The 144,179-nt window shown below is 44.3% G+C and overlaps 4 protein-coding genes across 4 annotated transcripts; 1 reads left to right on the plus strand and 3 right to left on the minus strand.

Annotated features, from left to right (window-relative positions):
• Nucleotides 1-26,223: 26,223 nt before the first annotated feature.
• On the minus strand, nucleotides 26,224-52,913 carry CRISPLD2 (cysteine rich secretory protein LCCL domain containing 2). Its single transcript, XM_065733097.1, has 15 exons — nucleotides 52,817-52,913; nucleotides 48,556-48,878; nucleotides 43,773-43,891; nucleotides 41,947-42,079; nucleotides 41,731-41,846; nucleotides 40,220-40,320; nucleotides 39,013-39,171; nucleotides 38,041-38,101; nucleotides 37,360-37,426; nucleotides 36,301-36,431; nucleotides 36,110-36,153; nucleotides 35,400-35,472; nucleotides 34,951-35,026; nucleotides 30,954-31,087; nucleotides 26,224-29,520 (listed from the first exon to the last, which is right to left on the minus strand). Exons 2-15 carry the CDS (start codon nucleotides 48,796-48,798, stop codon nucleotides 29,466-29,468), a joined length of 1,512 nt encoding a protein of 503 aa, XP_065589169.1. The 5' UTR covers nucleotides 48,799-48,878; nucleotides 52,817-52,913; the 3' UTR covers nucleotides 26,224-29,465.
• Nucleotides 52,914-57,480: 4,567 nt separating this feature from the next.
• On the minus strand, nucleotides 57,481-98,273 carry USP10 (ubiquitin specific peptidase 10). Its single transcript, XM_065733098.1, has 14 exons — nucleotides 98,166-98,273; nucleotides 82,138-82,206; nucleotides 79,635-79,680; nucleotides 74,839-75,864; nucleotides 71,597-71,688; nucleotides 70,756-70,865; nucleotides 70,265-70,320; nucleotides 68,803-68,906; nucleotides 68,015-68,114; nucleotides 66,850-67,030; nucleotides 63,279-63,444; nucleotides 60,424-60,568; nucleotides 59,274-59,339; nucleotides 57,481-57,799 (listed from the first exon to the last, which is right to left on the minus strand). The coding sequence occupies exons 1-14, from the start codon at nucleotides 98,184-98,186 to the stop codon at nucleotides 57,612-57,614; spliced, it is 2,370 nt and encodes a 789-aa protein (XP_065589170.1). The 5' UTR covers nucleotides 98,187-98,273; the 3' UTR covers nucleotides 57,481-57,611.
• Nucleotides 98,274-105,105: 6,832 nt separating this feature from the next.
• On the minus strand, nucleotides 105,106-116,452 carry KLHL36 (kelch like family member 36). Its single transcript, XM_065733109.1, has 4 exons — nucleotides 116,342-116,452; nucleotides 112,422-113,495; nucleotides 111,444-111,601; nucleotides 105,106-106,379 (listed from the first exon to the last, which is right to left on the minus strand). Exons 1-4 carry the CDS (start codon nucleotides 116,399-116,401, stop codon nucleotides 105,824-105,826), a joined length of 1,848 nt encoding a protein of 615 aa, XP_065589181.1. The 5' UTR covers nucleotides 116,402-116,452; the 3' UTR covers nucleotides 105,106-105,823.
• Nucleotides 116,453-118,912: 2,460 nt separating this feature from the next.
• On the plus strand, nucleotides 118,913-132,392 carry COTL1 (coactosin like F-actin binding protein 1). The gene is made up of 4 exons (XM_065733099.1): nucleotides 118,913-119,126; nucleotides 119,330-119,412; nucleotides 124,609-124,766; nucleotides 131,635-132,392. Exons 1-4 carry the CDS (start codon nucleotides 119,050-119,052, stop codon nucleotides 131,743-131,745), a joined length of 429 nt encoding a protein of 142 aa, XP_065589171.1. The 5' UTR covers nucleotides 118,913-119,049; the 3' UTR covers nucleotides 131,746-132,392.
• The last annotated feature ends 11,787 nt before the right edge of the window (nucleotides 132,393-144,179 follow it).

Here is a 144,179-nt window from a genome sequence, read left to right on the forward strand (position 1 = left end):
TTGAGTATGAGTACTTCCTTACATTTTGCCAGCTAATTTGTAGTTTATAGCCTGACATTATCTCAGCAATCATTTTACAGTCCCTTCACCATCATGTGATAGCATCTTCCAAGCAAACAGAAATCTTTTCTGTCATCAAATTATCACGCCAAAAAACAGGTTTGCAAGCCAAAGTGAAATACAGAAGCCTCCAACAGACATCATAAAAACTCTGAGCAAGCTAATTCTGTGGCCAAAAGTAAATATCCATATTTGAGTAAGACAACCAAAATGCTGCCAAAGCCTGACCTGTTATGAACGTGTGACATAGGAAATGAATTCTGCTGAAGTAACTCCAGAATAAACTGGGCAGTGTTGCCACCGGGCAGACCAGAAGACCAGTGAGTAGTCCAATAAATAGAGGCAAAATTCACAATTCATAGCTGGGCAGTATGTCCTCTGCAACTCCTGAGTAAGGGGAGCCTCAAATTGGATATTAGGAAGAACTCCTCCAAAAGAGTGGTTGGGTACAGGCACAGGATGCCCAGGGAAGAGTGCCCATGTCACTCTTCCTGGAGGTGATCAATAACTGTGAAGATGTGGCACTGGAGGACATGGTTAGTGGGCAGTGTTGGTGGGAGGATGGATGGTTGGACTAGATGATCTTAGATGATCTTAATAATTTTATGATTCTAAGCGGTAATGTGAGGCTGTGGGACCCCAAGACTCACAGCTGGTGTCCTCCTGGACAAGGAGAAGGGAACCAGATGCCTTCATCCTTTGTTCAGGCATCTCAGTCTGAATACACAGGCAAAGATTTCCTGGCCTTCATCTATACGTGGGAGAAAACAAGGCAGTTTCCCAGTGCCTCTTCTATCCACAGCAGTGGAAAAACCTGGGTAGAATTGAGACAAATGGCCCCCAAATCCCTTGCTTGGCACAAAATGTTAATCCCAGCCAAGCCTATGAGATGAGGAAGCTGTCACTATCAGTCAGAGGAATAACAAGTTTTGCTCTTCCTTGCAAAGCTCAGGAAATATTAGAAGAAAGTGAGAGTGAAACACAGAGGAGAGGAGGCATGCAAAGCACAGAAGCACAAAACAAAACGCAGATTCAGGGGTGAGAAAAACCATCCACCAAATAGCTTGTTATTTTAAGCAACAATATATGGTCTATATATCTTCTTTCATAGGATCATGACATTATCCACTGTTATCCACATGTCACACTGTATCACTCACTTACCACAGATTTACATGATGGATTTTCTCCCCGCTGGTGACACAGTGCTTTGGCATCTGGCAGGACAAGAAATATTGATCTCTCTGAGCTGCTCCTGACTCCAGCACACAATGTCCTGTGCTGCAGTCCAAGGCTTCAGCTGCCTCTTCTGCTCCACTTTATCACGGGTGCCTTGGCTGCATCTTCTGATTTTTCTCTGGTTTTTGTTTTTGTTTTTTTCGGTACTTTTTGTACTTACTGCCTTTTTTTTTCTTTTTTTTTGTTTTCCACAGAGCTTTACTGAAGCATCAGCTGGAGTAGCAGTGAACACAGAGCTGAGATTTATACGAGCTGAACACTCAGGCAGTTGTTCGGGATGGAAACCATTAGCCTTCAGAGCCTGACAGTTGATTTTAAGCAAACCTCTCTATCTAATCTATTTATACAGCTCCTCTCACTGTAGCACTTTTACATATAAACCTTGTTGACATATTCACCAGAAGCACTAGAGGAGCTGCAGAGACCAGCAGCTAGAGCAGTGAATTTTAGCTCATGCCTTTTTGCTCTGCTGTCACTGCTGCACGTTCCTCCCCAATGCCTTCAGTTTTCCTTCCTCCTGAACACACTCAGCACTAGGCTTTGCAGATCCTGCTTCTGGAAACCCCTATTCTTCCTGCTTTATTAGTATTATTATTTTTTTCTTTTGCAAAGGATCTTCTTTGTTTTTAGAAGAGAAGCATGAAAAAGGGGAAGATGATATTTCCCCAGGGGAGGGACAGCATCCGGTAAGAATCTGAGTGCTGGCACAGCTGTTGTTACCTTGAAGCTGGAGACAACAGTCTCAGAAAATTCATAACAGAGACTAATGGATTCAGTATCCCAAAACAGGGTTGCATAGCCAGGTTACCTTTATCCTCCTTTCTCAACCCAAAGTGCTGGAGAGGTCACTTCAAGCCTGAGTTGGACGGGATAGGAGGATGCTTGCTGGGGAAAAGCAGGGAGAGAAAAGTTTAAGTCAACACAAGTTATTGCTTTGCTGGGATGTGGCCGTGGGCTCTGCTGCTTCCTTGAAACAGAGTTGGGCATCCACCCACCGTTTGAATGAGCTGGGACACATCCCAGAACAGGGGGCCATGCTTGGGAATGAGCACTCCTTGTATAATTGCACGCCCCATGGACCATAGGAGCTGTCACAGGGCTGTCACCATTGTGTAGTAGGTACTGCTGCTTGCTGCAGGGCACCAAAAGGCAGAAAGCATCCTTGCTTTGAATGGGAGATGCTGTGGGAGTTCTCAATGCAGGGATTTGAAGGAAAGCTTCATGTTTGTGATTCTCTTTGCATGAAAAGGCACCAAAACTGTCTCTGGCCCGAGCCTGGCTCTTTGCCTGTGGAAAACATAACAGTATGCAATGTTCCTCATACCAGTGGATAGCCCAATAACTATTTAATTACTGTTTATGGTAACTGAATCTCAATAGAGAATTCAATAGCACATTTTTAGGTTCTTAACTCACCATTGATACATTCTTTCCACATATTCTAGGTAGGGTACTGCATTCAGGAATATACTGGTTCAGAAACACAATAATTATGTCTATGGGTAGTCATATTATCTCATATTATCCCTGGCAAATTCAACCCAAGATTCTCCCAAACAGTTTTGGTTGGTTTGAAGCACTGATGGGATCAGAGTACTGGTACACTGCACACTGATGGGTACCTTGCAGCTTTAAGCTTTTTCAAAGAGCAATCACAATGTGGTAATTAACAGCTGAAGAGCAGCAGAAAATACATATATATATTTTAGAAAGATCATGAAGAACATGATAGCTTTACAAAATTAAGGCATTTCTATGGAGCCCGGTTGGGGCTGCTGCAAAGGAGCTGTGATGCAGAACCACGAACTCTGTCCTACTGTAGATGACAGTCACAGCCTGCACAGACGTACGCCTGACTGATAGGCTGCTGTTGACACTCTGCCAACAGAAAACTCAACATTAACAACCCCTCTTCTAGCCCTCATCCTTCCCACTGGACTCATCCCTTCTGGATTTAATGCTGTCAGCCCCCATTTTAATTACTAACAGCCAGCTACAGTGCAAACTGTCCACCTGTCCTACCCAGACTCAGAAGCAAAAACTCATTAAAAGCCCAAGACACGTGTAAGCTTTCAAGCAATGAAAAGAAAATCTAGGAAATACCTTGATATCATTGTCCCAGAGAAAACTGACTTTCATTTCTTTTCATTTCTTTAACATCTGGTATGAGTTGCTGGGGAATGATGCACCGTTCAGCCTTGGAACCCTTCCACCCTGTGGATTCAGTAGCAGAGTCAAGACACCTGTACCTAAAGCAAAACCATCCAAGTCTGATCGGATATGCTGCCTCAGAGACATTATTCTTTTCAGATGAGAGGTAATTTTTAGGCCTTGACTATACTGGAAATACAACATTGTAATCTGTGCAAGAGATATTAATTTCTGGCACAATCCAGAGTCGAGGCATTCTTGCACTCCTAAAATTCCTCACCTTGAGTTTATAGTCAGCAGCATTAATCTTTATTCCTCCACCAAAAAACACAAACTAACTTTCTGTTGCCTTGCCAGCATTGTCTGGCCATAAAGCCCCAGCCCAGAGTTACAGTGATGGAGGAATGTGCTGCAATACTATGTCTTGCCAAGCCAGAGGTAGGGTTATTCTGGCTTCTCCACGCCTTTAAAACTGCTGTATTTTGCTACTGCTTTCCTGATGAAGGGAAATCTGTGGTGGACTGGAGTCCACAAGCCCCCTTCAGCCAGGTAGCCAAGAAGGGGATATGTGCTGTGTCTCAGCTGCTGGTCTGATGGCACTGATCTCCAGAGAAGGCAGAATGGCATTGATGGACCAGTCTGCATTGGCATGGCTACAGCAATATGCATATTTTTGCAATCACTGCTCTTGGAATGACCCCAGGCTGTCTGCTCACTAGCTCCAGTTCAGGCTTTTGCCCAAAAAGTGTCATTGCAGCATAAATAATGGAGACTTACACAAAAGAGAGCAACATCCTCTGTGCTATGGGCTCCCAAAAAATAAACTCCAATGCAGGGCTGACCGTTTAGCAGACTATAACATGGGCTTCATAATTGCTGACAATATCTTAACTCTACTGGGAGACTAGAACCTAGTGGTGGAGGTTGAAGGCAGCTGCTACATCATGTGCTGTGATGTCAAGAGTAAAGAAGTGGCATAACAGAGCAGTGACAGCTCAGGTCACAGAGCATTCATGATGGAGGAGATTTGGCCACAGCCCTAGACAGGTGGGATCATGAGCTGACACTGCCAGAGTGGTTTATTTTACTGATGCAATATTATCACAGCATAAATAACAGTGAGAAGAGAAAACAGCTCCATTTATAACAGTCAAAAGTGACACTCTAAATCTCAGCTTGTCTCCAAATAAATCCTCTTGATGCCATTCCTAAGATATATGCTCACCACCACAGGCCTTGTCTAATGAGCAAGAAGCAGCCTGGAGGGAAAACTCAAATAAACACCACTTACACAAAGCTCACAAAATATGTCTTTCCAGTCTGGAGGTTGGACAACTCAGGCCAAAGGGCAGAAACCATCTCAGGTGGATCTGAACACCTACAGGAATAAGCAAACAGCTTTGCAAGAGCAGAGTGTAGTAGACAGAGCTATTTATCACAGACAAGGGCCAGAAACAAATGAAGTGACCTGTAAAACCAAACACTTTTGTGGATCTTATTGAAAGTGCACAGGATATTCATGTTCCAGGATTCGACACAATGGCTGCGTCTAGCCGGACATGCTTTTAAGTGAACTCAAGCTCTGTCTGGGCTCAGCATCAAGCTCCACAAATCTCTATCCAAGCCTCACACCTGATGGCACATTGAGTCAGTCCAGACGATATTCTGGAGTTTCAATTCCATTTCTTCAGCCCCTCAATCCCTGCAGTGTGCTGCCAGCCAGCCCGCCTTCCTGCATGGAGAGCAGGGAGACAAATGCACAGACTTTCTGCATTGGTGTGGAGCTTCAGGAAGCATTTCTTTTCTGAAAGAGTGGTCAGGCACTGGAATGGCCTGCCTAGGGAGGTGGTTGAGGCACCATCCCTAGCGCTGTTCAAGAAGCGTTTAGATGAGGTGCTAAAGGACTTAATTTAGTAGTTGGGTAGAGATAGTGATAGGAGGATGGTTGGACTAGATGATCTTGTAGGTCCTTTCCAACCTTATGAACTTATGAACTTATGAACTTATGAGCTTGCTGGACTATAGAGGTGTGAAGCCATGTAGCCAGCAAACACCTCCAAGCACCAGCTACAGGGAATATGGCTACACAGGTCAGGAAGGAGTTCTGATTGGACTAAATCCCCACTGAAAATAATGCTAATTTCTGAACTCAAACAGGTTGCCTCAGGGCCTCGTCTGGTCAAATTTTGAAAATCTTCAAAGATGAGATTTCACAGCATCTCTGGGATCATGCTCACCTAAGCCACCATCTCTTGCTGTCAACTTTCTTATGGATATGGCAGAATCAGTTCTTGCCAGTTTTCTTCCTGTAGACTTTTCATAGACATGTCAGCACTGGCCATACTTCCTAGGGCAGCAGAATGAGAAAAAACTCGGAGTGAAGCATTTAATGATGGATTCAAAGCATTCAGATTTCCAAAAATAAAAATCTCAAATAAATGATTTTGTTATTCACAGTGAGTATTTAGGGAGTTCCTTCTTCCAAATAATGGAAGAATCAGGTTTGCTATTGTCTTAACAGAAATACATAAAGTCTGTAATTCTGTTGAACCATCACCACATTTGCCATGGACACTGGACTTTAAGAAGAAAGGAGAAGAACAAGATTTCCTGTTATTTCACTCATCTCAGATATGAAGGAAAAAGTGGAAGTCCTGATTCAGAAATTTCTATAAACGAGCACTCAAGTGGAATTTGCTTCTGAGCAACCTGATGTTGTTGATTTCGCTTTGAGCAGAGATCCCTTCCATCCTCAACCATCCCGTGTGGTTTTAGTAGAACTTAAAATGAATCTCAGGTTGCTTTTATTGTAAGTAAACATGTATTTAAGTGTGTTCCTAAAATTCAGTATTAGTGGGCAAGCTGCTGATATAAACCATGGATTAAAACTAGAAAATTGTTGAAAATAAGATTTTATGCAACTCCAGCCCTAGTCTGGAAATGAATTTAGTATCTCTAACATTTTTCTGTATGAGTTCCCCAACTCTTATATTTATCAGTGTGGCTGTATAGATTTTGCAGAAGCCATGATAATTTACAGTCTCTGAGAAAGCGATTCCACTATGTTATGTCCATACACTCAAGCAGTCAACCTAACAAAGCCACTCACTTTCTCTGCTAAACATATTGCACTGATCTCAGAGACTGAAATTCTTCTGGATTCTTTCTAAAGCCTTCAGATAAACAACATATAACATGGGGGAAAAAAAAAGAAAAAAGAAAAAAAGAAAAAAAGAAAAAAAGAAAAAAAGAAAAAAAGAAAAAAAAGAAAAAAAACACCAAGAAACAGAGGAAGAAGAAGAGCCTGTAATCGTATATCACAGAATCATTAGGGTTGGAAAAAGTCACCAAGTCCAACCCCAACCCATCCCACTAACCACGTCTCTCAGTGTCACTCCTCTGCCATTCTTGAACAACTCCAGGGATGTTGGCTCTATCACTTCTCTGCCAGTCTGTGCTAATATATGTGATTTTGTTAGAGAAGAAAAGGTGTGGAGATGGACTGCAACCCAAAGGTCATGTTTCTCAGCCTTTTGAAAGCTGTCAGAAGGACTGATAAGGCAAAGTCTGCCCTGAAGATAATCATTTCCTGTAACAATGACAAAGAACTGGGGATAAGACTGGCAACAGAAGAAAAGTCTCTTCAACGGGACAAAAGCCAGAACACTGATTTATTGCATGAGGAGGAAGGGATTTTTTTTTAAAACCAAGCCAATCTGAATCATCGTAGAGGCAAGAACTTAAAAATAAAACCGGATCTTACGTTCTTTCTCAGTTTTGCTGCAGTCACTTGAACAGAATTTTGTTTGAACAAAGATGCCTGACATTACAGCTATTTTGAAGGGAAAGTATGTTTTTATTTCAGTTTGGTCAACCCCAATGAGCTAACTCAGGTTAAAATAGAGGTGAGAAGACAACAAGAACACAGGAACATATGGATTGGGTCAGATCAAAGGGCTGCTGATGCTCAGGGGTCAAATGAGCAAGGGAGGTAGTGATTAATTCCCATGCTATTTTCAACCTTAAAAAACCCACAGCTTTAGAAATGTCTGAAGTCAAAGGCCTCAGACAACATGTTTAATGGGCCTATGCTTCAAAAGATAGCTCAGCCTTCACAGTATCCCACAGAAATAAGGTTCTCTCCCTGGTAATGGACTTGGAGACAAATTATTGCTGCTCTGCTAATTTAAACCCACTGTGTGGGCACCCCAGTTTCTTCAGTTGTAATAACCCAGAGGAAATTTGGGTTATAGACTAAGCTTGAATTCAAAACTCTAAACTGAATGAGAGCCCATGTTAACTTTTCTTCTTCATCCTTATTTTCATAAACGCTAATTAATACAAATTCAATAGCTGATGTTGATATTTTTCTGTCTGTGTATGCACATAAGGACAGTTAAAACTAAATGGATGTGGAAATGATCCAAGCCTAGGTTCCAAGCACGTTCCAGGCTTCAATCCCCAGTTTGCTCTTGAAATCACAGGGAAAAAAAAGCAGAAATTTTTCAAATGGGTGAGAACTGTTTATTACTCCACAGTGCACTGAGTCTAGCTGAAACTTCCAGGTTGCAAGAAAAATATATGGCAGATTTTTTTCTAAGGCAGCATACATCCCTTTATTTTTCTTTCTTTTTCTTTTTAGTAATACTTCTGACAATTTCTTCATTTGGCTTCTCACACTATATTTTGCATATGAAGGATACAAACATGCCTGACTACATGGAGGGGTCACCATTCAGGTTACAGATTAGGAAATAGTAGAGTTTGTCAACATTTGGCCTAGACAAACTTCCAGAATATAAATACAGATGGTTTTATTTAAAAGAGAAAAAGTCCAAATTCTCTTAAAGGTTGAGGATTGTTTTCTTTCCAATCTCAGTTCTTTTCCCTGAATGTTTGGTACACTGTGTTCCGCTGTTATCAAATTTAATCACATTTATATAATAAAATGTAATTAGGAAATGGAAATAGAAATTGAGAGTCCAATGGTTTTGTGGTTTATTTGAGAAGTTCCTAGTTTCAAACTGCTTAGATTTCACATATATCAGGTATTTCTGGGAGTATATTCCCAAGTTAGGAGGAAATAGGAAACCAATTAGAGCATAATACAAAAGATAACTCCTCTACTACCTCTGAGGACCTGACAATTAATCCACTTCCCTCAGAGCTTGACCTGTAAAATGATCAACAAACATCTTCCTGTGGCTGGACTGCTGTGGCCGAACCACAGTTTTCTGTGAGCTCTGATCCTGTGTAAGTTGCACAATACCTTGATGGGGGCTCACATTTCAGCAGTTCTTGCTTGTCTAAAGGGTGTTCTTCTGACCCAGAATAAATAAGCTAAGGCCCCTACAGTTCCACCTCTGCAACGTAACTCTTTGCATCATCTAGGCTTATGCAGTGGGATTTCAAATTACCAAAGCAAATTGCACAGTAAATCTTACATAACAAGAACACACTCACCACCAAATGCCTATAGTCCAAGCCAACATAAATCATGCTAATAATTTAACAAACAACTTTCAAGAAATGGAATGATCCAGCACTTGAACTGCAAGATATCAGTCTAACCTGCATCTCTGGTCTGACACTTTCAGTGACCCTTGGACGCTACCACCTTAACAATATAATATAATGAAAACTTCATGCCCCAGGGCTAATAACCCAATAAACTCACATCTTGTCATTGCTTCCTGTTTTGCAAAGGTATTTTATATGTCTCTCACCTAACAAAAGCCAAGGGGTTCATTTGCTATGTGAAGCACAGAGTGGACGACAGCCCCAGTTTGAATAAAGTAAAACCAGTGCAATTGCTGTAACAAAGGACACACTGAGAAGGACAGAATCAGCATTGCAAGGAAAAGGTCTGAGGTTGGACCACTGATTTATCAAGAGAGGTGGGGAAAAAAGAGCATTCCATAGCTAGAAAAGCTGCACCAGGAGATAGGAAATGCACGTTCACAGCTACCAACGCAGATATCTTTATCAGGAAAACAGGAATCAGGAGCTCTCCACAACCCCAGTGAGGAGCACCCACAGAAATTGTCTTTCCAATGAGCAAAACTGAGGTTGAGCACAATGAAACATGGCTAAACCTAAGGATGTGTGGGGGCAGGCATAGTCTTTGTTAAAGGCAAAACAGGTATCTGTCCAACACAACCCAGCTATACCTGATCAGGACAAGATGAGGCAAGTATCCAGGAGCAAATGGCATTTTGTTTCCCTGTGCAGCAAAAATCCCTTTTTTGGCATTTCTCCAGTTGAGAACCCTGAGCACATCTTCAGGATTAAACAGTGTATGTAACTGATGCGCTGTTAGGACTATTTCCCCCCCTTACATCAAACACCCTGAACACAGCAGTAAATACTTACGTTACCAACATGTTAGTTCAGTCATCCAACCACATAGAAACGCTGCAAAAAATTAACTTTGGCACAGATTCAAAGGCAAACCAGCCACAAGTAGAGCGTGGTCTGTTTTCTCATGAGGACACTGTTTGCTTTCAATGATGTTTTTGTTGTGAGCCTATAATAACTGGGATACCTGTCCCCTGGGAGGTCAATTGACCTGAGTGAGCTATGAGTTACTTTTTGGATTTATGTCATTGCAGAAAGGTTGGATTGCGTGTTGTGGGAAGCTGAGCACATCAAGTAGCATGACGCCTGAGAAATACTCTGTGGTCAGATTTCAATTAAAAAGTGGTTTTGATCCTCTGTAGGATTTTGAGGCTCTCTTTTAAAAGAAAATTAAAAGTGGGTTATAAAGAGGAAGAGACAGCACTACTCAATCTGTAACTTGGAGCTGAAATGTCAGAAGTAAAAACTTACGTTTGGATGTCTTGCTAATGCACACAGACATTTTGGAGCTTTCATTTCAGCTGTTTCAGCTGTCATTGTGCAATCCAATCTGGAAAGAGTTATGTATAATAAAAAAAATTAAAAAAGAAAAAGCAAAACGAAATAGACTAGTAGCTGTGCTTCCTGCTACGAACGTTAAAAGCCAGTGTTACAGCATAAGTGGGAATGGGTGGAAGAGGAAAGTCCCCATCCTGGCGAGCAGTGGGTCTTTGTAGCATGTGCTTGAGAAGCATGGTGGCATTGGGGTCACATTTGCACCCTTATTAACTGAGCAGCATCAAACTATGCCAACAAGGGAAGAGTCAATGTTCCCCCAAAGTCTCAGCATTCTGCAAATCTTCCTCTGCAACACTGCAAATTTCACCCCCAAAATGCTGATTTTGTCCCCTGCTGTGCTTTGCAGGAACAAAATTCTTGCAACACCTGTGCTCCTGTGATGCCAGGCAAACCTTCAGGGGCATGCTGAACTCTCAGCACACCAACAGCTCCTCTTTCTTAAAGAGGATGCAGATAACCAAGGATTGATTACATGACGAATAACTGTGTTGGGCAACGTTCCCTGAAGCAATCTATCCCCCATACCCAGATGGCAGCTGCTGTAAAAACTGACAGAGGTTGCAGCTAGCAAATTGTCCCAGAGATCTAGGAGATTGTAGAAAATATTTCTAAAGCCTTCAGCTCCATGTGCAGCTGTAGCACAGAAGGCAAACAGGATGTCAGTTGCACTGATAGAGGAATGTAATATAATTGAAAAGATTTGGTTATTATTGCACAAGGAAATGACAAGATTTTGTGCAGAGTATGATTTGGTCAAGAAATAATATGGGAAATAAATTATACCAGTTCTTTGGGCTTGAGAAAAAATTATCCTCAGAAAGAGTGGTGAGGCATTGGTACAGTCTGCCTGGAGAGGTGGTGGAGTCATAATTCCTGGAGGCATTCAAGAAAAGAGTAGATGTCACACTGAGTGACATGGCTTAGTGGATATGGAGGGGACAGGTTGATGGTTGGGCCTGGTGATCTTTGTGGTCTTTTCCAACATTAATAGTTCTAAGATAACCATTCTAAGATACTTTCAGGACAACAGTCTCATTTCTAACAGCCTCTGGTAGATGGACCAGCTGTAACATTTGAGACAATAATGCTTTGTGTCTGCTTGCTTAGTCTGGCTGTCAAACACTTACAAGCAAACTCCCAAAATGTTTCCTGCTCTTTGCAGCATGGCTCTGCAGCCACACACCAATATCACCAGCGCTGAAGACTGCTCTGACACCTCACTCTGCAAAGCATCTCTACTTGGAGAAGGTTTCATTGCAATGCTACCAGGAACAGTCCCAAGGTGAACCTCAAAATATAAACAAAAGGAAGAAGCATCCTCTTAGCATGTGGTAATGCTCAGGGTCACTTCTGGTGATGTGACCTCAGGTAATTTTCTTTCCATTTGCAGACATCACCCAAGTCCTCTGAAGCAACAAACTGTGGCCAGTTTGGGCTTCACCCTGAGATGCAATTCATGCTTTGCAACACGTAACCCAAACATTTTGCAAACATGAATTCAGCAACTCACCACTGAAAAAGAGAAAAACAAAACCAAACAGTTTCTAAATCAAGGTCTGATGTTGATTGATGAAAGAGATGACAACTAGACTGCAAGGTCAAAAATAGAATAGGCTTGTTGGTACATCTCCAAAAGTAGACAGCAAAAATAAATGGCAGCAAAATCAGATTTACTCACATTCATGAATATATGGATTTGGAGATATGTCAAATTTCTGTGAGCAAAACACAGTGGTTTGTCAGTTGAGACTCAGGGATCCATGCCATGACCACCAAGCCATAGCTAGCCCAGTTACAACACTGTCCTGGGGTCCTTGGTGATGTTTCTGCTATTGAGTTTTCTTCAGGGAAGAAAATAAGTCACTGAATTGTGCTCTTTGTGTTGTTAGGTGGCATGTTTTAAAAGGTTCGGTGGTGCACTGAAACCCCTAGACCTTGAGCAGTTGTCTAAAACTTTGTGCCTGTCAAAACATAAATGGGAAATGAGTGCCACATTTTAGATCCCATTTAGATTTTGTGAGGAAATACCTGTTAATAATGTACAAAAGCCAGTGGAAATGGGCATGGCAGTGGCCAGTTCACATGCTCAGTGGTGCTCTGGTCAAGCTTAAGAACAAGTTTCATCCTTTTCCATTGAACATATACAGAACAGTTTTTTTTTCCTCCATATTTAAGTACCTATTTATGATAAGGAAAGGGAGAAAAAATGACAACAAAAACAAGAGTGGATACAGAGACATACATAGACAGAGCTTTATCAAAGCCCCATTAGAGGTTATTTTATATTACTTACTCTAAGTTTTGCATATCAATCCCAGTTCTTCTACAATATGCCATGATTCCCTTCAGCAATTTCACAGTAGCAGAGACTTCACACAATCCATTTGTGTTTTCCAATATCTTCAGGAATAAGAACAAAGAAAACTACTTACATGTGATTTTTGAAAGTATTCCTAACGAAGAAAAGTTCTGTGAACAGGAGAAAGATTTGAAGGAAACTTGAAATTGCGAAGAAAAATAAAGAGATATATTTTATTCTTTTTTAGATCTCACGTCTCACAGTTTAACATTATCTGACTACAGTCTTAGTAATTTATCTTTTTTACTCTGTTTGCCATGACATTTCTGGACAGAAAAAGGCTATCAAATTCATATGTTTCTACTCATTTCTTAACACGAATCAGCTAATTGAACATCTCCTCTCCCAGTCAAAGGGAGACTACCACTTTATTTCACCCATTCCAACTTGTTTTCTGTAAGTCATGATATTTCTGGATGTTTCTGTCTCATTTGAGAAAATAAACTTTGAAAAACAGCATAAAATTTCCACAAACACAAACTCATTTGAACCTTAGAAGTGCTGTATTCAGACTAGGACATTTCTCTTCACAGTTATTACTCAGTGTTTACCAGTAGCGTAAGAAAATATATTCAAATTCTGAATCAGTCTCCTCAGATTCTATTACAATGGACTTCAATTAGTAATTCAGATCTTCAGTGAAGAAACTGAGCAAAGCAAATGAAAATGTTTCCTGACTCAGGATATTTTATTTTGCTGTTGATGCTATCACGGTCATATGTTAGAACGGAACATCCAAACACTTCTCAAAAATTACAGTGTTTACATCCTCTACATGAAGCACACAAGACATATTTTGTGCTATCTCTACTACTTTTACACTTCCAACTAGAATAAAGTTGTTTTCCCTTCTGTTTTCTCTAGAAGATCACATTGTTTTAGAGGATGTGTTTGCCCTGTATACAGCCATATAGAAATTTTCTACCCTCCTTGAACCCCTTTTCTTCTGGCAGCTGCATTGTGGATATACACTGGTTGCTTCATGAGTAATAGCACAGCTAATGCAATATAATTATTTCTCACCAGACCTTCAAGTCTCAGTGCACTTTTGTATTTGATGAGTATTTATTCTGGAGGCCTTCTCATGTCTGAAGACTTCTACAACCTCTGTATGAAAAGGCAAGACACAAAACGGTGGCTGTACCTCCTCTGCAAGGCGCCAAGCTTCTTTATTCAATTACACACAACTACTTTGAATAATGTGGTCTTGCTTTTTCCTTTGGGAAAGTCTGCTCTGCCCATATCCAAACAGGAACTCTTTGATGCCCATGGGCTGCAATGACTCCGAGGCTGCCAAAGCCAACTGTCAAAGTGCAAACAAGAACGGACTCATTTGTCCCACCACACTGTGCAGTTTGCAGACATTGCCCTCAAAGACATTTTCTTTGGGTTCTTCTCTTCCCTCAGTTACACAGCCTGAAAGAGAAGCTGGGTTACCTGCACCATGGCGATACTGCAGTGGATGGCATCCTCTCCTTCTGCTGCTGTAGGGCCAACAGCAGACTCACACAAGCCCCTTTGTAATTACATGGACAGCTGCTGAGATAATGGTAACATGCCACACATACATCAGCGAATATTGCTGACAGTTGGTCGTATCATCCCTCACTGTACTAGCTACCTCCCTGTGTTTGTATTCCACTGATGTGAAGCAGGATGAGTAAAAGGCACAACAGTGATGCTAATCTGGAAGGACACAGAGCTTGGAGAGGGCATGAGTGTGTGCAGATATGTGAAATGTCTCCCCTCAAACAACCCCAAAACTAAACCCAACTAAACGGACCACCCTCTTAGCTCTTGCCCATACAAGAAGATAAGGAAGGATGGATTCCTACACAGTCACAAAGCATACATTTTTTGCAATTGTATTTCCCGTATTGCTGAGCCTTGTCTAAATTGTTGCTTTAAGACTCTAATCTCAACCTCTGCAAAGGACCATCATACAGTGATTCTGAAAGCAAATCCTCAGCACAGGCTGAGTGGGAGTTGTTTTTTTCTCTTGCTACTGTCTTTGGGATGGCTACACAGACACCAAGGGCTTCCACCAGGTGCTGACCCACGGTCCACTCTGACCCATCCTCTCCAGATCACTTCTTTTAGCTGCCAGCTTTCCCAATCGCATCCTGCATCCCCACAAGCAACTTGAGGCTTACACTTTGCAGAAATCCCTAAATTCAGTTCTTACTGACTTCTAGAATCCAAAAGCTTCTTCAAAATTGGAGGAGCCAAGCATTTCTGAATCTCGTCGTCATCAGTTCACCTCCATGGGAATTTCCACTAGCTTCTGTAGCCATGGAGTTTCCTAGCATCAAATCCAGCTCTTACACTGCCAACTCTCTTTGACAAGCACTCTACTCAACAACAACCATTCAGCACCATGAAAAATAATTTCTGTATAGTCATAGCTTGAACTTAGCATGGCTTGCTTAGAAGAAATAATAAAAAATAATTAAAAAAATAAGTCTGCCTGAACTTTCATGTTTTCTGGAAATATCTTGATTTTCAAATTGTTTGGGTATCCTAAAAAGGATTAAAAAAAATAGCTTGAAGAAAAAGAGCTGCTTCTTGAAAGAATCACTGTTTCATATTTCAAAGAGAGAACTGAGAACACTTATGAAGGGTGTAGCTATTTACCAGTCAAGAGTGTTCTTATAAACAAAATAATATAAAACATATCCTCTTTGCTGTTTTGTTTTGTTTTTAATTTAATATCTTCCAGCTTATGACCATGTAGGGAGCTGAACAGAAGAGAAAATAGAGTTCTAAGAACTCTATTCCAAGATGCATGCCATTAGATAAAGAAGCATTGCAATAGATAAAAAGGGTAAAGGACAGTTTTATGATGGAAGCGTATCTTAATTTCATACTCATGACACAAGGTGTCGGTTTTGGTATCGTTTTCAAGACTTCTGCATGCTATCCAGTCAGGCACGTCAAAAAGAGTGAAGAAACGTGGAGGCCAAGAGAAGAGTGGAGTTCATTCAATGGATGAACGCACATAGAAAATCCTTCAAGTGGTTTGTCAGTCTCTTCACAGAAATTCAGCTCTAGAACTACAGAAAAAATATATTCGTGTACTAAGACTGAAACCCATCTCTTGCAGATGGTTTCCAACAGTGAAAGCACGTGGAGGATATCTGTTCTCTCTCTTGAGGTGGAGAGGCCATGGTAGGGGGCTTAAGATACCCCATGGTGAAGAAGTGAGGGAGCTGATTTGTTCTAAAAAATCCAGAACTAAGTGGATTTCTGTAATTTCACACCTGCAGGACAGCTGAATCTACCCTGTGCTTCATCCAACCATTTTATCAGATTTCTGTTCTTTGTTACCAAGCGAGCTTCTAGAAATAACATTATAGTAAGTGAAGAGTGATGCATTTGCTGACATTGGCCTCCTGTTACATCATGCTTCTCAGAGGAGCAAGCAGACAGTTAGGAAAAATGTCATGAGAAGTTTATTTCTGTTTCCAAGCTCATGCGATTCCTTGGGAGAGGGCAGCTCTGGCAGAATCCTTGCCACTTTTACAGCTGTAACAGGAAACTGCCATCTGCAATGACATAACTCATGGCCAAGACTTTCAAGCCTTACCTGGCCATATTCTGGACCTTGGAGAGTGATAAGTTTGCTTTTGGTCTTAATGTCCCAGAATATGAGGTTGGGTTTATCATATATGGTATTATATATCTTAGTCTGTAAACACATGCAGACAAAAAGTAAAGTAGATACATCAATAAGGTTGTGCAGATGTGCACCACCTCTGACACTGCCAAAGAGGGTTTACTGTGCCTTGAAAAACTGTTTCCTATTCCAAACACTGAACAAGTCATTTACATTTTCAGTCCCACAACTTAACTCCCACTCAGCCGATGCTGAGGATTTGCTTTCAGAATCACTGTATGATGGTCCTTTGCAGAGGTTGAGATTAGAGTCTTAAAGCAACAATTTAGACAAGGCTCAGCAATACGGGAAATACAATTGCAAAAATTATATGCTTTGTGACTGTGTAGGAATCCATCCTTCCTTATCTTCTTGTATGGGCAAGAGCTAAGAGGGTGGTCCGTTTAGTTGGGTTTAGTTTTGGGGTTGTTTGAGGGGAGACATCTCACATATCTGTACACACCCTTGCTCTATCCTACCTCTGTGTCCTTCCAGATTAGTATCACTGTTGAGCTTTTTGCTCACTGCCTTATGGACAAGAACACAGTCAGCCACATATTCAAGTGCTGAAAAATGCAAAGAAGAATGCCTGTTTTCTTTCATTAAGGTTTGTTCTTTTTTAATTGAAACTTTCCTTTTAGTTCTTATTCCTTTGGCAAAGAAGTTGAACCAAGATTCAAATGGTATTTCCAAGATACCAGAGACCAGTTATACAGATTTTCCAAGATATCAAAACAGATCAAAAGACTTACCACAAGGAAGAGATACTGTGTCTAATAAGGACATTTCTCTATGTAGATCAGAAATACCCCAATTAGGTCGTTTTCTGATACTGCCTGAGTTCATACCATGAGATGTCAGAAGTCAAGGTAATACATCTACAAGACAGGTTGGAGGCAAAAAGACCAACCCACAAATTTCCTGGAGATCTGAAGAAGTCTGCCAGGCAACTCATGAGTTTCTACCTTATTTAAAATGCCATGGAGTTCAAAAGACAGAGATTCAACTTTCCCATTTAAAAAAATTCAATAAGAAAATAGTAAGCTCTCTGCTCTCTGATGACTTGTACTTCTCTGTTTACTATCTACTACTACATGCTTTCCTATCCATTGATCAAAAGTTCAATCTTCTGTCCCAGACAGTGTGGGGCAGAAGAGTGACTAAAGATCTAAGTGAGTGCAGACAGCTGTCATAAGCCATCACACTCATATCCTGTTCCCTTCAGGCCTCAATTCTGTATTTGGACTATTAAATGTCTTTCCATCCCCCATACCTCCTATTCCTGCCATGAAACACTAAAAGCACACGCTGTGTGATGAGGTTGCAGCATAAGGCATGACGACTCCCCATTACCCTCTGACTCATTTGAATGAGGGCTGGCATCTAAGTCACCACATTGCCAACTAAGAGGAGTGTCTGTGTTCAGGAAGAGGTACTTCCATGCCCTGAGGGAACCATCTGTGCAAGATACTCCATTCAGAGACCAAATGACTCAGTGCCCCAACATTGCTCCACAGCAGCCCACCAACACTCTGCAGTCATTTTAACAATAAGTCTAAAGCAGAAAGCAATAAAATAAATGAGGAAATGATCACCAAGACAGTTGCAATTTAGTAAGCGGATGTTATAAAATAGTGCCTCATGTATATGTGAATCAGAGGCAGTGCAGTTTGTAAACCAGGACTTCCTATGGCACCTGATGGTCTTTTCCTTTCCATGCAATATCCCATAACAAATTTTTAAGGGCTACTCTTGACCCTTTAATTAGGGAACCCTTTAGTGAGCTTGTGTAACAGACCCCTTCCCATAGCCTTGCAGATACCCACAGGAGATACTGCTCATACCTTCTTCTCAGTGTCATCTTTAACTACACAGCCACCATATTCATGAGGTTTGATGTCATCTTCTATCCTGCTTTTTCCATGATAGATATTATTCATTCCATGCAGACATCCTCATCAGGGTGACAATACTCCAGAAAATCTGTATTTTCCTAGAAATGAAAAATCAAGGCTTGAGTGTTACAGGGCTGCTAATTCAGATGCAAGACTACAATTTGCTCAACCTCGTTGGGTTTACTTCTATGGCTGCAGAGAGAAAAATTAATAATAATAATAATAGTTTGTGCCTACAATTCCCCATGACCACTTGTTCAGCACTGAGTTCACATACTAGAGATGAGCAGCCAAACTTGGGGTAGAAATATAACAACTGGCCCAGGTCCTGGCTTAAAGGTCTCATAAATGATTGTCCTAACAAAATTTTGTGAGCCCTTCTTTTCTTTATACCCTGTACAGTGCTGATTTCCTTTCCCGATCAAAATAGATGATCTGCACTAATTTTCAGTAGACTCGTTAAAAAAGAATTGGTGATTCCTTTTTACTTCTTCTTCTAACAGTTTTCCTCCCACCTTGCTTTCCACAAATACATTTTTCCAACTGTTAACATGGTGCATTCTCAGAGCACACCTTGTGCCTGAAAATTGGTAAACCTGCTCTGTCTGCCCCTCACTCCCACCCTGGGGAAACAAAGAGAGGGAGGGGTGCAAAATGAAGGAGCGTATGCAAGTCCTGAGGGTATGGAGTAGTGGCAGAGTACCATCTGCTTGTCAGCAATCAAGAATAAAACTAAGGAAACTGCCACTGACATAACAGCAGAAGCTGTTGGTTTTTTTTTGTCCCGGCCTGTAATCCATGGCAGTTTTCCAGGTTGTGCATGTCTCGGAGCTATTTGATCAGCTGAGTGAGCTGTTCCACTTCATTTTCTCTGAGGAAGGCCCAGTGGGAAGCCCTCAATATGAAGCAGTAGAAACAATGACCTTGTTGTCTTCCTATCTGCCAAGCTGGAGAGCTGCACGTTAACTTCCAGAAGCCCAGATGTTCAGGCAGAAAGAGCTGGGCTGCTTGTGGCCCTCCTTGCCTCATGAGATATTCCCCTTACTTTGCATTTAGGAGAAGTAGGGTATTACTGTCTGCTATCTCACAGAAGATGGCTTTCCTCATGGGAGGCAGAGCAGATGGTGACTCTTCCACATGAGGCACTGAATCAAGGAATCATTCAGGCTGGAAGACCACCAACTCCAACCCAACTCATCCCCACTAACCGTGTCACTCAGTATAATGTCTACTCTCTTCTTGAACACCTCCAGGGATGACGACTCCACCACCTCCTGGGCAGCCTGTGCATCACCACTCTTTCAGAGAACAAATTTCTCCTAATATTCAATCTGAACCTCCCTTGGTGCAACTTGAGGTCATTACCCCTCATCCCATTGCCAGTTAACTGGGAGAAAATGCTTTCATGGAATGGATGAAACGTATTTTTTTGCTTACAATTTCAGCACCAGAAACTCGCCTGGGAGACCTTTTAGTAGTAACAGTCTGGAGCAGGTTTGGAAAACACAGACTTATTTCCTAATCCCCTGAAGGCCCTGGGCTAAGAGGGAAGATAAAACTGTCTCAATGGGTCCTTACAGGCTTCTCAGTGCCAACACTGCTCTTAGCTCAGTAATGAATATTTACCATGGAGCAACAGTGTTCCCTTTCTCTTCACACTGGAATAAATATAGGCTCAAAAGCAAAATCTGAAGAGGAACCTCCATTCTCCACCCCAGAAAGGGATGCATCACCATGTGGGACCAGAAAACTCTAGCTAAGAGCTGCAGACGGAGGAGCTCCTGTGTGTGCTAGTTACTGAACCAACTGCTCAGAGCAAAAAATTCCCACAATGAGTCCTCACAAAGCTGGAGTTTGGCTGCAAGAAGCTGAAGAACAAGAAACAAAATGGGACTGGGGACCACCTAAGCAGCAGCAGGCTCCCTGCTGCCATGCTAGGCTAGCACCACTAGGCCCAGACAGTGACTGAGCCTTTCATAACTAGCAGAATAAAACGCTTTGCTTCTGGGAGGAAGAGGAAAATGTGTTTGTGGTGGTTCTAAGCAGCGGGATCACCTCACATCCTGATTTTTCACTCACCCTTCTGGTTTTTGGGGACTGGCTTGCATTCAACATCCATTGCAAAAAAGTGCCCTCAGATTTGACAAAAATGAGGTCTTAGACACCAGTCTGAGTCTACATCATATCCCTCCCGCTCTGTTCCTCCAAAATTTCTTTCTCTTTGACAGCTCTGCCCTGGTATTGCTCAATTTCGGCAGAAAAATTACTCCCTCTACACCCAGACAACACCTCAGACTCCACCATGACCCAGCAAATGCCAACAATGTACCACAGGTAATTAAAAAAAAAATCCTTATAAAATTTTCCATTAATACTTTTCAGTGCCAACAAACTTTTAAGAAGCCACGCTTTCAAACATGAAGGAAAAAAAGGCTGACAGGACTGCAATTTCAATTAGTAAACATTGATTTTTTTTGGCATTCTGATCGACAAAAACTACTTTTTACTTAAAACCACCTCGTTAGGAAAAAAGAAGAGGGGCTGCTCTCATTCCATTTCCTTCTTTACTGTGACAAAACTGCATTGGTTGCATAAATTTTGATGAAATGTGATTATTATTATTATTATTATTATTATTCCTACCATTATTTTTCCCCAGAGATATGCCTGGCAGTGAGAAACCTCATCTATCTGCAATTTTCAAGTACAGAACCTCACAGGACTCAGCTACCAAACTGCTTTGCTGACCCAGGACCCTGGAACAGCTCCAAGGCTGAATCTCAGACATGAAACGTTGGCTCACACAAGACAATAAATAAATAAATAAAAAGAGAAAGAGGAACACATACCCAATTCTGTAGCACTGCATGTAAAAAAGGTCCATGTCACAGATCTCGCTAGTGCATCTGTCCCCAGTGTATGAATTATTAATATTAATATTTACTACCTGTGACTCACTAACCTTTACTTTAAGAAGTATTTTTATAAAGTTGGGCCAGCTTTTCTCGATATAGGAGCTAATGGAGACTCCTGTTGTCAAAGGCCAGGGAGCCCTCCCTGAACAAACTTTTCTGGTTACTGTTCAAATTGGGCTGCGGGGCTCTTTTATGGCCCTAAACCTCTGACACTGAGTGCTGAGGCTGCCAGCATCTCCACCAATGGTCCTGCTGAGACACAGCTAATTTTAAATCTGGATTCTCAAGGCAAAATCTCTCTTTTACTGGCAAAACTGTCAGTCGAATGCTGTGTTCAGATTACGGGAACGGGCTGGAAGAGAGCACACAATCCCTTTTTTGGGTACTTGGCATTAATTTTTATCTGAAGACACAGATTATATAAGAGGAGAGAAGAGACCTCACACAAGTTCCTTCTCCATCAGTATGGGAGTGCCAGGGGGAAGCAGAGTCCCACCCCCCCTGTCCTGAGGACTCACAGTCAGGTCACTCTGTGCAAGTGCCACCCCGAGCTGCCAAGGGAACAGCGTGACCCGGTCTAGCACTTCATGAGTTTTCTGGAGCTGTATCCTGAGCTGTCCACAATATTAACTAGAGTTGACTTTTAAACTCCTTGTCTTCGTCTAGACCAGAGGGTTGACCTTATAAAAACTCAAGTGCTTTCGTAATTTTATTGCTCTTGTTAAAACGGTTGGCGCCCAATTGAGGGTTTTGGAGTTCAAAAAAAAAATCATCATTATCTGATAAAGAAGCTGTTCCCCAGAAAATCTCTTGACTAGCAGCAAGTTCCTCAGCTCCGTGCGTCTGTTTTGCTGTGATGATTTAAGGCAGCTTGAATTCATTCGTGTATTTGGAAAGGCAAACACAGCCTGCTGAGCTGGCCAGCTGCCCTCAGACGCTTGGGATTGTTTCATGACTCTGCAGATGGGAAAATATCCATGGTCTTCATCTTCCCATCAAAGCCTTCTCCTCAGACAGTGCTACATGTCTGGGATGGGACAGGATGCCTCCACCACGTTTCAGCAGTTCATATTCTGTAGCAACCAGCACTACATTTTATTAGTCCACTCAGTGACATACCTATAGGGATGCCCTACATCAATGCTTCAGATCAATCTTTCTAGGTTTTTCACCCATACCTCACCTCTGAACTGGCAGGAGGAGGCCCAGGGGTCCACTGGGGAACCCATCTCAGGATCTCACATGACTCAGCTGTCTGCCAAAAGACCTACAGGGAAAAAATATCTGAATGACAGCAACAACTGCTTTTTGTCATCTCAGTGCTTGCTGGCAAGATGCTGCACACACCTGTCTCAGTTTTAGGAGTTGTTGCCCACAGTTTTCTCAAAAGCCATAAAAGATGGCCCGAAAAGACAGTGTGGAGTGTCTTTACCAGTCAAAGCTTTCCCTAGCAGGCAATGTCCGTGTTCATTACTGCAGCTTAAGCCCACTACTTCCCAGTGGGGCCACTTTGGACATGAAAAATAAATGCCCACTTCTCCTCCTGCAGTATTTACACAGATGTCAAGGGTCTTCCACTTTTCCTCTGCTCTCTTCAATTCTTAGGGGTTACTTTAGCTCTCAGGTCATTCTCTTTGCTTCCTCCCATACTTCTTGCAGTCATTTGCAATCATTTCTTTTTGAACAGTAGACCCAATAGTTCACTAGAAACTTTAACAAACCTGAGCTGAAAGGATTCTCACACATCTCACAGGTTATATCCATCTTTGCACATCTGGTACAACAGTTGCTTCTTCGGCAGCAGTGTGATGCTTTTAATGCTTATTTATCTCAGCTGAGCTGAATCACTGCCTTGCTGGTTGGTCTCCATCTTTTATTATTCTTTGTATTACTACCTTCTGAGCATCAGCCAGTTTTTGCAGGCTGCTTCTCCAACTTTTAGAGTGACCTCTGACTTCCAGCCTTACCCATCAGCACACCCTCAGTCCATCTCAGCGCCATGTTATCCTACCCAGCAGATATTTTAATAACCATAGTCATCTCTATTCTACTACAAAGCTTATTAATGGAAACACTAGTCAGAATCAGGCTGGAATCTCATCCACAAAGGATTGCTCTCCATAGACATAAACAGATTAAATGAAAAAGATTTAAACTCTGAGCCACAGAAAATTACTCTTCAGACATAGAATTACTGATGCAGTTCTGAATCTCCCTCGCATTCATCGAGACCATATTTTGATTACAAACACTTCAAGTGGGAAGGCATACTTGGTCCAGTTGATCTGTGTTAGTTATTATCCCATCTGTCCTACTTGCAAGGCTGCTAAGCCGGTAGAAAAGGAAATTAGGCTGCTTTTATGATTTGTTTCTGGCAACAGGCACATCAAACACCTGCACACAGCTTTGCTAACTGCCCAGCACTCTAGGTTTTTCCTTATATAGGCTCATCTCTCATTTCTCAGCCTGACCCCATCAGTTCACACCATCCTGCACTGTGTGTTTTCCCCAGTTGCCGAGGAGCAGCGATTACTCTGCTCAACACAGAGGCACTTCAGGCTCAGGGATGGCTCCTGGGGAATGCCTGGCAGGCACTCCCAGCTTACAGGAGTTTCACTTTCAAAATTGTCCTAGAAGGAAGCTTTTTGGGGAGAAAAAAAAAAATCAGAAAAAAGAAAAAAACTCTGATCCTCTTGCCCATTGGCATTGTTAGAAAAGGTATTTTCTTAGTTTGCTCTGTCTCAAAAGTGCAAAAGATGGATGTGCCTTGAAAGAGAAGCTTCTGAAATAAAAACCTGAGGCTCTGCCAGGCATTTCTCAGTGCTGTGTGTATTGGCACATCCTCTCCCAGGGTCACGGTCACCCACGGGCCCCTAATCCAGAGAAGCCCCAAGACTATGAGAAGCAACACTTATGAGTAAGGCATTCTTAAGCACTGAATTTATGTTACCAACTTGCACTCCTGTCTCCTTCAAGTTTTGGCTATAACGTTCCACCTGAGCCTCCTGACTTTTAGCTCTATATAAATAGCTTGTGTTCAATTTGACACTTAATAGTGCTATGAAGTGCTTGGCTACACAGTGGATGAGGAGGAAACTGCATATAGCACCAGCCTGCTCCCATGGCACTGATGGTGAGAGGCAAATACTGCAGAGAGGAGTGCTGCATAAGGGAGACCTTGTCTGTTGATTTAACTCCATAACCCTATTTTAACCTCTGTCAACAAGATATAAGGGTGGTTTCTATTTACACTGAGGCTCCTTTACGTTGCTCTATCCACACCCTGAAGTGGCATAAATGTCTCCTAAGTGCCTTAAAGTAGGTCCTTAGTATAAATGAGAACCAACCCTGTCGTTTGTGAAATGGCTGTGAAAACATTGCCTGCATCCATCCTATAAATGACTGCGGGTTTTTGGAAGAACACCCATCCCAAAGTATGCCCATGCTATACATAGCCTCTGATGAGCTCAGCATGATGAGGGGCAGGCAGAAAGACAGGCAACAATGTTCCACACAAAACAGTGAGCAAGAAAGCCTCTGCACCACCTGCATCAAACTCCACCTTGGAATAAACTTAGAGGCAGAAGTACAACGTGGGAAACCAGGAGTACCATGTCTCCTTACATCTTTTACAACGACTTCATTGAACCATAGACCTGAACCCTACAGCCAACTGAAAGAAAATAGATAGTTTTCCCTCGTCCCTCTTCTGTTCCAAGTGCTTACTTACCTGGTTTGCACACCTGATGTTTGGGATGAAAACCCAGCTGTCTGCACTGTCATTCCCAAACTGCACTCCCACAGTCACACCACTTTTTGTTTGATGAGCATAGGATTAAGCATGCTGCTCAAACAGGAAACAACAGTTAGTGAAATCTCAGAAAGAGCATCACGGTGTCGGGAGCCACTACAGAGCAAAATATCGGCCCTCAGTTTTGATTAATATGCTATTCTCTTCCAGAGGACAACGAGGACCTAAATTTATATTTAAAAAAAAAATAAATTAGCCCTTTTTGTAGCACTAGCAAACAAGAAATCAAATAACTGTCATAATCAGCAGGATGGTCTTGGCAATCCAAGCATTAGTGTGAGCTTCAACACCAAATTCTGCTCACTATTAATCTTCCCTAACATTTCCAGTAATAAGAGATTTTTACTGTGGTGACAGTCAGTTAAAACAAGCAGAAACTGAACATAAGCTGAACTGAACAAATGAGTGGGTTGGAATTGCAGAGTTCATCTCTCCTTCTGCAGAAATCATCAGCCCAGCAATGCCGACCATGTCAATCATTGGTTCAGCTCTACTTGTAGGCCAGCCCTGGACCAATGCAAACACTGCTGCATTTTATATTCTATAATAATTCTACGTAACAGAAAGCATCTTTTTCATGGGCCCCATGTCAGTCAGGATTTGCTCCCATGGCTCCGCCTGACTTTTTGGTTAGAAACCATCTGCTGCTCATTTTCTGGAATATTGAGTTATAAAACTCCCCACCATCTTATTCTTTTAACCAAGACAATGTATTGCATGAGTATGAAACAACTTGTTTCGATTTGTGGGTCTGTGAGCTTGGATGAGCTCAGAGAAAATTTCAAGAGGAAAATTAAAAAAAAAAAATCTATATTATTTCCCTTAAAAATAAAGTATATTTATTACATTTATTATGTAATATAACATTTATTATCAGGAAGAAGAGAGTTTCTTATCCGTATTTTGCAGCACTACTTCATTAACCACACTTATCCAACACATTTGTCTACTTCAGCTCTTATATTACAGAGACTCAAAAGACAGATATGCATTTTCCTTTACTCCTAGGATGTGAAGGAAGGACCTGACTTATTCTTGATAGGATAAAAATTGATTTTTAATGCCTGGGTACCAGAAAGGTTTATTTATTTGTCTGCAGAACAGACTCTGAACACCTCAATTTAACACAGGCTCTCCAGGTTTTTTAACTCTGGTTCTCAGGAGTAATCCCAAATAGCTCAGGCTCAGTATTCTGAATACAACCATTGATAACAAGGGTGACATTCATTCTGGAAAGGTTTTATTTCACAAATAATCCAGAAATAAAAAGAAAATGGGGAGAAGGGGAGGAAGGGAAACAGGTATTTTACAATTCAGTATTTAGAAAAAAATATATATAGTTTATAAACAAACACACAGCCCCTCGAAAAACATGCAAAGGCACACAAAAATTTACAAGAAACTTTTATACATAGGAAGTAAAATACATCATTTTTCATAGAAAAAAAGCAACTCTATGAACTGGCCCTAAATACATAAGACTGCACAACTGACCAAGTACACGACTGGAGGATCTTCAACCATCTGTTGGTTGAATGACTGCTGATGACTTAAAATGAAGAAGTTAATGGAGCTAGCAGGCCTGAGTGCATGCTGGTAGCTGGGTTAGCTAGAACAACCACACAGCATCAGCTTTACCATGGGTTTAACCAGATGCTCCAGCGTGGCCGCACTCAGGTGCTTCAAGCTGGCATGTGCTTACTAATCTGCAGAGCTAGGGTCTAAGGAGGAATGTATCTGGAGATGTAAAGACCTGCTGTATCTTTAAGCTGCATAGAAATATATTAGGCTAAGAAATGTTTTGGTATTAGAAGTAAAATCAGTAAATATTTGGCTAAAAACTGGTACTGTCCCACCTATAGGTGAATAGTTAGCACACGTGATTACAAGCAATACATCATTACTGTCTCGGAGGACCTGATCGCACCTAATTCTGGTGGAGGTATGTTTAAATTAATAGCACCCAGGACCTCAAATAATATTTGCGTAGTAAAGTCACAATTTCTCTTTTGTACAACAAATATAAAAATAAACAGACAGACTTAAATTAAGACCAGTTTCTAAAAAACCCAAACCAGTTGGCTGAAGATAAAAATATGCAACTTTAACTTGAATTAAGCATTTTAGGATATTTCTGTTGGAATGATAATTCCTACCTTTCTCCTTTTCCACCAGGTAGATACATCCCAAGCTGTTTGGATTTGTACGTGCTCTACATTAATCCTCTAGGCTTTCCTCCAAGAGCCCTCACATTTATTTCCACCATTTTACAGCATACAAAATTGTCATGGACAATATAGCAGAGGTGGGATTCCTACATTGGCTTTGAGGCATTTTATGTGCTCTTGCAATCTGCACAAAGTCAGTGGGAAGGAGGCCCTGGACACCTTATGTCATCTCTTATGCTTTCCACTTCAGTAAATGGCCCTGTGACTACCATCTGGCCCTTGATGGTCATGGATTCATGCTGCAGTATTTAATGGGCTTGAACTAGACCACATACAGCACAATTACACACAGTGGGCATAAACAGGGAAGCCTTATCACACTGCCAAGATTTCAAATGCTTCCAACCAGCAGTTTTTTCTATGATATGTTCCAGCTGTTTTTAACATCGTTTTACCTAGTGAGAAAATAAAAGTATTACTTTTTTTCCTGCACACCTTGGAAGACAATGCCATAGAAACAAAGGCAAAACAAAGTCATTTCTCTGCCCCGAAGTTAAGTTTGCTGTGCAGCATTTTCCGAGACAACACAAAGCAGTTCCAACTTCATATTCTACAGAAGGTCAGATTTCACAGAGAAAGAAACCCCAATGGACAGACAAACTGAGTGATAAATGTAATTTCTTTGCTGATTTTACAGCATTTGCACAATTTAAGAAGTGCTTCATTTTTGGTCCAAGTTTTGAAACAGCATGAAGGCATGGCTTTTAGATCCTTCTAGATTAACCTGAACACAGCTTGAGCCTAAAAATGGCTATGAGGCACCTGCCAAATCGGGTGAAGTATTTCCCAATTTGTTATACAACATTACTATCAAGTCATCAAGCAGAGAGACTCTGTTTACAAGGACTGAAGAACTATAGTTTATGTTGCCTCATTTTATGCATCAAAAGGCAACCAGACTCGTGTTTAGACCAAGCCTAAAAAAAATTTCCGATCTGAAGCAGAGAATACCCTCTCAACCCTAAAGAGTAGCTCAGGCCAGGCTATTTTCTTGGCTCTGAAAATGCATTTGGATGTGTTGAGACATCCGTAACAAAACATCAAATAACATCATGTCAAGTGCTCAAGGCTACAGCATTTACACTGAAAGGTGGAATCTGTCATCAAAAACAGTGTAAAAACTCATCTATCCCAACTTATGTCATATCTTTGAAGTCTCAGAACTGCACACACAACAACAAAGAGCTTCACAAAGGTAAAGTGAACATGCATCCTACGGATACATCCATTCCTAGCAAAAATAAGATTAACCTTATTACTACTTGACTACTACAGATAAAACAACCAGCACTGCTGTATAAAACAATACGCTGGATTTAACTGAAATTTTATTGTAAATGGCGTGTAATATAATATGAGATGTGCCAGCACAGGAGCCCCAATTCACTGACTTCTCATGGGTTGCCAGACTTGCAAAGTACCTGTGAATGTTTGACCAGCAAACACTAAACCTGCTGTTGGAGATTATAGGGTGGCCTCATTTTCTGCAGCAAGGGTCTCTGCCACCATCTCATGCCCCTCTCCAGTGCCCAGAAATCCCTGACATCTGGTCGACAGTAACATCCTCTCCCCCACCATACAACTTGGTCAAGTGCAACGCCTCAGCAGCCAACATGGCAGCACTGATGCATCTCACCTCATTAGGAAAACACCAAATGCTCTCTTCTTTTGCACACAAATCGTCAAACATACACAAAACCACTTGACCACAGCCCAAACTCTCCCCAGAAGATGCAGCTTTTCAAACAGTTTCTCATCTCAGAAGGCCCAGCACTTGGACAGTCACTCACTTCTGAGTCTGCACGTCATTACGTCATCGCGTCCATCAGAGGAGATGCCTCCCACTCCAAAAAAGGCATCCAGGGCCAGGTCGAGATCCCTAAGGCTGCTGTACATTGAGCCACTGCAGTTCCATGCAGCACACCTCTCTCATAAATTGAAAGTAAGAACAGTTTTATCATTGCTGAATGCCCCTAGAAAAAAAACAAACGCAAAACGAAAAGATACAACGCTGAACGGTGCGATGAGATGCGAACAGCTGAGTCAGAACCTGGTGTCTTTTTTTTTTTTCTTTTTTGGATTTTTGGCTTTTTTTTTTTTCTCCTTTTCTTTTCTAATTCCCTGAAAGAGATTGGCAAGGAGGGTAATGTTCAGAGCCGATGCCATCAGAGGAGCCTTCCTGTCTCTGGAGATCAGCGGAGCGCTCTCCTGAAGAAATGTGCACCTTCCCTAGGAATTTACTGCTTCACAGCAAAAATTCGGAAAGCATTTCCATTTGAAGGATTCCTTAAGCTGGAAAAAAAAGAAAAGAAAATGAACCAAACATCCTGAAGTACAAAGTTTTCACCTTTTCAAATCTTTGAAAAGGCTCCACCATCCCGTGGGTTTCACAGCACAGAGGTGCTCCTTATGGCTGACTGTAAATAACACTTTCCAAATCATCATACTCATCCCTGTTGCTAGAGCAGAGTTGCTAGAGTTTCCCTCACCTCCCACATCAGCACCTGGTGTTCACATGATGTGTCAGTGCTAGAGGGAGAGTCTATTCTTAGCTTTGCCAGAGCTTTTCGTGCAAGCAAGTTCTCTGTTAGTATGAAAGATAAGCAAAAGGACAAAGGTGAAAGAAAACTCATAGTAACAGTAGTTTCTGTGATGTAAATGCAAGCTGAAAGCAAATCTGCCAGGCTGCAGATCTGATGATCAAAATGCTTATCCTGGTAGCAAAGCTCATATTTTATGCCTAATGCTTTCCTGCCTTAGCTTTTCTGTTTTGACTTTTCTTTCTTGAGATGCTTTACAGCACTTCGTGATATTGTTAGAATGAAAACACCAGACTCGCTTGGATTTCTTACGGTAAATGAAATAGAAACCCCCATAGAGCAGACAGAGCCATGCTAGTAGTGACCAAAACCCACAGCAGGGCTAAATGGCATGTTTACAAAGACAGACAAATCAGCACCATCACACCAATATGTGAAAAAGCACATCACAAAGTGAACTAGGAAAAGAAAAATAGAAAGGACTGAAAGAGTTACAATGGCATCACTACGATCCCTCTGGAAGTGCATGGTTTTGGAGTCACTGATTTGCCATTTTTCACCCAAACAAGCAAGATTAGACCAGAATAAGCTATGAAAATCACAAGGGTAGCAAATCCAACTTCAAAAACTCCCTGATCATCTCCGTACAGGTTGATTTATTAATTCTTCTTTCATCAAGGAAATTAACCAACAAGTACAAACATGTCCCACGAAACGGAGTTCAATGGAAATCTCAGTAAATCTCAAAGCATTAACCAGACCAAATGCTGCAGAAACACCCATGTTTATCTTTCAGACAAACAAGTTTGGGAACTTTCTTCTTCAGAATTTATCTCCTGAGCACTGTCCAATACTAACTGCTGGACTAATTATAAGAGTGAATTTTAATGATATATACATAAGGCAAACTGTATCAACAGTGCTCCATTCCTAAATAAAATAAATTGCTTAAGAGTATCTAGTACCCTTCACACTGATCTGAGAGCAGTCTTTCACTTGTGGAAGGTAAGAGCAGGACAACACGCTCTACTTGCTTGAAATATCTGGAAATTCACAGTGATGCTGTTAAGTCATGTGTTTCCACCCCACCAGCCTTGCTAGCTGATATCTGCTGACTTTGACATAAAATTGAACCTACAATCAAACACACAGTTGAGAATAAAAGTGCAAAGAAAAATGTCTCACCTCTCAGACTGGACTCCATTCTTCAAGGAGCCAACATAGCTTCTCTTCTTATCTACAGGCATCACATCCACAAAACCACCTTCTTCATCTGCAATGACCCCTGCGTGCACTGCACTTTTGCAGATACTGGAGCTCTGAAAAATATGCCATCATTTTCACATACTAAACATCTCTGTTTTACATCTTGAGATTTACCTTCTCCGTCAGCATCACGAATAAGAAGAGAATAAAAATGTGTGGAGCCAAAAAGCTATTAAACAATTCTGTTGTTCTTAGGGATGGTCACAGACCAGGTCTTCTGGGTGCACCATAAGCCCTGGTCTCAAATGGAGAAGTGAAATGGCTGCAAAAAGATCCAACACCACTGCAGAGGATGAACAGCTGTTCCTGTGGCAGAGCTGTGCCTGGGACACTGTCCAGGGCCAAAGCTGACTCAAGGGCAGATTTCCAGCCAGGGACTTTTTTGTCTGCAGAGAAACCGCAGTGGTGAGACCTCTTTGCTATTGACCAGCCACCTTGGCAAGGTTTATTCACCAGGTCACTTGAAAAGCAGACACTTTTCCTGCATTGAGCTAAATGACCACAAATTATTCGAGAGAGTTCACATTCTCCTTTCCAGGAAAAACAGAATGGTTGCACCCGCAGAGTGGTGTAGGTTTGTGTAGCTGGATAGTCCCATTGGTTGGATAGCCCATTGCCCCACCAGGCTATACTGAGTTCAGGGGGATAATAACACTACTGAAAAGATTAAGATTCCTCCATCACACTGTTCTCCTTGATGTGCAGAGTCAGAAGAGTAGGAGGACCACAAAACGAGGACAAACAATGACTAAGCTACCAAAGCATCCAGGAAACAGCAAAAGCAGGGGAGGTTTACGCGTAGTATAAACTTAGCTATCAACTCTCCAAAGGGTTTACATACAGCAAGCTGCAGCAACGACAGACAAAAATCAGCTTTGCACAGGGTACTGCAGCAAGTGAAAATCCCAACCTCATAAACTCCCTGATGGCTAAAAACCAAACTGCCACAAGACCAGAGCCAAGGGCAAACGTTCCCATCACTTACGTACAATACAGATCGTTCCTTCTTGCAGCCATTTATGGCAGGTTTGCCTTGTCCCCTATATATTTATCACTTTGGATCGCCTATCTCCTGGCAGCTCCCTGAGTTTTGAGTGCCAATTTGGTATTTTTTGCTTCTATAAATGGGCAAGGGAGCAAGGGAACACTCTGTTTAGAAGATATGCTGCAAATTTGCCCAAATATGCAGTGGGAAATCCGCAAATCTAAAATTGGCTCGTAAAATTAAGCTGTCCTGAATCAATTTGCAACACTCTCCACTGGGAGACATCCTAAAGGATGTACTTCTCCTGGCTTTTTTTTCCAGGACTTGCTGTTCTGCTACTTACTCAAAGCTTTGACCAGAGGCTTTTTATTGCCTTCCCAAATCCTACTCTTATCACTCTGCTGGATCACTGCCCTTTTCTATCCCAGTCCAAGATTTGCTTTGATGAATTACACACAGAGCTTTTGGAAGATGAGTCATTAGGAGAAAAAAGGCCTTTCCCCTCAAACCCAGAAGTATGAACACTGCACAGACATTGCAATGGCTTTCCATGGCGTAGCCCCTTTGCGTCGGCATCAACATCATACTCTTGGCTCTTGGGAGCTTTTCCCACTGAAGTGGACTCTGAAGCATACACCATAAAATGGCAATGCTTTTTATAGTGGGTCATTAGTAAGAGACTGAGACTGTGACTTCAATCACACGATCTCCTCATTAGTGGGACGGGTTTAATCATTAAGTTCCTATCTCAAGAGGGTTGAGTCACCCAACTTGGTTTGCTCTGGTGATAAACGTCTCCTTTGTTATGTAAGTGATCAATCCTCCTCCAGCTAATCGCCACAGAGTTGTGGACAAAGGGCCTTATCTCGAGAGCAGAGCCTTGTGTTCCCTCCCAGATCCATAGGGCTCTTGAGCAGAGATGAGACAGTGCACCTAGGAGCAGGGCAGAACGACAAGTGATGGTGCCTTTCAGAAATTAAGAGCTCTTTTAAGCCCCGATAAAGCTCCCTAGGTGTTCACACAGCATCCCCTCAGAACTGGGTTAGAACTTAGAACAGCACAGCCTCATGCTAATACACACTTTTGATGTTTCTTCCCCCATTTTTCTGACTCAGAAATCTCAGTGTGAGGTTGACCATGCATGGTCATTGAATCATAGGATGGCTTGGGTTGGAAGGGAACTCAAAGGTCATCCAGTTCCAACCCCTCTGCCACAGGCAGCACTGTCCTGGATCAGACACTGGATGTTAAGAGGTCAGAGAGCATCTAAGAGGAGCACAGGTCAGTACAAAATACTTCATTTTCTTTTAGATAACTCATTTGACTCAGCTGAACCACAGTTCCCCCAGGGCCATAAAGGTGCCACTGCAGATGGCCCTGGAGTCTAGCACTTGTCTCACCCAGCTCATGGTTTGATTTAATCACATCTCAGCCAGAGTTAATTCACAGCATTCCCTCTCCTGGAGACCATCCTGCACCGTTTGCACTCAGTAGCAAGCTCTGCCCAAACTCTCACTGTTTCTTTCTCTGGACAACTTTCCAGTCTGAGCATTTACCATCATCACTACCTCCCCTTTTGCAATATATCTTTCATCTCACCCTCAAGCTCCTCTTTTTGCCCCCTCTTGGCTTATTTTCTCTATTTTTCTACCAATCTCCTAAAATACAACATCCTTTCCTCATTACACCCACAGCACACTACTGGCACTGGAGCCCAGAAAAAGGTTAACCAAGCCCTCTAAGGAGTGACCAAATAGTTCTTCTCTTCTTTTTTTTTTCTTTATATCCTTTCCCAAATCACAGTCCATGACCCAGTTTATGAATCCCCAAGGGGACGATAGGAAATGGAGCTTGCACATCACTGAAGGCCTCTAATCCTTTTGCGTCAGTACAGATCAGGAAGCAATGCCTGGATGCTGGTCCTCACCTAAAGCCCTGTCATTGCAGGCCCTGTTCAGGGGTAATCTGAGGTAGTAAAAGAAAGGGAAAACTATTTCCTATTTCCTGCAGGCCAGAGCAAGCAAGTAGACAGGGCAGCAGCTGCACAATGGATTTCTATGTGAGCAAAACAATTTGTGAAGCTTAAGTAAAATAATATATGTATATACGTGTAAGAATCACTTTCTCAGTGAATTTCCCAAGGATACTGTACAATTTCCACAGGAAGTTTTTCTCAGGAGTGAGCACAGCTCCACAATGACCCCAAGTAGGGAGCGCAGGATCTCACTGGGACCCATGATGAGCCCCAAAGCACATTCCTAAGGCCAGACACTAGGCTGGGAGAGCTGGCATTTCCAAAGGCAATTTCCAACAGGAAAAAAAAAGAAGTAAAAAAAAAAAATGAGGCACCCACAATGGAAAAATGTCGAAGCCCAGTTTTTAGAGGCCTAATATTAAAAGATTTCAAGAAAATGACTCTCTGCTAGTTTTAGCATCAAGTCTCTGCTCATCCCCATGATCAGAGTTTAAAAAAACAAACCAATAAAACCAACTCGCATGCTTTCTTTCCATGGCTCTGTGCTGTGTCCTGACTACTCAAAAAACACTGTTCAGCTCCCAGAAGGAGGAGGGGAGGGAGAAGATGGACTATTTTTGCCAACGACATAGTGTGGCTGTGTATGTAGGGTATATAATACAAGCCCTATGGTATTTATCTGTAGATCTCAAAACACTTCAGCAAGGCAAGACAAACACTACCACCATTTCACATCCATCACTCCTCAGGCACAGAGCGGTTACATGATTCATCAAAGCTCAGAAGTCATCAACAAACACTGGAAGGGATCCCAAAGCTTTTCTGGTGCCACTTCTTCCTTCATGCACACTGACCCTACAACCCATACTGCAATAACCATGACAAGATTTATTGCAGAGTAACCCGTCCTCAGACATCACATTACATAGGGTCACCAAGGAAAGGAGCATACTCACATCTGCATAAACATTTGTGCCAAACACGGGTGCCCAGTAGGATGGCTCGTCTTTACAGTGGGCTGGACAATAAATCCTGGAAAACAATTTATTCAGATTTATTCTCCATGTCAAGGCTCAACAGGAAAGCAAGCTGCATTCTTGGGAGATTTCAAGTGCCTGCATCTGGTCTGCAGGTGGCAACAGTGAATCTAATTATTGGCTCCCCTCAGATGACTTTTGGTAGTTAATGTAGAGCTGCAAAGAGAGGGATTGTTCTTTCATGACATTTTCAAAGTGGAGTTCCTATTGTTCCCAGCCCCATTCCTGACTCATCTGGCCAGAAAACCTCTATTCCTGTTGGCTCTCAGATTGGAGATCTCAGCAGCCCTGCTCCTCTCATCACCTCTCCTTCTCCCATGCAAGGTGGGTTTAAGTGGAACACAAATGTGCTCATGGCACACACTTACCTTGGGCAATGGGTTGCAGGCTTTTTGAACTGGCACAGCTCTGCTACTGTGGTATAGCAATCCAGCGTCTGTGCTGTGGAAATAAATACAGAGAGGGAAAATCACCAGGCCTAGTGACTTAATCAAAATTACGATTCTTTGAAGGAGGAAGATTTACTTAAAAATATACAGAACCTGGAAACTTTTAAAAAGTAGAACTCCACAGTATTTGTATACGTACACATCATAAGTAGTCTTCACATGTATGATGGGTCACTCTTACAACATTTTTTATGTCATTCATTATACTTATTACATTAAGCACTCTTTTTTATATTTTCTCCAGTTTTATACAGTGTTCACACACTAGACTCAGGCCTTCTTAAAAGGAAGGCTCATCTTCCATTACTCTACTACCAACAGCTCATCACATTGCAGCTGATGTTCAGATCTGACCATGACCCATCACCAGGAGGTGCCACTGGAAATAATCACTTATGATCATTTTTCTGTACCTTCCTTAGATTCCCATAGAAAAATTAAATGTGTGATGGTGGAACTGCCCATAATGGGTGATGGATCACCACCCCTCCTGGGTTTAGTTGTGGTATGGGGCCATTTGACACGATCACTTAAAATGAAAAAGAGAGCTGTGTGAATGATATCTTCAAGCATCTCATTAAGCTTTAGGAGCAATGATTTCTTCTCAGCTTTACAAACTTCATACTTACTTGTGACTTTGGAAACCATGAATGCATTGGAAGGTTTATTTTTCCTGCAAAATAAGCAGGGAAAAAAAGTATTTAAGAATACGCAAAATAAATGTACTTGAATCACTGTGTTATGTATATAAGTAACAAAGACAAAGGAATATTTGGTTCTATGTAAAGCAAATACAAAAACTTGTTCCCAAAGGTCATACCTGAAAGATTCTACACCGTTCCTGGTGGACTTCACAAAAGCTGGTGTCCTCCCCTTCCTCGTGATATCAACCAGTCCTCCCTTGTTGTCCAGGATGCCATAGTGAATTGCAGCTCGACATATGCTTGATGACTGAGAGGAGCACAGCAAATAATACATGAAATAAATCTCATTCACAGAGAAGCACTGACCAACTACTGTGCAAAAAAAAAAAAATAACAAATGAAGAAATGAAACCACCACCCAAGTGCCAAATGGAAAATAAACTGATACAACCCTTTGGAATCTGGTTGTTAAATCTTTTTCTCCCAACACAACCTTATTCTCTCACTATTATTACTATTATTTGAAGCGCTGCTTGGTTGAGTGACAAAATATTTTTAAGTAAGAAACCATACACTTAGATATAATTTAGAAAAGTGGCACTGGAAATTAACAATCAGTATGAAATGTTTCCAGTTCTCAACAGAGTATTCAAACTCAAGATATTTCTGCTGAAACCACTTGCAGGAGGAGGATATCTGCAATCACAGACATGGCAGGGCAAAAATATATCACGTAGTCATACAGCAACAGCGAGAATGGGGAAAACAACCAGACTGAGTACAAATACCCTTTCATCTTCAACTTTCCTTCTCCCTAAAAGTAGCTTTGAGGGGGATGCCGTGCTAGCTCAAGATTCAGCAAAATCATCCCCAAATATTCCATTGCTTCAGTGTTGGTAGTGTGATGTTCCTGTTCAGATTGACTGCCCTAAAGAAGAGACCCCTATAAGAGCTGTCTAGTTATCCCTACCCCTTCACTTCCCATGGGTTTTATTGCACACTGAGGGCATTAATGACAGAATCAAGACTGGAATCACATTGCCTTTCCAGACTGCTGCTTTTTTTCATCACTTAGACAAGGAAAACACAGATAATCTTTATTAACACCCAACTACAGCACCACAACTGGAGAATATGAAAAGCTAAATTACATTAAAATTGTCAGCATCTCCCATTTCTGTTATTACCACCAACTTCCCACAAATTACATCTATAATCTTTATAAAAGTACTTACGCTCTCATAATAAAATGTTCCAAAGATCTTCCCCTTACTGTACAAGCAGCCAGCTGGGCACAGATACCTAGTGAAGATATATATCTTTGAGGGTGGCAAAAACACAATTCAAGAAAAACAGACTTTGACTATTTCATTTAATAGTCATTCCATTCATTTCACGTAACTCTCCCATTTAAAAACAAGATTGCAAAATAACTACTTTTTAGAACAGTTTCTCCACCCTCCTTAAAAAAAAAAAAACACAAAAAAAAAAAAAACACACCAATATTTAGATTCTGTGGATTTGGTTTTTCTCCAAGTGATAAACTGTCCCGTTCTTTGCAGGATCCTTAACCAGAAGTTCTCAACTGCCTGGGAGGGGAGGGGCCATGAATTATTGGTCTGGCTTGGACAGCAGTGGAAAGCACAAGAAAGGTTCAGAAGTGACTCTGCCAAAATTTATTAAATGATTTTGGACACCTGGAACTGTGGGTCGTGACGGGTGCGTAAAAAACTGAGTCACTTCGAAGCTAGGGTTGGCTGAGGGCTTTATATTGTGAAAAATTAAGGCTTTTTTCAAAGACATCTATTTAGTTTCAAATACATATGTAGTATAGGCTATGTCCTGTATGCAAGAACCCCAGAATTTTTAGTCCACCTTTTCCTTCACTGCTCCAAGAGGTATCAGTAAAACACTACCTGTTGCACGTTGAGCCTCTGCATTTGTCTCTCATCTTGGTCTCACAGGTAATGATTTGTGCTGGGGAGAAAAAAGAAGATTAAAAATTAAAAACAAACAAAAAAACGCAGTATGAATTAAAAATAGTACGTTGTAAGAGGAAAGAGATCACCACATCCTGCTTTGGGCACTATGCACCTTCCCCAGAACTCTTTGGTGCAGTGATGTTGAATCTTGGTGTAGACCAAGCAGCCTAGAGCTGTTGGTGCCTCTTGATCTATTCATCCAAAACAGGTGTTTTGGGGAATATTAACTGCAAATAAACATTTGACAGCCAAAGGCTTTGATTTACAGCCTGAGGTCTGCAGACAGCATCTCTCATTCTCCATTTAATTACAGACTCCTGAGATAATGGTGGGTAAACTTGAAAAGGATGTTTTTGCTTGTCTCACCTTGTTTTCAGAATGACTGGTTCAATGAACTGAACACAACTAAGTACTACCATCAGCACATATCACTTCAGAAATCGTAGAATGCCTTGGGTTGGAAGGGACCTCAAAGATAATCCAGTTCCAACCCCTGCCACAAAAAGTCTTCACAAGCAAGAAATAGAAAGGAAACCAACTAAAATCCCCAGAAATCTGTGAAAAAGGGTAACTGCTGAACACAAAGAATTTTAAATGAGAAATGAAACCGGCTCTTCCTAGATCAGCTATTCATCTGTGGATTTTTGGTTCATCAATACTTCCTTTAGATATCCCATCCCTGGAGGTGTTCAAGGTCATGTAGGATGGGGCTATAAGCCATCTGAGGTATGTGATTTAGTGCTTGGCAATCCAGCTTGGAGCTGGATGGTCTTTGAGGTCCCTTCCAACCATCCCACAATTCTAGGATTCTTAAAGAACAGACAGGCATTGCAGGCTGGTGTGGAGGTGGCTTTTGAAAGTCCTGCTGCTTACTTCTGAAAGAACAAAAGCAAGAGTCTGCCTTACTCATGTAGGAGTTGGAGGTGGTTTTCTTGGGCTTGATGGGTTTGCTGGGCTCATTCTCTGGAGGGTGGAACCACACAGGCTTGTGCTCTGCAAGCTGTGGAGTCTCCACTTCGTTGGTCTCATCCGTCTCGGTGATGTAGGTGTCTTCATAACGATAATCTTGTTAGAAAGGAGATATTAAAAAATAATTGCAGTGTTCACAACAATTGGGAAATCAGATTTCTCTATCAGAATGGCTTCAGCCAGTCCCCCCGTGAAGCACAGATCCTACTCCTGTGTGACCCTTGCCAAGTCCCAGTGCAGTTGTGGTGCCTCCATCCATCTGAGCCCCTACAGTGCCCCCTTCCCTTGCAGTCTCCCACTGCATAACCAACTGCCTGCAGCTCAGCACAAGGATGTGGGAAACAAAGCCAAAAGAATTCATTCCACTTGGCCATTCCTCTGCAAAACATTGTACTTCTTTCACTCCCAGCAACGAGGAAGGGGACTATGCAAAGAAATGGATGGCAGAAAGCTTCCAACACAGCTCTGATGTGACCCGTTGCAGTTCCCATCTGCACCTGGAGCAAATCCCCCAACACCGGGGGAAAAGTGATCAGTGCAACAAAATAACCCGGGGAGCTGCCTGCTCATAAAATCCCAGCTCTTCATGAAGCAAAATACGTGGCAAAAACAAAACAAAACAAAAAACCCTTGATGTACGACCCCAGAAAATCCTGCGTGCTCTGAGAGCAGAGCTGCTTCACTGGACTTTTCCCAGCAGCAGTAATATTTTTCACTCTGTGTCTATCGACCACTATTCCAACAGAGCGCTCCTCCTCTCCTCCCAGAGACACGAATCGCTGTGTTTGATTTGCAGCCGTGAAAACCAAAGCGAGAAAAAAAAAAGTATACAAAAAAAAAAAGAAGAGGGAATCACTCGTTCCTGGCCAGGCTCTGCCCACCCACATTGCCTCCAGTAAGCACAGGAGGAACATTCCCTTCCCAAATAAACCCCGCGAGGATGGGAGTGCTCCTGCCCACAGCCTGCCAGCCAAACCCATGCAGCTCTTCCATCCCATGACTGCTCGCATTTCCATGTAAAACCTGGGCAAATCAGAGCCTTTCAGTTGGTGATTTACCATTACGACACAATGCCTTGATGCTATTGAGGGTGGGTAATAAAAAGCTGGCCCCTGCACAGCACCCTGACCCCAGCCTTACTTACCTTTGTAGCAGAGGTTGTTCTGGCAGCCGCCCCCATAGCTGGGGGGGCACTCGGAGCAGGGGCGGCCGTTCTTGTATGGGGCTTCTCCGATCCAGTTGCCTCTGCAAGCACAGAAGCAATGCATGCCCATCAGCGAGCCCTCCAAGCCCCACATTCCTCAACCACTGGCACCCTTTCCATCCAACACTTGGCTTTCAGCAATCCTACCCATCCAAGTTACCAATCTCCCATCATAATCTGCAGCCCCCAGGCAGCAGAAGAGCTCCTGCTATTGAGGAGCTGCTCCATTTTCCATCTGGCACCGTCCCCAAGAGCAAGATGCAGAAATCCACACCACCCCCCCACACACACCTGCACCATCCGGGAAGCAGAGCAGCACTGTGCCTTTCTCCTTGCCCAGCCCTGCCAACAATTTTGCCTCTGAGGCTGCAGAAACATCATCCCAGCCCAGAGCAACAGAACAAAGAACGACCGAATAGCCCAGCAAAGCCTTGTAAGGAAAATGATCTCCCACATTTCACCTTCAAGAGGATGATTTTAAGGGTTTCCTTAAGCCCTTTACATTAAACTCCACTGTGAATACTGGGATCACAGAGGCAGAAGTAACTCAGAGAATTACTGCATTTTCTCAAGGAAGTACCCAAGAACAAAACCCATCCTTGGCCCTCTCCGTTGTGAGCATTAGGGGCTGAGGAGGTTAACAGAGCTGGAGCTCAGCCCGTGGCTCTGAACCCTTCAGTTATTGCTCTTTCAGCCGTCTCCACCTATAAGGCTAGATGAGGACAATGCACACAGATGCCAGAGAGAAGAGATTAAGCAGAAACAGCAGAAAGAGAGTATTTTTCCATCCAGCAGGATGGTAAGCAGTGCAGACCAGCCTGCAATGGGAATTCTGCAGGAGACATTGGGACTCTACGTGAGAAGCAGGTGGCTAAATCCTACCAAAGTGCCCAGCAGCATCTGTAAGCCAACGTGGGGAGGGGGCTTCAGCAACATACTCTGGGTTTGGCTGCCAACCCTAAACTCACACACCTTTTATCTCAGCATCATTCTGCCCTATGTGGCTCTGAGCCACGCATAGTGACTTCCCTATTTCTATTTCTTTCTTTCTTTTTTGATAAGTTTTAAACTGTAAGTAATCCTGCTATTTCTTCTGCAGCTGGGGCACAGGGGTTGCTGCTGGAAGGGCAAGCAGCAGCATTAATCAGCCCCATCCCTTCCAGCTGCTGAGCCTTGCCTGGCAGCATGCTCCACTCCAACCTCGCCATCTCCTGCTCTCCTTGCCATGGCAGCAACATCAAAGCTCTAGCCTGGCCCCGGCCCCTCCTTCTCTTTTCCAGGCAGTGCTCAGCAATGTTGAACCAGCTCCGTGCTGCAGTCTAAAGTAAAAATTTAAAGCCACAACCACCAGTCTAGACTGCCTGAAATCTCTTCCCCAGATCCCTGGCTAGTTAAGTAACCTGCCAGCACAAGGTCTGGGAAAGCTGCAGGGCCTGGCCCATCCGCCTTACTTGGGTGAGTAGTTGCAGACCAGGTAGACCGCGTTCTCCCAGATCTCTCCCCAGACATTCATCTGCTTGCAGACGTTCACAGCACAGCCAATCTTGTTTGTTGTGGCCCAGACTATCTGCAAGGACAACGTGCTTAATGAAATGAGCAAGCCACAGACACACACTGCAGCAATACGGGATGCAGAGGGGATGTGGAGTATGGATACAAATCCTTACCTGGGTGTAATGCGTGCACATGGGACCCGTGCATTTATCTGGGCACCACGGGTTGCACTCGTGGGGGTATGGGTATGAGTAATCCTTGACTTCATCATACCAGGATTGGACGTGGAAAGCTGGAGAGCGATACCTGGAGGAGCAAAGGGCAGGCGTGGCTTAGAACACCCACTCCTCAAGTTAGCACCAGCCCCTCTCACAAGCCATCCAACAGCACCTGTGCACCCCTGGCTTACTGCAATGCAGTGTCTCAGTTTTTAACACCAGCTTTGTGAATTTTATATTCAGGTTTCTTACAGTTAAGCTCGACTCATTGAGAAGGTGTTGCTTAACGTGGTCTAAGGGTCAGAAGTAAAAAAACTCACTGAAAATGTTAAAGATGATTTTTTCCCCGGAATTCACAGCCTGGTCTGACTTTTTATATTATTTATAGGTTTGACATGTTCTTCAAACACCACTGACCTGAGATGTCCTCCTGCCTTTTCCACCCAACTACAAAAAAACTTCTCGTTTGGCAGAAAGCTGTGTTTTGAAAGTAAACACAAGTGCAGGTTTGCCAAACAACTTCACCTGAAAGCCACCATGTACCTACTTCACCACCAGGCTGTCTGCTAAATCTGGACATCCTTAGCAGTTCTTACTGTAAAACCTTTGAAAGGAAGAGAGCTTTTCCCACTCTCATCACACCGAGGGGTAGTGCAGAGCATTTGGGGCACCACACATGCTCCCACCTTATTGCAGCTCTTTCTCCATGCAGCAAGCTCCTGCTGCAAGTACTTGGTGCAAACTATGCACAAGACAGTGCAATCTGAGGCAGCACTGGTGTTACTTGTGCTGTCTGGGAGAACACAAATGGTGTTGAAGTTACCTGGAGAAATATGCTGGCATTTTGCATGCTATGTACTCAGTGAGCAAGCAGAGCAATCTGCAAATTCTGTCTCAAAGGAGAAGCTCATTTCAAATGCTTTTTATTGCTTTCATCAGCTCACACGAAGCAAGCAGCCAGCAATACAAATGATATCATTACCAACTGGAGTTTGCTCTTCCAGCCAACTCTTCATTAAAAATCATTCGTTAGAAGTATTTTAAAAACATGAGTCTCATGATGTCATTAAGTGAATACTTTCCGAATTCCATTTTACAAAAGAGGAAATTGAGGCAATCAAGTTATGGCCCGTTCCTGAAAGTACTGAGATAAATCTGATTTATTTTTCCTCCCAGTGATTGCAATGGGAGTGAGATTGAATCTACCACCATCCATAACCCACGGCCATCTCAAGTGCTTGCAGGAGAGCCAAGAACAGCCTGATCTTTTGATTTTGTTTCCAATGGATTAACCACTCAACTTTCCAATCATTATTTAATTCTGCCAACACAAACGAACGCGATTTTTTATATCAGGCTGATTTCACACCAGCAAATTTCCACTACTTTCAACCAAGTTGTACCTGATTTACAATAGCATAACTTGTTGATCCATTAAAATTTCCATGCACATACAAAATGTCTGCTTTTCAAAGTAGGCTTCGCCTATAAAGACTTAATGACAGGGGTATAACAATAAGCAAATTTCACCATAAGATGAAGGAGCAAATCTGTTTGAAGTTAAAACTTCATCTTTCCCAGCTGGATTAGCAAGTTCAGATTGACAAATCTTCCACAGAAAGATAAAAATAAATAACCAAATGAGCAAAGTGGTTTCAATAAAGACAAATTAAGAGCTGAGTAAATATTTATGGGAAATACAGCAAGAGAAAAAGCAAAAGATTTACAAGAGTTCTCAACCAGCAGCAATGAGTATTAGCGAGGAGCTTCCCAGCTCTTACCTGCCCCAGTGAACTGCCAGGTTCTGTCCAATGGACCTGATGAGGGCACTGGGCCCATGATCCCAGATGCACTGCTGAGCCCAGGACTGGGCCGACCTTTCCAGCTCATCATCCCAGGTCTATAGGCAGAGGGGAGGGAGAAGAACAAGTCAGTTCATCCTCTGAAGAGTCTTAGATTGAGAGTCAATCAGCAGCAATGAGTGGAGGAAGCGAGACTGAAGTACAGCTCACACGTGGTGCCCAGGCTTGTGATGTCAGCACATTTCAATGAGGTACTCATTCCTAAGAACTTATTTCTAAAGACATCTCCTTGCCACGGAAGCACAGGGCTCTTCAGGGCCTCTTACTTTTCCTCCTCAATGACGCGAAGTACTCTGCATAGGTCAGCGTAACAAATAGCTCTGGCAAGATCTCACAAACTCATCTTGACAATCCACCCTAAAATACTGCGAGACATTCTTGGCACGTGGTTTTCTAATCCAGTCAAAAAAATATATAAACAATCAGACATCCTAGTGCTTTCCTCGTGGCACTGATATTTGACATCCACGAGACTTACAACACACAGTAAGTGCCTCCATGTATATTATCAGTAACAGTGGGACATTTCCTCACTTTCCCACCCCCTGGGACTCCAACAGTGAGTGTGATCTAGCTCCCCACTATGGTTACAGCCCACGCCCCTAATATCACAGAGTATCATCCAGCTTCAAGCCAAATGATTGCTCAGAGACTATCCAACAGCCAATACGAAAGCAGTCTCCCCCTTGGCTTCGCTATCCAGGAGTGCATTTGTTTTAAAGGCCAGACTTGCTGGATCCAGTAGACAATGCTCTGAATTCATTGTTTGATCACTGACAGCTGCTCTATTCAACACAGTCCTAGGAGGATAATTTGTTGGGATTAAAATATTATTGTGCATTCCTACAAATAAAACCAAAAAGAAGTGAGAGCATTCAGTTCCAGAGTTAGATTACAGCCCCTCTGGACACTGCAACCAGCTGATCCCTCCCAGTCCTAACTTCTGCATAAGAAAAGCAACCTCAAACCTCAACCATATTAAAGGAGCTATCAGAAACCCACTAGGAAGGCATTTAGGCTCTCTAACACTTGAAAAATATTGAGTGCTTATACCAAGAAACCATCAAGCCCCGACTGGGATGGGGAACAATAGGAAAATGCCATGTCTCCTGGAGCTTGGTGTGTCTATATCATCTTCAGAAGGTAAAGATGAGCTCACTGAACCAAACTAGTAGCTGAAACCTTGAGGAAGAGCTTACCATGAAGCCTCCTCAGCAAATGAATTCCAGCAACATCCAGATTCCAGCTGCTCTGAGCTCAGCAGCTTGGCTTTGAACTGAGCAGCGGCCAAGGAAATTCTGCAAAACCCCGCATAGACACAGCTCCGACAGCGGGAATGAAACCATTTTCCATCTCAGCCCTCCAACTCCTTGAAGGTGTACGGGATGTGACCCACCGCATCCACATTTCCAAACCTCTGTTCTGAGCAGACTATTGCAATTGCACCCAGACACACAACCTTTTGTGGTCTCCCACTTTGTGCAACAGGCAATGGCCGGCCACAGTCCGCCTTCCCATCCAACACACAAGCCACAGAAACTCTCCCAAGATGTTATGCACTGCTGGGACTTCAGACTTTCTAGCAGAGCACTATTCCCTGCAGCCTCAAAGGCAGAGGCATTCCAAGTCATGTAATTTAAGGCAGAGACATTATGAGCAATAGACAATTACATGGAAATTGAAGCGAACGTACATTACATCTTCCTTTGATGCTTATGGATAAAATAAATGAGGTGGACAAAAGATGCTCAACAGGCAATCAGGAGCAAGCTATGTTTTTGCATGGCTTTGTGCTTGATGAGTAGAGAAGCTCATTTCTGCAGGTATCAGATTACAAAGCCATCCCATTTAAATTAGAGCTGTTATTTGCCTATTTCTTCTCAGACATGAATGCGGTCAGGAGCCTGGAATAATTTCAGAGCAATAAACATGAAAAAAAAATTAAAAAAAAGATTTCAGACTTTCCCAGCACTGCTTGCATGAATTCTTTATGCCAATATTCAAAGCAGTATCTACGAAGACTACTGGAACCGGAGGAGCAGTGTATTCTACACTCAGTTTCTTAATTCCCCTCTTACTGACTTCCCAAGCAGGGGTTCCCAAGAGCCTGTCAGTACACAAGATTTCAAGTAAGTACATGTACTCTCCTTCTCACTCCTTCCAATCTGGAGTTGACTTTCAAAATCTGGTATGCACTGCACGTGTGAAATACATGCATGACGTCCATACCTTAGAAGGCAATTATCCTCTAATGCAATTAAAAGGCTCTACCCTAGTGTTAAGAGGAAGGATGGATACCTTAGACACAAAGAACTCTTTTTCTTTCTGCAGTCTGTACTGAGAACAATTTTGTTTTAACCATCTGTCTTTGGGCATCCAGAAGAGGAAAGATTTCTGCCTTTCATCACTGCTGAAAGCCATCGGAAAAGGTCAGAGCGTCTTAGGAGCTGCTATGTTCTTTCTACCCCGGGTTCATTAACAAGGAGTTTGTTACGACTCTGGCTCCTGCCCACCACTGTTACATACTCCAAAGCCACAATGGAAGTGTCGCTCATAGAGCTGCTGTAGGGTTTGAGCAACTACACCGGGACGATAAACACTGCACACTCCTGGTCTATGACAAAGTCTGTATCTCAGTTTCTACCTACGCTGAATATATGCACTGTCTTTTAATTTATACAAACCCAGCAGCAAAACTGTTCCATTCTCAACTTCTTCCCTCCACTTTACCTTTATCCTATATGCATACGTAGCAACTCCTTTGATCCCTGGGAAAGTCATGGGACTCACTGTGCTTTGCTTTCTTATTAATAGCCTCCCTCTGACTGAAGTTCATGCAGTAAATAATTAAGATAAATACATCTTTTTCCTCATTTATATTAGCTCCCTTTGTCACTTAAATACATCAGATATAGAACTGGGATATTTGCAAAGCAGCGTTTGGAGGCTGATGGCCAGGAACACGTTCTCCCTCCTTATCCACAAATTAGAGCTGCACGTCACCTGTGATGCTCCATGCTGGCTCCAAAGAGAAAGAGAAAGTTTATATGCAGTGCTAAAGACAGACCGTCCTCTTAAACAAGTCCAAATGAGAAATGTCCTACGCAGAACAAAGGATTAAAGTGAAATTCACGTTCAGAATACACACTGCATTTCCAAGTAACGTTGGGTAAACACGACGACATGAAAGACTGATTATAGCCCTTCCAAGGAGCACCATCGTAGACTCAGCTTCTTTCTTTGCAGCATATAGGGCCCTTTCATTTGCCCTCAATCAGCCATAAAGCCACTAGAAAAGCACACTGAGCAAAGACAAACATAAAAGCGCGACCGCGCTGCGAGCGTAAATAGCAGTCGGCCAGTGGGCAGTCCGCAACTGCAGCCCTCTCAGATCCCCCGAGCCAACCAAAACACGCTTGGCTTTCTCATGCCTTGTGTTTACTCTCTGGAAATTAATCAAATCACCTCTTCTCTGGCAGCATCCTTCGGGCTGCCTGCAGGAGGACGGGCGCCCGCTGAGGAGGCACAAGGCAGCGGTTCTTAGAAAGACATGTGATTTCTGACATGGGATGGGAGCACCAGCGGTGCGACCGCTCAGGGGAAGCCACCGAAGAACGATCGTCCTTCCCTACTGCCTTCTGCTCACTCTTTTCCCTACAGTCATTTCAGGGAGAATTTTCCATTTGCAGTATTCATTTCAGTGCAACTGGCAAGCAACTCCACATTATGAGTGCTATTTCTTCTGCCCTTTTAAACGCGGCCTTAACAAATCATTACTCATCCAAGTCTGTCAGCAGGAGCACATGGCTGAAGTCAGGCTAGCTTCGGTCATAACTATATTTGCACATTGGGAAAAGGCACACACACACACACAAATTATTTGCCTACATCATTTTCTGGCCCCACAATATTTGGAGGGCTTGTCAAAAATAGCTCAAAGTAGGGTCTCTGGCATCAGGTGAGAAAAAACTATTCATCTGAATTGTTGACGGGAAAGGCATGTTTCATACCAATACCTTTAAGTTCTCCCTCTGAAGTGGGAGAATCCATTGACCAAACTTTTATTTTGGTTTCTTGAGCTACAGAAAGCCAATAGTGCTGACCCATCCACCTCTGAGCTTCCCAGAGCCGTGCCAGCAATTTCCAGGGACTGAGCACTGCAGATGGAGCCACATAGGAATCATGGAGAGGAATGATCAGATGGATTGGGCTAGAAGGGACTTCAAAGATCACATCCCTTGAGCGCTGCTGGCCTGAGGGCTGAGCAGATCCCCAGCAGTGTCGTGGGCATACCATCCCAGAACACCAGTCACAACGATATGAAAGCTCTAACAGGGAAAACACGGGTTAAATAGTAGGGAAAAACTCATGCTTTTATGACATTAAGGTAATGGAAGAACCTGCTGAGGCAAGCTGTGGAATTGCCATCACTGGGAGATGTGTCCAGGGCTGGGCCAGACTTTAGTTTATGAATAATGGAACCAGTCCTGAAACTGTGCAGTGGATGGGCGAGATGACCCGATCACTGCCTGTTCCAAGCAAAACAACCCAATGATCTAAAGCATCACTCACTCTGGAATGAAGCTGCACCAGGAAACCTCTCGAGAAAAGCTTACCTCAGAGGAAATTCACAGAACCCCTCGCGCTGTGAGGAAAATTGAAGTCAAAAGAAATAAAGCTAGGCATCGGGAGCTGTACTCACCATGTATTCCATATTGGAGGCTGATGGATACACTTGACCTCTTAATTTATTGTGGAGCATCAATATTTCCTGTCGGTCTGAAAACAAAATGGCTCTCTTGGATCTGGAGTGAGCTTCCCCATCCTGATATTTGCTCAAAATGCTTTCCAGGTGACTCGAGTTGGGCAAGATAAAGCAGTGGGCTGCATTTGCCAGGAGCAGGACACATCCAAGAGGCAGGATCCAAGGCAGGGCAGGATCCATAGCTCCTCTACAGCAGGCAGAAGTGGAATGAAGGCGACAGAAGGGTTTCCTTTCAGGGACTCTGGTGGTTCAGCACAGACCTGGATGTGAGGAAGAAACAGGCAGTGAGAACAGAAGCTCTCGGTATGATTCCCACCCAAGGAAGCCACACAACACAGATTTTTGCTTGAAAAAGATGCATAAAATATTGTTGTTCTCATCAAGGGCTGGTAGAACTGAGCACCACCATGGGAAATGGGAATTCAGTTTATTACCCCATTGGTGCTGGGCTGGGAGCATTGCTTAGGAAGCACTCAGTGTTGTGTGCTCTCCCACCAAAAGCATTGGGGTGCACCCGGCAAAGCCCAGAATAACCCCATCTGCGACCCTTTGCAGACACAAAAGGAGACATTTGAAGCTATTTCCCCTGAGAGCTGTTGATTAAGAGGAGAACAGATCTGAATAAAAGGAAAAGTAGAATTCCCAGCGAGGTGGATCACTGAGGTCAGAGAGCAGCGGGAGCTATTTGGAGGCCCTGCTCTGCCAATAAACTGCAGCTGAGCAGCTGCCAGACTCCGTGCAAGAGGCTGTTGATGTGAAATGTCATTGTAACTCACAGTTCCCGCTGGGAAATGACGCACTGGGGTGCTCACTGACGCTGCTGCAATGTGTTATGGCAGGAGGGAGCACGGATAGTGGGTGAGTTATGGAGAGGAAGAGAGGAGGACAAAGCACCCAGCCTCTCCCAGGCAGGAGATGAGGTGTTCCTAGGGCTGACCTGCTCGGGTTGATGGCTGTGTTTCATTCCCATCCCCTTCTGGTGAGATGTTGGCTCCATGAGGCTCCACCTGCCATTTCTCAATAGTTCCTCCCTTCCTCACCCTCCCTCCCTCCCCACATTCTGTCTAATGAGCCTTGCACAGCTTGGCTGGCTTTATTCAGATTACAGGCAGCTCAGGGAAGGGAGCATGGGCTGCTGTATGGCTCTGTGACCTCTTTAGTTGGAGGTTTGGGGGGGAATCTAAGAGCCTCCAAACAGAGTTAGGATCACAGAATCATTAGGCTGGAAAAGAAATCTAAGATCACATAGTCTGACCCCCACCATGCCCACTAACCACGTCTCATAGTGCCACATCTCTGTGCTGAATGCCTCCAGGGACAGCGATTGCACCACTTCCCTGGGCAGCCTGTGCTCTTCCTGAGAAGAAACTTTTCCAAATATCCAACCTCATTGTCCACGACAGGCAATAATCATCTGTGCAGACAGCGCAAGCACAGCATCTGTCTACTTCAGGCTGAAGTTTGGAAGAAAGCTTCCCCATTTCTGCCTTGATGTCAGGATTTGGTTTTGATAACACTGTTACAAAGATGCTGAGAGTACCACAAGGAGCTATCAGAAAAGCTTCAGCCCGGTGCCACGGGGTAGGACACAGTTCCAAATCCCCTCTTCCCCAGAACCAACAGCATCTGTGAAGCAGAGCAGCCAGCACAAAGGTGCTTCACTCAGGTGGAAAAACTCCACAGCCATTGTGTGAAGCCCTAAAAACATGCAGGACGTCTACACAGAAGAGCAGATGTCCCTGTTCAGGGCTGTTGACTGTAATAAGGCAGAATGAAAACCAGCTGCTGTCAGCCTCCCTGCAGGCAGAGCATTAAGCCTTTACCATGGTAGAACAATGTAGGAATATCATTTGCTAAGTTTAGGTAACAGCTGCTTGCTGTTTCCTGCAGAGCGAGCCCAACACATGCTCCTCATCCCCAGGCACACCTGAAGGTTGGGACATTTGGTGGCCTGGGGGCAAACCCTGCTTTAAACTCATTCCTCTCCCAGTCTTGAGTGCTGCCTTCCTCCAGGGCAGGATCCTGACTTTCTAACAGCGGGACAGCGGAGCGGTCGCTTTGCTAGACTGTCTGACCCAAATCCCAGCAACAGTTCCTACTCTGATGCATTTCCCTAAGAGTTTAAAAATAGATGTGCTGCCACCGCCGTTTACAATGGGGCCATTTAGCACCGGCGTTTTTCCCTGCAGCCTGCCCTGGAGGTAGAGCAGGAGGGAACAGGCAGCCAACATACGCTGCCTGCCGTCGTACCCCTTCATTTGGCCGGGTGCCCTCGGCTAAACAGGAGCCCGTACCCATCACCCATCTAAGGCAAACACTGAGCTTACAGACAGGGCAGCTTGGAAAACCAGCTGCTGCCCCAACGCAGAGCCCCAGGACCGAGGCAACACAGCTGGGTTTGACCGGAGCCCTGCAACAAATGGTGCATTATTCCTGGTGGTGTTCCTCCCTGGGTCGTTTGAGCAGTATTATTCACTTTGATTGTTCAAACCAATTCCTGTGCTTTGGCTGCAGGTGAGGGGCAGGGGACGTCCAAGGGAAGGGTGAGGTGATGGAAGCAAAGGGCATCATAGAATCATAAAGGTATGAAAAGACCCCTAAGATCCCCCAACCCATCCCACCACGCCCACTGACCACATCCCTCAGTGCCACACTTCCACGATTCTGGAACAGTCTCAGAGATGGTGACTCCACCACCCCTTGGGCAGCTGTGCCAATGCCCAACCACTTTTTTGGAGAAGAAACTTTCCCTAATGTTCAACCTGAAAGAGCCCCCACGCCAAAGGTTACCTGAAAGCACCAGAGAGATGCTCACGTTTCAGTTCTCATTGAGTTCAGACATCCATCTGCTCGCTCCCCTCCCCTAACAACCCCACGCCCAGGTGCAGCCAAACACTGGGCTGTGTGTCAGAGCTCAGGCAGTGCTGGGTCAAAGCCTCCAGGCTGCACAAGGAGCTCCTCATGAAGGAAGACTGAAAGCACGTTGGCTTTGGGATGAGATTTGACATTTTTCAGGGAGAACGTTCAGCTGACGGTCAGCTGAGAGAGGCTGTGCTGATATTTTCAAGGTTTTGGAGGCAGCATTATGCAGCTTCCCTTTAACTGCACAAGGCTCCCAGTGCCGGTGCCAGGTACACATCTGGGAACGCTCAGAAACGGGTGAGTCGACAGAAAGTGGCTCCCAAATACCACGCAAGGCATGTCTGAGCTGGGACAGGGAGCTTCTGCTGTGCTCCAAGGAAGCGAAATAGCACCAGACTTTGGAAAAGATTATATATAGAAAGCTATTTCCCCAGCTCAAGGCTGGAGCTGCGTGTCACAGGGAGCAGAGGAGCTGGGGGCTGGCAGCAGCGTTGCCTTCTGCCTTTCATTACGTCCTTGCTTCGCCCTCGCGCAGCGATTGATCTTCAGCTGCCTCCTGGGGAGCACACAAGCAGGCTCTGCTTCTCCTTATGGGAAACATCTGCAGCCAAAGCATCCCGAGAGCTGGGATGGACTGATGCTGCAGAGAAACGCACGTGCTAGCAGCAAAAGCAGCAGAGCAATGGGGAGCCCACCAGGGGTCAAACTGATCCCTGTGCAAAGAACTCCAGTGAGAAAACCACAACAGAATCATAGGTGGGAAGGAGCCCATAGGGGTTATTGAGTCCAACTCCTGATGCGCTTCATGAGATGCACATATTTAATGCTTTACAGCATGGCCCCAGCTTCCAAAGAAAAGGGGGATGACAAGTTGCTTGGATTCAGCATCCTCGAGGCCACATGGAAACACCTGGCTCTGCCATTGCAGTCTGCTCCCACAGAGCCCAAGTGGGTGCAAAAACCACGTGAAAAACCCACTAGGACTGTGTGACAACACCGTGAAATTCTTCCTAGATGGGACTTCACATCTGCACAAACTCCATCTCCCTGGAGCAGAACGGACGTGCCTAGAGGCGGCCAACTGCCGCAGCATCCCTTAGGCTGGTCAGTCACCCCCTCAACAAAAACCCTTCCCATTCATTGAGGATAAATGCACATCACTCCTTCATCACCCTCTGCAAATCTCCTGCTCGGACAGCACCGGTGCTATTTCACACCGTGCAGACTGCCTGTTGAAGTTACACATGCTGTGTGTGCATGTGCCAGCGTGGAGGCACCCCAAAGCACCCACCCCAAAGCACCCACCCCAAAGCACCCTTCAGAAGCTCTCACTCACCTCGTCAAGCGATTCCCAGGAAGCTGTTGCTCCTCTAAGCCCGTTGGTGGGAAATAAATTATACAGCTGCAACGTTTCAGAAGGGGAAAGGATGCAGGGAGGCCGGGGAGGTGCGGGGACGGGAGGTCTCGGCTCAGCAGCGAGCACCAACTGCGGTCTCGCAGAGCTCCCCAGTGGTATTTATGCTCTCCAGGCGAAGAGGACAACTTTGGATCATCCCGTCTTGGCAACCGGCCCGTAAAACTGAAGGCAAAAAGAAAAAAAAAAAAAATTGAAGGGGGAAGAAAAAAAAGGAGGCAGGAGCAAGGAGAAGAAGGGGGGGGGGGGGGGTTTCGCTTCGCGTCGCACCGCGGTTGGAAGACACTCATTGGGGCGAGGAAAATTAGGACCGTCCTCCTCCCAAAGGCTGTAACACAACACCCGGCCAGAGGAGGAGGAGGAGGAGGAGGAGGAGGCAGCAGGAGCAGTGCAGCAGCCCCATATAAGCAGGGTTACCCTCACTCTCCCCGCTGGCAGCTTGCAGCCCCGCTCCCTGCCACGGGGGTTCAGCGGCGATGAGTTTGAAAGAAGAAACAAAAAAGCAAACAAAAAAAAACCCAAGTTAGGCATTTCTTTTGCGCGGGGCAGCAGCCAGCTCCATCCTCCCGGCTGCTGGCTCAGCCATTCCCAGCACTCTATGGGAAAAGCCCAGCGGTGCCCCAGCTGGGCACTGTCACTCCTTTTCCTCCCCAGCTGGGAGGAGGCAGCTCACCCAGTGCTGATGTTCCCTGCACACAAACACAGCTGCTGGCAGGAAAAGCAGCAGTGAGCAGAGCATCAGGCAAACTCACCTCTGCTGCAGGATGCCCCAAGAGCCCAGTGCAATCCTCCCTGTGGTTGCAGCCCCACGTGCACATGGTTTTTATACGCCGTGAAAGGAAATGACTGAGCAAAATATCTTATTTTTTCTTCTTCTTTTTTTTTCCTTTTAATCAGACGAACAGGAAAACAAAGCTGTACTGTGAGTGACTACGTGCATGCATCACAGCACTCCGTGCAGCTGCTGCTGATCCATGGTCCTTCCTGCACTGTTTGTGGGGGAAGAGATTCCCCCCATTCTTCCACACAACAGATTATTTCCCTATGCAAAACAGCAGCTAATTGGATGCACAGTTGACAGGCCTCTAAGATTCTGCCACTAGGCACAGTGCTGTTGATCAAAGCTGCTCGTTATCACGTGAGCAAAGCTGGCCCTGAAGTGATGCTCCTGGAGCCGGGTCCATGACACCACTGTTGATTTCATCTCATGCACTGCTGTCCCAAGCTGTCCCTTTTGCAGAAGCAGCAGATTCTCATTGCTTTGGTGTCTTCAGCACTGAGCTGTGGCTTTTAACTTGCAGTGCAAGTGGGACACTGATGGAAAGGACCACTGAGATCACCAAGCCCACCCCACACGTGTCCCAGTGTCCCCACTCAGTCCCACTGGTACAAGTACCAGAGCCCTGCTGCTTGCTCTCCCAAACGCATTCATGAGAGTACTTCAGCACCAACTACAGACAACATGCACTCCATCATTCCCAACAGTGCACTCACACAAGGTTGAGATGCTGCCCCAACCATGGGCCATCCTAAGGACAAAATGGGGCTTTGCTTTGACATCTCTGCATCCTCCTCCTGATCTCTTCCTGCTCCAGCTGTGCTGACTCACAGCCTCTGCATGGTGACTTGACTCCCCCATTCCCTGGACAGCCCGTGCCAGTGCATCACTGCTCTCCCAGAGTCAGAAATTGCTCCTAACATCCAACCCGACCCTCTCCCAGCAGAACTTGAGGCCATTACTCCATAGCTCTTACCCATCTCATATCAATTCTCCATCAACCCCACTGCCACACTAATATCTGGTGCTTTGTGTATTTTCTACCATATGCCCATGCAGCTTCCCCAAACCCGTCGGCGTTCAGGTTTGAGCACAACGAGGCTTTTACTCGTCCCATTTTGTTGAGAGTCAGCACTTTCAGGTCCTACAGTCAACCAAAGCCAAAACAATCAGAAGTTACTTTTAATCACTCAGCGTTATTACCGCCCTGATTATAACGTCTCGGTTTCATATGTGGTAAAAGCCACATAAAGCAGGCTGCATATGTAAGTATGTATTAGGAGAGGACGCTTTTCATGTAGCATCCAATGAAGAAGGAGAAACACAGATCTCACTATTCACCCCTAATTGAACACGCAGACAGCATGTCTTGGTTTCCAACCTAAATTCCCCGTTATTTCTTATTCCAGCACGAGCTCAGCAATACCAGTACTGTGGCAAAGTGAAGAATGGGGAACAGACCCAAAGTCGTGGTACCGACATGCAACATCTGGCTCCAGCACTGAAGGGTGCAGGGGGAGAAGAGGAAACATCTCAAGGCTTGACTCCCCCAAACCCTGTGCCATGTAGCCCAGTGCTCACATTAAAAATGCTCACCAGGAAGACAAAGAAATGAGCAGAGAAACCACAGAACCGTCAGGAAGAGGATTGCTACATTTGGGGGGCACTGCTGACCCCACTGAGCACAGATGGAACACAAACTGAACATGACAAAGCCCTTCCCTCCACATTTCTGGTCTCAGCCACAACCAGAGATGCTGGAACACTGTAGAAGTTCATTTTGCTTTTTCTACAGCCCCCTCTCCAACTCTTGTTTCCCTCTTCCCCCTTAAATTAAAAATTAATTCCCCTTTTCCCTCCTTTTCTCTCTTTTCATCCCTTTCCCTCCTTTTCTCTCCTATACTCTCCATTTCCCCCCCCCTTTTTTTTTTCCTTTCCCCCCTCCACTTTTCCTCTTCTTTCCTATGTACCCCCCTCTTATTCTCATTTCTTCCCTTTTTTTCTCCTTTCCAAAGGAAGCAACCAGCAAAGGTCTTCACCCCAAACCAGCTCAGAAACATAAACCACACTCTCATCTTCAGAAATCCTACCCCAGAACGCGTGAAGCGCAACCACAACCTCCCATCCCACTCCGTGCATGTGCTGAAGGATCACACACGGAACCAACCAGGCGTGCCACCACTGCCCTCTGCAGTGGTCTGGATACACATACACATGGGAGAACCCCATCGGATGGGATCTGCATGGCCTAAGTGAAGAAGCAGCAGCACAATTTCTTTCGTTAATAAAAGTTATGTTCTCTTAAATAACTGAAAAACAGAAAAGCACAGCTTCTCCCCATCCCCGAATAGCTCCAAGCACTTGAAGCCTTTCTCCCCCACCCCATCGAACCGTTGTAGTTTATGCTCTGGGATTTTTCTAACCATGTTTATCGTTCTGGGGCGTTTGGGGGTGGTTTTCCTTCCTCTACATAACTGCAGACACAGCAGAGGGCTGCAAGGTCCTCTGTTTGGAAGGATTTAGTAAGAAACTGTGGTGGTGCGTCCGCACCAACCGAATGCAGTCAGAGCAGACTGCACTTCTGCAGCTCTCTCTGAAGCCTGAGAGCTCCTTTTTGCTGTTGTTTCTTTCCCACAGCATTCTCCATCCCTTCAACGCTTTTCCATTCCATTTATTTACTTAACACACACCTAAGGGGATCTCCTGCTCCTCAGTTGGGAGGCAGTTTTTGCAGCGGGTCTACGTGGGACTGCTGAAGTGAAAAGCATCCTACCCACAAGCTCAAGGTTTTGGGTGATATAGGTCAAAACCACCACTTGTTGCAAGGACCCACCACCAAGCAGCACTCACCTGCCCCTTCTGCTGGAGCACATGGATGTCCTAAATCCTTTTTCATGCTGTTGTGGCACTGCGAGATGAACTGTAGCATGAATCTATTGCTGTCGTGCCTCTGAAGCAGCAGTGGCTGGAACTGACACAAGAACAAAACCCACGCAAACACACACCTTAAACCAACTTTGTGACTTTTATTGATGGGCGACAACTTTATACTTCTAGATATCACTAAACTGTGTACAATTAGGAACTCAACATTATAGGAGAGCAGACAGCAAAATTAAACAAAGCAGACTTAAAAGAAGTATCAATCTTAATTATTTTGCCCATTTTTTTTTTAAACTTCATGTACACAGAAGCATAAATGCAGTTTGAAATTTCGTAATAGCAATAAAGTTACAATCACCCATCTATATAGACTAACATCTTAACTCCAAATATTTGATCTGCAATGTGTACTTAAGCAGTTTCTCATCACACAATTATTAAAACGTGTCCTCCCACCAGGAACCAGCAACTCTGCATTTTGTACGCACGTTTTTTGAAGCACGTCGGACCACCTCCACCTCATACACATTGGCTCGTATTTTACCACTTATCAAAAACTATTGGGGAAGCAGAGAGAGCTTTTTATTTTTTTAATCTTTTTATTACTATTTTTTTCTTAATTAAGTAAAGATAAAACATTTTCACAGAAATCTACAAGTTCTGTTGCTGGTGCAGGGTTTCCTTCTACTATGCAATTAGAAAGTGGGAATCGAATGCAGATTCCCTGTTTGTTATCTTAGGATTCAGCATTAATTCAGATTTTTTTTTTTATAATTTTTTAATTTTATTTTTGTGATTCACGAGACTCGAGTCCTCCCACCAAGTGACTCCCCTTCTGCAAAGTCAACGCAAACTACGTTGTGCACAAACCCAAGGTTACTTTCCTTTTTTTTTTTTCACGTTATCTCATAGTTGCAAAGGGAAAAAAAAAAAGAAAAAGGAAAACAAAAGATTCACTCAAAAGAGCGTTTACAGGAGGAGGAAGGAGAAAAGTTAGTGATAGTCGGCGTTCTACAAAGCAGGGATCTTGCACACACAGCGGAAGAGGGAGAGGTTTCACAGCAGGTCAACTCGGCGGTAGTACAGGAGGTAGGCTGTGCGTTCTGCCGACGGCTTCACCACCTGGTACTGGTTGATCACCTTCACTGCCTGGTCGTCGATGCGGAGCCAGCCGTTGAGCCCGATTTGGAAGACGTCCGTAGTGTAATGGCCGCCAGTTGCGCTGTTCCCGTGATGATAGACAACTGTGGAAAGAGGAATTGGTGATGCGTGCGTACGCCGCGTGGGAATACCCACTGCCTGGTAAGAAGCACAGAGTGAGAGTTCTCACTGTGGGATTCAGGCAGGTAGTGCCAAGCCAATGTTCCTCCACAGCGTGCTGTTCTGAAAGTGGGCTCTGTTGAAGTACCAGCCTACATTTCCCACGCACTAGTTCTCAGTAATCTGCTTCCAACGTTGAAGGGAACACATCTAACTACTAACGGCACCGCTTCAGAATGAGAACCAAACCGTCTTCTCTCCTCTACTACCTCCACATCCAAAATGCTCTCAGAACAGAGGGCTCAGTTCTCCCTACAAAAACCAAACCCAAAGTTTAATACTGAGCTCTCAGTGCTACACGCAGATGGTGCCTCCAAATGGAACAGATCTGCATGTGTACATCTATGGGGGCATGGAAGAAGCTGCATTTAACCTTCTCAGAGCATATGCCCCAACCACACGCTTAACAAGCCCACAGAGAAAGCACTGCCACACTTGACAGTAGTAGAAGTCATTACAAAACAATATCCAGACTGTTTTTTCAGCCTGAAAACACACTCCAAAGCTAGTCCAAAGTTTCATTCATTCAAAATCAACCATTTTACAGCAACATGAATCAAATAGACAACGTTTTCAGGAACTTACAAAACAAATCCTGAATTCTTCACATTCTAACATTTATTTTAATCACTAGATAGTCAGCAGTACCTGAAACTTACTTGTTCAAATCATCTAAGCTCAGTGTCTGTGGATGAGAGCTCCTCAGTTGCCAGAAAACCTTACTGTACTTTTCCACAGAGGGAGTCAGAAAAAATTAAGACTGCAAACATACTTTCTTCAAGTCATTTTAAACATGGTCTCCAAACCTGACCCATGAAAATCACTTCCAATAAAATAAAATCACACTGCCAGAAGCAGTTCTGGACGTTCACAAGAGCCAGGTACTTTTTTTTTTTTTCCTTCTGTAACCTCAGTGGTCACAAAAGCGGATCCCAATCACCAAGTCACGTAAGGCCACCACTACTGGCCCAGATTTGGTGACATGGACATTAAGATCTCTGGATTCTCCAGTTTATTATGTTCTCCTGATGTCAACAAAAAAAGCAGGTGCAAATCGTAAGCCTCAGGAAATTCAGAGGCTGTTTTGCTCAGTATGAAAATCCTGCTCCTGAATACTTACGTGAGCTTCCAACCTTAACTACCAACTTAAGTATTTCACATACACTGCAGACTCTTAAAAACATCATTTCCTCACAGGAATATCACCATCTCCTCCAAGTTAAATTTCTCCACCTACAGCATGCTACTCATGGGACTGCCAGCAATACTCATCTTGAGGGTTCAAAGGGGTGTAATGAAGAAAATATTATGCCATCCAGGCAACTCCCAGAACTTTGAGAATTCTAATGTAGAATTTGTATCTGCAACACAGGGACAAGAGGCACACGGATAAAATACCTGCAAAGAGCCGGTAGGTTCTTTGGCCTTTAAAAATTTTACTTTTCACACCAGGAGATAGTAGCTCTGGAAGAGGAAAAAGAGTCACAAAGCCAACAGTTAGCAAATTCAGAAACAAAAACAGAGATCAATTATTTCTAACAGAAACCAACATCGGTGCGAGCAGAGGAAGTTCATCTAAAATGTTTCCTCCGGCTTTTAAATAAAGTTCAAATATCCAGTGACAAAAGTGATGAATTTTGAAGTCTGCTGAAAGCTACAGTATGTGGAAGGTTTAAAACTAAGATTTTAAAAAAGAAAGAAAAGAAACAAGGGATGATCAATCAGCTTTGACATTTTCTTCCTTTTGTTCCCAAATATCAATGTCAGGTTCCCAGGTACGTTGTAACTGTTGTCAGAGATGGCAGACAAAAGGAGTTCTACAAATATCCAATCTTTAAGACATTTTAATATTAAATATTAAGCATGCTGAACGTGTATGTATCCTGCTTGATAGACAAGTAATCATCAAATGCAGGATATATACAAGTTCTCACCCTTCATAAAAGCAATACCTCTTAAGATATTAAGACACAGACCTCTACCCCAAACTAGTGTGCTTTCAGGCTGTATCTTCCATAAAATGTCTGTCTGCTTCCATTAGGAGCTGTTTATTACAATAATTTGCCACTTCCAAGTGAAATCTGACATAAAAATATGTAGCATTATTTGGCAACAGCAATAAGTACAGACAAATCCTTCATTCAGGAGTCATTCTCAGTGTTTGTCCTCATCAGTCTACAACCTTACTGCAAGAAGGTATGCAAGAAGCTCTAATATGGCCAACACAATGCCAAGGATGTTACAAAAGGCTGTAAGATCTTTCACCATAATGTTTTTCGCATGGTGGTGGCACAAGCCAGTATGAAGATAACATGAGATTCAGCAAGGCTGAATCTCCGGATACCTAAAAGTCATCCTTCACAGAGGATAAAAAGCACAAGAGATATTCAACAAAATTACTGGTTCCAAGTGGCAATACCCTCCACTGAGAAGAAATCCCATGCACAAAGCTGGAAGCAAGGAAGAAGTGAAACACACAGGTGCACACCAGGGATTTAACATTTCCAAAACAGGGAAAACGTCTGTAAAAAAAACAAAACATCTTTACCTTTACTGATTTCCAGATCAACAGGATACTCAATATTCTTGATAAGCTTCTGACATCCGCCAGTTTTCTCATACACAAACCTCTTGAGGTGTAAAACAAGGACAGGGGGGAGTTCTTCTAGTGTCACTCTTCGACTGATCTCCACCTAAAAACACAGAACAAAGAGGAATTCAAAGTGATTTCTGTTGACTGCTCAGAATTACTGCTTCAAAAGAGGAATAAGTACTTGGCTTTAAATACACTCACGCGAAGAAAAAAGTCTGCATGGATAAGACAGTCTGTAAGACAGCTAATCATACGTGACAGTAAGAGACCAGTAATGTAACAGTTTAAAAATTACTTAAAATCAATGAGATTTGATGTTCAGGAACTCCCTTGAAGAACAAAGCGAGCTGTTACATAAGTTACCTAAAAATGAGTGCCACCACGGTAAGGAGATATGGAAGTTTTCAGTAATTAAATATATTTCTTTTCTAACAGGCATACTAGGTTCTGTAAAGATTCTGAAGAAAATCCAGAGAGAAAAAGACAAGTTACAGCCACTAGTTTTTATTTATTTACCAAATATTGACTTTTTATACAGTTATAATCAATTAACCCCAAAAAATTACTGTCTGGAAAGGTAAAACTAGGCTCAGAACTCCAGAGCAAAACTGCTTTCCCTTCCTAGAAATCCTGAAGTAAAAAAAAAAAATTAATTCTCTGAATAACTTCTTCAGGCTTCTCTAAGTTTTCAAACTCAGGATAATCACCTGTATCCTCCTTCTGGTAAGTCATCAGCATCCTGTATTCCAAAAGAGGACCCACTTCTGCTACCAAGTGCAAAACTGAAAATCATTAGGAAAAGCTATCACTTTTCTAAGCTTGAATACTAAAACTTCTGGCTCTTATGCTACTGAAGCAAGCAGGTTTTGTAGGGTGCATCATTTCCTCAGGGATTTGAGCTGAATCTTTTTACAAGAAATAGTTTGACACTGGAAACAGAAATAGTCTCCACAAACTGTAAAACTTCACCTACATCCTAAGGGTTCAAAATATGCCTTTCTGCATCCAAAAACCATCTAACCACTGGCAACAGTGACAGCTTCTCTGAGCCTTAAAAGAGGGTTTTTTTGTGCTTTTTGTTGTTGTTTTTTTTTTTTAACCAGCAGGCCAAACAGGGCCCTGTTCTTTTCCACTCAATAAGTGCCTGCTGGCACCTACCCATCCATCTTCCAGGAATAACATGCAGAAAAAGAAGCTCTAAGGCAGACTCTGAAAGCAAAGATGTGACTAGAGGTTCACACAATTCTCCTATGAACTTAGGAGAGCTTCCATATTCCACACGTTCTAGCACGGAACAGCTGCTGTTTTTACAAAGCAAATCTGGAGAGGCTTTATATAGAGAGAAAAATATGCACTTGATTCATCCAGTTATCATTGTTTGAAGATTTTCCTGGAATTTAGTCTTCTAAATCTCAAGTAGAAAGCCTCTGAATTCAGTTCTGTGCAAAAAATAAAAAAATAAAAACCCAACAACCAAACAAACCAACCCCAAATACTTCACATGTCCAAACCCAGATCAAGATAGGAAGACACAGAAAAGCATCAGTGCAGTGGTTTATGCCCCTGCTGTTCTCCTTTCTCAGTCATTGAGCTTTTGTTCGGGGACATGTGTCTGCACCTCAGCTGTGCCTCACCCAGAACCTCAGCTCGGATTGCAGATCACAGCAGTGTTGTGTTGCAGTGCCAGGCTGAGGATTCAGCACATGTCCTGCCACCCTGCCTGCCAGGGCACCTGATTTCTGGTAGCAACATCACCAGCAAAAAGCAATACAAACAATTGCTTAGCCAACATTGAGTGAGAGTGCTGAGAAAATATTTGTGTAAGCCTCAAGGAGCAGTCTGAGAACTTCAGAGAAAGTGAAGACTCCTTCTAAGGAGTTTGTGGAAGGTAACCTGGAAAAGTAAATGAGGAAAGGCTAGCTTCTTACTCCAGAATTTTCACTTCTGCTACAAAATGTGAACAGAGGTCTGCAAATAAGAAAAAAAATCACTCCAAGTTCAAAAATTAAGACAGACAGATCAGCTGAAAAGCCTCCTAAAAAACTTTAGACTGCTGTTCACTGTGGTTGCTCCCTTCTGAATATCCCCCAGCTGTGAAGAATTACCTAAAATTGACTATAGTGTTCCTGCATACTGACTGTACATCTTCAATACAGTCAGCAACAAAGCATCAGGAATGCTGGAGGAGTTACTGACTACTGAAAGATTACAGGTTATTAATCCAATGATAAAGACAATGATAATAAACATCAGGTGCTGTAGTGAGGTTCTACACGGGCCCTCTGCCAAGCCTGTCATCAGTAAGTATCCTCATTTTTCACTTGTAAGTGAAGCATATAAAACTACTCATCAAGAACAGCAACACAGAAAACCATGCAAACGTACTGCTGCAACATTTTTCGTCCCAAGCTACAGCATGCTTCCAAGCAACACTCCACTCTAAAGAGCTGCTTCTTTAGTAAGATTCCTGTCAATCCCCAGAATTAGGGCTAGCTAAAAGGCATTTTACTTATAATGGTACGTTATTATCACAGTTTACCCTGTTAATAATATACTCAAGTAAAATCTTCAGAAAAAATATCAATTTACAGGCAGTTTTGTTTAAGAGTTTGCTCCCTTCCTTGAATGCCTTTCACTGTACGTATTCAAATGTTTTATGTTTTACTGCTGCAAGACAGAAAAGGTTAGTATCTTTTTTTATTAACATAAGGATTAAGAGTTGAAGAAACTACCTGTAAACCAAGAGCTGAATAAAAACCCTTGAAAGAAGTTTTAACATTTGACTGTAAAAAGGGGTCAAGAGAACACACCTCTTGCTTGGTTTTTGTGGTATAACCCTGGACAGACTCTCTTGCCACCAAACTTTCCAATGCATCCTGGACGGTGCGTATCTTGTCAGACTGGATATCCAGTTGCAGGGTAAAGAAAGGCTGCAGCGTAGCAGACTCCTTAGAACTCTGCTGGTAAACAACAGACCTGTGCAGAGAAAAAAAATGAATGTAAAAAAAAAGGAAAGCTATTTTCAACTATACAGAACCTTCAAGTTACACCTTGCTAACTCAGCTGATAAGTTAAACCTGAACAAAACACACAAATACCAGGTTCGATAGCTAGCATCCACTTGCTTCAATAGCTTGAGTCCACTTTAATGCAAGTAAAATCAGTTTCATAGCTCCTTAGAGCATACTGAGTGGAATTATATTTTAATTATTTTATTTATGCAAGGATTAAAACAATTCTGGATAAGCATCAGTCACTTAAGGAACTTACAGCAATGATGTTTTTGATCATGCACTTAAAAACCTCAGGACACATTAAAACATGTTATGATCAGCTCTGCAAAGTACTGATCCATCTCCAATTTATTCCTTGCTGTAAAAAATTACAAGCAAGTCCTGATTATTTAATTAGCACACGATTATTCCAGTCACTTCACTGTGTCCAATTCCACAGTCACTTTAAATTGTTTGGCTAGGTCTTGCCATAGGAAACACAAAGTATCCTCTGCTGAGGAGCAGCATTTCCTTTTCCTTCCATCATTTTCCATGTCTACACTTTGTCCACGTACTCCTCTGAAAGAAATGGGAGCCTTTTGGAAAAATCATAGTGGTAACAACATAGGACACGAGAATGTGAATATTCCTGTTTGGATTTCTCTTTTTCAGGGCATTCAGCAGCAGCCTTTCAGTAACCTGGCTTGGTGAAGAGCATTTTGTGCAATGAGATAGTTCACTCTTCAACCACATCACTGCACTAAGTGCAGTCTTCCTGTTTTCCCTGAAAGCTATCAAACACAGCTCAAGAATTTATTTTATTCTGAAAGCAGTACTTACATTAAAGAGTCCCAGCTGTTTAAAGAATGGGATTTTATACAGCTGAAGAAATAAATTGCTTACTATATTCTTAAGTTCATTATAGTGCCCCACAAAGCTTGAAAGCAGTAAGATCATTAACACAGCTGTAATTCCTGTAGGCACGCTGGAATTTCTCTGGATGATGTATGAAATGTTAGCAAACATGTGTGATTACTGCCAACTCCTATCAAAAGAGCCCCTGCAACTCAGGCAAAACCCTGAAGCAGCAACAACAGTCGATGCCTCTTTAGATTGGCAAATACTTATTCTTCAGAGGAAAGACAGCATATGAAAAACAGTACCATGTTTATTTCACTTGAACGCTTCCTCCTTGGCTATATTTAAGGACAAAACCTTCAACACATGGCAAGAGCAGTGCTTCAACAAACAAACCCAGCACTGTGCAAGACTCGCTGCTTTTGGATACATTTCCCAACCCCTTTTTAAGCTAACCATTATTCAGTGCAATGATCATCAGAAAACAGCTACAAAGTCCATGTACTGAAGATTAAATTACTAATTCAGATGATATTCTGAAAAGATAACGTTAATAAAAAGTACTTCTTTCTTTTAAAGTTACTAGGAATGAAATGGCAGAATTTCCTCAAACAGTTGCACAGAGATGGAACTGACAGCAAAACCTTTACCCATAGCTTAATTACTTAGAACAATTAGAAGTTTCAACTGGTCAAGGGAAAACGCATTGCTGTCAATACTCTCACGAACTGTAAGAACTCTACACTAAGCAGTACTGTTTCAGGATTATTATTTTTTAAATGAGTGGGCACTGCCCTTCTTAAACTAAATAATATGTTTTATGCTTATTCTTTTAGGGGGAAGAGTTGCTGCTATTTATGGAAATACTTAGCAGGCTTCTAACTGTTTTGCGAGCTAGCTGGTATAACACACTGCAAATTCACAAGCTGAAAAATCAAAAGGGACTGTGCACACTATCAACCAGATCCTGACAGCACTGTGCATCTGTATATCTACTCTTAAGTCTTGCACTGCTTTAAAAAATAACTTCTTTAAACAAGTGCACCCTAATAGGCATTTACCAGTCAAACTGAAGACCCAAGGAGTGCTTAATGGCACCCAGAGGCCAGAAGGTGCCAATCCACACCACATTTTCCATTGCAGGCTTTTCCCATTTGATTCTTTCCAATTTGTGATGCTCTTATTTGGTAGATTTCTACTGGCATTTCTGCATTCAACCCTTCCTATCTCCACCCTCAGCCTCAGAAGAGGAAGCTTTCCAGCATCACAACAGGAGATACTGTTTCTGTGGTAAACTGTGTGACCTAGTTTGGAGGCTAAATAAAACGGGTGTGGTGAAAGCAGACAACAGATGTCAGAGTGGAGTGTGTGCTTCTGTTGCTCACTACAAGTTTTTGCCTTTTTCAGTATTACCTCCACATTATTTTCTCTGCATTTCTACAGAAAACAGTGTTCACTAAATACTCTGAACTTAATATATTAACTGAATCATACAGAGATCCAGATACTGAACATGATAAAAAATACTATGAGTGTTAACAATATCTTGGGTACATGAAGATACCATCAATGTGGAATTTCAATATGTAAAATGCCTGCCTGCCAATTTTTATGGAAAATATCATATTATTTGCCAGCTGTCTGACTCCAATCCCTAAGGAATAACTTCAGCACATTTCATAGGCAGAAGGTACTAGCCTGTATTATTCACACCTCTCAAATGAGTATCTGGCAACACATGGAGTCAAACACCAGCAATTAAGTGCCCGTCTCCAATGTAAAAATAATACTTCAAGTTTAGCAATTTTGTTTTGGAATATGCTTTTAGTTATGTGTTTACCTTGCTTTCCTTTTAAATTATACATGCCTCAAAACAAGCAATGAAGCATCCTATTAAAAAACACTCCTTCACTATCTACTTTCTGCCTTCCCCTGGAATAGGACCTGAATATAAGTAATGTCCCACATTCTTTACATTCCTGAAACATCTTGTAGTGATTTACCTTCTTCCGAACTCCTTCAGCCTTTAACATTTTACTTATTAACTATTATATGTAACTTATGTGCCTCTGGGAAGCACATGTTTGAACAACCACAAGTTAACAACTTTTTACTATTCCAGTTCTTTTACTGACTGGGTTTAACTCTTAGCTAATCTCACTATCCATCTAGTGAGGCCACAACAATTGGATATAGCTGCAAATTTTGGAGCTCTTCAAACATTAATATGAACATACAAAGCATGTTTATAGAAGTGGAGTTTGAAGTACAATTCTGGAGTTTCGCTCACTAAAAAGATTCAGAGTCTGCAATAATTCAGAGAATCTTTTGGATCAGTTGTTTTAAATTACTCTGACCTATCTTTGATTTACTTGCTAACAAATGCTTTGCAGGAGAAACATTCATCTCTCCAAGCCTGAGCAAACTGTTTTCTTCTACCTATTGTGAGGAACACAAGAAAAACAGGAAGAAATCATTTGTGAAGGCAAAGCGTGCTACAGTCTCAACAACTTTTTATTAAAAGAACTACCTTATGTGGCCACCAAAAATATCAGTTATTGGTGTCTGAACAAAATCAGCCTGTCGAGTGACCGAGGATTTGTTGCGAGGCCCCACTTGCTCCCATTCATCCTCACTGCCTTCTCCTTGCTCATCTTGCTCCTCTTCTTCATGAACAGTCTGAACCTCTGGGCCGTTGGAAACAGAGAGTTCTTAAAGAGAAAAAAATATTGTTTTGTATTTGTTTGTTTTCTTTGCAAATGAAACATGCAAACAGATATAGAACTTAAAAGGAAAAAATATATTAACTATTTTCAGAAGACAGAGTGTTTTCAGAGATTACCCAGATTTTGTAGGCCACAGATTTCAAAATGTGAGAATATTCCTGGCCCCCTCACACCTGGGCATATCCATGTATCAACAGAATGCAGCTCATTAATGACTGAATGTAAATAGATGCAGTTTTCTAATAAAGCTTCATATATTTTTAGTTATAAGTTTATGGAGTAGAAAAATAGAAAGTATTACTCTGGAAGCATAATTATGCCATTATTAAATACAACTCCTTTTCTGCACAGATATTTTCCAGAGAACCCAAGGCTCAGCAAATATTTTCTTTTCAAGTGCCAAACTCAGGAGGCTAAAGAAGGCTTAGCACACAGTCAGAGAATAAAATACTGAATGATCATTTTATATCAATAAAATTTTTTTACCCTGCTGAAGAGACATTGGTAACTGCTGACCTGAACTCTACTTGGCTATGGCTGTTTTGTTTCATTTTTAAATGGCAACCCAAACATAAAGCCACTGTAAAATAAAACTGTATTCTAGACTACATACAAACCCTAACACTTATTTCAAAGAAAACTTTCCTCCATTTTTGCCAGTAGGACTTCTGAAATCATTTACTATGTTGTTTTGAATTAGCCATTAGTATAGAAGTCTCTGCTTCCAAACAGAGATCTTAATCAACAGAGGCAAAATGCACTTCTTTTTTCAGTCTACCGTGGAGAGAGCCAAATCTCCAGTAAACAATTTCAATTTAGAAATGAATCCTTGAAAGTATGGCACTCCATCCCTATCTCAACATCTAGTCCAAAAATTTCTGTGTATTGCATCATTAGTACAAAAAGAGGGGAAACATTTTTACAAACAAAAACTTGAATGAAATGAGTTTTACAACAAAGAAAACTAACTTTCATTATGTGGAGAGAGAAGTTTCTTTAGGGTCAGCATTTCTTCGTGTAGTCCATTGAGAATAAATCCCAAGTATTCTTCAGCATCCTCTTGTCTGCCCTGAATAAAATGTTTCTTCAATAATTAAATGGCATTTTCACGTTTTCAATTTAAAAGCAGATATAAGACATTCAACTTCTGGCTGTCTGATTAATTTTGCTAGTTATCAACTACTTAGGTTACAGAGCTTTACAAAAATCCAAGAAAACTTAAGTTATACTATGATATCTGTTCATTCTTATTTCAAAAAGAACCAACACAAGTAACCTACCACGACAGCAAATACTTTATAAATGTAATATGCAAGTTCTTATTTGTGCAACTCCCTTTGGAATTAACACTAACAGCCACAATCAAGCCTAAACCAAAACACGGTTTGAGTCATTATCTGTCATTCAAATTTAAACTACATCTGAAGCAGTGTCTCAGCAGACCTTCAACCATTCCATGTATAAACCCAAGCAGAAATAAACAACTGCACATTTCTAAAATAAAAATCAATGTTATCTTCTCTATAAAAATAGAGGTCATCCTGTTCCATTTGTCTCATGATTCTGCCAAATTTATCTGATGAACACCTTCATACAATTTAAGTCCCATGGCAGTCTTGGTAGTTCACTGCAATCATACAACCAGTTGATTTTAGAGATACGTAGGCAGGGAAACTGATGTATGGCTTTTACATCATTCTAATGATAGCGACTGCCCAGTGATGCAACTACAGAAGTCAAAGCTTTTTAAATCACACCTTCTCTGACAGACTTGACTTGATAACCGTCAGAAGTCTATAAATATACGTAGGTTCAAAGGCAGCTCCTGGTCGGATGTCCCTCACAATTTTATCACCTAAAGCTGCAAGACAAAGAAAAGTACATTCAGTAGCAGCACACAGAAGCTTTTCTACATTCTACTAGCGACGCTAGAAATAAACGTTAAAGATTTTGGAACCCCAAATCGCCTTTTATAAACAGTTTTATTACAGTTCCAGCCAAGTAACTCAAGTTTAGGATCCTTAAGATACAACTCCCACCCACAACACACGCATCATTCTGCACTGACTTAAACACGGACTGGAAAATTCAAAACTCTCTTTTTATATTCAACACTACGAAGATCACAATATCTACAACACTGCACGTATAAAGGACTATTCTCCTATTTTTTTTTATCTTTAAAGCATTTTTCGAATTATAATGGATCACTTTTCCTTCCTGCAAGAAAATAAATGTAAAAAAAAAAAAACAACCAAGAAACAGTATGATCCATTTGACATAGAAGTTCAACCTAATGGCAATACAAGGCATCAGAAAATATACTTGAAAAATAAAACACAATTTAGATGACCTAGAAGTAAAGTAAGTTGCATAAGACAGTAAGATTTGTTTTACAGAAACAAAACTTTAAAACAACAAACCACAGAAATGTCTGAACTGTTTGGAAATCACTGGAGCAACCAAGTCCTCATGGTATTTTCTTATAATGTTACATAAACACATTCCTGAAACTGATCTTTCTATAAGATTATATTATAACAGATTTGGTTTAGAAACAGAATAATGAAACCTATAAGAACATACTTATATTGAAATATACTTTATCCCTCACTACTTAACTGCCATTAACTTTAACATATCTTATTGAGAATCATATACTTTCAAAGTTTCCAGACTGCTATAGGACACACATAGGATGCAGGAGAACTAAAAGCCATTGCCTGCAGGCACTCCCTAACTACTGAAGAGAGTCTTTTCTTGTTCTGAAGTCACGTGTGTGTTGAATAGTTAAGAAAACACAATTGAGCAAGCTGTGAAGCAGAACAGCTGGAAATACATACGGAAAAAAATGGAATAAACACAGCGAATACCGAACAATTTTATTAGGAAGGGTATGTTCTTAGAAGACATCTTAGCGATTAAACAAACCCTCAAATAAAGCCATGTTCTTACACTGCTTGTACACTTGCCTACCAAGCAAAGAACATAAGGCCCAATAATGATTTCTTGATAAGAAACATCAATAAAAAGAAAGACACCCACAGGAAATTTAATGTAAACTCTGAAAGATATCAAGAAAACATATAAGGCTGAAGAGCCACAAAGGGAACAAGCATCACTATTTAGAGGTCTTAACTACACCAAACAATATAGATCCTTACCCCAAAGCTTTCTGATCATGTTTTTAAGACTTCCATTCCCCCTCCTCCCACTCACCTTGTTTTGCTTTAGGAGGTACAGGCATATTAGTGAACTCATTCATTAAACGAACACTGAAACAGAATGGAAGGAACAACTACACATGAGCAGCATGTAAAGACTTAAAGGGAAAAATAATAAGATAAGATCATTTTTATTACTGGCAGCCAAAAACCCTACACTACCAATACAGAAGTCCAATTTAAGTTCAGATAAAAATGAACTGGACTATCACTAGCATGCTGAGGTGGGAAGTCAGTTCTCACAGCTCACTTTTACACACTAATTAAAAACTGTACTGAGCTTAATAGGAATTATCTCCCTTCACAACTCAAGTACAAAATACTGAGTTCATTATGACAAGTAAGCAACATTAAAAAAAGCACAGTCTTTCATCTACCTATCTGCTTTCATCAACGGTAAACAATCATTTCTTAAACACTTCTCAGTGAGCTTAATCAGACCACAGATTCACATTTTTCTTTCAAAAAAAAAAAAAAACTACTTACAAACTGTCTATCATTGGTGTTGAGGTACACGGCCGCTGGGATTTTGAATACATTGGAATGGACTTCATTAAATGATACATTGGAGGGCAAGCAACCAAGGCTTGCAGGGTCTATGCAGTGGTATTAAGGAAACACTCAGAAAGCAATCTGTGTATTAACCAAATATTAAATTATATTGAAGATATGTAAAGCAAACAAATTCTTACCTATTCACTACAGTGGAACTATTAGATGGACTTCTCTCACAGCATCAGATGTTAACACACAAAAATCTTGCTAAAAAATCCCAGCACCTTGCAACACAGTGTTTTTACCAACACCTTAATAATTTCAAGAGTAAGCCAATCTTCCATCCTGCTGTAAAAGATTCCTTTTAAACCACTTCATTTATGAGGATGATACACAAACAGCCAGATTACCATGCTATTATACAACAATGGTACCAAACCAACAGAAAACTAACCAATCAATTGCCAAAACAAAGCCAATGAGGAAAAATACTTCCTTTAAGGTGCAAAAGAAACACTTCAGTCAATTTACAAAGAGTAAACGTAACTGGAATGTACAAGTTTGTGAGCTGAGCAGACCATTACAGTCCTGAACTATCCTGACTGTAAGAAACACTGTGAAGAAGACTGCAACAAGCTGCAGGGAACTCTGGACACTGCACTTGATGCAAAACACCCATGTGTTGTACAGATCCTAACATGAAATACCTGAACAACACACCAGCACGGTATGTGAAGAGTAAGGCTTTCCTAGAAAACTTTCAAATTAAACCAGGAAAACACAGAGAAATTAAGCACACTTCTATATATGAATTTTCCCAAGGTAAGGATACAGCATTGATGTAGCACCAGTTTCCTTTGTTGATGAGCCCTCGAGGTTGCAAAGACACTGGTTTATGTACTAGTTTTACATTTTCCAGTAGTTCTGCAGAATAAGAAACAGTACATTAAGCATCGATTAAACACACATGCTAGCCATCAAAACAAGTATTTGCTGAGGCTTTACAAAATCATACAAACCAGTTAACAAGATTCCCAGAAAACCTTAGCAAATAAAGCTGATAGTGCAGCCTTAGTTTACAGATTTCAGTACACACTACCTTACAGCACAAATACCTTAGTGCAAACAGGATAAGCAGATATTAGCATCGCTTTTCTGAACAGTGTGTTTTACTTACTGCTTCTAAAACCTACACGATGATATAATCATATAGTTCTTACTGCTTTCACACTTCTGAATAGATCAGCAACGGTATGAGTTTAAAAACAAGAAACCATAGCACCTAAGTTTAAATCTGTGGCAGTTAAGAAAGGGACAGTAACCAAGAGAGCTTTTCCTAGAAGCCTGACCTGTTATTTGGGTACCTAAATAAAATCTGCTCAAGGAAAATATTGAATCTGGCACATTTTAAGTTTGTGAAATAAGGACAAGCAGCATACAAAACTGTACAAAAAAAAAATAATGTGATTAATCACAGCAGTTAAGTACTGGGAGCATTGTTTGGTTTTGTAATAAACATAAGGGCATTTAAAGCCATCATGCTTCACACCACATGAACCTAAGAGCCGGTGCCATTTACTAGAAGGCACAAAGCAGCAACCAAGTGAAGCAGGTAGCAAAATCACACAATCCATGTCTTCCTGCTTCCACTTTCTAGGGCCATGGCCCCTGCTGTCAGAGGCAGTTCTGATCAAAACCAGAAGACACAAATGCAATTCCACTGTTACACGAGAAACCTGGCACCTGAAAGGGCAAGCAGCATGGCTGCAGATGAAAATTCTTCCCTGACTGCTAAAATGCATTTGTTATAAAGTTATTAACACTCGAGTATTTCAGAATACACAGTTCCAAATGCGTTGCCCACACATTCAATCTTCTCAATTATCCGCTACTGAAAATTAGGACAGACAAGAAAAACTCTTATTTAACGTGAACCAATACCCTTTTAGGTTAACTTATTTTCCTCAAACACTGAATAAAAATATTATTACGACTTTAGCATCCTCTTGTGGTCATAAAACCACCCTGTAAACAGTATCTTAAGCAACTGCATCGAGTTTTCTTCCAACACAAAAGATTTTTGCATTCAGTTATTACATCCCACACCACATCTGAAATTATGCAGTAATATTTACAAGAGCATTGTAAGAAAGCAAAATACACTTCAAATCACGAGAAAAGTTTCTTAAGTGTCAGAACTTACTATAAGGCACACACCACAACAAGAAGGAACTCACGTCCCGTTTGTTGGTACTTAATTATGGAACATGGCTCAAATCTAGAACAGTGTTTCCATGTTGGCTGTAGCATTGAATCCTTGTGACCAATGAAGTATTTCTTGTCTTGTTGTGCTACAGCCTGGGGAAAGCAAGGAATCACTGCACACTTCATGAATTTCTTTCAGATACTTGATGTTGAGAGTCATAGTATTCTTTTAGGTTCCCCCACTGATATTTCTCCTGCTTGCCAGAGCACACAGTGAAGTGACCATTCCCTGACTCCTTGCCAGATGCTCACAGCATGTCTGAGCCTCTTACTAAAGCTAACTGGTCTGTACTTTTTTCCCCAGCAAAGAGTAACGTGAAGTCTACTCAGGTGTTTTACTTTCTAGCTCTGATTCTCACCTCTTTATATCTTGTGTACTTTCATTCACGATTGAGGATTAAGAAGCCACAGATTTTTGCAGGCTGAATCAAATACCAATAAATTAATCTCAAGGTGCCTGTGAACCACTAATCCCCTGTAATAACTGATGAAATTAATCTGTCTGCAGAAAAGACAAGAAAAAATGAAGAAACTCCCTTCTCTCCATAGAGCAAGGCACTGTGTAGATGGAATCCAGATCTTCAAGGAAACGTTACATGAAATCAGGTGTGTCTTACCTGGAGTATAATTCCTAGCTAAATTAACCACAATGAGAAGATGGATGTCTTTTCACTGGAAAAGGATTGATACTCATATTATTCCTCTTCAACAGTGAGGATACAAAAGAATTGCATAGCAATATTGCTATTTTCATACACTAGAGACAAAAGAGAAGGCGCTGCTCCCACCTGGTGGCAAAAAACTGTACAGAAACAGTGTCTACAAAGTTAGCAAAGCTGCAGCAACCCAGACAAGCCTACAACTGCAGCAAGCAGTTCTATTACAGTTGCCACAAAATAGTTACAGATTCACCACCATCTGACAGCTCACATTAAGAGCATAATACAGTCTGTACACACAGATTCTTATCAACCATTGTCTCTACACACACATACTTTGATACAGCCGATTGTGTCTGTGACACCCAAGTGAAAAAGGCACAGAATAAGCTTTCCTCTCAATAGACAGTTGTAAGCTATGAAATAATTACTGAGTGAGCAAGTAGATGAGAGGCAGGTCCACAATGCAGGCCGTTCTGGACAGGAACCTCCACATCAGCTTCCAGTTACTGTAGAATGACGTCCCATATGAGCTGCTGCTGTGCTTGTAAATTAACTTCTGGCATAAATCAGTGGGATTTTGCATAAGCTTCTCTACACGCAGACTATTTCACAATTTTTAAGTAATTATTTCTGTTTAGTGACACAAAATACAACTAACAGGCTCTTTTTCTTCATACAGTTTCAGTTGGAAAACAATCACGTTCATGTTCTAGCATTTCTCATTACACCCACAGAGAATAACCAACAGCCAAAGCCTTTGTATCACACTCTTCCTGAACGTCCCCTTAGGACAGTTTCTTATGATTACCTTTTTAACAGGCAGTGAGTAGAATTGTTTCTGAATAATATACTTTCAAATAGTTAAAGATAATTCCTCAATATTTGCAAGACAAACCATTCCAACAGTACATCAAATCTAAGGACAGTTTCCTGAGCTCGAATTTTTGAAGCAGAACCTGCTTCACCATTACACTGCAAGAGATCAGGAATTTCAGCTACTATATATATATATATATCACACCTTCCACACTTGTGTCCTAACCATTAGGTAAGGAACCTTCTCCATCAACACCGTACGCTCCTGTCTACAAGCAAAGGTAATAGCACTCTTCTAACTCTTACATCCACTCATGTGTAGTAACTATACCTGCAATCTTTATGGCTACAGGATCCTCTGAAACTGGAACAGGCCCCTCTTTGACTTCAACCTGTTTTTCAGGGACCAGAGTAGATGTGGCAGGAGGGGTATACTTAGTCTCAACATAGACCACAGATGTGGAAGCAGAGGGCTTGGAATTGTGAAAAAGACTAGCCCACGATTTCGCAGGCTGATTAACATGGACTGATCCTGCAACCGTGGCTGTTGCCTCAGTAGTAGGTGAAGCTTCCTCAGGCTTAGCTTGGTCTGAGTCAGTGCTTTCCACAGTGTGCAATTCTACCCCATTGGCAGCTGTGTCCTCACCAGAGGATTCAAGTGTTTGTCCATTAGTAACGCCAAGACTTTCAGTAGTATCAGTACCAGCATAAGGCTGTACAACAGCTGTCCTTAAAGGGCTACCTCTGCCAGTCTCTGAGGGGATGCAAAACTGTTCAGAATTAGTAACCCTGCATACCTCAGGCTGCCCTGCAGTCCTGGCATTGTCTAGTGCGCTAGAAACAGAATCATCAGAAACAGCTTCATGAACGAAGTCCACAGAATTGTCCGGGCTGTTGCAAGTCCTTGGTGTGGCCAGAGAGGGGATGTCTCCCGTCAGTTCCGTATCCTCCGTGCTGATACTGTTAAGTCCCGAGGAATTTGCGTGGCCATTTACAAGAGCTTCTGTTGGAGCGATGCCATCACTGACGTCTTCCAAATAACTGTAGTATCCAGGGGGTCTTTTTTTCTTCTTTTTACGCTCCCTCTGTCCGAGGCCTCCAGACAAGCCGTCATTTTCAGCATTAGAACCACTATCCAGAGCGAGGGTTGGGTCAGAGAACTGGCAGTCAAGTGAGTTGTAGTTTGTTTCGCCAAGACTATCATCAGGAGTTTTCTGAGCAGGTGCACAACTGAGAATGAATTCCGGAGCCTGAGGATTCAGGGTGCTTGAAATACTGTAGTCGGTGTTATTCAGAACAGAAGACTCTGTCTCAATAACTTCATTGACACCAAATTCAATCCTCTGATACTCCTCCCCTGGATAGAAGAAAGTAAACCTGAGTTAATGAATGATATCTATCAAAAAGCTACAAAATACATATATAGAGATTTTCCTGCAACTCAGAAAACAAGTTAACACTCCCTCAGACAACAATCATTCTTCATATCAAGTCTAAAGACCATTTCTAAACATCATTTTCCTGAAATCTTTTTTAACCTGAGCCTTTCTTAAATGGAGTTTGTAATTTTCGAAACTGCTCATGCAAGGAGCAGCTGTGAAATTGGCCCACTAAGAGCAAAAAAAACCCAAAGACTTTAGTAATCTTCTGAATTAATTACTGAGCAGGTGCATACAGAATATAATCCAATATTTAACTTCTTCCAAAACCAGCTTTCTTCACAGAACATTAGAAAGCCCAAGCCTTTAAAAATAATCTCAGACTTCTTCTTTCTGGCACATAATTATTATAATCATTACTAACTGAAAAATATTCTTTACTGTATGGAAACAATGTGACTGCAGCTTTTTGAAGTCTGCTCTTCAGTACCTTATCACACCTCACAGTATGCTGCAGTATCACTGTATGTCATCAGTCACAGTATTGCAATTTCAAGGAACTCACTTTTACAGTGCACGTGCTCCAACTACTGACTACCCTGGTTATAACTACTTCCATAAAGAGCTCACATTGCAGTGCTTGCTGTTCATTTAGTTTTGCAGGTCTTTCTATGACACAGATGTCACTGTTTCAAGGACATTCATTACTACATCTTACGTTCCCTCTAAAGATGGGGAGCTAAAAAGCAGGTTTCAAACTGCTAGGACTGTTATCTGAGAACTGAACAATACCATTTCCAACAGAATAAGCTGATGCACTAACAATTTTGAAAGATTTTCTGTATCCAATGTCAACAGATGTTTCACATATATCATAGAAGTTCAGTAGAATTAAGGGGGGTTGTTTTTATTTTTTAAACAACAGAAGAGCAAACAACCATTCCAGAAGAAAAAACTTATCCACGCTCCTACAGAAATACTCCTATGGAAGAACAGGGTCTGGAGAATGTTTTGATATATATTCATCAACAAAACCATTCCAAAAATTCTCAAGTGCAATCTAGAGAAGTCAGATGGGAAAAAATAGTAACTGGGAAAAAAAAACCTGTGAAATGTACAGATTTATATAATATCAAATGAGGAGTACCACACATTCAATGTGTGCTGACATCTGACAAATGCAGTAACAAAATGCTACAAATTAACAAAAAATATATTTCACATGATCAATATCTCTCACGATTTCGAAGTATAATTTCATCCCAAAGTAAGTGTGTAAATAATTTCTTTTCTCTCAATGCTCTGATTTATTGTCCAAATGAGAAGTAAACACATCTGATGGCTCGACCTTGCTGCCAGTTAGACTGAAGGAAACTTGAAGAAAGAAAGACTCCCCTACCAATCTGACTTCACCAAATGGTACTCACAAGAGCCTGAACTTCAGACTTGCTTAGCCCTCCTCACACGTGCCTGAATGCCTTCTCCAACACCATGCCTGCCATGCCACCTTTCACCAACTAATTCTGCAATCGCTGCCTGTCACCACGCAGTACAGAGGGCTTAATTCTCTTTAAAACCAGCGGCCCAGAGGCAGATGGGTAGGAAGATGCTGCTGATATCCAAGTGAGAAAGAAGGGCTGGGAGATGTCGAGCATCACCCCACTGTGCTTAGCAGCAGCACTAACTGGCTCATCAGGGCTATTTGCAGCCTGACTCGCCAGGACACACTGCTCACAACCAGTCACTGCTTTGTTTGCTTGCAAATGCAGAGCATGGGTTTTAAGGGACACAGGGCACAAATTCACAACACAACTACTGCTAATTAGTTCATCTGCTTCTGTAGAAACTTGTTAGTTCACACACAAACCAAGAGCTTGTTCTCTACCACTGGTAGCATACAGCACTTTGTCAACCGCAGTGAGAACGAATGACTGTGCACATTTCAAATTCCTACCAATTCCAAACCATCTGGGACTTCTGCTTCTTCTTCAAAATCTCAGTTAAAGGAAAACAAAACAATAATGGCTTTGAAACAAAGAAAAGGGTTTCCTTCTGTGAGCAAGCTAAGTCTACCAGCAAAGAATGAGAGGTCCCAGGTGCGCCCTCCTCCTCACCAGCTCCTCCAGCAAGCTTCCTGCACTGCCCAAAGCTAACCTGGCAATAAAATAGTCCAAGAGAGTATTTTCTTCTGTTCTGGTGGACTAATCATCTTACCGTGGACTAGACAATCACAAGAGCTAACAACTCAGGACAGGAGGGGAGCAGAAAACAAAACATTGCTTAGAATTGCAGCAGGTTAGTTTAGCTGAAGGCACAACATGAACTTTGTTGGATAAAATCTGCCAAGAGCATAAGTGATATTCAAGCATTTAATACAAATTAGGAGACTGCAAGCAAGGAATTGAACTTCACACCTTGTAGCAGGATTGAAATAACAAGCATCAGTATCTACTCTACAGTTAGTCTACGGGCTGCCTGGCAGAAGCTCATCTGCCACGAGACCGTGTGAAGCTCATCTGAAAAATGGGAGGTAACTTTTTTTCCTATTTGTTTGGATTTCTCACTTAGCTTCTGAGCAATTTTGTTTGAGCAATTTTGTTCTGAGCAATCTAGTTCACAGTACAATGGGTGAACGGACTGAAACAGATGCATCTGTCACCAACAACATGACAGCATACTGTAACAAGTACCAGCAAATGCTCCCACGACAAAGTCTACCTACAGTAACCAAAGCTGTGAATACTTAGTACTAATTAGTCTGAATATTAGAGCCTCAGCTGTGATTTGATTATTCCTAGTGAGTATTAGCAAGTTTTTTAATTATGCAATAAATTTAAATACTGAGATAAGTAGAAAAAAATTGGGCTATGGGGTGACAACATGGTCAGTACATGTTGTCTCAACCTAATTACAAATATTCTGCATAAGCACAGCATTCCATTTTAGTTTCCAGTTTCTTATGCAGCCACCACAGCGATAATGTGCATGCACAGTACAGTGCAAGCCTGTTAAAGACACTTCTCAGGCAAAACCTAATTCACTGTCATTACCTAATCTCAGGGTTGGGAGGGATTCTCTCAGGATCTAGGAATGATCTGAAAAACATTTGTACAAACCAACTTTCTGTGCAGCTCGTTAACATCAAAATCCACGTCTTAAGAGAACACAGCTTAAATCCATAGTTAGACAAAGCAATACAGGACCGGGCACCTCTGTCACTGGTGACAGTTTGTACCACCATATACAGACCTTTAAATGAACTTCTCAAACTCCTACTTAAAATTACTTGGGGTTCTAAAACCAGACTTGCACTACATAAAGTTGCCTGATTCTCAGTAGTGCTGCACATCTGCTTTCATGAAGGGCCTTTTGTAACTGACTGTCTTATTCACTTTGAAATGCAAGGCTTAAGTTGCTAAGCATAAGCATAATAACTCGGTGCTCTTAAACATGTGCATTTGGGTCTTCATAAGTACTTCTGGGAAAGGTCCAGTTAAACACTTGGATTAACTGGAAGAAGATCTGGATGTCACTCGTATCCTTCTTGTGTACATCTGGGGAAATCTCAGCTTCCTTTCTCTTCCCAAAAATTCACAAAAAACACTCCACTAGCTTCTTCCATACCAGTTCACCAGCAAGCTCCAGCCCTTCACAGTTTTACAGTCACGTTCTGCGCTATTTGAGCAGGACATTAAGACAGTGGCAGCATGACTGAGATGCTGAATTATCACCATAATCAAACACTTACCTGTAGACTTAATGCTGCATGAAACTGTATCATTGTAAGGGGGAAGCTGCATTAAAAAAAAGGAAATGAAATAAATTAATTTTAACAATTTCATTTGAGACAACTGAATACGTTAAGAATAACATCATTGTTAAGGTCTAATTTTCTGAGTGTCTTGCACTCATGGTTCTATATTTATCAAATCCTGTACTGTAGCTTCAAGTGCCCTTGCAGATTACCACCATTACTGAAAGATAAAGATTATCTTGGTTACACATCTTAGGCTCATCAACTTCTCAACCACTCCACCTCACTGTATTGAGATCTCCCTTCATCAACTCACTATGATTTTAAAAACAAGAAACATATCTTTTCTAATAACAGCTGAAGCAAAGATAGACTATATTACCTGAGACAGGATAAAAACAGAGCTTTGTACAGAAGATATTCACACCTAAACCTTTTGATTCTCAGCCTGGTTCAGCTACTAGCTGAAACAGCTTCAAGGGCAACACTCTAGCTAACGTTAAAGTAATTACATTTAACAAGTATTTCTGATGATCAATCTAAGCATAACATAATTCCAGCACACAGAAACCATCTGGACTGTAAATCACCATTGTATAAAAGAGTGGCATTATTTTATGGACTCAAAGATTGATAAAGCCTTTTTTATTATGTATCCAGAGGTGGGCAATTTCTAATCCCTCTGTGGCCTCCCCCCAGACTTGCCCAGCAGCTGAATGCTTTCTCTCATGCCTCCCATATAAACTGGTTGCCACTGCTACATAGCAGCCCAGCAGCTGCCTAGAGAACAGCTGAACTCCTTCTCCAGTGGGATCCATTGGGCAGTTTGATGGTGCAATTAATATTGATACAGCAGTATAACAAGTTTCAAAGACATCCAGGGAAGTCTTCACTTCTGTAGAACTGAAAATACATACTACCTATTTAAAGCATTGTATACAACAGTGTGTCAGAGGTAGCCAGAAAATACACCTACAATTGCATTCTTAGCAAGCACATAAGGAGAACATATGTTACAAAATCCATCTGTAAACAACAGAACATCTTAGTACATCACATTTCCACATCAAAAAAATCAAAATCAATGGGCAGAGAAGAAGCTCCAACCTGTTAAGAACCTATTAACTAAATTAACACTGAACACTGATTATACATATTTTTAAGATGAAAATAAACTACCCTCATTAATAAACTGTTTAATTTAGAAACTTTTTCCAATTACAATGGCTTACTAAGATAGTGAAAAGAAATGAAAATAAAGACTAAAATAGCCTACCTACTGGTCACTATATACATATATATATACACACACACACACAGTTAATCACCAGCGTGTGCAGAGAAGAGATTTTTGAGTTTATTTGTTTCATGCAACTGGGTCATCTGAATAATCTCAGTCAACTGATATCTGATAGATCATATGTTCCAAGAGTCATTTAAGAAGAGACATCCTAGACAACTTTTAGCTTTAATTAGTCTCTTGCCTCAGACAATAAGTAAGGGACTTCAGAAGGACACCAGCACCAACAGGTGCTGGGACACCCAGGGCTGGCACTGTCCCCAAACAGAATGTATGTCAAACACCACTTCAGTTTTATCATCTAGCTCCTCTTTTCCATCATCCAGATAATTAAAACATCGAACTGAACCAGATCAAGGACAAATTCAATGAACATCTTTCATCAGTTTTTTATTTTGACAGCTAACCAGCAAGTGGTACTCTTGAGATAGGTATATGAAGCAATCTTGCTTCATTTTACATTGCAGGTTCATGCTTCTTCAACATACTCTGTGAGAATAACTTTAAAGTAGCCAAGGTTCAACACCTTCATGTTAGGATAACTGCTATAGGACACAAAAATCACACTGCTGTTACTGTATTTCACGGTGGGGAAACAGTAATGAAATCAAAAGAAAATATTACATGAAGATCTATTCTACACTGCTTCCCATCGCCCAGAGAAGACACAAAACTACCCCTAAAGTTGAGCAGATGTAGTCTTCTAATTTCTGACGCACTCTCATGGCCTTTAAGCACCTCTTTCACTGCTACAGGTGTATTATACAGGATACATATTGCATCAGTAAATAGTTTCCTATAACTTAATTTTCCAAGTAAGTGACATTAACAACACTCATCAGATGTCCAGGAGGAAGGAAGGAAGCACGATGGATACATCTGGATGAAAAATGTGACCTAAGGAGAAAACTGTTTTTCAAGGCTGAAAATTAGGACAATGGCATATTACAGTATTCTTCCCTGTATAGGAAAATGATTTCTTCACTCTCAGAGAAATAACATAGAGAATAAGAAAATGCAACAGCATCTGTATCATGTTCCAATCACAGGTACACTTTAGACAACTGCTTCAATATATCTTCAATTTGTAAATCAACAAGCTTAGAGAATGATAAAAAAAAGATAGTGTTGTTATACTTCAAAAATATATGTCAAGAGGTGTATCTTTAAAATGTTGATTAAAAAAATAGATCTTACCTCAACAGAGCATCGTGGAGTCACAAAGAACTGATTAAACTCATCAGGGCTGAACTCCCCGAAAATATACTACAAATAAATGAGAAAAAAAAGATCTTTGTTAAAGACCTACATTCTGTGAAATTCATTAATTCATAGTAAAGTGCTTTGTTTTATTAAGATATTGGCAACCAGACTGGCTCGTGTTGAAAGAACTTGCTTGCATCCCAGCCCTCATTTTCTTAAGTCTTCAACCATCAAAACTCTATAGACAATTCATTTCCCTTCAGATGAGAGAGGCATCCATAGCATGAACTCCATCTCAACCCATGACCAGTTCTAAACCAGCAAACGTAGAGTCAGACACTAGAGTTGTGTCACAAAAGCCCCAAACAGCATCAGTTTCACCTTCCAGAACAGCACAGATACCTACACTTCACTTTCCCCATGTGATGCCAACACATACGAACACTGAGCTGAATTGGTCCAACCTCACAGGGGAACTGCTTGTCTTACACTGCCATTTCAGTTCATTTAAATGTTAATAATTAAGATATGAAAAATTAAACTACTACTAAGAAGTTTAGACAAAGAAGTCAGGTTGAGATGAGACAGGATCTCGCTTTCCTGTGCGAGAAGTATGGCCATTCCCCATGTACATTTGGGACAAACTCTGCTCTCACATACTAAGACAGATACCATTTTATAGAAGCACCAGGCACTGTACCTTTTGAATAATGCAGTGTCACACCTTTAGGGCTACAGAAAGCAGAGCAGCTAGGAAAATCCATGTGTACTACCATGGATACTACATGAACCAAAGTACATAGGGCAATGCGAAAATCCCACCAAAATAACAAGATTGTACTGGTGAAAAGCTAAACTTCGTTACTCCGAGGTCTTCACAAAATTTCTCTTTGAGACAACAATTAGGCTTTCTTCCAAGCAAATTACACGCAGTAGTCAACCATGAACACGGTAGCTCACAAGGCAGAGGAGGAATAATGATGCTTTAGTGGTTGGTGACCCCACCCACGGCAGTGGGGTTGAAATGGGATGGTCTCTGAGGTCCTTTTCAACCCAGGCCATCCTATAATTCTATGAACATCTGAAGGAAAATTTGGTCTTTCACAAACACTGGATTTCGGAATAAAGCTCTGTCAAGATGCCACAGAATCATGAAAACTTCCTACTGTAGTGCTGCCCCTAGACTTACTTTAAAGATACATAATCCCCAAGAGGCTTAATTCAGAGTTAAATCTGATCTACCTTCCAACTACCCTGCAGCCTACGCACAAGCTTTCTGCTCCAGCTCCCTAGCATCAATGCTCTCTCTTTTTAGCAGTACGTATGCTGCACTGCATTTCTCCTGCTGCTCCCCAGATTATCTACCTTTAAAGAATAACCATCAACTTTGCATTAACTGCATTCAGGGAGCCTTTAAATAACTCAGAAGTCTGGTGAGCTCCATTTCTGCCACAGATGATGAACAGTGAGAAAATACTCTCCAATTATGAATTTCAACCTTTTTCCACTTGCAGCTAATAGTAGAAAAGCAGATGGAAAAGGGCAGTCCCTCCTGCAGGGGGCTGAAGAGGAGGAGACTTCGAGGAGCTCTTGGGAGAAACAAATCCACCTCTCCCACCTTCCCACAACCGCTTCCAGACCTCTGCCTATAATGGAAAAACAAAGCAGTAAACCTGGGAAGTACTGAGGGATCCATTCCATTTAACAATTCACAACTGCAGCCAAATTTGATCATATGCCAGACATGTACAATATGTTATTAAATGCATCAAAATAAACATTTTAATTAATGAAAGTAATCGCATAGGAACAACACAAAACACTCTTCTTACACCACACGATCAGAAGTTGATGGGCTTTCCATCACTTTGATTTTTTAAACCATAAAACCAAGGTTGCACACAACATACATAGAGTGACAAAAGTCAAAGCCAAATTTACATGTTATTTTAAATCAAACATCCTCTGTGCAATTCTAACATGGGACTTCTTCCACATGAAGCTGCCAATGGCACGGGTGCTCCAAATTTTGATTAAAATTTATGTTGTCAGCACTTGAGATTTATTTGCTTTATTTCCACCTATCAAAGCGTTGTGACTAAAGTTCTGGGACTAAACTCAAAACATTCTTATGTAATATGAAGAAGTGCTACACACTACAATCAGATACAACAAGAGTCCTGAACTCTTTCCTGTCAGACTGAATATAAAGAGACCTTCATCTCCTTCTTCAAGAAATCAAAAACTGACACGTTAGGACATCATACAAACACTCTGCAGATGTAGTTTCTTTTAAAGATGTCTATCACTTCTCCAGTGTGTTTTTTCTTTAATACAAGCTAGGAGTACTGGATGAGCCCACTGAGGCTGCATTTTCAAAGCTTGCTGACTTCTTTCATTGCTCAGCCTTTCACTGAACACTGCAAGGGACAGAATTCCTGTGTGTCACATACATGTCTCCCAAATTTCTTCTGTCCAATACCTCTTTTCAGAGCAACATCCCCCAGGATTTCTTAATTGCCATTCAAAACACCAATAAAATTGACAAAATAAAGCTGAAATGCCTTTTTAAATTAATCCCCATAATTTGATTATGATAACGTGGAATGTGTGCATTCTAGCAGATTTTATGCCATTTTGAACAAAGACTTTTGTCAATGACACCATCTTTAAATCTTCAATACTAACTGCATCTGTTTGTACCACAAATTACAGGACAATTAACCAAATAAATCCTCCCAAGACAATGTTTTCCATCGCACACTAATGAAAGCAGAAGCACTTCACTAGCTCTACAACTGATTACCATAACCAATCAAGCAACATCTTAACTAAGCAAACAAAAGCAGCAGCAACACAACTAATTCCAAGGAGGGGAAAAAAAAATTCCCTGAGGACTCCAAAGGATTACAGTGCCTGACCTGCAAGCTCTCCCCATGCCGACTGTGGGTAGTTATTTTTTTGCTGTGCTCTCCTCTAAGCACTTCCAAAATATTACCCCCTGCCTGGAATGCAATCTCTGCTGCTGTTCCAGTGCAGCCACACGAATCCTCTCCAGAGGAGCACAAGGAGGAGGAATACACATTACACAGCGCCTGTCCTAGAAAAGCAGGTAGAAATAGCACTGCTCACGCATCATCATCTTGGCATCACCCGTGCAATGAGAAAGCTAGGAAAATGAAGTGTCAATTCTTGCTTTCAAGCAGCATTAAAGTGGCTTTCATCTGATAACCAACGGCTTCAGATCTCCCAGTCAAATTAGTTTCAATTGCAAATGCTTCCACTTCAACTGCTTCTCCACAAGAGTTAAAAAAAAAAAATGAAGCTTTTACTTGCTGCTGGCAAAAAATAATTCCACTCTACCTAAGCAGAAGGCACAACAAGTAAAAACTAGTTCACATACACATGAACTATTTAATTATTTCACTTATACCACAAGCTACACAATCTTGCTCACCGAGATAGCTTTCTTATTAAGTATGCTTTGTGGAAGTTCTCAGGATAAGATGAAGCAGAGGAAGGAATTGACCCCTGCAGACAGAGGTGGCAACAGAAAGCCCCATGTAGGAGCACACCTGGGTGCTATTTGTAGAGAGAACACTGTTGTAAGCCATCCCAGCAGCATACAAAGTGCTTCTCTTGCACCCTCTACTTGACCCAAGTATTTGGTCAAGTTTGTCTTGAAAAGGGAAAGACAACCTTTCATCAGCTCCCCCTCCTTTTGAGGCTGAAATCCATGAAGTCTTACCTTAGTACACGGACCATTACCTGTTTGAAAGATCACAAGGCTTCATATCAATCTCCATGAAACATATTGCTAAGATGCCTATAAAACAACAACATAAAATGGACAAGCTCCCTTACTGAGGAGCTAAGACCAACCACTGTCCATTTTCACAGCTGTATCACAGCCAAAACAGCAGTATTTTAGGCAAATAACTTTCTGGAATGAAAAATGCTATGCCAATACATCCTCTAGAAAGACTGCACAAAAAGAAACCGAATACTACTTAGTATTAAATCGCTTGTTTTTATATATAAGAACAACAGAAATGAAGTTGTATTTCAGAGCAGAGGGGTTGCACATAAATGCTTTTAACAGCTGAAAACCCAATGAATTGTGAGCTAACTTAGTACAGCTTTGAGACTTTTCTCACTAGCCTGGAGCTTGGAACTAGAACACGAAGAAATGCACGCAGTGCCTGGAGAAAGATCTGAGCTAGGTAAATGTAGGTCAGCAGAGACCATGAGTCAGTGCAACGCTGCCTTTCTACCATTTAAGCAATCACGGGCTTAAAATAAATAAATGGCAACACTGCATGACTGTGCTCTCCCTTTTTTGCCAGTTACTGCTCGCTTTCATCAACGATGTAACGTGCAGTCAGAGCCATGCACCAAACAGTAACCATAAAGATACGTGCCAAAACTCTAGCTGATTTCTTACACCAAAACTAACTCTGTTCATGTACTCCCTTTGTTTATTACCAAAAATAAGGTACTTACTGGAGTCCTTCCATTTCAAATGAGCAGCAGCTGCCACAGAGTGTAACTAGCTCCAAGGAGCTCGCTATAGTTAGGGAGGGGGAAAGGTGGAGTAGAATAAAAATCATCCCATCACTTTACTCAGATATCATTTACTTTATGAGCAGCATACCCTCCACGCCCATGGGAAGACTCATTATCTTCCATCCTCCAAAGCAGGGCTGTCTCAGCAAAGCCACCTCCATATTTCTCATTCAGAGTTTTTCCCTCCAGAAAGAGGCTCCAAAACAACAGCCACTACTTTACATATTAAGGAATGCTAGAATAGAAGGTAAGATTATGTTTTTAATGAGAGCTATACTTTTATCATTTTCTGGGGAACTTAAAGCAGTCACGCAGTGGCAGGAGGGCTATAGCTATATTTCACAGAGCTTTTAACTGTTTGCAAACTCTAGCTTCAAGCTGGCTGCTTGCAATTAGCAGACATTGAGTTCAATGTCGTGCCTGCACTGAACTTGTTACCGACGAGTGTGCAAATTCTGAACTTTGCCAATAATGCAAAAAATAATAATAATTAATCTGATTTACTGTGGCATGGTAAGCACTGCAGAGGGTGAAGCTGGAACATGAAGTTGTTGGAGAACACAGCCAGCCTAACTACTGTTTTGTTATACATGAGACAGTCAAAACAACCTCTTACTTTATCTAACACTTCCCAGCAGAAATAGCTCGGCGTCAGCCCTCCTCCTCTGCCAGACTGTAACCATTAGGGCTGTAACCTTTGTGCAAGATACCTACAGCAGAACAAAGCGCTAAGAACGCACTAAAATTGGTTTTACATCTGGAGAACACTGTTTTGGCCACATTAAATAGCAAACTGCCTTCGAACAGCTCACACAAACCCACCCAAATTCCAGGCAGACAATATAAATTGGTATCTCCCTGAATTTTACAACAAGTTTAGTTAGCAAGTATTTTAGCAACTGAGATTTTAGAAGGATGGTTTCCAACAAGCTTCTTTCCACTTGTGGAAGAAAAACACATGTGCTCTCCTTCCTACCACCCTAAGTTTGCAGCATGGAGGAAGCAGCACATTCCTGGCCAGGAAAGGCAGGATGCCCATGGCTACCAGAACAAAGGCGGGCTACCCTGGAAGGGCTGCCAGCCAGCCAGCAGCAGAGGTGCTTCACAGCACCCAGGCAGCAGAACATTCTTCTTCTGTACTTGCTGTACCTGCAACTCAGCTCACAGGCAACTGTTATCCTCCTCATCTGAAATGAGAAAGAACAAAAAAAAAACCCAAACGTCTGATAAGCTTGCCTAAGTTCAAATGTGTTAAGGTTACTAAAGAATTTGGTAAGAAAATCTTCAAGAAAGCCCTGAGTTTTAAGAAATTAAACGTGTTTGAATATAAGCCCATTTTAAAGTGGTTTAAGGAGATTACAATTGGCTTGAAGAGGCCAAGGAGGAGGAAACAAACGTTAAATGGATCACAGGATCAGAAGTTAACAGCGGGGACAGCACAGAAGAAAAATGGAAAGAATTAATCTGTTTCAGTGAGACCACTCTCCTCTCCAAAAGCTGAATTATCACCCAAAATTCTGGAACTGCATAAGTGTATGACTGTCAGAAGTGCCTGTAACCCAACCACAGCAGTCTGTATCTCAGCTCCTGTTCCCCTCTCTTGTGAACTGCTCCATAAGCTTAAATGGCAGATGCCCTTTTCAAGGCAGTTAAAGGTGCTAACCTTGCAGACACTGCCCTATGGGGCTCCAGTGGCACACTACTATTTAAGGTAAGGAAATTACACCAAAACGTTAACGCTTCTCAAATCAAGTACTCAAATGCAAAGCTGTGTAAAAATGAAGACAGCTCGTATCTTGACTCCCATTCATTTGTGTGCACTCAATGTATTCTTTGGTCATTTCTACTGTTCACAACTTCTCAAAGGAATAATACTTCTCAAGATCAATACAGACCCATCCCAGGGGATGATGTTGCACCACACACTGTTCTTCTAATTTGTCAAGCAAGCTAGAAAGCACACTGGGACATAAAGAAATGCGGGGAAAAGAACGGATAGCTTCTTCATAAATGTAGTGGAAAACTACAGTCTATCCTTAACAGCAGCAAAGCCGAACAAGGCACCCACACAACACTTTTCACAAGCAATTACTCAAGGTAGGACTTAAGGTGGCTAAGATTAGGTGAGGTAAAAATTAGCTGTCTGGACTCTCAGCCTGACAAGGAACACAGATTAGCAGCTCAGAAGGCAACTGAGCCCACCCAGCAGGGCTGCTAGGCCTCCTCTTAAGGCCCAACATAGCATTGCAGCCTACATCACTGAAGTGCTGAGGGCTCACCTACACACCATGCCAAGTCCTATCCAAACCAAACTGGCCAGCAAAAATAAAAGACAGTAAGACAATGCAGATGCTAACGATACTCTGAGCCTACACATGGGTAACAACCTGGCATGGCACCATGCATTTAGCAGTGACAGTAAGAGAAAATACTGCCTGATGATGAAAACCAAGTATCATCTGCTGCACTGCATTCCCCATAGGCACAGCTTTCACTCTCCTCTTCCTCCTGCCACAATCCCAATCCAGCCTTTTCTCCTGTGCCAGCCCTGGCGCTCACTGAACAGATCCAGGCTGCTTCTCTGTGCTGGGGGTGGGGACCTGAGGAGAGGAACCTGTGACAAAGCAAAAGATGCAAGAAGTTGGGAGCAAGGAGTGAGACTTCGCCCTCTGCAGCTACAAAACTGTCAAAAACAGGCTACAGCCTCATAGAGAAACAGCTGAAAATCAAACAGCAACCTGGAGAGAAAAAACAAAGATTGGTGAACGAAACAAGGGGTTCACTGAAGTAAAACGTGCCTAACCACATTAAAAAAATGCTACCTCTCCAATATTTTTAAGCTAACTGTTGAGGTTTGACAGTAATTGAGCAGAGGTTCTTACTCTGTTGTCCCTCTGCAGGAGCTCAGGTCCTTTCCACCAGCTCATCAGATGACAAATGTGCTGCTGGCAGATAGAAACTGAAGACACTACCTATTGTTTTGATTCTCAGCACACACGCAGCCATCCATCTCCTCTCCCATTCTGACATGTGAGAGGTGGCAAACAGAAACCTGAGAGAATGCAGCAGAGAATGCAGCACTGCCCATGGCAGTGACTTCTTGCTATTTTGCAGGGGTAAAGAAGTTAAAAAGAAAACTGGGACACTGTGAGTGTGCCACCTCCTCCAGGGAGGTTTTAACTGCTTAAGTACTTTCAACACTAAGTAGTAAAAATGAACTCACAAACTAATATAATGCTACAACTAAGTCACGGATCCTAAGGATGTGAAACACCCTTATTTTTAAATGGCAGCCTTAAAAGCTGGACATGATTATGGCACCACATTTACTGTGCAATGGTAACGCTGTTGATATTAAAACCATTCTTAGGGAGCTCGTTTCAAAAGTACACCACTGACAGTGATGCTGCATCACGTCTTCTCTTACACAAGGTCTCCTGGTAGTGCTCAGCTTCCCTTTTGCACAAATGAGCAAGGAGAACAACGACTCAGCACCCCCACAGCCTGGTTCATGCCCTCACCTCTGCAGCCTCAGCTCCTCCATCCTCTCCCCAGCAATGCAAAGGAGGTGAAGCATTTTCAGGCACCTTGTATAAAGAGCAGCGGGTGCCACCTGATCTGCAGCACTGGAGCAGCCCAGCAGCATGCTGAAACCCAACCTTCACACTTCAACCTGCGCACTGTGCATTTATTGTACTTCCCAGTACCACCAATTTAGGCAGCTTGGGAAAGAATGCACTAATGTGAGCATATGGTGACTTCTTCGGACCCATATGATGTAAAAAAGAATGCTTGCAAATCATAAAAGCATTCAGTAAATACAATCAGGCACTCACACTACTGTCTGAATGGGTTGTTTTGTAAATACAGACAGAAAATACAAACTAAGTTTCCAATGACTGGTCTGCCATTATCAAACACTGCAATTTGGCTTCTCAGTGAATAGATTGGTGTGTTGATTTCTTATCACAGAATCACAGAATCATAGGGGTTGGAAGGGACCTCTAACGATCAAGTCCAACCCCCCTGCCAAAGCAGGTTCCCTACACCAGGTCACACAGGTAGGTGTCCAGGTGGGTCTTGAATATCTCCAGAGGGGACTACACTACCCCCCTGGGCAGCCAGTTCCAGCGTGTGTCACACATGTAACTTCAAGCTATCATTTTGAAAACAATTTTCTTGGGCTTCTGCTTAGATATCCATTAACTCAGATAAACCTAAAAGCTCACAGATTTAACACTTAATCTACGCATTGCCACATTCATTAGAGGTGCCAAAGATGTTGCAAAAGGCATTTAGATGCTACTCTGGATGAGGAGAAAATAAAAAATAAAATAAAATAAAAGCAACCAGTCTATTTCAAAGGAAGATGCTGCTGGATTGGATTTGAAAACTGATACAATTTTTTTTTGTGTTAAAACTTTGAATATTGACTGTTTAGGCTCAAGAAGTAGAACTAAGGTCCTTTTTCTCTGTCTGAACAACAATAAACAACAAACACATCTCTTACAAGAAAACCATGTGGCTTCAAGTCTACTGTCAAGAAAAGTACTTAATAGTCTAAACAGATAGAAAAACAGAAGCATCTTTAATCATTCTTAGCCCATTTAGCATATACATTTGCTTGACAGCAGCGAGACATCATATAGTATGTTTTAAGTGAACTTGAACACAAAATGAGTTATTTTATTGTTAAATGGACTAATGCAGTATTATCCAGAGCTGCTTAGGGGAACAAGAAAATCTCCAACGCCGTGCAGCCTCCGAGCACAGCACCAGCAATAAGCTGCAGCACCACAAAGCAAACTAAAAACAACATCATCAACTGCCTTCCTCATTCCAGGAGTCAGCGCTGATGAAAAGTCTGAGAGATCTCTATTTTAAGGATGCAATTACAGCTAAGGCGAAAATCATAATGGCCTTTACTTGACAGTCATTAGCACTAAGTGTAATACACGCCCATAGCCCTCATCCTCCCCAGTTAACTCGGCCCTTTGCAGTCCTTTAGACATGCAGCAACAAGAGGGACCACCATCATCCACCTGAGAATGCAAACTTGTTGACATGGGCAAAGCCAGCAGCTTTATTCCTGCTCTGAAGGCTGGCAATTCCTCTTTCATCCTTATCACAAATATTCTATGCCTGTATTTTTTGTCAGCTGCAAATCTGGGATTGTAACTTTATGTATCTCACTATTAAGGCACATTAACAGTGCAAACAGTTTTACAAACGTGTTTTCACTGTCTGCAATTCACAGAAGTTCAGGTTGTGAGGGGACCACAGCCTGCAATCACAGCTTACAGCCAAGAAAACGAATGCTGAGAATTGCCTAAAAAAGTGGTCTTGGACTTTTTTCCAATTGTGTAACAACTAACTACAATTTCTCACAGAACCTTGCAAAAGGTGGCAGCTTTGGTTTTGTATCCTGAAGGCAGCAAAGGAACAGCAAGTGAGGTTTGCCATGTTTTATGGACAGTTACAGCACCACTTCTTTCTTTAGCAACAACCAGCTATTATTAGAGACCATATGATTCAATGGGTAGACTGGTTGACTGAACTCTAAGAGAAATAGATCGTTCTTACAATTCAGCCATTAACTTGTGCTGACCAGGACTCTTTCTCCCTCTCTGCTCTGCTTCTCCTTACATCACACCACGGTCAAAGAACATTGAGTATGATCAATTTAATTGTCTACTGCTACCATTGAGCCATGCAGCCTTTTCCATTTGCCTCTTCATCCATCCTAATTCTTGCTGCAAGAAACAAAGAGACAGTCAGTATCTCACCTCCACCTCCCCTTTATTCCTGCCAGTAGCTTCCTTACTCTTGCTCTGTGACAGAGAGTTATCTCTGAATTGATCTCTCCCTTTAAAACAAACGTGAACCCGACCAACCACGTAGCAAGCTCTGCAAGAACTTCAGCAGAAAACCAGGAGAGAGCAACCCACGTTTGGCACTGCATAGCACTGTGCACTGCCTTTGCACAGAGGTCAGTGTGACTGAAGGGCTCATTCCTGCCACGTGACAGCAGGGATCCACTCCGCATCTCAGGGCTCTTTGCTGCTAATATCAGCTGGTTTTAAGCCAACCTCAAAACACGTGTGTTTTTGCAACAGTCTAAAGAGCAAAGTATATAGAGGTTCCCACTGAGATAGCTATGTGCATATGGCAAAGCTGCTAAGCACCCACGGGACTGCTACCTTGACACTGTAAGATCACCACAGGGAACTCGTTGCTACACTACCTATGAAGGAATCCCACCCCAGAAGACAAAACATTTCCATGACAAAAAGCTTTTGCTTCTTCGCAAGAAGCATACATGATTTCTGTGTTTTAAATTACACTTGTAAATCCACCAGCCTGCAAATTTGGTGGGGAAAACCGGGGCAGGAAGCCTGTGAATCACTGCAGCAGGCTCGGACCGTATGAAAAAACACCCTGCTGCACTGAGGGAATACAGCACTGCTATTTCTGCTGCTGTGCTCAGTTCAGTTCAAACAAAGAAGAAAAAAGAAGTCTTCCACACACAGAATTCTTTGGAAAAAAATTATCTTTTTTTAATGCGTCTTTTCTCACAGCCTTTGAAGAGCTGTTCTTCCATCAGATGGACATTTTCCTCCCCCAGCTCAAAGCTGAACCCCAATCATTGTACCAAACTGCTACCGGACCCTTAAGCGATTTTCCACTTCGTGCTAACATTACATTACAGTAGAAGCTGACCCACACACCTCTTTCCAAACCTAATTCCAAGACAAGCAACTATAAAACTGCCATTCATTAATTCAAATACAACACTGTCATAATACAAATCCCCAGAAGCCCTTTTGTACATTTTGAGATGACACCACGCTGATTTCTGTGACTACCATGTAAACGTACGAGCACTTCCCTTCATCCTGTGTCAGCCTTTGCTATGTCTTTCCACAAGGTGTATGCTTTCAGCAGGCCTTCCACAATCCCTCTGTCAGTGCTGCTGTGATTTACGCTTCCTCCTGCTCAGCTATAGGTGAAAAAACCCGACCCAGTGACGCGTGCTGAGGATTAACAGATCTTACGCTGTCAAACAAGGAGAAAAGTTCTTAAACGTGTTTAAAATACCGAGAACATCTGCAATGAAATTTAGCCAAATACAAAGCGAAAAGGACCCGTGGACTTCCAAGTTTTATTGTCACTTACCACGAGTGCTGATCTAGCACAATCCTTTGGCGTTTTAAAAATAACCCACGTGGCACCATTATTGGCAACAACGCTTAAAATACGCACTGCTCAACCTATAAACTGCAATGTAATGCAATCGAAGCTTACGAACCCAATTTTAAAACATTAGCACCTCCATTTCGGCGTGTTGCAGCACATACACGTGTGCACACACACACCTCTCACGCCGTGAAGCGTAACCCTTTGTTCCGTAATCCCGGGTCGTATGCTTAATGCTCACACATAAAACACCTCCGTCGAAAACCGCAGTTCCAGCATGTTTAATTCTTTGGAAATGAACATCCACGTTGCTGAAATGGCACCAGTGACAAATGACTGTAATCCAGTGGCCCAAGGCCAGCAAGTTCTATTACAACAGCTCTGCCCGTTTTGTACTACCCAGCATGCTGCACGTACATCACCGAGCAGGAATCAGACAGCGTAGTTTACCTATAAGCAAAACCCCACTTAACTTCACAGCTATTTCAACAGCTACACAAATGGAGAAAGCAGTGTGTCTGCCTGACCGCCAGGGAAAGAAAATTATTTATTGCTAAGTAAATAGTCGGTTCTGCTGTAAAACGTCTCACAATCAGTGCTGTGCTCTAAAACACAGAACGTACAGGAGTGACTCACAACAGCGTGGATTTCTCTCTATTATTTGCACGCCGCCACACGCTTCCAAATTTAAGCTCTATGTCAGGTTTCCCAGACTTCCTTTTTTTAAGCCAACCAGCCCACATTCGCACACCGTACTGCGGGGATTCACCATTCACATTTCCCAGAGACAAATGACAGCTCCTGGCTACCTAACCCAGCTCTGCCTGCAGCCTGTGCCCCAGAGAATGTGGAAGCCCAGGGCGGCTCCATCAGCAACAGCTCAGGCAATGGGACTATCCCAACCAGTCCTGCATCATGGAAGAGGGACTCCTAAAACAAAACAAAAAAAAGGAGCCAGCAATCCAATCTGTTCATCATCACCTCTTTAGAGCACCAAAACACAGCTGAGCACAACAGCAGCAGCATGAGGCCACTCTGGCAACCCCCTGCGCAGAGCTGTGCTGTGTTCTGAGTGCCCCCACCCACCCAAGCCACAGCTTTCCATACATTTTATGAACAACACCATAAGGATCCACGCTGCCCCCTCTTCCAACCTATCTTTCTGCCTGCAAGGACAGGCGGTGCTAGGCACATCTGCACAGATCCAAGCAAGGGCAACACAAGGAACACTGTTTTACCAGCTGTATAACCACTTTTTTTTTTAAAGGAATATTTCTGAGATGCCCGTTTCCCAGTCTATACCACTCACAAACCTCAGGCCACGCACCGCAGAGATGACACACACCTACAGGCTTTTTCACCCCTCCAGAGCGAGCTCCAGCCTCAGGCACTCTACAGCCCTGGGTGTGGGGCTCATCACATTCAGGAGCGGGGTTGTGCACTGTGTCCCAGGTTCCAGTTATTCTGGTTGCCAGGCCTGGGTGAGCACAAGCAGCTCACAAGCTTGTTTGGCTCCTTGTGAACACAAGCCCTGCTGGTTTTTACTGGTGCTGGTTCTGGGGGCAACGTGGGGCATTGAAAATGGCACCGAGTTAATCTGACACCACCCTAACAGTGACAGAGCAAAACAAGCATAAATGATTCATTGTGCTACGGTATCCTTTCTTCTGCTTACCTTGTTTTCACAAGATTTGCAAATGAAGCGTTTGCACTGATGCAGTCTATCGTAAGGATGGGACAGTGGCTAAAGCAACTCTTCGTGCTGTTCCCACAGGGCACAGCTTTTCCAAACAGGGAAACACTTCAGTTCAAGTCCTTGATGGGAAATGGTTTTCACTGCGCTCACCCTCTGCAGTGCCGTGCACAACCCGCAGTGATACAACTGGTTTGTGTCTCGCTTGCCTCCAGAATTTTGAATATGCTCAGAATACGCCCAGAAAACCAACAGCAACACTTCAATACCTCATTAAATGATGATGAAATAGTGGCATGGAATACAGACGTTCGAGCGACCGGCATTATCTGAATGCGTTAGCTCACGCTGATGCGCCTGCAGACTGCCTGGCCGTCCACATTTAATCCCTCCTTTGAAAATATACAGTCGTGTTCCCTGAATCATCTGTCAGAACGTGAGGAGCGACTGAAGGAGTGCTTCTGCACACTGCTACACAAACCCATCACCAGCCAGAAATTCTACTGCGTGCTTTTACTGTTTGGAGAGCCTTGTCCACTCACGTGGCAAAGCTAATGTCTCAGACGTGGGAATGCTTGGGCCCAGAAGGCAGCACTGTGACACCAACATAGCAACTCAATAATGCTGTTCGGTCCTGTGCTTGGAATATAGCACTTCAGCAAAGCAAACTCATTTTTCCTACTGGTCTTCCATACTACCGTCCTAAAATTAAAAGGAAATATGTAAAGTTGCTAAACTTAACCTCACATTCTCCATCCCAGAGTCCAGAATATTGCTACCTTCCTTCAGCAGCACAGCTCTACTGTAGATATGCATCTGAACCTCTCTTGCACCACTTAAATGAGCTGTTTAAATTAAGTGAAAGAAGAAAACCAATAAGAGGCTCTGCACAATGACACAAAATATTAACTGTAAGATAACTGACAGCTTCACTTCCTGAATCATCAAACTACAATCCTTACGAGACTAAAATAACTGTTTCTACCTTAGAAGTGCTCTGATTTAAAACAGACCGCGTGCAGTTAAGTTGCTGCTGAAGGTGAACGTACTGTCCCCTTTTAATTGCAACCTTGCACTGCTTCACCATAAACCAAATCACCAGCTCAACTCTTTCCTTCCATCTCATGGTATGGCAACTTAATTAAGTACAGACACACAGATCTCCTTTATTCTTCTAAATCGAAAAAAAAAAAACCCAAACCCTAAAACAAAAATGTCAGTGTCATCAAAGCAGTACTTATTGCTGCCTGTGCTGAAGGGAGAGGGAGGCAGCCAGCAAAAGAGCCTCTGCTTTGGACACTAAATCTTTCTGATATACACTGCATTCTAATTATCATTAATTAGGGCACTTGATGCACACTTCCTCCAGACTGAAAGTTAAAGGATACGAAACGTTGCAATCGGAGGCCACCACAGCGCATTTTAACAAACTCCAGAAGCACCACTGCCCTGGGAACACACACCTAACAGAACCAGGCTCCTGTTCTCAAGCACTGATAAAGGAAGCTGGACAAGAAACATCAGGACGCTTCTCATTAATTACACACTTTTAGTTGGAGGGAAAATCACAGTCAGCGCCGCTAATGCACAACTCCACCGCGTGTGCACCGCGGTCACCCTACGTTAAAAGACACACAACGAGAGGTGAAGCATCGGTTTGTTCCCAACGCTCCCATCTCACGGATGAATCCTCCAGCAGAAAGCACGCGGATGATTCGCGGGATGAATTCTAACGCGAACTTCCCCTAAACTCCACGCGCTGCTAAAAACCGAACACGCGGGGAGTGCCACGAGACGCTGCCTCGAGACGAGAGAAGAAAAAGGGGGAAAAAAAAATAAAACCGCGTTACAAAGGCGCTAGTTAAGCGCACCCATCGCTGCGTGCCGCGCTGGCGGAGCACACCGGGCACGGCCGCAGTGCAGTTCAGCGGGTGGGGGGGGGAGGGGGGGTGGGGAGGTCCCGGGGCACTCAGCCCTCCGCTGCGGCCCCGCACCACGCAGCCCTATGCGCCCCAAAGCGCGGCGTGTTCGGCCGTAAGGGGTAGGGGGTGGGAGTAGGAGGGGGAGGATTAGTTTACAAATCTCCTTATTTCCTTCCCATTATAGAATCGCTTCGAGGCGGCCGTCCCCCTTTCCCCCCCTCCGAAAAAAGAAAAACCTACAGAGCCTCCCCCCAACCCCTCCCAGCCGCGGCCAAGGTGGGGGAGGGGGGGGGGGGGGGGGGATCGGCATTGACTCCATCCCGCCCAGGGCTCCGCCGGGCCGCCTCCTGCTCTCCGCCCCGCTCCTTCCCCTCCCCGAGCACGGCTGCCCCCCTGGGGCCGCCCCCAGCACGCGAGGCCGCCTGGCGGGGCAGGGGCAGCGCCGAGACCCGGCCTTCATCGCCCCCCACCCCCACCACGCCGCTCCGAGGAGATTCAATGAAGCTGCAGAATCACCCTGGGCCTACTCCCGGCCACCACGCTCCCCCCCTCGGCGAGCCGCGCCGCGGGGCCCAGCCGCCCCGCAGAGACACCCTAAGAGCCCCCGAGGCTCCCAGAGCTGGAAACGAGGGGCCGGCCGGTACCTGGGCGCCGTTCACGGCCATGACGGCCCGCTTCCGTGGGGAGCTCGGCGTCTCCCGTGCGCCTCACGCTGCTGCCCCCGCCGCCGCCATCTTCTCTCTCGCACGCACCAGCCGGGCGGGCAGGCGGCGCGCACTGCGCCTGCGCACAGCTCCGGAGAGGAGGGGCGGGGAGGGGTGGTGGTGTTTGTGCGCATGCGCGTTCGGCGGGCGGTGGTGGCGGGCTGCGGGCGCGCATGCGTTCTGGCTGCCGAGGAGGGAGAGGGGCGGCTGTGAGGAAGGGGTGCGGGAGGCGGGAAGCTGAGGCTCTCGTGAGGGCGAGGCGGAGTGGAAGTTGTGCGTTCCGCTCTCGGGCGTCGTGTGTGGAGATGCCGCGAGCGAAAAGCCACCCCGAAGCGAGGGTGTGAGCCCAGCGCCTCGTGGCCGGAGCAAATCCACTGAGCAGCACTCGGCTCCTGCCCGTGTGGGAAGGAGCGGGTTAGAGCTGGATGATCCTCCGCCACGGGGAGCGGCGTTGGAAAAACACGGATCCTAACGCAGCCGGCTTGCCCCGAGGGGTTAATTCAGTAGTTAGGCGCTTGGGTTCACATCGCTTTGCGTTTGGATGAAGGCTGCGTGCCTGGCATCGCCCCAGAGGTGTGAGCACCCAAAGCTGTCACCCCCAATGACAACACCCCCAATAACAACCCGCTGCAAACGAGGGTTGGGAAAAAAAAAACCCATCCAGTGACTAAGCTAATCTCATGATTTGGACGAGGCTGAATCATAAGTGAATACCGGGTCCCCCCCCCCCCCCCCCAGGCAAGAATCTGTCAAATTTATCGCTAATTTGCTCCGTGTTTTCTATTTTTTTTTCCTTGCTGCAGTCCGTTGCAGATGGGGAGCATTAGGAAGAGCTGAACGTGGCTGAGAGTTGAAGGGGGAACTTCGTGGCTTCAGCTGAGGTTCGCCAGAAGGGCACAGAAAACATCACCCCCTCTTCGTTTGATGAAGACTTTCGTCTCCGGTTTAGCGAAGAGCAGCACTTGGTCTGTGCTCGTGGCAGGAATGGCAAGGAACCGCAGCAAATGGTTTTCTGCATCAGTTTCTGTCCCTTTTCTTGACACGCCCTGCTGCCACTCCCTTTCTTTTGTTTCTAGCAAGTGTTGCTCTTCTGTCCTCAGGCGGAGAGCCAGCAGTGAAAATGGCTGTTGAATATTAAAGAGAAAAAAAAAAAACAATAAAAGGGAGACAAACCTATGGGGTTTTTGCATAGAACATTTCAAACATCTGTAACCCCCTTTTCCCCGCGGGACTCTAATTTACAAGGTAAATAATGGAGTGGAAATCCTGGAGGAGCTCATCTGGTTGAAGGCAAAATCCCTTTCTGCCCGCAAGTAAACTAAGTAAACTGACTGTTTCTGCTGGAAAAATTGCCCCTTCCAACGGCTGAAAATACAAATGAGCACAGAGCCTCCCACCTGGGAACTGTCTGCCTCAAATACCAGTGCTGCTGAAAGCCATTGCTGACGGTGAAAACTCACACGTGGGCAGAGAGGATGTCACTGTCTGACAGCTCAGTAGCACCTCAAACACCCTCAGTTTGAGCAGAACACGCGTTCAATGCAAAGGCTGTTACAATTTCATCTCACTATTTTGTAATTTATTTGGGTTTATCACGATTTGATCTGGCTTTGAAAGAAACTTTTACTCGCTGGAAAGTTTCCTCCTCTGTTCTGCTTTATTCATTCTTGGCATTTTTAGATTCCTGGAGTAACATACGTGGAAATGCAGTACTGACAATTATTTTGTAAACTAATGAATCACAAATGAAGGCCGCGGCTGTGGAAGTCAGGAGGGATTGTCTGCTGTGTGGCTGCTGTGTTTTTAAAACTCAGAAATGTTATTTAAAACTCCAGGAGGCCGAGGTTCCATACGGGTACCAGCCTCGTGCCTCAGAGTGGCACAAAAAAAGTGTTGGGAAGGAAGCTCTTTCAGTTCCACCCATCCAGCTGTGAAGCATGGAGCGCTTTCACTGCACCTCACCTGCTTCTGCTTGTGGGTCCATGGGATTTAAGTTTTCAATAGAAAAATCAGCCTGCCCAGGGCTGCACGGAGATGCCATTGGTACGGCCTGTGAAATGCAGCTGTGACAGACCTTCCCCAGAATGAGATCCACGGAGACCTCATGAACTTTGCCAGAGGTAAATCCGGCTGTTTTCACAGCGGTCATGGGGCCACAAAAGTAATTGCATGATATAGTGCTTCATGAAGAAGGAACAGAAGTCTGCTGAAGCAGATCCCTTTTGCTGCTAATGGTTATAATAAAGCATTCTGACAGCCCTGATAAAGCTCTTCGTCTTCTGTGGTAGGACTTGCTTAGGTCCTTGTGAAACCACTTTTTTTTAGGCAGCTGCTTGTGCACTGGATGGTATTCTGTTGGGCAGTCACTCCTGAGGCTTTTCCCAAAGCATCACACTCCAGAATATCACGTGTGCTGAAACGTGCTGGCTGAATGATTATGAGTTTTGAACATTCCATGACCTACATTGCACAGGCTAGCACCAGGCACCCAGAATTTACCAAATGAAATCAAGATAGCAGCACAGCAGGAATGGCTACCAGTGAAGTAGCACAGGACACCAATAGGAGATGTTTTATTCTAAAAAACACTAACAAAATGTTGCTTCTAAAACATGTATTTCTAAACTTTGAAAAACTGCTACAAATGCATTTCATTCATCAATGGAAGGAACTTAAGCATAAACTAGTCCAATTTAGCCTGAAACAATTTTCAAGCCCAGACAAGTCTTTGACAGATGATGTAGATGCTTGGCTCAATATATTCGCGTTTCAGTTATTTATGCAGACCCTTTGGCTGCATTATTTGTGTCTTATCCAACCTCATCTTAAAAGAGGAGCTTTCTGCCCTCTCTGCTTCAGGGCTGCAGTCTCCAAAGAACCTGCACTTTTCTGCCTTACCTTCCCTTCACATTCTGTTACTTATCACAGAACTCAAGATACGTTTGCCCCAAAGCTATATGGAGTAGCAGAAGAAAAGCCCTTGTGACACTAAAAAATGCATTTGGCATCAACAAACATAATACCAAACTGTGTGTCTCTCATCAGGAGTGGAGAAAGGAGAAGGGAACCATAAGGAGCTGGAGCTGGTGTATGCACAAACCTGCACTGCAGAGACAGCATCATCACCTGGGCAAGGCGTGTGTCTGCCCTGACCTCACCTCGTGACCACCCAAAGCTGTAAGTTCATGAAGCCATAATCAGCTTCTCCATATTACATCCATGGGAACTGAACTGTTACAGGCAAATAAACAAAAAGTGCTACTTTTTTTCCCATAGAAAAAAATCTGAGCAATGAGTTGTGATTCTTTGCTCGCTAATTTGTCTTAATTAGAATCTACAAAGTTGGGTCTGTTTTCTTCTGCAAGGTAAATTATGTGAAAGAATACTAATTGTTAATTCTTTCTCTGCATCCTCTAGACCTGAGACCCTTTTTTGCTATCACTCAAAAATACTGAATCCCAAACAGCATGTAAAATACACCAGTACTTGGAAAAAAGCACTGATCTCTCACAAGGAAAAGACACACACACACACACAGGCACGTTTTTCTCAATTTTAAGATTTCAACCTGAAAACAAAAGTATTTCTTCCTTCTTTTTCAAGCTTTCAAAACAACTACATCTCACGCTGTGGTGTAATTTTTCCTCAGGGTATCCCAAGAGATTTTTGTTACCTAACGTTAGCATCGTTATCTAACAGGCAGCAGCTCCCTGACACGCTGATGGCAAGGTGCACGCGTGGTGGAAGTGTGGGAAGAGAGAAACGGAGGGCTTTGGTAGCTGTTTTGTGTCGGGTAAAGTGAGCTTTCGTCAGAATTTGGCAACAGGAGCCTTCTTTAGAATGAGGTAAAGCAGCAGTTATTTTTCACCGTAGCAGGAAGAAAGCTGTGCTTCCTGACAAGAAGTGTTGTACGAAGTGCGTGGGTGAAATATTCAGGTGCTGCAGCCTGATGATCCTGTGAGAGCAGAAGGACACTGCCTCTGCTCATCCTCAGTGCACACACTGACTGGACTATGGGATCAAAGCAGGCATTCATTGGTACATATTCTCCATTTCATTTGTGCAAAATTGCAGCACGCTGATTTCACAAAGCAGATCAGCACTTAGGACCGTAAGTTATTTTAAAGCACAGTGTGCTCTTAGTTAACAGGCTCCTACCACTGCCCGAGTGATGCTGAGCCGGGTCCAGGCACACACAGCAAAGGGGCACTCTGCCAGGCTCTGCTTTTAGCACTGCACACTGCCCTGGGCCTGGCAGGTGCGAATGGTGATCACTTGTTGCTTTAATAATGGGAGAAACTTAGAGTAGCAACAGGTAGGATACCCTAGTGACCTCTAATAATATCAGGGACATCACGTACATCTGTAGAGGGTAAGTGGACCAGGAAAAGTAAAGCTGACTTTGATGAGAACCGAGGTTACACTCTGCCTGTGCAGCGAAGTTTCATATTATGAAGTCATAACTGTGTTGACCTAATCTCTGAAAGCACTACAAAACGGATTGGGTCTTCTGTAAGCATTGCAAAAGATGCAAAAACTGATGTGTGACTGCCTGGTTTGGAGCGTGATGCAGAAAAGGTGGATTAGCCAAGGAATTTCCATTTCTACTTCCAGTTGTTATATTTAGCTCCTGCCTACTGAAATGTTTCCATCGCTATCAGCACCACCTAAAATAATTACTAAAATATTTACAAATTTACTCGTTTCCAAGTTGTCAAATAAGGAAAGCATCAGTGAAATCAATCCACAATCAGACAGTTATGAATACAGTATCCTAAGCTGGATTTATTTTTTTCCAGGTATTAATGTATTACACAAACACAATTAGATGGGTGGGATGGCAGAGGAAATATAGTACCAAGCAACCCATTAACAAAAAACAAAGCAAGTCCTTGAAATTTATTCTGTACTTACACATGAATTGTCCCCAAAAGTTAAACAGCTCTCAGTCAATGTAGCTAGGATTTTAGAGATATATATAAAAAAAATCCCCACAGCTCATTAATGAGTTTGTCATAACCAAATTTTAATTCAATTTAGAATTAAAAAAAAAAAAGATTACCTCATGCAGTGTACAAAGGCTTTAAAACAAATTCATTAATGCAAATGAGACTAACTACTTCCGCTTTTGTTTTCCTTTTAAACAAGTAAGAAAACCAAAACCTCAAGGAATTTCCAAAAAGTCACTTAAGCTAGTTTTCTTAAATCATTTTTGAGCACCTAAGAAGAAACTTGTAACCTCCTTGCACTCCAGAAGTTCATTCAGAAGTACCTCTTCCCATACAAAGAAGTTCTTGTAATATAACTAAGAGTTCTCTAAATTACAAGAGCTTCAAATGACATTAAGTGCAAAAATGTTTTCTTAGTATTTTCCAATTAATGAGGTAAATAGTTGCTAAAGAAAAAAAACCCAAAGTCCAACCAAAGCCAACAACAAAAACCCCATGAGCAAAAGCCTGGGAGTGTAACAGGATATTAGCAGGATATCAACTCTACGGAAAGAAAAAGGCAGATCTGAAACACAGGGTTATGGCCCACAGGAAAGATGTGAAAGGAGGACTGAGGAGGAAAAAAAAAGAAACAGAACAAAACCCATAATCAATACTTCCCCAGCAGAATTTTAAACCAAACCACTCAGCAGATCTCCCATGGCTGAAAATAAAATGTGTTTATTAGCATGTCTGGTGAGCTGGACTATCAGTGAAGAGGCCGTACAATGGTTACAATTATAGCTGACTGCCTGACAATGCTGAGAATGTAAATGCTGCTCTGACAGCTGCATCACATCCCAACCAACTACACAAAGACAAAAAGACCCATCCAGTTATGAGTTCTTGATGGCAGTGACGGGGCCACAATTACAGAGCTCCTACACTAACTAATCTATTAAATGGCAAACCAGACTGAGTTAGCAAAATGCATTATAAAAAGTACAAAAGTTTTTAAAAAGTTTCTAAAAACTTACTCTTTCGGGAAGGAGAAACATTAATCTGTGGCCTGGCACTATTACAGTAACTGAAGTGGTTGTATCAGATTGCTGGTGATCAACTCCTTGCAAATCAGAGGTGCAACTGTAAAATGCCCCAGGGTGAATGCCTGAAAGCTGGCCAGACAGTCGGGAATTTCATTATCTACAGCAGAATCAGCTGTGTTTGTAGAGGGTGAACTAACGCTTGGGTCAGAAATCTCTTTACTTGGTATGCAGAGGACAGCATGAGACAGAGGATCTAGTGGACAATTTTCAGTTCAGTACCACTCTCCGGATCCCAAATGCAGTCCTGAGCATATTTTAGTTTTCTTCCTCGCTGGGGAAGGTGTTCTTTTGCAAGCCTGATGAAATGCACCTTGGATTCCTCACAGAGCCTATCAGGAAAGGCAATTCTCAGGCAAAGCCAGTTTGAATGTGAAAGACAAGGAAAGCACGAGCTGTTAGCTAAGGTCAAAAATCAAGTTTCTCTTCCTCAGGATTACCGAACCCCAGTTCATCATCCTGGTTAATCTGCTGCTTGACAGAAGACAAGTCCTGTATGGGCCCTGCTCACACCAGCTATCAGTGTGAGCACTGCAAGCTCCAAGTCAAATGAAGCAAATCCCAGCTCATACAGCCTGGCAGGGCTGGAGAAGGACACACTCTTACTTCACACCCACCTACAGAATCCTTCTGTCATTTCCCCACTCCCCGGAGCCCTATTCAGGAATCCCCAAACTATTCCAGTTCCAACTGCTTTAAAGCTCAGTGAAAATTGTCCAGTTTCCATTCAAATCCTCAAATATTTTTTCTACTGCTTTCATGGAGTTCTTTTTCCTCACTGAAGGGCATGTTTTAAAGCCTAAGAAAAGCTTGCTCCTGTGTCTAGATAGGGAAAATGTTGCAACAAGGGATGCAAAATTCATGTCACCTTCCCCAGATTTCACAGTTCACAACGCAATCAATCCAAGTCTAAGTCTATTCTCTGGCCACACAATAAGGCCTTCTTAATCTGAAGAGTACAGTGGAGTCACTTGCTCTTCAAGCTGATCTGACCTGCATCACCTAATAAGAGATACTTTCTTTGAATGCTCAAATGTTCCAGAAATCTGATACTTCCAACTCAAAAATGTACTGTAAATGGAATTTAAGGTTACAAAAAAAAAAAAAAAAAACCACCAAGATTTACATTTTCTCCTTAGCAGCAGCTTCTGAGCTCCTCTGAATTGTAACTTCAAACTCATCACTTTCTCCTCTGCCTCTCACCTTTGACATTATAACCCCAGCCAAAGTTTCAACCTTACTTTAAAAATGTCGGCATAGTAAGATATGTGTGAAAATGCCAAGAACCACAGACAAAGAGTAATCCTTAACATTCAGGAGATCAGCATAACCTCTCTTGCCACATCATCACCCCTTACAGAGTAGGAGAATTTTTTTTCTTGTTTTTACCTTAAACATGAGCTTAATCCAAAAAACGCATTCAACTGTACATTTGTGAGGCTTCAGAAGATACCTTCCCCCCCCCCCCCGGATTTAAAAAGAAAAATAAAGAATCGAGGTTAGAAAGAGATGATAAATACAAGGGTCTTTTGGAGCCCACCACTGAGGGGTGGTTCTCCAGAAGCGGTCATCTTCCTCGGTCTTGATGTTTTTTTGTTTTTGTCTTTTTCTTTTTGTCCTCTGTCTTGGGTTTCAATGCACAGACACACGCAGACACACCAGCAATCGCTTTGGGTAAATCAGTTCCTTTGTACCACTTATTTTTCTCCTTATCATAAACCTGAACTGTTTTGGAGAAGACTGTTTCTTCCCAGCTGTAGCCTCCAAGTATATAAATTTTGCCTTCCCAGACAGCCACCCCTGACTCACTGTTAGCTTGCAGCAGGGGAGCAACTCTGGTCCACTGGTTACACTGAGGGCTGTATGACTCCACGCTCAGAATGTCAAAACGAGCCATGGTTTCTATGTTGTCATCACTGCCACCGATAGAATAGATATTGTCCTGTAAGGTACACATGCTGTGCCACCCCCGGGCAGTGATCATCGGTCTCTTCTCCTCCCAGACATCCGTGCGGTAATCGTAACACAGCAGGTTTTTTCTGTATGGGCCAATCTGGTAATCGTGGCCACCTGAAATGTACACAAATTCCTTGTAGACTGTTCCAGCGTGGCCGTAAGTAAACCTAGGCAAACAGAAACAATCCAACTTAGGGATTTTAGCAAAATACACAAGCGTTCAACAAGAACCGGTACCAAAGAACATAAGCAGTAACTAAAGACAGAAGAATTCCTCACCTTGGTGGCTACCCAGTAACCCCTCTCACTCACGTCGCTCCACTCTGCTCTGCAGAGCACTGAGGTATGATGACCACTTTCTGAGTTGTCCTTTTCATACCTGGTAGCTACAGAGCCCTAAGTTGTGACAACCACTTTTAAAGGCATCCTCTGCGGTGTGTCATACAACACAAATAACCCATCCTGCTCTAGCTGCCATGGCCTTCACTCCCATTTTCCTGCTGAATCAATCAGTCTGAAAGCTCCGGAGTGGAAAAAGTCCACATCTCAGCAAGAGTTTCTATGCAGAAAGAGGAAACGATACCTCTCAGATTTACCAGTAGTGATTAAACAAGAGAAACCAACAACAGAAATACTGCTGCCTTCCACAGCTCCAGGGTTCGTGAATCACGTTTCTTGCCCATTGGTGTTCACAGCCCCATTTATTTATGGCCATGATGCGTGCAGTGCCCCTTCCATGAGCTATCCAGCCACTGCTCCACCACTTCTGTTAAACAGGTGGTAACTTCTTCGGTCACCCCAAGACAAGGCAACAAGCTTCAATCAATCACAGACCACTTTTCAAAGCAAGGTGATAGAAACCAACTTCATACACGCTGTTTCCACAGGGCACAGAGAAAACCTCTTTGATCACCTGTAATAAAGCTGCCACAGAATTAATTCTTGAGGCTTTTCTTAACTTCACACTCGGATTTTTCTAACCAAACCCTTTTGAGCTCTTAGAAGTGGAATGCTATGGTGAGGGACAGCCTTGGCATCCTGCACATGCCTTTTTTCCCTCTTTTCTTTCCAAAAGAAGTAGCTGCACTGCCAGCCATGGCAAACTGCATGACACATGGATAAAGAGAGCGCAAGCACTTCAATGCTCACAAGGCTGCAGAGCAACATACACTTCACACTGCACTCACGAGCCTCCACTACCACCCTTTGTAGTCAAGGTCTCAGCAACTCAACCTCTATGGCAGACAAACTTATGTTAGCATTACTTCAGCCTGGAATGCTTTTGAACTGTGCCTCAACATGCTCAACATTCAATGTGGATAGAACCTTAAGGTGTTTTTATTTTGCAATATAATAGTTTGTCTCAGCTACACAAACTGTATCATAACTTCTTCCACGTGAAAGTGCCAAGTGCTGTAATGCCAGGAGAAAGGGTAGAATGGAAAGAAAACCCACATTTACCCTGAAAGCATGACGCTTTGGAGAAAAGCTTATTATTCTATACGCCTACCAAAGCTTCTGATCCCTGACCAGTGTCTGAATCAGATATATTAGCAAGCTCCTACTTCAAGAAACAGAACAGTCATTGACATACTTGGCCTAAGAATGCTGAGTGGCCAGGGACAGGCACTGCAGCTAACGAGGGCTGATGTCCAGCCCAGACCTTCAGGAGACAGCTGCAGAACAACACGGCCTCTTGGCCAGCCAGACCTCCTGCAAAAAGACAACGCAAGAATGCCACAGCTCACAATCTGCCTGACTGTGGAAAAGTAATGCTCGTGTTCGCTATGTCTGTTTGACATGAAACTCCCTGAGCACACACATTCCTGCTTTTGCACCTGCCAGAAATGCTGTGGCAGGTGTAATGTAGATGGATGCAGCTCTGCCTCGTGTGTGGTCTCTTAGGGACAAGAACTGGGAGCATAACTCTCCAGTGCCACAGATGAGTTTGCTTCTCTATACACACAGGTCTTAAAAGGTAGAGTACATAACTGGGAAGTAAGGATGGACTACATTTGGGAAAAAAAAATAGAAGACCATAAGCTAAGAAAAAAAAAATCAGTGACATTTAGGGAAGTAGGATAAATGTAGAGCAACAGGCACACCCCTCTCAAGCACATGCAGGCAGTCTAGCACAGACAGCTACAAAAGAAGCACTTGCTTTCCCTTTTGCCTCCATCAATGAGGATGCAATAGCTACATGAGTAATCTGAAAGAGGCAATCACATATGAAGCATAAAATTGGCCATCAATTTGTTGCTTTCCAATACAGGGAAATTACTTGTTGAAATAGCTTAGAGGTGCTTCACTTAGCCTGACGTATGACAAGATCGTTCAAAGTTGTACATACACAGCTTTACATTACTAGAAACTGCATGAAACCTAATGCACAAATTGAAAGCAATCAATAGGAATCCTTTCTGTAAGCCATGTGGTTTAAACAGGGGTATTTCTAAGCGTGCAGCAGAACAGCACACTTCAATACCATGGGTCCAGACATCCCCTGACAGAAAGCAGTGAGTATTTTGGCAGCATCATCTGTAAGAGTGGCCAGAAAAAGATAAAAGCATTAAGAAGAAGTCTCTCTTCAGAACATCTATTAGAGCTGACTGCCAATTCTGAATCTTTCCCAGACATAATGCTGCAAAAATTACAGTCTCTGTCACTATCTGCAATTTGTGTTCTCCAGCAGAAGAAAGCCCACGCTCACTTGGCCTGCACTGATACAGCTTTGGGAATCCCCTACTCCAAGCAAAGTCCTGGCGAGCTGTGGTCGCTCCGAATCCTGATGTCCATCTGTTGCAACCATGCAATTTTATTCAGACACAACAAGTAGAACAGACACCGTCGTTCACTGACCTGTTCCAACACATTTCCTCACACAACTGCTTTCAGTTGCTCTGCCAAGCTTTAACCTAGAGCCACTCCATTCATTTCGCTGGTGCCTACACATTTTTTCAAGGTCTATTCAGAATGGGAACATGTTGCACAAACTCCTGCTCTGCCAAACTCCTCAGCCACTGCTGTTCCCTTGTGAGCTAGAAACTGTCAGCAGCCACTTCCAAAGAGCTTGGGGAAGTGGATAAAAAATGGAGGGCCTCTCCTAAGAATGGGAAAGACATCCCACAGCCCAGAACCCCAGTGAGATTCAGGCAAAATTCACTTGAAACAGACTTAGGTCTTGCTTGTAGCAGACTTGGACAAGCTGCTTGGACAAAGTTTTCCATGTTAAGCATGTGCCTCAAGATGCTGTGCTTTCTTCTCCAGTAAGACAGCATTCCTTCACTCAAAACAGCTTCACTCCTTCCAAGAATGTGGTTCAGGAGAACAACATGTTGTTTTGGCTGTGTTGGGATGGGAAGGGGGTGGGGAGGAATATAAGGAAAAAAGAGCCTGAAAAGCTCTTCCTTAGAGTAACATGGACTCAGAATTTGGCACTGGATATCTGTGTACCAAGGATGCAACCTCTGCTGTGCCAAGCTATAACCCTTCAAAGAATTAAAAAAATAAGCACAAAAACAAACAACGAAACCCTACAACATTTTATGTACATTTAGAGTAGAGTCTCAGACAAATATAACTTCTGAGAGTCTGACATCACACAGCTCAAACCAAACTGTGTAAGCCAACACCTCGGAATGATTTAACGTGAGCCAATCACTCCAGCCACTGCCTGGAAGACCATTCCTCTTCTGAGAGCAGAGACAACACCAGAGCCACGGGCAGGGTGCCTGCCCCTGGTGGCCATGTGCCTAAGAGGACAAAAACCTGCAGATGTCCTCTTTAGAGGAAGGTGACAGAAGGCCACAGGAAACAAAAAGGCTGTGCTGTGCAGAGACAGTCTCTCATCCTTCCAGTGCTGTCAGCAAATACATCTGAAGCACATCAGCAAGCTGCAAAATTCTCAGAGCCAACTCAGAGGTTCTGGTAGGAACACACAGACAGGACTGCCTCTTTTCAGACAGCCTGCAGCCTGCTCGCCTGAAGCCAGCCATGCAAGCTTCCCCGAGACCACTTAAATGCTGGGAAAAAAACATACCCGTGCCTGTTCTAAACTAAATGGTTTTCCAGCGACATAAAATGCATTCAGGTCATGTCCACATTTCATTGGAAATGTTACAAAAAAGGCTGTGCTACGATTTCTGTGAGATGTTACCACAGCCGCACAGGTCATCCCAATTAAGGATCCCCTGAAGGGCTTAGGGTAAAAGATACTGAAGATACTCTCATGTGAAGCCTCCCAGGAAATGCTGTGGTGTTCAGCCTCAACTGCCTACGTGAGCAGAAGGAAACAGAAGCAGCATCCTGCTTCTTAAAAGCACTCGAGCCCAGCTGTTAGCTTGGATCAGACTTGCTTTGCAGCACCCGCCCAAAACAGAATGGGGCAGCAGGCTTCTGTGCCTCCAGTGGCTGCCAATGGCTCTGCGACTAGGGGATTAAGGAAAACAGATCAACTCTAAGATCAAATTAGCAAGCATCTTGTCAGTGATTCTAAGAAAGCAAGTACTGCAGGTCGCAGGCACCATGAAAATACCATCCCAACAGCCAACACCCTTAAAACTTTGAAGACTGAAATACTACAAAGTCTGAATAGATGTTTGTGAATCAAACACTGTCACATCATTCTTAAAAAGTCACTGCACAAACACTGATTCAGCATCCTGAGCTGCTGTTCCTTCCAATAAGAGCTGCAGTGCTAAATCCTTCCAGAAGCAAAGCAGCTCAGTTTGTAACTCTGCATGTGTGGGGGAGGGGTTGCATCTTGCCGGAGTTATCTGGTATTTGGAATACAGGTGACTGGTTTACTTGCAACAGCCAATCTAAGCAGCCAGAGAGAAACACCTTTCAGGGCAACCACCACACCTAAGTGACCAATAAATTACAAAAGGCTTCAATCAACAGCTGATCAGTGCCTCTGAAACACACTCGACTCCGAGGGAGCTCAGGAAAAACATTTCAAGAACATCAGAGCAAAATTACAAGATCTCTTCCCTCCTGTCCTTCAGATGTTCCTCAGGACAGAAATTCAAACCAGTCGAGCTGATCGAGACACGCTGCCTGGAAGGGGTGGCTGCTCAAACAACACGTGCTGATATGGTTTGTTACTTGCTATAACATGCTGGTGATTGTGCCCCTTGCTTCCCTGCTAAGGACGGCCATTCATCATCTGAAATCATGTGAGCTCCCTCAGTTCTTCAAACACGGGACAGCTTTCCAAACATCCTCGTTACCTTGGCAAGCCTGCTATATAGGACCATGAATCCTTCTGAGGACTATAGGTCTCCACTGAAGAAAGTGCCCCATTTTCATTCCTGCCACCAACAGCTACCAGCATGTCAGTTACAGCTCCCAGGTAGAAATCCACGCGACGCTGTCTCATGGAGGCAACCTGCCAAGAAAGAACACGTTGACATCTTCACACATCCAGTAAGCAAGCTGCCTGAGGATAAGTGCTTCTTCCCTTCGACTTGAAAAGCTACTGATTTTTATCCATTAGATTCCTAAAATACCTGTAGTCTTTCCTGCAGGAGCGCATTGTGTAGCACTTCTTTACAAAAAAATGGAGACAATGGGAAGCATCGGAGACAGGCTGCTCTAAAAAATGCTTCAGTGTTACGCAGACCTCCTTCCCAAACTCCACATGCAACACATACTGGAAGCACTCAAAACCCCAACTGAACCTTGCAGGATGACTGGTTCAAAACGTAGGAATAATGCCACATTCTACATGTCCTGCACTGGCTGTGGGGTTTTACAGCAGGACTGGAAGTGAGTTAAGTCATTCTAAAGCAGCACAGAAAGGTTTGTCAAATATCAGAGACGTTTTCCTTTTCCATCAGACCCATCTCGTGTTCAGTTACATGTGATACTGCCCAGAAGAGGTGAGCTATGCCATCACCTCTGAGTACATTTTAGCACTGTTCCCAAAGGTTACCTAAAGAGTTGCAGGTGGATACTGATCAGGAATTCTACTGCTTAGATGCCCAGTCCCCACGTGAAGCTGAAAATCCACCTCCAACTTTTCAGCTCCATGCATAATTTACACATTCCCACCAAAGATTCCAGTAGCTGCTTCTCCACTTAAATAACTCAATTTTCCACTCCCAAGTGTCGCCACATTTAACAAGCCCTTTCCTTCCACCAAAAAGATGAAAACACTCTGAACATTAAGAACTTCACACAGAGAAATAATGCAGCTTAAGCCTCACCTTTATCCACTGGTTACAGCGGGGATCATACCTATATAGGAGATTTGAAGCTGCATCCCCTCCGTTGTCCCTTGAAAAGCTTCCTCCTGCTATGAAGATGAAGCCTCCCAAGACTGCAACACAGTGGTGACTTCGTCTGGCTGGGAGTGGGGTCTCTGCCACCCACTGCCCCTTTCTGACATCCAAGAAACAAGTATCATCACTCAGCTCTAGGCACCGTTCGGAAACCTCCCCCCCAACGAAGAGGAGCTGTTCCTCACAGGTTCGCAGAGCTGTCCTCTTGTTCTGCAGCACTGGCTGAGCAGTGATGTTGTTATGGTAGTTTACTGCTTCCTCTATGAAGCCCTCACAGTTTGCTTCTTTGGGAAGAAGAGAGCACACAGCAGGCTTGACTCGATGGAGGAGATCACTTTTAGGTATCAAAGGAAAGTGAATGTTATCCAGGACCTGGTAAGCCTCGTTCTCCCTATCCGGATACTGGGTAAGCCACTGCAAAGCAGCCTGCAGCAAGTCGTGCTCACATTCCTGCTGCACGCTGCTGCTGTCCAGATACTGGCACAACTTCTGCAAGGAAATGTTCTGCAGGAAGTCCGGGGTGAAAGACAGCGTGCCGAAGTTCTGCAGGATGAAAGAATCAATGTAGGAGTCGAGGCGCTTCAGGTTGTAGATAGAGGCAAGCTCCTGCAGGTACAAGTAGTTCTCCTCGCTGACTTCATTCTCAAGATACTCACAACAGAAGTCCACAACCTTCCAGATCTGCAGCAGGTGAGCCGTTTCAAGCACGTAATCAATATTGCCTCCATCCAAGGACAGTTCGCTGCCATAAAGGAAGTCCACCACAGCCTTGAGACCAATGTAAGAGGCTCCAAAAAGTTCGACTTCTTTTTGATGGGCCTCTCGCATACCAATGGTGAACATGGAGTTGAAGTAGTCACTGCAAACAGCCAGGAGGTTCCGATGGGCTGGGACCCTCTGCTCATCCACCACAAGGACAATATCGCAGAAGAGGCCTCGGTGCCTCTGTTCATTCAGGCTCTGAAGAACTAAACTGGAGTGGTCGTCCCATCTGTACACCTGGAACAAAAAAAGCAAACGTAGTGTCAAGCGTGTCATCATCAAGACAAACTTCAGCATTCACACATAAGAAAGAGAAAAGCTGTGATCTGGGATCTAAATATTTCTCTTCTAAAGAAAGTGGAAAATGCCCTCAGAATGTGTCTGTTAAGTGCCCTTCTGGGACTGCTGTACTCTGCTCTGCTCTGTACATACCACGGAGCTGGGGAGTCAACCAGCATCCCCCTCCCCCTCACACACTCACACTGCCAGTCTTAAAAGACCCAAAACAGAGTTATTTTGTTACCCTTTGAATGCCCTGTGGAGCACCCAACTAAAGGGCCACTGGCTCCAGTACCAAGTGATGCCATTCTGGGGCTCTCCCTTCCGAAGGAATGCAGTGCCTTACAGTACAGGCACTTACCTTATGATCTCTTTAATAAAAGCCAGCTCAAGTTAAAAGCAAATACGCAACTCTAATTACTAAATCCAGACCAGACAGTTGCAGGGCCTGTAAGAACACGTAAAGTAAATGAAAGGAGTGGAAAGGAAGCACGTCTTCACACTGTACCTATGTGAGCTCTGAACAGCTCTGGCTCTAAGATTGGATGTTGCGCTGTTCTCCAGCCCACGTTCCTAGAGGTGACACCTTGAAAAGGTGCCTCAGCCTAAATCTACATCAGAAACAGTCACACATGGCCTGAGGTCCCTTCGAGCCGCCCAGGGGCTCAGCCTTCCCTTTCCTAGGCTACAGATTCTCACTTTCTGCTCTGGTAATCCTGAATATCCTGGCATTCCCAGGTTCCTAAGCAAAAATCACACGATTATTTGCATCAGGCTACGCCATTAACGGGTTGCTTAAATCACAGTGAAACAACTTCTCTACCAACCTGGATGAGAAAGTCCAAGGGCCAAGTTCTTTCCCCTGTAAGCAAACCTTACTCTAGATGCACACTGTGCACTTAATTTGGTGATCACACTTCTAGAGGAGATAACCAGGATTAACAAGCACAGCTCACCGCTGCCCAGACGCGATGGCAGCCAACCGTCCAGAGCTGACGCCAGTTCTGGGGGCCTGACCTCCCACATCTGCCTGTTAGCAGCTGTGGTACAGCAGCAGGCAGGCTGCCAAAGATTAAACCCCAATTAATAACCAAATGTTCTGCAGTAGAGAAGGTTTAGCCACGCAGCAGCACTTCCAAGCCCCACAGAGCCTTCCGTCACTGAGTCAAACCAATCCAAGGCTTCAACTCTACGTTCTCTGGGCCCAAACCCTTCAATTTTCTTAAGCTGTGGGAAGTTCTTCGCTTTTCTTAACTTGAGAAATGAAGATGCCCAAGCAGAGTTCAGGGAGAGGAGGAGGTGGGAAGAAGAATAAACTCAGTAAAGGCCAAACCAGACATTGGCAGCAGCGACAGTGAAGGACAGAGGACAACAAATGCACACCGCTGTGAGTCTGACTCAGGACATTGCGATCGGATTAAAGCGAAAACATATTCCCCCTTTGTAAGTGGCTCATCATTCCTCTAATATTCCCTAATAGCACCACTGCGCATAACAAGATTACACCAGGCTGCAGGAGCTGCCAGAGATTGCTATTTGCTTCACCAGCTGCAGAGTCAGCAGCGTAATCCTGACCATGAACGCACACAACCTGTGCTCCTGACATCCTCGCTGCCACGCAGAACTGCTGCTGCTTCAGCAATCAAGCGCGACAGCACGCCCGGCTCCGGAGGGAATATACTGATGTATTTCAGCTGCTCAGCACTGCCATTCGTACAGTGAGCAGGAAACAGAGAGCTGCACATTTCTAAAGCAAGGCACATCTCACGACAAACACAAACGGCTTTCTCAGGCTATTTATACTCCCCAGGACAGCTTCAGCATTATCTGGTAACGCCAAGTTTAACAGAAAGTGACAGCTGCTGCCTGAGCAAGAAAACAAAACGCTGCTGTCACGTTAATGGACTCTTAATACGATGAATTATTACATCCAGAACACACCACGTACAATGGCAGCAGGTCTGGCACTCAGCAAAAGGTGGCACTGCCCGGGGTGCATTTAGAGACGTGCTCCTTTCACCCTTTGCCGTTACAGCGTTGGGACTTTTAACTTCTTGGATTCAAAGCTCTGATTTCCTTCCGACTGCCGGAGCAGCACCAGGACTCCTCAGGGCTGCAGCAGAACGTCAGATCTGTCTCACTCAAACTCAGTAACACAGATCTGGGCACTGAAAACCACGGCAACCGTTGGTGAAGGGTTCATCCCCCGACACCCAGGGCTGACACGAGGTGAGCACAGTGACTGCTGCTGACATGAACACCTCACACAGCTCGGGCCATCGTTTCAGGCTCACATGAAGGGCCCTTCTGCAGATTCCCACCTCGGACCACCTCGTTTCAGGCAGAGATCTCTCACAAAGAAAACTGCCTCTGCAAACCGAAGGAAATACCCTGAGTGGAGCAGGATGGTGCTGCTCGTGGGATGAGGCTCTCGTCTGCCACAAAACAAAGGCGAGGCCTGAAAAGTAATCCTAGTTTTGATTGTGGGAGATGGATCAATGCATAACATTCCCCAAATAAATCCCATTTAATGAGCGAAGCTCTGGTGCACTGAAAACGCAGCGCTGTGATGATGTGGGTTTCTTTTCTAAGTCATGAGTCACCGTGAGCAGATCCCCATTTTTTTCTCTTGAAAAACCCACCAGGCAGCAACTTGTTGCCTCAAGAAGGTGCGAGCACCGCTCCCACATCCTTCTAAGAGCTCGGGGCGTTCACTTTCCTCCCCAGCAGCCCGTGGAAAGGAGAGCCCCTCGCACGCTGCCACATTCCCGCAGCTCGCTTTGCTCCGGAGAACGCACACCAACCTTGGAGGATTCGCTGATCTTGTGCGGGCGGCAAATCCTGCTCTGCCTGGTGCCCTCCATGGCGAGCCGAGCCGCGGAGCTTCTGCAACAAAGGCAAGAACAAATCGTCAGCGGGGCACCTCAGAGCGCTACGACAGCGTTATACACACATACACACCCAGACGCTCCATCCTAAGGCGGACGTCCTTTACCAACAAGTTGGAAACACCCCGCGCTCACCCTCGACCCACCCACGACCCCGTCCCGAGCGGAGAGCGGCGGCTGCAGCTCGGCTCCGCCGGGCCGAGGGGGAGAAGGCAGCGCTTACCAAAGCGCGGCCCCGCGGGGCGGCCCCGCTCCGCCGCCCGCAGCACGGCGGCCCCGCGCGGCCATGGCTCGCCCGGGAAACGCGGGCCGGGAGCGGGAAGAGCGCGGCGCCTCAGGGCGGGGCGGCCCGGGCTGAGGGGCGGCTGCTCCGGCCCCGGGGCGGGCGGGGACGGCGCGGCTCCGAGCAAATGGCCGCGGCGGGGCAGGGCTCCGGAGCTCTGGATCGCGGCGCGTGAGGCCGGGAGGGCGGCGGCCGCCCCACGTCAGCGCCGCGGGATGCTGCGGGATGCTGCCGGGGCTGACAGCGCAACCGCGGCTTCGTGGCTGCTGCGGGCCTCTAGCCGAGGGAGCACGCGTTGCTTTTGCAGTCCTCTCGTGTCCGAGCTTCGCCGCGGATTCCTTAGGGCTGGAAGACAACGCAGGGATGTCTGCTCCAGCCGCCGCCTGCCCGCACGGGAGGAAGAGAGCCATGTGCAGAGGCTGGAAGTCTCCAGGCTCCTGTATCTGGGCGCGCTGGAGCCAGAAATGCGGTGTTTTCCCGTCCGCCTGGTGAAACCGGGCACGGTATTTATTCCTCCGTGCATTAAAGGAAAAGAAAAAATCCATGGCAGTGTGGTAAAGGCAGAGAAATAAAGGGAGTGGGGTTGGTCCTACAAGGAAGGTTCCAGCTACCGGGGCACGGCAGTGCTGGTACAGATGGAGCTTTTCTCCTTCTATGGGAAGTGACATTTCAGTCACCCCCCGCTCCCCCAGGAAACAGCGGGGGCTGAGGAACACACTCAGAGACACAGGGACGGCCAGTTGGTCCATGCGTAAATAGCAGGAAGGCAGCGCCAAAGGATGATCCGTGCAGACTAAGATATATATATTGATGAGCAGCCGATGGTCAGCATAAGGGCCTTTCAAAAACGGAAAATGTGTTGTGATAGACAGTTCCAAAAGAAAATCGATAGGGATTCAGCCCTATTGATGTGAGATTACATTATCACTTGGAGTCCACAGCCTGAGCTTGTGCTGACTTCCCAGAGATTTCTCTGTCCCCTATGACATCATCTCGATCGCAGCGATGCACTGCAGCAGTGCGCTCATGTTCGGGGCCCCCGGCTCCACAGCAAAGCTCACATCACTCCGGAGTGTGGAAGAAACCTCTGGCAGGATCAGGGCTTCGCACTGCATTGCAGTCAACGATGCAGCCCATAATTAACACAGGCAGTGGCCACGAGGAAACGCAGAGTGGTAATGAGGTTTAACTCTTCAGGCTTTACGTTTACAAACCACACTGACAGCGCCTCGATGAGAAATGAACGACTGACATCTCTCAGAGGGTGAAGGTTTTGTAAAATATATGTGGATGTAATTGTAAACGTTTGGAAAGAAATGGGATGCTTTTTTATCATGGGACCATTTTTTATTATTATTAAAACTGCAAAATCCAGCGCCCCATGGGGGGTTTGGTGGGTTCTCACTGAGCTGTGCACGGAGTCGTTTTTAAGGCTCTGCTCCGCAGCATCTGGTCACATCTGTTCCGAGCCGAGGATCGCTACCCCAAGGGCCGTCCCTGCGCCCGTGGGCACCACTGTGCCTGAACACCACCGCCTCTCTTCAGCACGATGACGGAATGACGGCCGGGTGCATTGCCGGCACTGGAAGCGGAGCCCGGCAGGGGGAGATCGCCGCATTCGAGTGGGGCTGAGCCGCGCGCATTCGCCCCTCCGCCCGCACACGCACCCGAAGCACTGCGGCCCCGTTCCCCCGCAGCGGCCGAGCCCGGCTCGCACGGCCCGCGGTGCCCGCCCGGCTCCGGCCGCTGCGTGCGCGGCTCCCGAGCTCCGTGGCGGCTGCGGCATCCCGCACGGCGCGGCACTGCTGCCGGCATCCCCGGCTCCGGCGGGCAGCCCCATTCCTACCTGCGCGCCGCTCCGCTCCGTGCGTCCCCGCTCTGCTACCTGCCGTGCTCCCGGCCCGGCCCGGGGCTCCGCCGCTGCTCCATCTTGCGCGGCGCTCCTCCTTCCTTCCTCCTCCTCCTCCTCCTCCTCCCTCTCCCTCCCGCAGGAGCTACACGGACACCGCGGGCCGCCAACACACCGGCGGCCGCTCCGCGCATCACCGCGGCGTGCCCGAGCCCCCCCTGCCCTCCGCCTGCCCAGCCCCGCATCGCCCCCTCCTCCCGCCCCCCCCCGGCTCTTGCATCACCCCCCGGGCCCCAGGAGGGGCGGGCGGGGGCCGGCTCGGCTCGGGCCATTGGCAGCGGCAGCGCGGCGGGGGCGGGCCGGTGGCGGCAGCGGGCTCGGCTCGGCTCGGCTCGGCTCGGCTCGGCTCGGCTCGGCTCGGCTGCAGCAGCGGCGGAGGCCCCCAGCTCCGCGCCGCTCCGCGGCCGCCAGCCCGCTCCCCCGAACGTCCCCATGGCCACCAAAATCGACAAGGAGGCGTGCAGGGAGGCGTACAACCTCGTCAGGGACGATGCCACCGAGGTGAACTGGTAGGTGCTGCGGTGCCGGCATCCCCCGGACGGGCAGCGATGCTCTTCTGTTCCCCGGCTCCTCTTTCCCCGGGGATGTGTATGGGAACACGTTCCTCCCCTGCTCCTCTTTTGCTTTCCCGAGGGCTGACTTTTAAATGCCATCTCCCTTCTCTGTCCTCCTTCCCAACACGTCCTTCCCCTCTCTTTTCCCTTTCCCAAAGGGTGACGTTTAAATACAACGGCTCCACGATCGTCCCCGGAGACCAAGGGGTGGACTATGAAACCTTTAAGAGGAAGTGCACAGGTAAGCTCCGTCCCGATGCCTTTTGTGGGGTGGGAAAAGACGGGAGAAAACTTGGGGGAACGGGAACCGGTGCTGCTTCCCCTGCCTGCCCTGTCCTGCCCGGTCGGGTTTCCTGCCACCACGGAGCTCTGAAGTCCATAGTCCAAACGCTCCTTTGTTTCACCCTCAGACTTCAGCTCCTTTGGGCTTTTCCCACCCTTTGCACCACGACTCATTGCTTCTCGGCCACGAGCAGGACAAAAGGTTTGATCAGCGAGAGTCCCATTGTTTGGCGCTGCGTTTTCAAAGCGTGACCTCGTGGTGAAGTGCCCAACCCGTCCCGTTTTGGTGCCCCTAACGCAGCCCTGCAGCTGATTTGGCAGTAAAAGCGTCGATTGCATTCCCGGTGCTCACGCTGCCTCACGGAGAAGGCTCGCTCCGGTATTTTAAGAGCATGAAATCTGAGAAGTGGCTGTGCCCCAAACAATGCTGTGGGAGCAGTGGGCTGTGGCACTGCACATCCCACCCGTGGGGCTCCGGGCTGAGACGTGGCAGCTGATGGATGTCCAGCTGTCGGATGCGGATTATCAGCGGCAGAAACAAAGCCCGGGGAAAACCAAAGGGAAATGGACAAATATTTGACTTCCTCTGATCTCTCCCTCCTCCAGGTGTGCAGAGCCCCACGTCCGTGGAAGTTATGTTCCATGGGCCTTCCCGGCCCCAGGGCTTGGCTGCATCCACTGGGAGGACTTCCAGTGACTTAAATGAGAGCAGGGTTTGGTCGGTCAAAAAACATTCAGTTCAGCACGATGCTGTCGCAGCGTTGTTTTCCTGGAAGGTCAGCAGCACCAGCATCAGGGCTGTGTTCTCTGTCTCCTCCTGTGGCTGAGATAACTGAGTGTCTCCAGTGCCTCTGGAGCTGTGAGGCTTGCAGAGGAGCCTTCCCTGTTTATTTCCCCTGCTGGAGTGGTTCCCTCTGCCCCTCTTCTCCAGAGCACAGGAATACTTGCAGTGAGTGGATAAGTGGGGGGGGGGAGGGGCTTTGGCAGGGAGCAGTCGCTGGGTTGGATGCATACAACAACTAATGGAGGCATGCATTATGCTTTGGGTTATGGCCAGTTTTGTTTTCTTGCCGTTGTTTTCATGTGACAAACCTTTGAAAAACAAGGTATTAAAATAGAAGTTTATGGAAGTTTTGATTGGTATCGACCAAGTGGTCAAGCTGGCCCCAGTAGTGATGATGGGAAGAGTCAAGTGAAGGGCAGCAGAGGTGGCCCATGTGTGTGCAGCTCAGTCCCTCACAGCTGCTGGGTTCTCTTCCTTCAGCTCTTTTCTCATGCACCATGAGACTGAGAACAGGGCTCATGCAGCAGTTGTAGCTTTCCTTCCCATCTGGAAGAAAGGTGCCAAATGCTACTACAGACGAGAGCTGCTTGCAATATTTCTACTGGAACAGAGTCACTGAGAAGGAGTAGGAAGGGCTGGGAAGGGCTGCTGGATATGATGCCCTCCTGCTGCTGCATCTCTTCCCTCCTGGTGCTACCTCAGCTCCTTCTGCATTTTGCTGGAGGGGACAAGAGCTGCCCCCGCTGCGAACAACTTCAGAAAACACGATTCAAGGATTCAAAACCCTGACATCAGAATGAACTTCCTTCCTCGTTTCCAGTTCCTGTTTTGTGAAGAACACTGTCCCCAAAGCCGCAGAGTGCTGCAGCTGCCTTTGGTAGGAGCTGAGCATCATTTGGTGGTTGAAGGTGAGAGCGCGAGCTGGAATGGGAACGCTCAGCGTGCAGTGCCACCAAGTGCCATTCACATGGCTCTGAGCCCAAGGCGGCCCTTTGTACGGCTCTGGAGGACGTCTGCCTGTGCTGGATGTCTGCCTCGTGTGGTGGCAGAACCTGGGAGGTGCTGCACTTGTCCATTTTTCTCCCCACTTTTCTTTTCCTGCGGCCCATGGCTGAGTCTGCTGAAGAAGGCCACGTTAGGAGCCAGCCCTGCGCAGCCCCGTGCTGTGCTGCTGAAGGAAGGCAGTGCAGGTGGGGCTGATCAGCCATGGGGCTCTGCTCCCAGATAGCTGTTGTGCATGAACCGTGCCACGTGTCCTGGGGTGGGGGCTTTATCTTCCTAAGCTGTTTGTACTGGCAGAAAACTTCAAGGTACTGCATACCTGAAGTATTTTCATGTCTGTACGAGGCCACAGGATGACAGAGACACTTGGGCTGTGAGGCTGTAGGCACTGCTTTAGCCTTCTCTGTCCTCCAAAGGCAGCCCAGAGGTGTGAACACCCCTCGAGGCTTTTCTGAACTAAACCCATCAGGCTGCTTTAAACCACTGACACAGTCACGTCCTTATTAGGAGATTAGAGGTGGCTGCTGGTGCCACTTCCTCCTGTGTAAGGACCAGCCTACGTGACTGTGCTGGCCTTTGGCTGACCCAGAGAGTCTGGAGACCATAAGTTGAGGGCATTAATCGTGTCAGGGTCATTAAACACAGCGTAGACACCCCCTGCCTCTTCTGGCTGAGGACTGTTTTGGTTGGGTTTAGCAGCACAGATTACCTCGGCACTAAACAAGGACTTAATTCAGGGCTTTTGATCCATTTTACTTCACAGTCACAGCTTTTGCCTCTGCAGATGGCGTGGGTCCAGGCGTAGCTTTCATTTGGTGTTCAGCACCACATGGACATGAGCACACTTGGGAGCAAAACGCTGGGCTGCTGAATTTGGAGCCAGACACCCAGATAAGAGTTGAAGGTCACTGTACGGAAGGATGTTGAGAATCCTGAGTTTTTTAAGTTTCATGACCGGGCTGGTGCTGCTGTCTCTGGGAAGAGCAGGATGACTTACAACTGAGACACCAACACAAACCACCGGGCAGGAACATCCGCCTCAACTTTTGGGTGCATCAGTAATCCCTGAGCGCGTGGACGGCTGGGTTCACCTCCCATACTGCAGAGCAGCAGAGCATCGTGCCATCTCCAGCTGCAGTTTATTTTAATCCCTTCATTTTTTCATCCTGCCATGAAGTAGTAGAGAGATGGGAAGCCTCTTTCCTCCGTGCTGCATGTGAGCACTTGTTTCTCAATGCATCTCTGACAAAAGAAATAATGAGCTTTTTCTTTGGAAGGCCCCAGCGCAGATAAATAATTGCAGTGACAGCATGAAATGGGATCGTTATTCATGTGTCTGAAGAGATCAGACCAAAAGCATGCTGTGCATTCAGTGCAAGGAGGAACTGAAAATCCGTGGGCTGAAATAAATACCCTATAAAATCGTTCCTGGTTGGCATAGAGAATTAGGAAGAAAATAGAAATGGAACTAGCTGCTGCTGCTGCAAACGCATGCTGTGTTGGTTGCCCTATAAACCCTGGCCTGCGCATAACATTTAGGAGTTGAGATCTGAAAGATCACCAAGATTGCACTGTAGGATACGTAGGTTACACCAATGTCTTGTAACAGTGCTTGAGGACATGGCAGCAGGTCAGAGAAGGGCTGGCACAGGAGAGAAGAGACATCAAGGAGGAGAATGGCATCAAGGAAATCAAGCTTTGTTTACAGCCCAAGGCACTTCAGTCGGAGTGTTTGGGAAGTCCTGCCTCGTATGGGGGCTGGAGGAAAACAATCACCGAAGTTCATTAAGGCATCTGTTGTACTTCCCATTGTTTGTGTAGCCCTCTTGCCTTGCTGTGCAACTGTACTTAAGGGAATAGTGATATTGGTAGGAATTACGGTTAATTTCTGCTGTGTGTAACTTGTGAGATCTTCTCAAGTACAGCTGCTATTTCCGTTCTGCCCAGCTCTATTAATAATATCCTTTAATTGCTTCTCTCTGCCCTGAAATCCGTGGCTGAGTGATGAGGAAGGTGGTTGTGTAGAGCTAGGCAGGATTTCCTCCTGCAGAGGAAACTTGCTGTCTCTGTGGTTTGATGGATTCCCTCCACATCCAGCAAAGTTCCATTTTTTGGTGGGGAGGAGCAATATTATTGCCCTGAGGTTCTGAGCAGAGCTGGCACTGATGGCTCCCAGCACAGCGAGGTGATCAGACAGGGCAGAGCCCATTAACTGTGAAAGTGGAAATCTGGCAGCATAAAATAATTCCCACTTTGATCCCGTTATCTCTCAGAACAAGCTTCGGACTCATTGTGAAACATAACTGCTTCTGCTTGGGGATTCTGATCAGCTGGAGGTTCACAGAACCAGGTCTGAGCCCACACCTGTCCTTGTGGTCCTGTTAGGAAAGGAGACAGGCTGATGGCTGAGGGCTCTCATTCACTTTCCCTCTTGGCTTCGTCTGCATCTGCTCAGGAGCTCCACGGCCGCTGCAGTCTCACGCTGGCACACTCAAAGCATCGTGTGTTGGAAGTCTGCACTGAGTGCATTGGCAACCTGCCCCAGGCAGGGCAGTGGCTCAGAGCCCACATCTAACCTGCAGTTGCTCATTAAACATACTGGGGCTGTTCGGACGCTGAGTCCCATGGAGCTGCTGGGAGGGGCTCTGGCTGCTGCCACTGATCAAGCTGCTTTCAGACAGGATGGGAAACTCCACTGAGAAGCAAATCCTGCTGCTGCCAGTGATCCCTGGGTTCATACTGACAGATGGATCCCTGCTACATCCTTCCTGTGTTGCGATGCTGGAGAACATCGGACTCTTTGCATTCATTCTATTTTTGTGTTACCTTTATTGTGAAGGAGTAGATTCCAGAGCAGGCTTTGGGCTCTGTAACAGCATTTGGTAGGAGGAGGAGGGATCAAACACCTCCACACTCAAGGTGGAAAGTCATCAGTCCATGAGAAGGGCTGTGACACGGTTACAGAGCTGTAGGGGATGGTACTTGGTGACATTAAAGTGCCTTCCAGCACTGCATTCCCATAGGAACCCAGTACAGCTCGTAGCGAAGCGTGGCCTCCTTTCTCATCACATCTGGGAAAGCAAAGTCTTTTTTTCCATAGAACTGTTAATAGTAACGTTTGGGGGTTTACTGTCTCTCTTCACCTTGGGTATTCCCTGGCTGTCAGTTCGTTCACGGCTCTAATCAATCTTGGCAAGAGGATTTACTGTCAGGAGCAGGATGCTCACCTTAGGTTTCGTGTACTTGCCGGTAATGGGGGCATCTGAGCGGGAAGTTTGATTTGGGAGCAACAATCTCACTCCAGAAAGCATTGGGGGATGGGATGTTTCTGCTTTGAAGCACTTCATTCCTGTTGCTTTGTCCCTCCAGATGATGTTCGATTGTTTGGCTTTGTGCGATTCACCACCGGCGATGCCATGAGCAAACGAGTCAAGTTTGCCCTCATCACTTGGATTGGAGAGGATGTCAGCGGCCTGCAGAGAGCCAAAACCGGGACCGACAAGACTCTGGTCAAAGAAGTAGTACAGGTAAACCTCTCCTTGGCCACTTCTCATTGCTTATAGCTCTGCCAGCATCAGCAGGAGGTGAGAGAGGGGGAAGCACTGGGTCACGCTTCATCGTAGTGATTAATTAAAAAGAAGACAGTTTCCTGTTGCCTGTCTTCTTACCAGGAGGGCTTGACAGCTGCCCTTCAGGAACTCAGGCATAAAGAAGCGCCTTTGAACTTTAGGCTGTCTTAATTATTACCAGAGGAGGGAATGTGTGCTTCCCTCTGCGTCACTGCTGTTTCCCATCTCTTTCCTTGATAAGAAAATGGCATACTGTCAAGTGGTAGAGAACAAAGCATTATTAAGTTGAGGCAGAAAGATCCATGTCCATTTTTAAACTGTTCTGTTGAGGCCTTTTGTCTCTGCACAGCAGAGACACAATCAAATGGAGCCTGAGGTCCCTGCAGTACCAATTAACCAACAGCTTTTAGGAGCTAACTGGGTCTGAATGGTCTTCTGTTTGGCTGTGGGCATAGCAGGGAAGAAGAGAAATGTTCTCAGTGCACACCTCAGAAGGACTGTGCCTGAATTTGGCTGCCCCAGCAATGTTTCCAAGCTCTGTCAAAGCGAGGGAAGGCAAACAGCTACCAGAGAGAAGTGAAAGGCAGGAGGCTGCAGAGAGCTGCTGCTGGGAAGGCAGAGGAGATGCTCATGTCTAGCACTGGTATTCGGAAGAAGTATTTGAAATAGGATTAGCTCTGTCAGCGAGGCACAGGGCAGCTGCTCAATTCCTAATAAACTGGTCATTCTTGCTGCAGCAGGAGAGCCAGCTGAACATTGCAGTCATTTCCCTCAGGAAATGTTTAGATAAGAAGCATGAGGAATATAACAGAATCTCCCAAAAGAACAACTGTGCAGTTCCTGAAAAGAAACTTCCATACCTGAGAGCCAGGACAGCACATCTCTGCTCCTGTGAAACAGCTGAAACTGCATTATTGCAACTGGGGAGGAAATGATGGAGTGCTAATGGCTGACTCACATATGAGACCAAGAGTTTTAAAGGACGTTCAGACAATCCATTCCTGTTCTCAGAGCCATCCCTCAGGTCTGCTACGCATTATTTGCAATTCCACGTGTTTCATGTTTGATCAGTAACTTGTGTGAGTTAAGAACACTGCAACATGAGCAGGGATGCTGTATTGTGGAGCAGGGAGAGGCACTGCGTTGTTCTTGCTTTTCTATACCTCCCCTGGAAGGGGGAGCAGGAGCTGGGAGGGCTGTGGGGAGGTGGCTGGGAAGCAGTGCTGCCACTCAGCAGAGGGGGCTGCCAGAAGATCTCTTAGGAAGAAAGGAACAATTGATTTTTAGCTGCAATATCTATAAAATTACAGGGATGGATCTCATCAGGTACAAATAACTGTATTTCCCCTGATAAGTACTAGGTAAGAATCAGGTCTTCCTTATTTGGGATTATCCTTATTGCCTCTTCGATGGTGTTGGAAAGTGGGGCCGTGCATTTACTGCTTTTGTGGGTTTTTTTAATTGCAGAAAAAATAATGCATTTTGCAGTTAAGGAACACTGACTAGCACTTTCCACAGCCATTTATTTTCTCAAGTCCAGCCTTGTGACTTGGTCCAAGCAGTTCATCTGCGAGAAGGCTGGAAATAAGGGCAGGATGGGGAGCAGAACTTCCAGCCAACGAACTTATTTGATAAAAGAGTAAGCCCAGGATGACTTCAGCTGAAAGAGTACACAGAGCCACGAGCTGTCGTGCCAGGGCTGCACCCAGCTGCCAGCAGATACCAGCTGAACAGAAAGGCTCTGGGTATATTTTCTGCTTGGTTACAAAGGAGATCATCCAAAGCTGGTCTTGAACTCCTCTTTCATGTTCCTGGACGCCTCTGCCTTTTGCCTTCTTTACGTGCACAGCCATGGCCCATTCAGCATTAGCACAGGAGACCCCCTCTGCTCCGAGGGCTGTTGTTGTGACCTCCTTTATCCCAGAGGCTCAGGAGACACGGGCAGGTTGGGCTGAGCCCAGAACTGAAGGCTGTTACGAACTGCTCTACATGGCTATCAACACCTGCTAGCACGAGGTGCAATTCAGCCATAAAAATTCCTGCAAGGTCCAACCTGGCAACCGTGGGTTTAAGTCCAGGAGAGCCAGGCCTCTGGGGAGAGGCAGAGGGATGGGATGATGGTGCTTTCCTTAATTAAGGACAAGCCCAGGCCCCATGGTTGCAGGGCTGGGAGTGGTAGTGCTGCCATGGAAGGGTTGGCATGGAAAGGCTGAAGGACTGAAAGCAGCTCTTTGTTTCTTGGAGTGTTGCTTCCTCTCCACAAACATGTTTCCCTTCACTGCTTCCTACCAGGAGATTTTAACCCTTCATTAGGTAGCGTGCAGCTCTTCCTGATGGGATTGACTTCACCTGCAGAGCTGTTTCTGCAAAGGGGCTGAACAACCTTTGTCACTTTGCTTTATTTTCCACTCCTTTGGACTCCTCTCTCTTTTCTCCAGTGCTCCTGCCCCCACAAAATCACGTGCTCAATTATTTGCATAAATCATATTCAAAGTAAAACAGTTCCACTTCTGTGAGCAAATATTCAGGGCATTTTATTCATTGTTATTTTCAGTGAGGAATTTGCCCGACTTCAGTGATGTCAACAAGGTTGCTGAGCTCCTGCTCTGGAGCTCACGGTCAGATCTTTGTTGCCAACCCTTCTCTTTCCTCCTGGGCTCCTCACTGCACTGCCCATGATGGAGGACACACTTAGGGGTTACTGTCCTCACATTATGGGCAAATAGACCATACCTTACTCCGTGTATGTGCACAGGGTTTCTCATGTTAGTATGGTGGCCTAAACAGAAAATTATTTAGTAAGTTTTTTTTTTTACAGGCAATCAGAAAATCAGATTCATATGAGGTACTGCTGGGAAGGCAAACTGAGTCATAGTTTGACAGTTTTTTCTCTTCTGGGTTCCTTTAATGACCATACCAAGAGGGTAGGGATGTACAACAACTCCTACTCCTGGCCTAGAGAAGGTGGTGACTTTATAAGTAACTGAAGTAACTTCTTTAAGCAGCGCCCCATCTCCCCACATCTGAAGCTCTGCCCTGTGACTTCCCCAGTGGGATGCAGCACGAGTAGGAAGAATTTGCAGATCAGCTGAAATGCAGTTTCCATTGCTGTGAGATGTGTTTGCCAGAGGTTAGAGCTGGCTTCTCCCAGTGGCTGGAAATGATGCGTGTAAAAGCTGGCAAGGTGTAAAGTGGAAGAGAGGAGTTTTGCTGATGGTTTGGACTCCAATAGCTGATTGCAGCACCGGGCTGGGTGCAGCCAGAGCAGCCAGAGTGGAGGACAGTGGTGCTGTATTGCAGTGTGTAACCTTGTAGCTCTCCTTGTGCTCAGGGGAGCCCTGCTACAACATACCTTTGCTGCAGCCATAGCACATTTCTCATTTTCCTACATGACCTCAGGTCTAGGACTCACACCACGCTGGAAGAGAAACGTGGACGATGTCAGCTCCTCTGTACTGCTTCTGCATGGGAAACGAGATGTCCAATGGATGGGAGCAGTGACATTAAGCAGAATGGGTCTGAGGATTTTGAGCATCAGCAGAGGCCACAGCAAGGCCAGTGTAAATAAAAACAGCAGGAAGCTGCTTGACTACCTGGCAGCATCCCTCAGTGCTAAGGACTCCTGTGTCTATAGATGATAACAAGGATTTTCCTCCTGGCTGCAGGCCTGCCCATGCTGGGATTTATAAGGGCCTCCGCAGACCTTTTTGGTACAGTATCTGCATCAGGCACATTTTCCCTTGGCTGGCTCAGGGAAATTTTATGGCCCCATATGCTAAACACTGAGAGCCTGGATTAGGCAGAAAATCTATCCCACCCTTTTGTTTTCCTCTTTAAAAGTTGTCTGGGAGAGAAAGGCTGGACAGAGCTTGCTGCACAAATCTCACACCTCCCAGGGAGGGATGCAGGCTCTGCTTTCGTGACCCTCCCTGCGTGATCAGAGCCCTTTCTCTCCGCAGCGGCACACGGGGATGCATTGCTGAGCTGTAACCCTCTGCTACTCGGGCACAAAGGGAAGCCAGTGCTAGGTCGGTACATTGAAGAGCCATGTGTAAATCGCACTTTTTATGTCGCGTTCAGTGATTGAAGAGGCAAAGCATCGCGCTGTGGTTACCGGCGCTGTGCGAGTGATAAATGCCGTCATTGTTCCGGTTATCGGCGGGCTGCTGGTGGCTGCTGTGAACACAAAGGCTGGGATTCACTTGCAGGGCTTGCTGTGGTTGTAAAAAGCTTGGGGGTAGGGGGAGGAGAAAAGGAAGTAGGGGAGGTGAAATGAAGATGCTGGTCTGCAAAGCAGAGGGTTCAGGCGTCAGAGCTAGGCAATGCCTTAGGCAGCTGCAGGCATTCTGCAATTCACTAGAGAGGCATTAGATAATGGTGTGTGTGAGAGAAGAGACACCAGGGACTTTCCCCACCCCTAAGAGAAAGAAGCTCTTAGGGGCATAAGGAAAATCTGGTGGTAGAGCAGAAAGCTGACTGAAGTCCGTGCTGGCACTGCTGCTAGCTGCTCCAAGCTCCGATCTTTTCTGGTGCTTTGTCAGAGGCAGTTTGCTGTGATCAGTTATAAATAGCTGTGGATGACAGTCACAACGAATAGGGACCATTGCCTGGTTCAGCTAACATCAGACCCAGTTAAATCAGCTGGGAGTTGGTTTTTATTCGGGCATTTTCAGCAGGGACAAAGAAAAAAAAAAAGAGTGAACTCTGGGTAAGAGGATGGCCCTCGGCTGGAGAGTGCTGCTGTTGACCCTAAGTGTTTGGTCTCCAGTCTGAGAGCCACAGTCTTCTTGCCCTGACGGTACAGGAGTCACCAGATGCTTTCAGCATTCTTAGAGCACTTACACGCCTCCCTTCATCGCATGATTTGTGCCCTGAACAAATCTTTACAAAGCTCAGCCCCAGAGGGCTCATTCAGAGCAGTGAGAGGGGCTGTGGCTGGAGAAAGGACAAGCACGATCCTGAAGTCAGGAGTGCTAGGCAGTGAACTCACCCCAGGCACCTCCTCCCTTGGGGCCAGGCTCGATGGGATGCCTCAGTGGGGGGAGAACGGGGGCCAAGAACCAAAGGAGCCCCTGCAGCACCTGCCAACAGAAAGGAATAAAGTCGTGTTATTTATAGCAGTGACCCAGATTGCTCTGTGAGGGCACAAATCTGGCACAAGAAGTGGCCCCATCAGCTAAGAGGATATTGTAGAGTGGCCGGGAACATAACCCATCTGGCCAACTGCTGGGGGGACTGTTCCAACGTGGAGACGTGTCCCAGTGGCACTGACATGAAATGGTGGCTGACACCCACAGGGCATCACCCAGGAATCGTCTGCGTGAGTGTCCAGCTGAGAAGTGTCCAGTATTTGAGCAATGATAACTGCTGGTGCCTATGACATAGCTCCCCTCTGGTCATACATGAGCGGACTTGCAGCCTGAATTCAGATCCTGCTTAATTCTGCAGACTGGGCATTGAAGGAAACCCTCCCTGCTATATAAAATACGTTTTTCAGGAATGTTATGGGCCTGACTCAGTTGTCACTAAAGCTAGCACTGAAGCCACACAGTCCCAGTAAATGATTTATTTTTCCTAAATAATTTCCCATTTCGCCTGAACTCTGTTAAGACATGGATGAGTACCTGTAACATCTGTCCATTCTCACACCAGAAAAGCTGAACAGAGGCTGAAGCAGAACAGGCAAGGCTCCTCCTAGCCACTATAAGCCTTTTTTTTTTCCCCTAAGTATCCCTTCAGCAGTGAGGATTTCCTATGGTGTGAAACAGGATCAGTGCAGCGTGGGCTCTAGCAGGGGGAGGGAGCTGCTTTGCTTTCCCTTCCATTTTTCCACTGCATGAAAGAGGTGCTGGGGCTCTTTCAAGCTGCATCCTTCTCCACCCCCTCCTTTACCCAACTGCAGTCCCAAACAGAGACCCTCGAGACTGCCAAAGAAACAGCTCTCTCATGGCTGAGGGTCTGAAACCAATTAGAAACCCTCTCTCTGCTATAGGCACTGTGCAGTCCTGGTCACAGAGATCCATTTTGAGAAAGGTTTCCTCTGTTTGCAACCTTACATAGCAGCAATGCTGCCAAGGGCTTTCCTAGCTCTCACATGCTGCAAAGAGCCTTCAAGCAGCCAGCAAGCTGCTCTGCAGAGCACAGTGCATTAACAGTGTGTCCTTAAAGGTCACTTGGGATCATTAGACCACAGAGCACTCTGGAGCCTATTAACAAAGCCTTTCTAGGACAATATCTTGGTTTTGGCCATGATGTGAATCAGATAGTTCAAAGGACAGGTCAGTAAATCTACTGAAGTAGACTTACATGATGTTGGTACCATCTGCACACTGCTCTGCCTCTAATCAGAGCATCCTCCCTCCATTTGGGGCCATGGCACTGCAGCGTGCTGTAGGGCTGGCTTATTTTTTTTAGGAGAAAGGCTCTCAAAAAGCACTGGGGCACCAGCAGGGCTGGTAACATGCCCAAAGCCATGCTGAAGGTTTGTGGCAGCTTTCAGCTTTTGAGTTTCCACCTTTGGAGCGAGTCCTAACCTCTCTGTGCACTTCTCACTAGGACGAGCTGCTGCACAGGGCAGGATCAGCTCCTGCAGTCGGTGCCTGAAGAAGCAGACACATAAAATCTTAAATCTCACTCTTAAGTCACAGAATCATAGAATGGCTTAGGTTGGAAGGGACCTTACAGATCATTCAGCTCCAAGCCCCTGCTGTGGGCTGGCTGCCCAGGGCCGTGCAGCCCGTCCAGCACCTCCAGGGATGGAGCATTGCTGTACAAGCCCTTGGACACTCGTCCTCTATTTTACAGGCTTTTTCTTTACCTCTTGCAGAACTTTGCCAAAGAATTTGTGATCAGCGACCACAAAGAGCTGGATGAGGACTACATCAAGAACGAGCTGAAGAAGGCTGGGGGGGCTAACTACGACGCACAGACTGAGTAACCACGGGAACCTCCTGGCACCAACACCCGGATCTCCAAGGGAGGGGGAAGGCACAGCAAACTAACACAGCTGAGAGATGAGGCAGCTGAGCCCCCAGCTTTCTGTGTGCACACCCCTTTCTCTGAACACAGCGGACTTCTATTTTCCATTCCATCTCATCAAACATTCCTCTCTGGGGTTTTGTTTTTGTTCCTCTCCCCCTCCCCCATGTTTTTTTTAATCATAACTCTTTCCATGTTCTCGTGTCTGTGGAATTTAGGCTTTGTTCTGCTTTGGTCCATATTCAGCACTGTGTTTGTAGCAGCTTGCCATCGCATCCTCCTTCGTCTGCATGCGTGCGTGTGTGTTTTATTTAGCTGGGCTCAACCTGGTCTCTGAGGGGAGAAACTTCTGGGGGAGTTGTGATCATCGATCCTTTTCTTTGTGTGTTTTGTTTTTTTTTTTCTAATTTGTTCTCACTGATACTTTGGGGAATGATATTTTTGTCTGATCTAGGCTCAGGTCAACACGAGTTGAGTGCACTCCAACTTTGATTCAGTTGTCCAAGCTTCAGCGTCCAGCTCAGAAGTGATCTAGCAGCTTAAAAAGCAAAGCGAGCGAACAGCAAACCTTCATCTCTTAATAAATGGGAATAAATTTGCCTTAAACACTGCTTGACAGTTGCTACGCTACGTGCTACATCTCTACCCCTTCCTCTTAAAAATAAGATCCAACGCGATCCGAATGTGGGGGCTTTGTTCTTTTTTGGAGGTATCATGGCACAGTAAATTGGGAGGGGGGGGGGGGGCTTAGAAACGTCTGGACATTTGTTCACTCTTTTGTGTACTTTGGGTTTGTATTTGACTTTCCAAACGCTGGGGCTCAGGAGGTGACATTTCCTTTTAAACGTCCGCACAAACGCTGAATCCTCGCGGCCGTCTGCGCCCGTGAGCCCATCCCTGCAGTTCCCCCCACAGCCTCACGATGTGGGGCGATGTGGGGCGATGTGGGGCCGCAGGCACTGACCCCTGAGCGAGGGGTGGAGCAGGAGCTCTGTCCCACCCATGAGATGCCCAGCAGTGCAGGCTCAGAGATGAGCTGGGAATGGTTTGTTTGGTACCAAGCTGTCGGTTTGGGGGCTGCCCTGCACGGCTTGCTTTCTTTATTCCATCGAAGGTAACCTCAGAATTTACGTGTAGGGGGAAACTGTTGTGCTGAGGCTTGGAAGTCAGTGCTATAAACCCATTATGGAAATAAATGTTTTTCAAGAACAGTTCTCGGACACTGTATTTCTTCTACCTTCCCTGCAACAACAACCCTATACTGAGGAGCTCTCTTAATCCTCAGTGTGAGGCTCTGAGCTCTCGCCATCTCGGTGCTATTGGGAGAACCAAATGCTGCCTTACATGTAAAGCAGTCCTGGTGCCTGCAGCCCTTACCTGCTCTGAAAGCAAAGAGTTGACCACAGTGCATCTGACATACTTCTGTTCTGAATTACAATTCAGAATTGTAATTGGGTCAAAGAGAATTTTGCAGACGTGTCAGATAAGCACAGAGAGGTCAGGAGCAGATTTGGGAGCAAGAATGACACTTCTGGAGTGAAGCTGGGAAGTTTCCTGCACAGGCTCCCGTGGGGCATTACCATTCTGGGACCAAACGTACTGAGCTGTGCCCTGAAAGGAGGGAAATAATGGTTATTTTAACAGGGCTGACAGCAAAGAGAAGCATAACGAAAGGGAAAGAGCTCTGCACAGAGCCTGAAACACTCTGAGGCTTTGCCTCACTGCATCAGTGGCCACAGTAAACTTTTATGTGACAGACTGTGGGCTACATCTGAGTCTTTCTACAGATTATCTAAAGATTTCTTTCTTTTCTCTGTTGGGACTGTCCAATCCCGTGCCCGGGGCTGACAGCCCAATACTGATAGAGCTGGGGGGGGGAGACACTCAGGTTGCCCCTGCCTTGTGGTTTCTCTCCACTTTGGATTGCCTCTAGGATGTTCTGGCACATGCGGTCCCATTGTGACCACAGGAAGATCACACTCACAGTGCAAACTCAGCAGTTGCATAAGGAACATGAGATACCTCAGAGAGAAATGAGGAAGAGAAGCAACTACTCATCTGTGACATCAGGACAAATCCTTTTGGAAAAACAAGCCTTATGTAACAGACATACTAGTGGTTTTCTGTTGTTTTCAGCTGATACTTTGTCAATACCAAATAGTTTTTACTTTTCTAGTGACACAAACCTGCAATGGGAGCAGCTCAGCGAGCTCAGGGCGATGGGCCTGGGGAACTCAGCCTCCTCTGAGGCTGGAACCTATCTCTGGGCTCTGCTCTTCTTGGCTTCAAACGCACCTTCCCCACAGTGCCTGCGTGCATCATCCCTCCCTGTTAATAATTAAGAATGCAAGAAAGAATTCACGGCCCTTATCAGAGCTGTGCTGATAACGCTGCATCCTGGAAGTTATGAGACACGGATTTGCCTTTTCATTGTTAAGGTGTAAGTGTCCTGCTTTGCCTCCAGTCACCATTCACAGCCTGTTTTTGCCTTCCATTGGGTTTTAAAGACCCTCTTCCACACAAAGGCTTTGGGGCCATGTTCCAGGAGCCTGCGGTGCCATATGTGCCATATGCCAGAGCTTGGGGCCGGGGCTGCCTCCAGCAGCAGATGTGCCTGGAGGGGAGCAGTCTGAGGCAGCACAGCCAAAGGATTTTCAATTCCTTCCCCCACGTTATGGGTACTGGGCAGCTCCCACTTTTAGCAGTGAGCTGGGCACTGATGTCTCTCTGATGAACACTGAAGCAGATGACTTTATTTCAGCAGGCCCTGGTGGGAGGCTTTTATGCAGTACAGGCAGACAGAGGCTGAACAGGGTCAATGTCTGGCTCCCAGGGGGGGTTAGGAGGCTGTTAAAGGCAGAACAAAGGGCAAAACTGTGGTCTGAGCATGGGGGACGAGCAGGGCTGCTGTCAGTCAGGGTGGCTGCATCGTACTGGAGGGCAAATTCTGCTCCCGAGGAGTAGTGAGGCTGGGACAGAGAACAGCAGAACCAGGCAACCCCATGGAAACCTGTGGGAATGGCTGGTGTACTCTGCCTGGGTTTTTATAGCGCTGTCCCGAAGACAGCATAATGCCGGATTAGCGGCTGGTGTTAAGCAGGCTCTGCCCCACGGCCTCCTGGGGTGAGCTAATCCCTCCGGTTTGAGCCCTTGCGGTTATTTAGCATCCCTGGAGGGGCCGAGGAGCCAGGAGAAGAGCAGTGAGCTATTTCATGTGCTACAACACCCAGCACAGACGGCCGCATTGCTCAGGGGCTGTCAGTGTGGGTGCTGGGAGCTGTGCTCCAGGTGGGACAAGGTGGCCGTGGTTCTGCTCGCTGCCCGCATGCCACTGTCCCCAAGCACACAGCTGGGAGCAGCTGGGTGATCCCTCTGATTTCCCCAGGTTGCACCACGGGCTTGTGGAAGCAGAATATAGCTCCCCCCTCTTGAGCTACTAAGGGAGACCCCCACCACCCTGAAATGTCGTACTGGGGGGACCTTGCTGGTGTATGATGGGGGTAAAGTCCTAACATAGTCCTAAACAAGGTCTGTGGTCAAGTGGCAAGTCATGAAAAGAGAAGTATTTTAATTGCAGCATGATGAACTTGGTAGGAATAATACTATAAAAGACCATTCTTGACCCACTGGGGCTTTAGTCCCTATAGGGTACGGTCTTTGCAAGTGTGATTTGCACCTCTGCTGGCAATCATGTGCTAAAAACAGAGCCTCTCCAGCTTACCCCCACATCTGTTTCTGGTCTGGAGTAGCTCACTTTGCTCACAAGGACTGATAGGTCTGTGTGAGTTTGTCCACGCTGGGAAATGAAGAGGAACCTCCCCAGATATTTCATCTTTCCTCCCTCCACCATCAAAATGTCCAATAAGGGTTTTCATTAACCTGAAGACATCTCCAGAATGAAACTGTGTTTCCATGTAAATACAGCTGAAGGGGAACAAACAGCATCTGTTCTGCAAATATTAAATGCAGGCAGAGGATGAATAGACTTATCTCCTCTATCATGATTAGCCACATTTCTGCCTTGTAATTTTGGCTTATCACTCAGCAGAAACTGTAATCAGGATGTGATACATCCTATTGGCAAATTACAGCCAGGCAGCTGTTCGAGGCAGCAGCTGAAGCCTCTGGCAATTTCTGCAAGGTTTTATTGCAGCCAGGGCAAGGCTCCAGTCGCTATATTAGCACCGTGCTTTAAAAATAATAAGGGCTGGAACTCGTCCCCCTGAAGTTAATTCCGACGTTGGTTTCCATGGGAAGGTGTATGGCCAAAGTCAGAAATCCAGCATGTCTTGAGAGAGTCTGCAGCAAAGGCAGAGTCTGAAAGGGCTGTGCTGAGTTCCTCCCACTGGTGTCCAGGCTGCTACACCAGGGAGACATCAAGACCCTCCTGGGTGCTTACCTGTGCAACCTGGGCTAGGGAGCTGCTTTGGCAGGGCGGGTGGACTCGACGATCTCTGGAGGTCCCTTCCAACCCCTACAATCTGTGACTCTCTGAAAGTTTCACATCAGGAAACCCTCATACAAAGTCAGACCACAGAATAAAGGCTCAGAAAAGCCCTAAAACATATGTGAGGAACTCTGTCTGGAACATAACAACAAAGGGTGTGCACTCCTTCCAGAGAACATCAAAAGAAGAACATTTACAGTCTCAGTGTTTAAGTTTTGTTGTGTTCCAAACTGAACTGAAAAGAAAAACTGATATTCCCGACAGCAGAAATCCTCCAAGAAAACCCAATATCGCCAAAAAAGACTTTTGTTTTTTTTTTTCCAAAAGCATCTTAACTCTTGGTCATAAAATGGTATTTATGTTATGAAGGGACCAACTATTCTGTCATTATGCACTATGAAAAACATTTAACAATAACTCGTCGGAGTAGAGAGAAGCACTGCACTTTTTTGCATGTTGAAAGTGATTTTGTAATGAAATTGCATCTAGCTGTGCCATCCTTCTAAGACACTTAGGGAAGCTTTATGGAGAATCCTTACCCCTCCAGAATCACATCGCCCCTGGGATAACGTGGATGCAAATGAAGAGCAATCTGATAGAGAATCTCAATCGTGAGCTGTACAGAGTAGTGCACCTTATATCCAGAACAAAAGAAAATGTATTACCTTTGTCTTGCTTTCTTAAAATCAACAAACTGTCAGACAGAACAATAAATCTGCAAGCTGGCCCCTCCTGCCCCAAACCTCTTCAGGCTCCAGCTCATGTTTGTTTGGGAGCACTCTGCCAACATTTCATTTTCCTCTCATACTGATACTTAATGCCTTAAGTGCTTGGAAAGATAAACACCGTCTTTAAGCAGCACAATCGCTTGATCAGTTTATCTGAGGATTATTACACGAGTGCACAGAGGAGTGAGTCATAAATTGAGCACATTTTTGCCCCAGCTGGTGATTTCACTGGGACCAGTGAGACTGCATATTCCAAAAGTACCATGAAAATGGGACATGGAGGAGATTCAATTAACAATTTTATTTTGTTAACATAATCCACTGTGATAGGGCAGAAAACTATATACGTGTGACCCACGCTTCCTGGAGCTGCAGGGTGAAGAGAGAAGATGCTTTCCTGGGATCAGATGAAGATACACAAGCCTTTGTTTGCAACAGTGCTCTTTTTCCCTTTCAGTGCCATTTTGATAGATTAAGTTGTCTGAAGGAGGGTGTATGACTTTTGCCAAATGCTACTTTCAGAGCAGCCAGAAAAGCTGATGCATCCCAATGGGAAAAGAATATAAGAACTGAAGTGGAATTAACTCAAACCAGCACAAGTTCATCCTCTTAAATCTGAACCAGACAAGAAAAAAAGAAAGTTCAGTTTTGGTGCACGTTGGACCAGATTGTAGGAGTCTGAATGTTGTGCTGGGGAAGAGCTCCAGTAGAAATATCAGGGCAGATTAAAACAAGGGATGGTATGTGCTGCCAAATCAGCTTGCAGAGCACCGTGTGAAATGACAGTGATCAGAACTTAAACTTTGAAGAGTGCAGATAGGGCAACTGCCAATTAACTAATGTTCTGTTAAGGCAACTGTCCCTGCTATCCTACTGATGCTCAGCTTACAACCTTCCATTCTGCAAGGGTATTTTCGTGGTGAGTTTTAAAGTCTGGTTAGTGGAGAAAGTCCACGTTCTGCATTCACCAGCTCCCAAATGACTTTCAACTTCCTTTCCAAGCTTTACCTGTCCCAAGGTTGCTCCCTGCTGACATTTCCATGCCAGTCTGCAACTTCTCTCTTGTATCTGCTTGCAACTCATTAACTGATCTGCTCTGTGATTCAGTGACATTCCCTTATGAAGGGTATTGGTATTTGAACTGAACGCAGCTCTGCATTCATAAGGTTGAGACAAAAGTACGACGCAGTTACGAGTCATTTTCTGAGATATTGACAAATATTCTTCTGAATTCACATTTTTCTACATTATTTATACCAACAGATGTCGAGGCAAGAACACACTTGAGTTCTTCCTAAAAACTTGCACTAAGTTTAGGTTGGGAATACATTTTCTTAGTGAAAAACACGTCAGAGACAAGGATGTTTTCAAAGCAACCGATTCCAGCATGTTACCCTTTGAAACTGAAGCCGTTTCTTTTCTGAAAGGATTCCATAAGACTCACACATACTTAGGACAACAAAAGATCTTTGTGTGTGTGTGTGAAAGTTGACCCATTGCTGGACCAAGAAACCCAAGCTAACAAACAAATGTGCAATGACGGTAGATCATCTGGGCACTTCTCTACAATGTAGGTTCTTGGACCATTCATAGCAGTCATTTTTGAAATTCTTTCCTTTTGAAAGGTTCTTTGTGAGGGAAATGTTGCTTAGATTGAATCAGGGATATGGGAGCAGGAATGGGAACAGAGTCCATTTTCTCACTGAACAGAGTGCTTTTCATGTTATAAGCATGACAGAGTACAGATCACAGCCTGAAGTTAGATATTTGAATCCACAGCTGGATTTGACTTTCCACTCTTATTTCAAGACATGAGTAAGGACACATCTGCAGTTTACATTCTGACCCCATTCAGAAACCACTGACCAATTCAGAAAGGACCTGAAAGCTCCAGATTCATCAGCTTGGTTGTGCATTAGCATACGAGATGGGCTCAGGAAGCCCTGGAAAGACCTGGTAGAGATGAGGGCACTCAGACCCATCCGGGGAGCTCCTGAATTTTCCAGGAACAGAACTGGTGAGCTCTCAGCAGACTCGTCACGTTCCTGCAGCCTCCTTGGGGCTGGGTGTCATTAGGCTGCTGCAGCAGAAATGAACACACTTCCACAGTTCCTTCATGCAATGCCTCCTATCCCTCTGTTAATTGATACGAGCTCTGCTTGTTACCCCAGCAATGAGATGGTCCCTTGCTATCTTCTTTGACAGAACATGAAGCTTTTCCACTTCATCAGGGTTTCCAACCCAGACGATGTTCCAACAGTTAAAATGGGGTGTTGTAAGAGTATCACCAAAAATGTCTTATAAATAGCAATAAGGTACTGTGTTACTTCCCACCCTTTCAGAGCTAAAGATAACGTTCTTCATTTCAGCAATGAAGTACAGAAGAAACAATAAAGACTTTTTGTTACAGGTCATCCAGTTCTACTTTCTGTTCCTTTGGATTAAACGGAAAAGAACAGAACAGACTCAGAGCTGTGGTTTTTTTATTGTGCACTCATAGTTTTATGTTCGATTCAATGATGTGAATTATTACTGAGCTGCATCTGTTAAAGAACACTGCCCAGGTAAGATCAGTACCTACTGGCTCCAGCTCAGCGGCAATCCACAGGCTTTTTACTATCAATTTTTATATGATCAGACACGGAGAACTCTCCATAATGGGCAGGCAGACAGATACAACGTGTCTGCAAACGAGTCCAAAGCTTTTCAGCCTCTAGCAAGACTGTGTTCTTAATTAAGTATGAAAAGGAAGGATAATTTGATTCAGAAGTTACCTTACCTCTCCTCTACCTGGGCTCGCACCAGAAGGTACATTTGGTTTTGCTATAATAAATCAACTGCTCAGTGCATCAAGCACACATTTGTGACACTCACAACTTCCTTTCTATGCCAGCTAAAAACAAGAGCAGATTAATCTAGAGCATGGGGCCAGGTGTCTTGAGCTAGTTTTCAGCAGAGAGTGCCATGAAGAGATGGTTGGAGGGTGGGCAACATGCTGTGCGTCTATTAAATTTAAATGGTGTTTCTCAGCAAGATCAGTGCACCAAGATGCTCCACTTGATAAGCTCAGGAAGAAACAATCACTAAAAGGGATAGATTGCCATGCTCTGGGTTTGATAGCTTCATCACTGCCGTGTGGGACGTTGGCACTTCCCTTGCAATGCTATGGCTTCACACTGACTCAAGGAGTAGCTTAATGCCAGCAGTGGTCTGTCCCCACTGACATGATTTGCTCAGCAGCTGTAACCAACTCCTTGATGCAGCTCTTTGAAAAGTATCCCACACGCAGAAGCAGTTTTTTAGGCTAACTTTGGAATATACAAGTGATTAAATGATTATTTTCTTCCTTCACAGGCCTTTGCAATGCCCTTGAGAAAGTCTTTAGAGGAGACCAGTATCACAGAACAGCTTAGGTTGGAAGAGATGTTAAAAATCACTGAGTTCCAAACTCTCTCTCATGGGCAGGGTTATCCCCAACCAGGTTTTCCAATATTTCTTTGCCACCCCAAGATAAAGGAGAAGACATGCAGAATTCCTATACCCATCCTCTCCCATTCCCTCCCCATCCCCTGTCTCATCTTCCATCTTAGATTTGGTCAGACAGAGCAGAGTGAGGGTTGAGCTGCTAGATGTGGTTGGATCTGTACTGATTCCTTGATAGGGGGGACTACTTTTCTACAGGTCCATGATGCTTAAAAATAAGGAATCCTCATTCATGGGTGGAACACAAGATGCTCCCACAATGATAGGTATTTTCAGTGGAAGGTACAGCAATGGGAGCCAGCCTGACAAAGGAGTTAAACGTGCTCAGAAAAAATAACTGACCCCAAAAGGCATCACCATGGTTGATCAATAGATGATGGCAGGAAGGTTGGTATCAAAGAGAAAATGTCCAGAAGGCTCTGAGAAACAGATGCATGGGGAGATTACTTCAAGTTGTGGAGAAGATTGGTGGTGAGAAAATTAATTCACCAGCCACAATTCTCAGTGTGTCCAACACTCTAGGAAAATTAACATTAACATTTATTAACATGCATGCATTTTCTTCCTCACTGAAGCTTTTTCTCTCATCTATTTTCAGCACTCTGGAGTGCTCAGATAACCCAACTCAGACTGAATCCCAGCAGGATTTAATAAGGATCAATCCATTTAATAAGGATCTCTTTAAGATAAAATATTTCTACAAACATGGAAGTAAAGCAATACTGTGTTGTTCTTTCCAAAAGAAACAGCATCAGAGAAGCTCAAAGTGGAAAGCCTTTTCTGATCATCGCAGTCCCCTTCTCATCACTGAAGGACAAAGAGCTCCAGACTGTCTGCCCAAAACACAACCAACAGAGGTGAAGCTGTGGTGTGTGATATACGACGATGGCAACCACTGAGACTCATCTGGGGAGCCTGAGTTTCATTATTCTTTTCCACATCCTTGCCACTGACCCCATCATGTGGGTAGTTTCAACATATTTTGTCTGCTCAAGGGCCACAAGAACTGGGCCTTAAGCTTCAGCTATTACATTTGCTTTCCTGCATTCCTTGAAGGTAACAGAGGAACGTGCTTTGTCTGCATGAGATTAACAAAATATCCCCTCTACTCATGTATCCTCAATCAGTCCAAACATAATTATCCCTTGACTGGGTCTGACTGTAATATAACCTGCCTGTCCGACTCGGGGGTTCAGGTTATTCACAGAGTCATAAAGACCACAGAGAGAAGAACACCAAAGTCTAGTCCAACTCTCAACCCCTCACCACTGTGCCCACTCAACCATGTCCCATGGTGCTGGATCCTAAGAATGAGATGTAAAAATTGTGTCATCTCAGTGGCATTTCTATCATGGTTATTTCTTCAAGAAATAAATAAGAAATCAAATAAATGCAAACCACCCCCACTTATCGTTTGTTTTGTTGTCCCCAAAGCTAAATTGAACTGACAGATTGCAGGGTGGGGGGGGCTGGTTTTGTAGAATCAGCATGCTCCAGGGAACTTGTATCCCGTAGGAAAATTCATCTACATGTGCTGTGTTCTATCATTCACTTTGAAAAGTCTCAGTTTTGATCAGTTCAGCTTTCCTATTCTGGATTATGTTTCTCTCCAACAGGAACAAACATCTGTCAACATCTGAACACTCTGCTGGTAATTGGAAATGTAATCCAACTTACAATATCTTTTCTTTTTCTAGCACAATGGAAAGAAAGGCATTTGGGACACATTAATGGTATTAATATGAATGTGTTTCACATGCTGGGCATTGTTGAATTGCCATGGCAATTATCTCCATGGCGATTTCTAAAATATTGATTCCTGGGTGCAATTGTCAATGTTTTTCCTATTGAACAGAGACTTGTCTGGAAATCCCCAAATCTGTTGATAATAGTGTATCTGTGCAGCGTTGGGTTTCAAAGGAATTAGAACTGACTTGGATGCAGTTCTGACTCTACATTCCCGAGCTGTTGTAGGAACCCAGCACAGTCCATTTTAATTCACTTTCACAGCTTTCCCTCACCGTTAAAATTTCAATTATTCCACTTAATGTAGTTAAAAGACGTTGACAAGAAATGGGGTGGCTCAGAATTTCTGCAGCTGTTAGTATATAGAGTAAATAGCCAACAATTACTGAAGACCAAGACTGAATAAAGAGCCTTATAAGACACAGGCTTTCACACCATAATTTGCAGGCAGTGACAATTCCATGGACTACTTCTAAGGGATCCAGATGCACTGATAAGAAAAGCAATCGTGGGTTTAAATTCACTATTCAGAGACCATGCTTCTAATAGAAAACCCACAGCTCAGAAATGACTGAAGACCTCTGCCACAGGTTTGATTTGCAGCTATGTATGTGAGTAGCAAGCCTCGCTTTTGCAAGTGATGATTTACTTCACAACAGTGAGTCAACGAGGGAATGAGAACCCATCACAGCAGTGTGGGAAGAAGCAGGCTCCAGTTCTGTTCTTGCTTCTGCTGTCCATCTATTGCCTAACCTGGGGCACACTGCTTTCCCTCTCCTTGCCCCAGTTCCCCCCATTCTCCTTAAGCCTTGTTTTTTCGCAACAGAATTTCTCCCAAGCTGCACCCCATAATGTATTTACCCAAGACTGAGCACAGCAGAGCCTCACTTCTGATTAGAACCTTCACCAGTGGAACATTTTATCTTTCTGATAGCTCCACCCAGTTGTATTGCTTATACACAGTGGTCATTGTGATCGCTGTACACACCCAAGAATCAATCTTTCTCCTGCCTGCCTTCAGCTCTGCAAACCCCACACATGCCCATGTTAACTCTTTATCTGCAGGAGCACTGGAACAAACTGCCCGTATAGCGCTGAGTTCCCTCTGAAATTACTTTCCCTGGGAAAACTGGGAAAACTTAGAGATTGCATGAAGGAGCTGCAGAATCACCCTGGCTATTGTGGATGTGATGAGAGATGCTGTGGTTATTATTACTTCTGTCATCATGAGGATTTAGCAGCATGGTCTGGGGCCCACAGAGTAATGTCCCTGGTCAGTGAGGACCTGGCACCTGTGTCACACAGTGAAGTTATTCCTTGAGTCACTGCCCACACAACAACAGGCAATAAAACTTACAAAGTTTAAAACATGTCTCAGAGAAACTGCTTTCTTGTTCTATTACTGGAAACAAAAAGCGCAGTCTGTTTTTGGACACAGGAATATCTGGAAAAACTCAAGAAAATCTGCAATCAGAGAGGACACCAGTTTGTAACAGCTATGCGCTTTACATGGAAATATAATTTATTTCCTTAAAATCGGATGCTATTATTCAAAAAAATGAGTTCATTGCATCAACCACCTCAATTTGTTTCTCCTTGCAGTGAGAAAGTGCTTAAACTATTCCAGCCCTGTCTGCTTCAGACATCTGTGTAGATTTTTATGCTACCAGCAAATGTTGGGATGGGGCCATCTTAGGAAATATCTTCACGTGATGGAGTGAAGATGGATAGTTCTCCATTACATCTACTAAGCTGATGGCTCACAGCTGCTTTCCTGTTTGGCAGTGTCTCCTTAGAGTTTTCAATCTTTCCAGAACTTAAGGAAGAATTCTTTACAGGGATTTGCCTGTGCAGCTTTGCTCTGTTCCCTGCTGAAAGGAGCAGGAGAAACAACTACCTGCAGAGCTTCCCAGGGTGCACTGGTGACTTTATCATCTTCCCATGCTTCTGGTCTGATGTTCTGCTTCTGCTATTGTTAATACCAGAGTT

The sequence above is a fragment of the Cyrtonyx montezumae genome, unplaced genomic scaffold, assembly GCF_038088225.1.
Source record: "Cyrtonyx montezumae isolate F1298 unplaced genomic scaffold, pur_monq_1.0 scaffold_17, whole genome shotgun sequence".
NCBI classification, from domain to species: domain Eukaryota; kingdom Metazoa; phylum Chordata; class Aves; order Galliformes; family Odontophoridae; genus Cyrtonyx; species Cyrtonyx montezumae.

Bases quoted from the DNA above. Each gene is read 5' to 3' on its own strand.
- KLHL36 (XM_065733109.1), bottom strand. From the start codon at position 116,401: ATGGAGGGCACCAGGCAGAGCAGGATTTGCCGCCCGCACAAGATCAGC. The intron at 111,602-112,421 runs GTGAGGCTTAAG...CTTTCTTGGCAG, and splicing joins GCTGTAACCAGTGGATAAAG to GTTGCCTCCATGAGACAGCG. The intron at 106,380-111,443 runs GTAACGAGGATG...CTGTTTGCCTAG, and splicing joins TATATAGCAGGCTTGCCAAG to GTTTACTTACGGCCACGCTG.
- USP10 (XM_065733098.1), bottom strand. From the start codon at position 98,186: ATGGCCGTGAACGGCGCCCAG. The intron at 75,865-79,634 runs GTAAGTGTTTGA...TCTTCTATCCAG, and splicing joins ATGCAGCATTAAGTCTACAG to GGGAGGAGTATCAGAGGATT. The intron at 70,866-71,596 runs GTATCCTTACCT...ACCACTGCATAG, and splicing joins ACTGGTGCTACATCAATGCT to ACCCTGCAAGCCTTGGTTGC.
- COTL1 (XM_065733099.1), top strand. From the start codon at position 119,050: ATGGCCACCAAAATCGACAAGGAGGCGTGCAGGGAGGCGTACAACCTC. The intron at 119,127-119,329 runs GTAGGTGCTGCG...CCTTTCCCAAAG, and splicing joins GATGCCACCGAGGTGAACTG to GGTGACGTTTAAATACAACG. The intron at 119,413-124,608 runs GTAAGCTCCGTC...TTGTCCCTCCAG, and splicing joins CTTTAAGAGGAAGTGCACAG to ATGATGTTCGATTGTTTGGC.
- CRISPLD2 (XM_065733097.1), bottom strand. From the start codon at position 48,798: ATGGATCCTGCCCTGCCTTGGATCCTGCCTCTTGGATGTGTCCTGCTC. The intron at 39,172-40,219 runs GTAAGTAAGGCT...CTTTCTAACAAG, and splicing joins GAACAACCTCTGCTACAAAG to ATTATCGTTATGAAGACACC. The intron at 37,427-38,040 runs GTAGTGTTTTAC...TATCTTCACTAG, and splicing joins AGAGGCTCAACGTGCAACAG to GTATCTGTGCCCAGCTGGCT.